The following is a 110,920-nucleotide window of genomic DNA, read 5'->3' as shown; positions in this document are numbered from 1 at the left end:
TGAACTCTTAATCCCCATTACAAATTAATGTCCAAATCCCTGGAGTGGGGGCAAATCCCACCCCAGAAATTCATTTTTCTTCAAAACAAAAAGAAACACAATTTGTAGTGTGTAAGATCAGCAGCCCAGGAGCGGGGCTGGCCAGGGTCACCCCCAGCCCAGGCCACCCATGGCCAGGCACTGTTTGGGCACAGCTGCCCTCAGCTCCCTCTGGGTGCTGGGACATTTTCTTCCTGGCTGGCTGTTTCAAAGCCTGGGAACACAGCTCGGGCTCATCGTAGTGACTGCTCTTCCCTCTGCCACCTAGCCATTACTGAATCCCCAGAGCCCTCCTCCCACATTTTGGGAAAATATTTCCCCTCTTCTGCAAAGCAATAGCTGGTTTGAAAATGGTCCAGCTCCTGGGAGCCTGGGCAGGTTCCATTGCTTTGGAGTCAATTCCCATCTGAGGGCTAAGCTAATTTTACACATGACTTACTTTCACACCTTTAGCAAGAAGCAGTTTCTTTCTCGATGAACAGTGCATATGGCAGTTAAATTGATTATTCATTGGGCAAGTGAGAACATACAGCACAGAAACTGCATTGCATACCCAAGGTATTGGAAAGGGGCTACAGAGAGGCATGGAAAAGTGCAAAGATGAACATATCCAAACCCACTGAGTCTCACTGACAGGGATCACATTTTGTGCTAAAGCTGGTAAAAAAAGTCAAGGTGTAATTTAGTTTTAAAATCTGGCTCAGCTGGCCTTTCCCTGGCATTTCCTGCCCTTCAGCAGCAGTGTTCCATCTGCCCACAGCCACAGGAAGGGGCTGCACAGCTGTGGGGACAGGAGCACCATGGCAGGCTCAGAGCGCTGGGGCACACAGGCTCGATTCTGCTCATGCCTCAGCTTCCACTCCTTCCACCTCCACTGGAAATCCCTGACACAGGGCACAGGGACTGCCACTGGCACCCCCCACACTGCTCCTGGTCTGGGAGCCCTCAGGGATTCTTGCTTGGAGGAGGACCTCTGCAAAAGGCAGGACCCTCCACCATTTGGTCACTCACAGGGGCAAAAGGCTAAAAGCAATGCTCCTTGACCTGGCCACGCTCCTCTCTCCCACCAAAAGGATTCCTCTGTATTTCCACTCACCTTTAAGAAAAAACACATCTTAGGCAGGAGACAGTGGGTGCAGAGAGAGGGAAGGGTCCATCACAGCCCCATGAGCCCAGTGGCCATGGGATGTCCTTGCTGGTCAGAGGGGGCCAGCCCCAGCACCAGGTCAGGATGGCCACAGCATTGTGCAAACAGGTTTGGAAACCCCAGGCAGGGATGGAGATAGCCTGTGGCTCTGCAGCCCATCCCAGGGCTGTATTTCTTCCAAGGAAGGGGATTTTTGGTGGGTCCCACACAAACCCCATGCAGCTACTGCATCACAGACAGTTTTTCCCCATCATCCCTAGGCTGGATGGGGGTTAAATCCCCCTGGCACAGCCCCTTGCTCCTAGAGGATCAAGGGGTTTTGCATCTGCTCCTGTTTCCAGCAAGCTGCATGGGAATAAACTCTTTGCCATTATCCCAGCCCCATCCCAGGTTTGTGGATCCTGCTGGTGGATCATTCCCAGACCTTGGCAGTGCAGGAATTTTCCTGTAATTTCCTTGCCCAGGTGGTAATCGTAATGAACATCCTTGCCGCAAGGAAGCCCAGCACTGTCAGCTCAAATGATGCTTTAATTCAGGTTAATTAATGGGTTCAGGCAAGAACAAACAAGCAGACAGGCTCCTGAGAGCAGGTGATGGAAGAGCTGAACCCGAGCTGACAGCCGCCCACGGGAGATGGCCACTCCGAGGGGTGCTGGGGAGGAGACTCCTGCTGGAGCTGCATGGGGCACAAACCCAACTTGTCAATGCAGGCACCCAGGTCACCATCACAAGACCCCAAATCACCCCAGCAAGCGGACAAAGGTCCCAGGTCAGTCCAGGACCTGGCAGGTGCCCAAAGCACTGAGCCAAGGAGGTGTTTCTGCAGGACAGGTCTTTGCAGGATGTCCCCCCAGTGCTGGGGCTGTGTGGGTTCACCCCACTCCACTGCATTTGTCTGGGGTGGGGGCCTGGACTGAGCCCCAGATTTTTAATGAGGCGTGAGGTGAATTTGCTCTGACGGGCCAGCAGCTGGGGCTCAGGACCAGACAAGCCTTCTAGGCTGAGACAACCTCCATGGAGCTGAGCTTTCTGTGTGCTCTCAGCACCCACCTCAACAGGGATGGCTTGTGCCAGCCTGCCTGTGGACAAGCACAGGACAAGTCCTAACGGTTTGTCCTAAATTTTCTGAGAAAGCAGGATTCAGTGCCTGGGGAGGGTTTTCCTGTGCAGCAGTACAGGGCTCAGGCTGGGATGGAGGAGGCTGCTGGGCTCTGTGCAGAGTGTGCATTGCTCCTTCCTTTCACTGTAAAACTGCTGCTGAGGGACACACTCATGAAATATAAATGTGAGACCTGCTTTAAACGGGCAGAGCCCAGAGATGAGCAGCAGCTCTGAGCAGGCAGCAGCTCACAGCCTTTCTCTTCTTAGCTGCAATTAATAATTTATGCTTTTCATAACACGAGCTGTGATCTGAGAGCCCAAAAAGCCCTAGGGGCTGGCAGAGCTGACCCCACAGCTCACTGCCACCAGTGCTTCACCTTCAGAGACAAGCACTGTCCCCCACAGCCTCCCATGCACTGCCACTCCCATGCAGGGTCGGGCCACACTTTGCCATCACCACAGGGGCTGTGTCTGCTGCCCAGTGAGGGTGGGTGGCACTGATTGGGAATGGGTGGGCAAGGGCCAGTGATGGTTTGGTGGATGGTGCTGGCTGGTGCTGGGTTAGTGAGGGGGGGTGACTCCTTGGTGAGGGGTGGCAGTGGGTTAGTGGTGGGTGGTGATGTGTTGGGGTAATGGGGATGGATATGGGATGGGTGGCAACAGATGGTGAGGGGCTGGTCATGGGTGGCAATAGGCTGGTGATGGTTGATGACAGTACCATAAAACTTTACAGTTTGGGGGACCACAGGGGTGAGAAGAGGAGTAATAGCCTGCTGAGGGGCTGGGTAAATCCGAATGCAGGAGTAATAGCCTGCTGAGGGGCTGGGTAAATCTGAATGCAAACCTGTCTTCACAATCATCCCTGGGTGAGACCCTCATTTTTTTCAATGTCATTGTCTTCTGTGAGAAAGATGACCCAGAATAGTTAATTTTGAATGAGCTGACACTGTCCATGCCCAGGAGATACCAAGTGCTGGGCCAAGGTTCAGAGCATTGGGGATCAGCTTCTGCCCATGTGAGGCCAGCACTGAGCCAAGCTAGGGTGAGGTCAGTGCCTTACAGAAGGGACTGTGACACAAGCGTGGCTCCTGCAGCAAGGGCACTGCCCTGCTGGAGGATCAGGACAGGGAGGGACTGTGAAGGGTCCAGGAGAGGAGATAGCTCCAGGCAGGTTGCCCAAAAGGCAGGGCACAGGTACAGGCAGCGTGTTGTCATACAGACCATGCTGGACCCGGAGCCTGGCTGAGCATCCTTTGCCACTCTTGGGGGAGCAGTGCTGCCGGGGCCACCATCACCCCCTGTGGCCAGGGACAGTGGCCTGAGTGTGTTCCCAGGCAGAGACTGGCTCTGGGCTAGGGTGGGGGTGGCACCAGGGCCAGCTGAGTTTTCCCAGCTCCCACATGCCCCTGTTTGGGCTGAACTTCCCCCTCCCGGCTTCTGCTCTATTTTCAGCTCAGCTAGCAAAAAGCCCTTTGGAGTTGTTGTTTTTTCCTTTGTTTCCTAATTTAGATGGTCTCAAGGCTCCACAGATAAAGACAAGTTTATTGCTTCTCTGTGTTTATGTCACTGCTGGAACACACTGCTCCCACAAATATTACATCAAGAGAGCGTGGGGAAGGCCCAGTGTCCCCAGCACGGCTCAACCCTCACCTCCATCTGCCCATCACTGCTCACCCTGCCGTGCCACTGCTGGCTCCCTCTGGGCTCCACAGCTGTGGCAGTCCCTGTGTCACCCTCGGGGACAGCCGGTGCCCTCAGCTCCTGCTCTGAACCGTGCTGGTGCCTCGGCTCCTCCCGTGACTTGTGAGAGTCCCAGAGCCAGGGCCACATGGACCCCATGGACCCCATGGCTTCATGTTGGCCTCAGGCCCTTCTCCCGTGCCTGCTGCGCCCACAGGGAGTTTAGGGGCAGCTCCAAAAGGCCCCTAGGGGATCAGCTGAGGGCCTCCATGTCCCCAACAGCCCTGCTCTGCCCTGGGGGCAGAGGAGAGACAGGGCAGAGCAGGTGCAGAGACTGGCAAGGATGGGACAGAGAGAAATAGGGCACAGCAGGTGCAGAGATCGGCAAGGCTGCCGGGACAGCACAGAACCCCAGCTGAGCTCATCCCGCTGTCAGGAATGGAGACTGATCAGGATGCAGGTTGCTTGTGTCCTTCCTTGGTCTTGGCAGCCACAGCACAGTCAAAGATCACCCCTGAGGGTGCAGGGACGGTGTTTGCACCAGAGGAGCTGCCCCTGCCAGCCCAGGCTGTGGCAGACATGGCGGGGCTGTCCCTGGCTGTGTGGGCTGTTGCAATGGCACCACAGGCTGGGCTGTGTTTGTTTGCTGGGACAGTGTGTCACCGCCACCAGCACAGCTTGCATCATGCCACTGCAGAGGGGAGAGCTGTGCCCAGCCTCCATCTGCTCCATGGCCACAGGCAGGTGCCATCCTGGGGGGCTGCAAGGGGAGGGCACAGGCAAGGAAGGGCCGAGGATGGCAGTGGAAGGGCAGGGGGGACAGCAGTGAACTTGGAGGGTTTCTAACCTGTATGAAAGGAGCTGGGGGTTCGGGGAACCCTGAAGCACTGGAGGGAAGGGCTCAGGGCTGGGGCTGGAGGTTTTAGGGGCTGTGCTTTAATGCAGCCAGAGTTACCCACACAATGCTGGTGAGAGAGGGATGCCTGTGAGACCTCTCCTGTCAACAAAAGTCCAGAGACAATGGCACTGGGGATGTCAGTGTTTTTCAGGGAGGAGGTGTGACGAGCCTCAAAGCTGCTGTCATAAGCACTGCCCTGGCATGCTGCCAGTGCCTTGCCTCTTTCCAGGGTCTGGCAGAAAAATGAACTCAAGATCCCTCTTTGTGGGATGGCCAGATAGGCAGAGATCTCTCCAGGCTGTGGTTGATGGGGCCCATTCTCCCTGTCTCTAGCCCTGAGACACGTTGGCTGTGGTGTAAAGCCAGTGGGGTCAGATCCCTTGGGTTGTTGGCACCTGGCACAGCGTCCTTACCACCAAGATCTGACTGCAATGCAAACCCTGCCCTGCTTGGTCTGGCTCTCCAGAGAGGTCCAAACCCCCTGGCCAGGCTCAGCACTTCCTCCCAAGCAAGCATGAGACACCAGACTGGCACTGCCTTACCCAAGCTGTGATGGTCACGCTGGGCACAGCACTGACCACACAGGGCTGTGGATGTGTCCCAGGCAGGCTGCAAGGGGCAAAATTCAGGTTGTCTGTCACCATGGGAAGAGAGAGGGAACTCTGTCCCCTCCATGCTCTGGCTCCATGGAAAGGGACATTATTATACCCTGAAATCAGCCTGGAGGCTGGGGAACATGTCAGCAGTGAGGTCAGGGATACCTGGAGAGGAGCTGGACCTTGGGGAATGGTAGTGTGAGGACAGCAAAGAAATCAGAGATAGGGACAGGAAATAACAAAAGTGAGTCAGCTGAGAAGCACACAGGCAAGGACAGCTTTGGGGAGCTAATCTGCAGGAGATAACACTGCCAGGATGGAGGAGCCTTGGAGACAAGCTCATGGAAAGGAAGAGTCAAGGCACAGAGGTGTCTGAGTCTCCAGTGGCCAACACAGTCCTGTGCACTTCACTCAGCCACTTCCCCTAGGAGCTGGGGGAAGTGTGGGATCCAGCACCCAGCCTTGGGCACTCAAGACAGCGTGTACCCTTTGGGATGTGTTTCAGCCTCCAAAGGTTTCCCTGAAATCCTGCACTGGGTGTTTATCCCCTGGCAGACAGGACTGGCTGTGGGTGCAGCCTGTCTGCTTTTAGTCTCATGGAGATTAAGCCCTCCAGGGCCTAATGGCAATTCTTTTGGCAACCGTTCAGCAGGCCTTAATCCATCTTATCTCTGCTCTGAAAGGATGAATTAGGCGCCTCTCCAAGCACTCCATGGGGAGCAGGAGCAGCAGGAGCTCTGGCAGTGAACAAGCTGCTGCAGGCACCCCGGGGCTGCCCTACATACAGCAAAGAGCACTGGAGCCACCAGCTCCCAGGCAGGAGCTGGGGCAGTCTGGGATGTGGGGAAGAGGCAGCACTGCAGGATGGGCAGCACTTCCCTGCACCCAGCAGAACCCTCTCACCTTGCTCCCCCTCCACACCCAGCTGCTGGCATCACCAGGAGTCTTGGCCTGAGTCATGAAGGTCCAATTCCCTTGGGATTTGCCTGGGTACAAGCCAAGAGCAGTTTCTTGGCTCATGGGGAGAGACTGGCAACAACACGACCCCACTCATCCTGTGCAAAGCTCCCATGCCTGGCCCAGTGCCTGTGCAGCCCATCCAACCCATCTGGCACCGGGGATGTCCTTGCTCCCACTGCTCAGATGCAGTCACAACTCCCAAGTGACAGAGAGGACACCAGTGTCATCTGGGATTTGCTCTCAGGCACAGGGACTCTGAACTTGCCTTTTTCAAACCTGTCCTGACATTGCTAATAATAACTGTGTTAATTAGGGAGCTCTTACAGCCCTGCATGATTTGTTCAGTCAGTTATGGGGAATATTGTCAGGGTAACACAAATGAGGGCTGGCAGTTGCCTCTCCAGCAGCCGTCTCAAGTGCTGCAGCCGTGTCTGAGACCCAAGGCACTCAGTGCACAGCAGGGTGACCCCCTTGGTGCCACGGGCAAGGACACAGCTCAGTCCCACGTGGCTGCTCGTGCCCATCTCCACACAGGGCACTCAAAGGTGTGGTTTGGGGTGAGCAGCTGTGCCCCATCTGCCCCAAGCCCACCAGCTGGCCCTGGCTCTTAGATCACTGCCCATCACAATGGCATCTTGCCTTCTCCAAGTCCCTTCCAAGTGAAATCAGAGAGTAGAGTGTCACTGTTCATGGGCCTTGCAGAACCTGAAATCTCCCATTTCTCTGTATTAAAGTGCTGCTGTAGTGGGTAACTGGGGGCTTAATTTCTTTTTGGCTGTGATATCCCTCAGGTGACAGATGGCCTGGTGGCTCACTTGGTCACTTGTTGTCCACCCAGCAGGGTTTAGCGCCACAGCACGGCACTGGGACAGGGTCTCTCTGAGGCTGCCAGGACTGTGTTACCCGGAGATCAGCTGGGCACAGCTTGCAGGACTGTGAGAGAGCCCCTGTGACATCACCTGGTCTCATCCTGCCTACACTCCGCAGATGGGAAATGCCTTTAGAGGGGTGGTTTCCTTCTTTGCCACGCACAGTAAAGGTGGTGATGGGTTTGCTGCAGGGCTGCTGCCAGCTGGCACCCACTGGTGCTGCCAAGGGCCCCATGGCCCCTGGATCACCCTGTCAGGGGCGGCTGGTGGGTGGTGCCACCTCTCAGCAGCGCTGCCATCCGCTGTCCTTGCTCCTGACCTCAGCCTTGTTTGCTTTGGGCCAAGCTGTGCTGCCCATCAGTCCCTGCTCGAGGTGGCCAAGGTGGCTGTGGAAGCTCTCCAGGCACTGCCAGAGTGACAGCCTGGCCATCAAACCCAGCCCACCCCCACACTGCATCAGAGGCTCTGTGGGACCCTGGGCATCCCTCCTTCACTGGAGGGTCAGGAGGGTCTTTGCTGGAGGATTTAATCAATGTCTTGTTTCTCTCCTTGATTCTAAAGCTCCTTTTGTCTCTGGAAGAGGATAAGAATTAATTGAGCAAGAATGAATCTAAAAGCAGAAAGATGCAAATTTTCAAACGAGACATCAGGTGCTGCAGGTCCTGCCCTCTCTGTGCTTTGGTTCCAACCTCAGCTTGCTCTGCTCCAGCCACTGGCAGCCCTCGTGTCTATTCCTGGCCCCGAGCCCCACGCGAGCAGAAATCCCCTCTGCGTTGCGTCACTTGAACTCCAGTGCATGCTGTCTCCAGAGCAACAAGCAGCTAAAATTGGTAGAAAGTTTGATTTGAGCCTGAGCCAAGCTTAATGTTTAATTGGTTCTAATTTCACTCTCTGGGCTGGGTTTCCAAGCCAGCCAGAAAGGCCACAGGGGCAGGTGTGGGCCCGGTCACTTGCGGGCAACTCTCAGCTCCCTGGTCTGGGGCCCTCAGCTGCAGCACTCTGAGGGTACTCAGGGCCCCCGACCCGGGGATCCAGCTCAGCTGCCTTGGCCTTGGCTCTCTGGGCCCCCAGATGGGCTCCCAGCTCCCCAGGAGACCCACTGGGTGCCCCCATGGCAGAGGAGATTGAGCCCTTGGACTGAACCAAGAAGGCAGTGGGACGGGTTTTCAGCTTTTGGTTTTGTGTGTTCAAAAGACTATCATGGGGTGAGGATTTGGTACTAAATCCCAAACACCCTGTGGCATTCCTGAGCCCATTCCCATTCCTGCAGCCTTTCCCATTCCATGTCTGCAGCCTTAGTTTTCCCATCCCCCCCTGAAGATTACCCCTTCCATTCCTTCCATCCCATTCTATCCTCTCCCATTCCATGGAGGGTCAACAAGTCAGGGGAGCGTTTCTGGCATGGAGACACCCAGGGAATCCTACAGTCAGCACTCACATTCCCTGGAAGGCACCTCCTCTCCCAGGTGTCTCCCTGAGCAGGGATTATGAGGCCACATTCCCGGTGTTATTCACGGCTGCCAAACAGAGAGGCAAAAATGTCTCGGCCCTGGCTCAGAGCTGCTGGAACTTTGCAAAAAACCCCCAAACACTCTGTGCCTGTGCTGACACAGCAAACAGTTATTCAAATGGCAAAGGTCACTTTCCCCTTTCTGACAGCTATTTTTGCTAAATATCCTGAAGTCCAAGGATAAAGAAGATGCAGAGCCAGGCAGAGTTCCATCCCTCACACCAGCTTAGGGTGTTAGAAAGGTTTGGGAGAGAGGAAGAAACCATCCTGGGGAAGAAGCCAGGAGGACAGTGTCCCTCCTACCTGGTCCTGCTGATGTCCCACAAAATCATCCCAAGGAGCTCTGAGTGGGAGATGCAAACATCTACAGGATGTGGTTGTGCAGAGGAGCACTGCCTGGACTGGCTGCACAGCTGGGTTTCACCAAAGCCCCGAGGCTGTGCTGAGGCTCTTCCCCAGAAAGTCATCAGCACCCTGTGAGACCCATGGAATGGAGAGCAGCGAGTGCCAGCAGCTCCCAGCCCTGCCTGTGTCACCAGGGAGCACCTGGGATCTGCACCCAGGTGAGGCTGGGACTCCTCCAGCCCAGCTCCAGCTGTGAGGGCTGAGCCACAGCTGCTGGCACAACTCACAAACTGCCCCAGCTCGAGGGTGCTGAAGGCAGCCCTGAGCCACAGAAGGTCCAGCCTTGCTGCTGTAGCACTCTCCTGTTGATATCCACATTTCCTGCAGGGTCCTGGGGGAGGCTGGTGACAGGATGTTCCTGGGGAGCCTCACACCAGGAGAAGGAACCTATACCAGAAACTGCTGGTGGCCTTTCTCTGGTTGGTCCAGGGGGACTCTTGATGAAAGTCAGAAATGCATGGAAAGGCATCCGGGGGGACTTCCCTTCCCTGGGGCAACTCACACCTCATGGGCAAGGGCACTGGGGAGGCTGGGACCAGCCCTCTGCACCCTGACCTTTCTCTCCCTAGAGAGTTTCTCCCAAGAGAGTTTCTGCCCAGTCGAGGGCACGGATCTGGTGGGTTTGGAAATGTCCATTTAGCAAGAGGGTACCACAAAACCACCATTAAAAGTGACACTCCACAACACAAATCCCACTTTCCAGCTGGAATGGAGGAGCCAGGATGCTCCATGCTCTCAGGTGATCACTGCCAGCTCATCATCACGGCAACCTCAGCCACTCTGACTGACAGGAAACTCCATATTTTGGACTCCTTTTTTATGATGGGAGGGTTTTCTTGGACTCAGAATTTGCCTTTTCTCTGCACTTTGCAATGGGGAAACAGTTTCCAGGCCCCCTGAGTGTGTAGCTGCATTCCTGTCAATCAGGACATTTTTCTCTAGGTATTTGAATTTTCTTGCATGGAGGATCACCAGATGTCAAACCTGAGCACCTCCCAAGGACACGTGCTCAGCTCTGGCTGAGTGAGGTGGTTCAACAACAGCATCCAAGCTCAAAGCTCAGGCACAGACTTGGACCTGCAGATCAGTGCTGAGCAAAGTCCTGGCAATGGAAACACCTGTCTGCCAGTTAGAAACCACACAGCCTTTGTTTTTTTAAGAAACTCAAACTAAACAGATGCTGCCCTGTCCTTGCCCTGTCCCAGCAGAACCACTGCATGGCACATGCTCCTCTCTGACCTGAGGATGAGGAAAGCTGGGGGTAGGATGCCTCTGCAGAGGTTCTGGTGAGTGCTGGGTACTGGGTTCCAAGTGTGGGATGCCCCAGGCAGTGTCTGTGGGTGCTGTGTGCTGGGGTGGTTGGTTCTGTGTGTAGGATGCCCCAGGGGATGGATCTCAGTGCTGGGGATGGATTCTGGCTGTGGGATGCCTCGGAGGAAGTACCTGTGAGTACTGGGTGCTGGGCAGCCCCTCTTGGGAAGCCAAACCCTGCAGCAGGGACAGTGCTGCTGTTCTGGGGAGAGCTCAGAGACACCCTGTGGGCAGCAAAACACTCAGTTTAGGATCCAAGAATCAGCCAAAGTCCCTGTCAGAGCAGGGAAAGAGCCAGGGCTGGAAATGGGGCCGGCTCTTCTCTCCCAGCCCTGCTGGGGATCTGGAGCTTCCCCAGGCACTGTCGGTGTTTCACCAGTGAGGGGGGTGGGAAACGGGCTGCTGGGGTTCTTGATGCTTTGGGGCGTTTTCATCTGTTTCTTTTCAAGTTTTCACAGGTTTTTTCTCCTCCTAATGCCTGTATGTGCTGTGAGGTAGGGTGTAAATATCTAGAAAAATCCAGAATCTGAGCATGAAAATGCAGGAAAATCTTGACTAAAGGTTAAGATATATTTCCATTTGGAAAATGCATGCAACAGACAAGCCTCGTTTTCATCACTTTTTTTGGTCCCCATTTTGCAGATCCTTCCCTTTACTTTTACAGCAGGAAATAGCCCAAGTTCCCAGCCGCAGCCCGAGGCTGCTGTTCCCGGACAGGCTGTCAGGGAGCTGAGCACGCAGCTGGATGCAGCTGGCGGGGGTGGGGAGACATCACCGGTCCCTGCAGGCACGGCCCTGCCTCTCCCTGAGCTTCGGCCAGCAGAGCCAGCCCAGGAACCCGAGCACCATCGTGCCACAGCCACAAACCAGGCAGGGACACGAGTGGGAAGAGGTTTGATCCCCAGCTGGGGTTTTCAGGACGGTACCTCAAAATTTGTGTGCTTCTCTCATTGCTGCTGCATGAGGAACGTGCCCCCTGTCATCCTCCCGTATAAAGCTCTGCTGCACTTTCCCGCAAGTCTCTTCCCAGCAGGAAAAGCAGCTGTGGCCCCATGGGGACAGGCAGAGCTCTAGCAGAGCCCTTGTGGATGTGGCTGCTGCTGGCTGTGGGTGAGGAGGCCACAGAGCTCTTACCCATCCCAGCACAGTGTTGGACAGGAAGGAGCATCCCCAGGGGTTCTTGTGGACACCCATCCTGGATGTGCTGGGACAGCTGAAGCCTTTCCTGGGCAGCAGAAGTGACCTGGCGGGTGTTCACACAGTGCAGCCAAAAAAAGCGTTTGTGTTGCGTCAGGAGACGCAGCCTGGGAGGGGCTGTGCCAGAGCACACAGGGGTCACGGCCACCAGCAGATGCTGCCTGATAAATGCCAAGCAGTGCCAGAGCTGCCTCTGTCCCCATCACAGAGGAGGAGATGGGTGGCCAGGAGTGACAACAGGGCTGTGGATAAACTCTGTGGGCTTTGCTTGTACTTGCCACAGCAGCTCTCTCCTTCCAGTGGCTCTGGGCATCTCCTTTCAGAAACTATGAATGAAATGAAAGGATGTTCAGAAAATACAGGAGAAATCCCCTGTCATCCTCATGCCCACCAAAGGCTCTACCCAATCCATTTTCTGTCACTGGCCAAAGGCTGCTGATAAAATAGAAGCCACCATTGTCACACAAGGAGAGCAGAGCCCAGTCCTGGTCCTTGTGGTCCAGCCCTTCCCACATGGGCCTGTGAGCAGATTGAGTATGTCAAGGGGCAACTTCATGCCCAGGAACCTGGGGCAGCCTCATCCCCAGGAACCTGGAGCTCTCCGAGCCCTCAGCTGCAAGATCAGCCAGCCAGAGGCCCTAATGTGAAATGCATGTTGGTTAAACCAAGAGATGACTGTAAAAAATAAGGGTCAGATTTCCCTGGCTGCAAAGCCTCCCACGTTACCCCAAGCCCTCTGGTTTCCTGCCTTCTGGCATGTGTGACCTTCTACACAGTAACCCCAGTGCTCCCCACAGAGCCCAGGATGGCAGGAAGAATAAAGGGGAGTGAAGCCTTGCATAACATTCATCCAGGCTCGCCAGGAAAATAAGGAGACTGCTTGGAATGAGAGCATTGCTGGCCTTTTAGGTCAGCTTTTCAAACATGAAAATGGGTCTCCCTGCTCTGGGCTAATGGGCCCCAGGACCTTCCCCAGGTGAGAGGAACCCCAGTGTGGCTGCAACCCTCACCCATCCTCTGTAACCTCTGAAGATACAGCCTGGGTAACAACATCTTGCCTCACTTGGGCTGCCAGGGTTTACCCAGGGCTTCCCTGTGCGGGCAGGGAAAGCCAGGGGAGACAGGGTGGGGCTGGAGCCCAGGACATGGCTGAGCTCCCCATGGAGATGCTTCTCACTGGGATGGATGGCTGTGGCAAATTTTCCGTCTTTCTGACTGACCCTGCTTGGAAATTCACCTCTGCTCAAGAAGCAGCCAAGAGCAGAAGTTTTGGGTGTCCTCTGACAGGGTGAGGGGGTGCTCCCAACCCTGGGAAAAGATGAGGCTGTGCTCTGGCAGGCTGTGCCACCCTGCTGTCCCCTCGGGGCAGTGAGGGTTGGGGTACAACCAGCACTGTACTCCACAGTGGAGAGTGACAAAGCTTGAGGCAGCAAACTTGCTTGGGAAGAGGGGGAATAGGTGACCTTGGGGGTGGGGGTTTAGCAAGCTGGGCCAGACCAGGGTGGCAGTGGATGAATCCTTGCAGGACCAGGTGTGAGCAGAGACTGAGGGAGATGGGGTAACCCCTCTGCCCGGGAATGCTGCCAGTGCCTGTCTGGGTGAGATGTGCTGCTGTGCCCGGGGGGGCCAGTAGGAAATCCGTGCTGGATTTTTCCCGTCCTCTGCTGAATCAGAATTAGGTTCCTCTGGAAAACCTAAATTTATCCTTGAAGCTGTGATGATGTATTTCACACATCCTACTCCCTTTCTCTGGAGTCTCCCTTACGTCTGCAATTTCTAACAACAAAGCAGCGCTGTGAGCAACCTTCCTGTAAATCATCCAGCCCTCCCTCCTGGTGATGAGATTTGGGGCTGAGCAGCTGCAGGAATTTGTGTGAGCTCAGACCAGGCTGAACTTTCACACAGTGACCTGCCAGGTCAGCCTGGGAAGGAGCGGGGTGGGGAAAGGCAGGGAACAAAGACACTGCCCACAGCCCACTGCTCCCAGCCTGACGTGCATGGGACGGGATGGGGATGGGGGGTGCCACCATGTCTGTGGGAGCTGTTTGAAGGAGCTACTTGTGAAGTGTGCTGGTGATGCTGCCTTTCCTGCATGTCTGAGCTGGTGGGACTGCATGGAAGAAGGGATAGGGATGGATATAGTGATAGGAATAAGGATAGGCATTGGAGGATGGGATTGGGAGCATCCCTTGGTTCCTGAGAGAATCTCCCCAGAAAACAACCTCCTCTGGACTCTGCTGTTCCCTGCCCAAGGGCTGACCCAGACACCCACAGAGAGCTCTGAGAGCCATTGCTGTGCCCTGCTGGTCCCTGTGCTGCTCTGGGTCCCAAGGCACTGGGCTGGGGCAGTGTCCTCATGGGGTCCCTCCTGAGGACCTGCACAGGGGACAGAGTCCTTCATCCCCTGGGACCAAACCTCAATCCTTCCCTGGCCCCAAGCCAAGCTGGGCAGTTGGAACCCTACAGAGATTTTGACCACGGCCCTTTCCCACAGAGGACAGAGCAGGGCATGGAGAAATGCCCCAGGAGCTCACACTCTGCTGGCCAGGCCCTTGTAAGCTCCATTTAAACTCAAGAGCACCTGGCTCTGTGGAGAGCACCTTCCCATCAGCCTGTGGTCATTCCTAGCCTGAGGTAGCTCATGGCCCCTGGGGGCTTTGCACTGTGTACCTTAAAAATGTGTATTTCTCAGGGCAAACTTGAGAAGTTGCAATAGGAAAACAAAGCCAAAGGAAAACACATAAATCATGCGGCTTCTCAACAGGCCTTGGCTTCTCACATTCCCTCTCTGCTGCCACTGCAGAAAAGAACCAGTGGTAACATGTCTGCTGCAGCACTCGGAGTAACCCTGTGGTTTCCCAGGACAAGCTGCAGTGTTGGGTAATGGTGGGAGGGAGCAGAGCTCACACAGGATTCATTTCGCCTGACGTCTTAACCCACAGCAACAGCCAACACATGAAACTGTGCTTCCCTGTTTGTCCCAGTGACTCAAGGGTTGGTGTTTTCCAGTCCAGAGGGCTCTTGGGGTGCCAAGTGCTCCAGCTCCAAGCTCCATGGGCATGACTCCTGCCAGCTCGCTCCCTCCTGGGATGCCAAAACCCAGCAAGACAAGCTGAAAAGGAGAATTTTCATTTTTCAGATTCCATCTGGGAATTTTTGGCAGCCCTGACAGCACTCAGGGGTGGTGGGTATGGTGGCAGATCTGTCCTTGGCAGGGGGGCCATGACCTGAGGGCAAGGGGGCGCAGGCCAGCTGGAGGCCCCCAAAGAGCCTTGCAGGGACCCCAGGCGCAGCAGAGAAGGCTGTTGGAGGGGGGCAATGGAGCCCCCTCCCCACCACCACCACCTCTATGTCCCCAGATCCTCTCTAGCAACAGTGCCAGGGAGAGCACAAAGGGACAGCCCCGAAGCACAAAGATTTTGAAGGAAGTTGTTCACATTTTTATTGCTTCTTTTTCTCCTGCAGTGTTTCATACCTGGGGTTTTTTCCCTCTTTCCTCACTTGAAAAATTCCTTCTGACCATGAAATAAATGTGAAAACAGTGGCTGGGGAGGGGGCTTGGGACTCTCTGGAGTGTGTGCCTGCTGGAACTTCTGAAATTCCTCTTTAACCTCTGTGACTCCACCCTGAGCTGTTGCTGCTGAGTGCATTCTCTGAAGCCTCTCACTCACCCTTCGGACAGCATCAGCCTGGGAAATACTTGGAAACGGCGTGGGGACTCCTGGAAAGAGAAATCCTCCTGCCAGGCATTTTCGGCCAAGATGAAAAGCCTTTCCCCGGGGCCGTGCCTGAGCTCAGGGCTCTGAGCAGCAGCGCTGGGATGGAGGCAGAAGTGCCGAGGGCTGGAGTGGAGGAGCTCGGTCCGGGAACCGGGGGGCTGCAGCCCCGGGACTGGGGGCTCACATCGGCCAGACCCGAGAGCGAGGGGAAGCACGGATTTGGCTCCAAAACCCAGAGCGGGAGGAGAGGCAGCTCCCTGCTCGAGGCTGCGCGGTGCAGAGCAGGGATGGAGCGCTGGGGCAGCAGGAGGAAGCGCCCCGTGGGGAGGGAGCAGAAGGGCTCCATCTGCTCCAATCCGAGCAGAGCCGACAGCAGCTCCATCGCGGTGTGTGAATTCCTTCACGGAGGGAAAACACAGAGAATTGAAAATCCCTTTAAGCCAGCAGAAAAAGGCAGAACAAGAAGGAAGAACCAGAAACCAAGACATTGACAAATACAATAAGATGCGCATTTTTCAAGGGGGTGATCGAAACCTGTGGGGGGAGGGTAGTGAGAGATGGATCTATTCATCCTTGTTGCTCTTGGAGACCAGGAACGTTAAGAGGAGTGAACATTCTGCTTCCCTCAGGTGTACAGAGGAGCTGACCCTAAGCACGCCCCCTCCCCAGGACTGGCAGCACCCACCTGTGCCACAGGGTCCCCCAGCAGAGCTCTGGGCCACAGGGTTCCTCTGGGCCACAGGGTCCCCCAGCAGAGCTCTGGGCCACAGGGTCCCTCTGTGCCACAGGGTCCTCCCGCCCGGGGCCAGCGCGGCCCGGAGGGGCACAGCCTCGGAGGGTGACACGGGCGCATCCACGGGAGGGGGGGACCAGGCATCAGGGCTTGGTGCAGATCAGGGGCCCCAGGGCAGGATGAGGGGCAGGACAGTCAGCAGGGATGGGATAGGGATGGGCATGGGGACAGGGATGGGAACGGGGATGGGCATGGGGACAGGCATAGGGTAGGGATTGGAACGGGGACCCCTAGGGATAGGAAAGCAGATAGGAATGGGGACAGAAATGGGAATAGGCACGGCATGAGGAGGGGAATTGGGACAGGGATGGAGACGAGGACAAGGACAGGAATGGAGACGGAGACAAGGATGAGAGCAGAGATGAGGACTGGGGCAGGCAGGGCTCAGCGACAGGGACCGAGGCTGCCCGGGGTGAGGGCGGACAAGACCGGGAGCAGGCGGCGGATACGGGGCCTGAGCCGTGGCCGCCGGAGAGGGCGAACAAAGCGGCGGGGCCGGGTGGGCGGGGAGGGGCCGGTGCGGGGCCCTCCCCGCCACGGGGGCATAAAAGCAGGGCGGCGGCGGCGGCACGGGGAGCGGAGCGGGCACGATGCAGCTCGGCGGTGCGGCGCTGCTGCTGTGCGCGGCGGGGCTGGCCGCGGCCCCCGCGCCCGCACCGGGAGCCGGGCCCGAGCGGCGGGCGGCGGCGGGAGCCGGGCGGGAGCGGCGGGCGCAGTTCGCCTCCTGGGACGAGGTGAACGTGCTGGCCCACGGGCTGCTGCAGCTGGGGCACGGCCTGAAGGAGCACGTGGAGCGCACCAAGGGCCAGCTGCGGGAGCTGGGCGGGCGGCTGAGCGCCCACAACAGCTCCCTGGGGCGGCTGCTGCGGCAGGCGCGGGAGGCGCAGGAGCGCGGCGAGCGGCTGCGGGGCAGCGTGCGGGAGCTGGAGGGCCGCGGCCGGCAGCTGCTCAACCTCTCCGAGGCGCTGCGGCAGCGGCTGGAGGAGGTGGCGGCTGACAAGGACGCGATCCAGGGCCGGCTGGAGCGGCTGGAGGGCCGGGTCCGTCTGGCGCTGCAGGCGCGGCCGGCCGGGAACCAGAGCGCTCGGGACCTGGGGGCGCTGCAGGTGAGCGCGGGGGGCACTTCGGGGGGAGCTGGGTGGAGAGGACTCGACAGGGCCCTGCACCGGCACCAGCGGGGAACGTTGGTGGGGGGGACACACCCCAGACCCGCTAGAGAACACCGGACGACTGTGGGAAAGACCCGACTGTCCCGGGACAGCGTCAGGAGAGCAGAGGGGTCTGGGGACACCGGGAGCGCCCTCCCGGGGGTCTCGCACAGCCAGAGCTCCCTGGAGCGATGGGGCTCACCTGGCTCTTCCCCCGCAGTCCCTGATGGATGCTCAGAACCTGCGTATCGAGGAGCTTCTGCAGAAAATCAAGCAGCAGCAGTACAAGCTGGACAAGCAGAACCTGCAGATTAAAAGCCTGCAGAGCAAGGTGAGCCCCTGTCCTGTGCTGCAGCCCCCAGCCTGGCCCTACATGCCGTGGGTACCCTGGTGTGACACGCCTGCCGTGCCAGCTCTGGTGGCTGTGCTGGTGCTCCCTGGCCTTGGGGACTCCAAAGGGGCCACGGCTCTGGTCCCCGTGCTGCAGGGGATCATCAGTGTGTGAGGGCAGCAGCCTGCATGCTTCCAGAGAGTTTGTATGGAGCAATAGCAGGAACTGGTGGGTGGGAATAGCCTCCCTGGGCTCTGCCTTTGCATTCATCTGCAGAATAAACTAGCTAGCATGGGTGTGAAAAACCACAATTGCTTCTGGCTTTGCCAGGACTGGGTATCTCCTGTTCCTCGAGGTTTCTAGGCAAGTTCAGCCGCAGCTCTGGCCACGGGAGGTGGCTGGTGTGTGGCTGATCTGCCCCCCTGAGTAATGGAATGGGAAACAAGCTGAGATAAAACCTTTCTGACTCGTGCATTTTTTTTTTAGGTCAATCTACTAATTCCCCTACACCACAACAAAACACAGCCTCCAAAGTGGAAGATAAACCTGAAGAAGAGCCTCAACCTCACCAACCAGAGTCAGAATGGCAGTGGGGAGCCCCTGCAGACACAGAGTGAGTATCTGCTTGTGCTGCCCTGCTTGTCCATGCCAGAGCAAACCTGTAGCAGGTGCAAGCTTTTGGAAACAAAAGGTTCATTTGTCCTGAGCAGATTTGCTTGAAAAGCTGGAGCTTGGGAATATGGCCAGAGTGAGTGGATCTGGAGCACAGGCAGAATCCTTGTCTTCTGGGCCAGTGTTAGTCCAGCAGGAATTTAAGGATTAAAGAGGCTTTTTGCTGCCTGTTGTTAGGCATGCAGTGGGAAGCAGACAAAGCCTGAGACCAGGTATTTGTCAAAAAGGACTGGCAGGTGTGGGGTGAGGAGGGAAGGGTCTCAGCTCTTTTCAGTTAACTCTTGCTCACACCAGGCAGTGAAGTGTCTTTGCTGTCTGTGGGAGGAGGGTAGGGTTTAGGGAGGCCTGTCCTGAGAGCAGAGCTGTGTGCTTGTGTATCTCTCTCTCCCCCTTGGCTCATATTCAGACTCATGTATGAAACACAAGTGTCTCAGCTTGTACTATCCTTGGCTGAAGGTGCTGAGTTGCAGTGGGTGCTCACAGCGCTGGGAAATGTGCGTTGGAGCAGGAGAGTGGATGCTGCCATCTGCAGCTCCTGGCTCTGCCTGGAGCATCTTCTGCCCTGGCAGCAGGACTGGAGGGGCTCCTGCAGAGCAGAGGGCAGCAGAGCAGGTGTCCCCAGTTGTGCCATGTCCTGCAGCCTTCCTGCAGACAGGAGCTGATGTCCCTGCAGGGGTTGCTGGCCAGGAGCAGCTGCTGTCATGCTGTGTCAGCCGGACCACAGGGCTGCCTCTGCCGCTGTCTAGGGATCTTCACAGGAGCCAGGCAGGGTGAGGAGGCATGAGGAATTCCTGCTCAGGGCCTGGCCTAGCAGGGATGGTTATGGGAAAACACATGATAACTTGTCTGCAGAGCCTGGAGCTGTCACTGGTGTGTCTGAAAGCTGGTTGGGCAGAACAAAAGGCTTGTCCACATGGACAAGAAGAGAAGTGGAATGTGGGGCTTCAAACTCTTCCAGGGTGCAGTTCAGTGGGGCTGTGCAGGGTCAACCTTACTCAGAGCAGCACTTCTGAGCCAGAAAACTCTCTCAGAACTTCTCTCCTGTTTTTTTCCAAGCTCTGCTTTGTGACTTGCCTGCAGTAGTGTGTGTCATAGAATAGTTTGGGTGGGAAGGGACCTTTAGAGGTTATCTAGTATAACCCTTGATTCCACTCTTGGGTTATGCTGGGAGAAGGGCTGGGACCTTTGCTACTTGCTGATGCAGATGTAGGACATTCTGGCTGACACTGGCTACAGAAATGTTTGTAATGCATAGTGGAAGGCAGCAGGAGCTACAGCCCCCACGGATGCTGTGTGAGCTCAGCACCTTCCAGTGCTGCTCTGTCCCTGATGGAAAGACCCAGGACACGCCAATTCTGTCCCACCAGCTGTGAGCTTCCCCTTTCCTTGCCTAATCCCTGATGTTGGTATCACTGACAGAAAACAAATTGGCTTCCTTTCATTATCAAGTCAAGTGAGTTTTCTGGCAAATCTTAAAGCACACAGGCTGGCCCTGTGCCCTCTGCCCAGGGGGACCTGTGGCTGCTGTCAGAGCTGGGCAGAGCTGGCGAGGCTGTGCCTTTTCTGGCAAGTCTCAAAGCAGGCAGGCTGGCCCTGTGCCCGGGGGACCTGTGGCCGCTTTCAGAGCGGGGCAGAGCTGGCGAGGCCTCGCCGGCGGCTCCCGGCCATGGTCGGGCAGAGCCCGGTGCCGGCGCGGCCCTGGGGAGCGGCGATGAACTCCACCAGCAGCCCTTGCAGAAAGACCCTTTTATTTGCATCCAGTGAACACAAGTTTTTTCAGAGCAGAACTGGCATGGGGCCAAGCATGTGAAAGTTGAAGGCTCAAAGCTGCCTGGAGAGTGAGAGGTTTAATAGCTTGCAGAAAGAGGATCATGTCTTTGGGCAGAGCCTGTGCTTGCTGGCAGCCAGCCGAGTAGGGGAAAGGTGGAGCCCTGCTCACGCTCTCCCGGTGGCGCTGAGACTCCAAAATAATGGGGCTGGGTTGGGGCGGGAGAGGGGGAGGCAATGCAGGCAGCTCTAGGCATGCCCTGCCGTCCCTGAGGACGGTGTTTATACCAGGTTAGTGACCTCCCTTGTGTCATGGCTGGAAATCCTGTTGGGTGAACACGGAGCCTAAGGCAGATCCAGCCTTGTTGTGTTGCTTGGCTAAATAAAGGGGGAGGGAAAAGGAAACACAGGAGCAGCCAGGAGGGCTTGTTCTGCTGGTGCTGTTTGGATGTGCAACGTGAACTGGAACTAACAAAAAGATTGAGCAGAGGCTGTTCAAGCAGCTGCATCTTGTTCAGCTGCTGGAGAGTCCCTGTGGCACCAGGGGAACAGGGATTGAGTGCAGCCAGAGCCCAGAAATGAGAAGCAGGCAGGGATGGAGTTGACTTGTGCATGCTGGGACTACCAAACATCTGCCTGGCGCCATCCCACCAACGCTGGGAGATGCAGTGAGAAGAGGAGGTGAGGAGCTTGGCAAGCCCAGCACCTTCCTGCTGTGGCAATGTGAGCAGGGGCCTCTGGCTGTGGTGTTCCTTCCTCTGAGCCTGGTTTGCTTCCCTGCCTTTGCCCTTCCCCACCCAGAAGGTGGGGATATTCAGGATGCACTCAGCCCCTGCATTGCTGGGGGGGCTCTGTGTGGTTTTGGTCCTTGATGCACAATGCCCTCAGTCCCCGTGTCATGGGTTTAGGGTACGGCTGCGGCACAGCTTGTCCTGTGGTGCACTGATGGTGGCACCAGTCCTGCCCTGGCATTGCCCTGGGGATGTGCTGGCTGTGGGAGAGGGACTGCCCCTGCTAAGGAGGGGAAATTTTGTGGGGAGAGAGGAAGGAAAAGAGAGGAATATGTTGGAAATGGGTGAAAGGTGATGGCAGGTGTCATTTTTCTGTCCCCTGGGTCCCCCCTGACCTTTCCTCCAGCTGGAGCTCTGCTCTTCACCCCAATGCAGCGTCAAGACTCCCCAGCACCCAGTGAGGATGGGATGGGGTGATGCTCTGCAAGGGCTGCTTTTACTCTTGGCAGTTCAAAGGCCCTTTTTCCCCCCTTCATCTGCCCCCAGGGAGCCCCTGGCTGTTGGAGGAAGCGCTTGTCCTTGCTGCTGCTCTGGATAGTGGTGTCAGCCCTGACCTTGGGGCAGCTACTGTGAGGAGACCCCCACAGCCAGCACCCCAGCACAGCCCAGGGCTTGTCTTGAGGTTTCTTGTCTGTCTCAGGGTCATGCCGGCAGCAGCTGTGAGCCAGGGTAGCCAAAGCTACAACCCATCCACCCTGGCCTGGGGAGAACAGGGCCCCTTTGTCTGGGGGTGACTGGGGCACCTGTCCCTGCTGACAAAGAGCCCCTTGACTGTGCAGCAGCCTGGGGCTGAAGTCCCTGCACATCCTTCTGTGGCCTTTTGACTCGGGTGTTGTAACAGGTTCCCTCTGCCTCATCTCTCCCAAGTGCTGGGAGTGGTGGTTCCTGGATGGCCTTTTATCAGAGCTGTTGAAATGGTGCTTTGCTGGCAGCTCTGGGCAAAGTCCCTGTGAGGCAGAAGGAGCAGTGGGAGCCCCTGGGGATGGAGGAGGATGAAGAAGGGTGTGGCTTCACCCTGGGCAATCCACTCCTGCAATGAGCTGGGGCTCCCAGAGTCCACCCCCCCTCCTTGCCTCAGTCAGTGTATCTTGGAAAAAAGGTCACCCCAGCCTGGCGCTGTGCCTGCTGGTGGCAGGCTGCCCAGCAGGATGTCTGTCTGCCACCACCACAGTTGCTGGGAGAAAGAGGTCATGTGCTGGATGCTCAGCCACCTTACTGATGTCAGGACTTTGCCTTTGCCTCTGAGGCCCCTTGACCCTGCTTCAGCCTCGTGAGGGATGGGGATACTTGGCCCTGGCATTGCCCCACCCCAGACGGGCCACTCCTGTCTGTGAGTGTAGAGGGACCTGGGAACTCCTCTGTCCTTCCTTGATGGGGAGCCCTGCTCTCCAGCTGAGGTCACTCCAGCCTGGCCCAAAGCCTGGCTTCTGCCTTGGATGAAAGCCCAAGGAGCTCTGTTTGAATAAAAGGGAAGATGTGGGGTCAGCGTTTAAAGATGCTGAAGTCAGGGGCCGTTGTCCCCAGCACGTGTCCAGGGCTGCAGCCATGCTGAGCACAGCTGGCTGGGCTCGTGGCCAGGGCTGCAAGTGCTGGGGCTGTGGTGGGAGCAACCTGCTGAGGAAGTGGGGCTCGTGGCCATCTCCTCAGTTGCTGTTTCCTTCCCCTGCAGAGCTCCCAGAGGGTTGCCACCAGCTCTTCCTGGCTGGGCAGCGGAGCAGTGGCATTTTCCAGGTACAGCCCACAGGATCTCAGCCCTTCAAAGTCTACTGTGACATGAGCGCAGGTAAAGCCGTGCAGCGTCCCGGGCACTTGGCAGGGTGGCCTGGTCAATGGCAACCCCCCGTGACTGTGTTTTCCCTTCCCACAGAGGGTGGCTGGACAGTGATCCAGAGGCGCATGGATGGCTCTGTGGACTTTGACCAGCTGTGGGATGCCTACAAGAATGGCTTTGGAGACCTTCGTGGTAGGTGGATGATGGTGTCTATGTTCTCACTGTGGGATAAGGGAAGCTCAGCAAAAGGTATTCCCCTTGCTGGTCTCTGGAGCTCTCTGTGCTGGAGCACAGTTGTGGACTGAAGGGTGGGTGGGACAGTGCTTGCAGAGCAGGGGTCCTTGATCTTCCTGATGTGTCCTGCAGGTGCCAGACAGTGACTCAAACACTGCAGTGTCCTAGGTTTTCCCTGTTTGTCTCTGGAGCTTGCTCATATCTCTGCTTTTCATGGCACGTTTGTGTCTCTGCAGCCAAAGTCATGAGTCTTATTTCAGGTGACTTCTGGCTGGGCCTGGAGAAGATACATCGCCTTGTCCAAGAGGGAAAATACAATCTCCTGATTGAGCTGGAAGACTGGGAGGGGAATTCCCAGGTGGTTCAGTTTGTCTTCAGTCTTGGTGGAGAGAGCACAGCCTACACACTCAACCTGCTGGGGCCTCTGTCTGGAGAGCTGGAAAATGCCATTGGGGAATTCAGGCAGCTGCCCTTCTCCACTCGGGATCGTGACCATGACCTTAAAGCTGACACAAACTGTGCCAAACACCTCTCAGGTCAGTCTGAGGTTTTCTATCCCAGTATGTACACTTCCCTTTCAGCCCTCCACTATCTGGTAGTGGTCCAGTGGGACCCAGACCCTTTGGCACTAGACCCCTTTGCTGTTGAGCTGGTCTTGTCCCCTGGGACAGCTGCTTCTTTGGGAAGAACTGTGCAGGGAACCAAGAGGGAAGCTGAAGCTGAGGGGAGGGTTCATGATTCAGGTCTTGGCCCAAGCATCTGTCCTCATAGCAGCTTTGCTGTCTGCCACTTTGCATGGAACCTTTTCAAGCAGAGCAGAGGCCCCCCTCAGCCTGGCTGCTGAAGGGTTTTGCACACAAGGAGCAGCAGCCTGGATTTGCAGACACAGCCTGAAGTCGTGTCAGACCTGTGAGAGGTCCCCCAGTACACGGGACTCCTTGGCTGTATATGAGGCGATCTTTTAAGATCCTGAAGCTCTAGAAAAATAGGGGAAATAGGGGCATCAGCTGCATTGAACCTAGCTTTTTCTGTCTGGAATTTCGAGGAGTTAAAATTATCCCTTTGTTGCCCTTGTAGGTGGCTGGTGGTTCAGCACCTGTGGCCATGCCAACCTCAATGGGAAGTACTTCCGCTCCATCCCGCGGCAGAGGCACGAGCGCAAGCAGGGCATCTTCTGGAAGACATGGAAGGGCAGGTACTACCCCCTGAAGTCAACCATCATGAAAATTCAACCTGCAGCACTGGAAGCAGAGCCCTAAAGTTTCTACTTGAGACTTTCTCTGTGGAGCATGGACCTGAGCTCCATCACTCGGTGTTTACAGAAAACAACCTCCCCTTCCTAGGTTAGAAGCCCTTTGGAGGCACAACACTGCTCCTCACTAAAAGTAAAACAGCTCCATGTTGCCAGAACCTCTGGATGGGAGTTCCCAAACCTGAAGAGGAGTCCCAGGAGGGAGATCCACCTCCAGAGCATGCACAAGGGTTTTCTGACCTGCCATGTGCTGCTGCAGAAGTTGAAATTGTCCGGTGCTTTCCTGTCTTAACATTTCTGTACTGTGTTGATGAGCTGGGCCTGGGGCAGGAGGGGCACAGGAAGTGTCTCACTGCTCTGGACCACAGCACTGGGTATGGAGTCTTGCTATATGTCCTGTCTTTCACTGTTGTTGCCAAATGATGTCCCAGGTACCCCCTGTGAGAGCCCCTGGAGCCTCCTGTGCAGGGGCTGGGGGCAGTGAGCCTCAGGCAGCTCCATCTGTGCAGCCTCTGCCCCCTGAGGTGCAGGGCTTGGTGGGAAAGCTGAGAGTGACCTGTGCAGAAGGGGGGACCTCAGGCTCACTTGCCTTCCCTTTGAAGACCTGTATTTCTGGCTGTGCTGGAATTTGCTGGGAGCTGGGAGAACTGCTTCCAGCTCTAAGGTTGTTGGGTGAGATCCTGCAGCTGGTTGCCTGAGGGGCCAGGTCCTGGGGAGCTCTGCCTGCTGCCTGCCAGTGCTGCTGGGGGGTGGGTAGGACAAGCAGTGGGACAGCACAGACCCAAAGCAGTGACTGTCCCTGGGTGGCACCAGCCTTGCTGTCACTGTCAGCACCCCAGAAGTAGGGGCTGCCTTCCTCCACCAGACACCTCACACTTCACAGAGTGACTGGACCTGTCCTGCATGTGTATCCCAGTACTACAAAGCCAGGGGACAGCAGGGTTTCTCTGCAAGAAGCCACACTTCATTAGGTGTGTACCATGATGTATGGCACCACCTCTGCCTTTGGGGTGGGTGTCTGGGGAGAGGTGGCCAAAACAGGTCCCTGAAAACTTACAGGCCAAGCTACAGTCTTGGGGCTTCCCAAGCATCCTGCCCTATTGAAGTCATATTGACTACTGTGCTAGAGCTCCTAGCTGCTAAATACTGTACATAGTTGTTTGTAGGATGTTGGACTCGTTGATGAATTCTCTGTTTCAATTTGTTTTGATATTTAAATGCAGTGTTAATAACAATGTGGTGTAATTTATAAATGTCAATGCTGGAAAGGAAAGCAAGTGTAGTTTGTGTATTTTAAGCATTTTTTGTACTAAAATATCTTTTCTGAAGATGTCTTTTAATAAAAACAAGCCTTTAAGTGTCCTGCCTGGATTATTTTCCTGATGGTTTACCTGTGGCAGGTGTGTGGGAGCATTGTGATGAGTCTGCATTTGAAAACTTTATTGGAATTGTGACCTAAGCACTCAACTCCCTTCTGGCCTCCATGTTCAGCTGTAGCCTTATGAAGTTCTGATAAATTGCTGGTATAGGGCCCAGCAGCAGGTTTTAATCTGCTTGAAGTTTATGGGCTTCTAAATTTCTTCTCTTCCTGGAAATTAGACTGTGGGGCAGCAGCTTTTTAAGTGCTGATGTGTTGGGTTTCTGGCAGACCTTTGAAGGAAGGGGACATTCCTTGGAGGTGGCTGGAAAAGCCTGTGCCAACTCTTTGAAAATGAGCAGAGGCTGAAGTCTGGATAATCCAGGCCCAACAAAGTCAGCTGATCAGGGCAAGCCCCACTAAATAACAGCCTTTTAGCTGCTCATAACACATCTGTGTAGTCATCTCAAAAGCATTTATTGTAACTTCTGTAGGGGTGATTATAGATGTGGGAATGAGATGAGCTGGGGATGGAGCAGGGATCTTTAAGGTGATGGGGGTAAATTCCAGCAGTGCTCCCAATCCTGTCTATATTTTTTCCTCCAGCTCCAATATACTAGAGCTGGAGAAAATCATAGGTGCTTGCTTGCTATACAAGGAAGGAAGAGGAAAAGCTGCTTGGAAGGAAGAAGAGATGAGACTGGTCTAGTCCCCTGAGCAGCTCTATAAATACCTAATGTAGCTAAGTGTGGCTCCAGCTCCCACATCTGTCCTGCTTCCCTGGGGGAAATCCCAGGGTTGATGATAGCTCTAAGCACAACTGTGCAAACAGCCCATTATGCCCTGCTCTGTGCTCACTCCTGCATTCAGAAATGCATTTTTAATATTCTCTTTGCTTAATTCAAAACCTGCTTAGTCCTTGAGTGCAGCAGCAGATACTGGAGTGCATGTTTTAGTCTGGATGCTAAAGTGATGAGACTGAGGTGGGATTTATGCATCAAATAGAAGCTGGAGAAGGAGCTCTTCTGTAGTTTTTTTTGCAGACTTGGGGTTTGCTCCCCAAGTCTTTGTGGTGCATTTGATCTACAGGAGGTGCCTGGTGGATGATACCAGCCAGTACCAGACACCATCCAGGGTTTAGTAAATGCCAAATGGGCAAATGCCAATTGCCCTAAATCTTGCCCATCCTGGGAATCACAGCTTTTCCTTTTCTGTGTGTCTCAGTCTTGCCTGTTCTGCTGCACAAGTCCCCGCATTCCATCAGCGTCGGTGCCACCCATGTCCCAGGGCCATCGGAGCCACACTTGAGCATGTGGCATCCTCGGGCCCCTTCAAGCTCCCTCTGCAAGAAGCCAGGTCTGGATCTGTTTTCATCTAAAATCCTCCACCTCTTTGCTTTTTAACAACCACTTCAGCTGCAGTTCGTGGAAACATCTCGGAGCTGCCTCAGGGCTCCCTCCAGCGCCAGCCCCGCACAGCGCTGCCCGAGCACAGCTCCGGCAGGAACGGCCCCGAGCGCAGCTCCGGCAGGAACGGCCCCGAGGGCAGCTCCCGCAGGAACGGCCCCGAGGGCAGCTCCGGCAGGAACGGCTCCAAGCGCAGCTCCGGCAGGAACGGCCCCGAGCGCAGCTCCCGCAGGAACGGCTCCGAGCGCAGCTCCCGCAGGAACGGCCCCGAGCGCAGCTCCTGCTGTTGCCAAAGCAGCCGGGCTCCTGCAGGGGCCGGGACCTGCTGTGCCACCCGGCACTTCACGAGCCCCCAGCAAAACCCCAGTGAGGGCTGCTGTAAGGGCTGCTTCTGAAGGTGGGGATGGTGTAAGACCAAAGGCTGCAGGGTCTGGACATGGTGGGATGGGGTTTTTGGGGCCAGCAGCACTGTGGGATAGGCTGGGGCTGTACTCCAATGGGTGGCACTGAGCTGGCGTGCCTGCCCCTCAGTGCCGAGCTTGGAGCCATCAGTAGAAGAAGATTGTCCCGGGATTCTCACAAAGCATCATTAGATCAAGATGACGTTTTGCATCAGGCACCAATATCTCAAGCCAGCTGTGTTTGTGGCCCCAAAAAGTGAGGATAGGCTCAGCTTGCTGCACAGAGCTCCCTCTGAACAGTAACAACAGCCATCGAGAGAGGTGACAGCAGAGCCTCAAGCTCTTTTTCATTCTTCAGTGGAAACCAAATCGTTATTTGGCAAAAAGGGAAGGTGTTTGTGTGTACACAGCTGCACCAGCTTGGAAGGGCAGGCTGAACCCCTGCATCCATGGCACCAAGGTGCTGGAGTAAGCCAGAGGCATCACCCGAGGCCCCACCACCAGTGTAGCACCACAGCAGGGGTACAAACCCAAAAAAGGCAAAATGGCAAATCCCCAGTGAGAGCAGAAACCTGCCACACAGCCAAGGAAGAGCAAACTGGAAGCAAGAGAAAAGTTCCCCACCCACCAACACTCTCCAGACACCCCCAGCCCAGCACTCAGCCTCACCAGCACTAGCAAGGGTCACACTTTCAAAGTCATCCCCTGGCTCCCAATGCTTCAGGGTGCCTGGCAGATGCAGGGATGCCAGGAGCCTTCCAGTCCTCCCAGTAGCTTCAGCTCTTCTGCTGGAGCTCAGCAGCACTGAGCACAAATTGAGTTTCTTGTGGACGTGCCAGGCAGAGCTTTGCACCTGCAGCTTTACCAGGGACACCTCTCAAGCAGAGTGTTCTGGGGTGGCTCCTTGAGGGTGCTCATGGACTCCTGGGGGTTCAGATCCCACTAAGAGGGTGGGAAAGGGAAATCCTGGCTCAAACATCCAAGCAGGTGTCTGTGTCTCTGGGACACTGCAGGGGTTGAGGCTCTCAGGACAAGCTTCAGCATCTCAGGTGATCATTTTGAGCAAGTTTCTATCATGTTCGAAAAAGAAGCAGATGGCATAGACAGCTCTTCAGGGTGTGTACCCCAGCAGAGTTTAACAAAATGTTTGGGGCTAGCAGGACCCCCGCTGGCTGTTGAGGAGCACAGGCAGTGCAGGTGGCTCAGTGGGATGCCCAGAGGGGCATTAGACTGGTCAGAAAGGTTTCCTTAATAGTTTGTCGATCCGGGTGGGACCCACAGGCCACTACCTTTGGAGTCTTCCTTCTCCAAGCACCCAAATGGTGCTACCAGGTGAGTTCGCCTGCATCTTTGGAGTAGGGAGGAGCCTGAGCATGGCTGTTCAAATCCCCTGAGCACATTCAATATAAACGCTAAGGGTGGACCTGGGCCCCTCTGTTGGGGCATCATTCTGTTCAGATTTGGTGTCACTCCTGCAGGGATTGGAGCCCCACGGGAGGCACACACAGAAGGTGGTAAAGTGTATTCTTTTTAGCGTGTAAAAAGGTGGTTCAAGTACCCTCTTAGTGCTTGAAAAGGCGGGACAAGAAGCGCTGACAAGAAGCCGCCCTTGGCCGAGGCTGTGCAGAACAGTCCCCACTGCGCCGGGAGCGCATCCGCGGCCTCGGGCAGCGCCGGGAGCGGCACCAGCGCGGTGGGGCCGGGGCCGGGTCCGCAGCCCTGCCCGGCCGGGGCCCTGCGGGCACTGAGGGCGCTCGGTGGGCTGTGCTGAGCTGGGCTCGGAGGAAAAAGGCTGAGGGAGAGTGGTTAAAGCATTTTAAAAGACACAGTGGGAACCTAGTAAAAATCGTATGCTAGAAACAGTATTTAGGTTTGGTGATTCCTTCAAGACATTTTAATCTAAGAGTTGATTTAAAAAAAAAAATTGTGGGCTTCTGGGAAGCTTTTGTTCCAGCTCCCAGGAGAACCTGTGTCTCTGGGGCACAAACATCCGCAGAGGGAGCTGCTCCCTCGGGGTCACTGTGCACACGGAGCCTCCTCAAAAAGGGAGATTCGGGTAGATCCGCAACCAGAGGTACCTCAGCTTCAAAATGTGTGCTGCTTGTGCCAGTTTTCCTGGAAAACTTAAAATTTTTGTGAATTCAGATTTAGTTGTAACTATTTGAATGAATTGTTGGGGTGTAAACTAGAAATACCATGGAATATGTTCTCCAGGTGTGCGGCAGCTCAAACACCACTTTATTTTGTGTGTATATGAGATTCCCTGTGGACATGCACTTACTTATAACTCTGCTGTTTTGTATATTTCTAAAAGAACATTTATAAAAGCACATTTTTCTCCATGTACATTTATATTAGGTGAAGGATGATAAACATACCATACAAGTAATATTTGAAGACTTCCCTCAGAATAAGGAGAACTGTTGTAGCTGTTCTTGAAGATCTGCTGTGTTCTATTCGTGAAGGGAGGGCATCACCTATGGCTGGGACTAGTGGCATGTGCAAAGCAGCAGAAAACTTTCTTACACTAATATTATTTCTATTAACTTGGGAAAACTTTCATTTTCTTCTAGGACAGTGGGCAAAAAGTCCTGCCTGAGCAGGAAACTGGTTCCATTCAAAATGCTTTGTATTTTCCCTTCAGTGAAAAGGAAAAGATTTTTTGCTACTGAAAAAAATAATATATATACATATATGTGTGTGTGTGTGCATGTGTGCACATGAGCATAAAGAAATGGCCACTGGAGTAGTAACATAGGAAGTGGGACCCTACCAGACTGGTCGCACATTCCTCAGTTCATCTGGATCCAGTTGCAGGGGGAGCACCAGCCTGTCATCAGTCGGTGGTGGCAACAGCAACAACATTAGAGAAAAGCCACCCCCTCACCCTGGGACATCCTGCAACAGTCCATGTCCCACATGAGGTGGAGATAGTGTTGAAACAGTATCCAACCCCAGCTCTATCACAACAAATCCTCCTAACAGCAGATACTCTTAAAAAGATGCAACCCCTTGAATCCAGTGAGCCGAATGCCGCTACCTGACAGTGGAGAAGCCCATCTCCAGTCTGAGCAAGGGATGAGGATTTCCATTTAGTGATGTTCCCTCACATAACCAATATCTAGTTCTGGGCTCATCCTGCTACCTGCAAGGCCAGTGATGGTCTGGGTAGACCACCCGTGGGGATGCCAGGGACAGGTAACAGAAGCTGAACCACTCCTAGCAAGGAGGAGCACACAGGGAGCAGCCTTGGCTCATGCTGCATATCTGGGAAGAGGGAACTGAGTTAACAGCTATACATTTGATATTTGCTATGCTTTTGGTGTTTGTCATGCAGCAGGAATGTTATGGAAAGAGCAGGGATTTTTCACATCAGCAGAGTATCCAATGGAGAAGAAATACGCAGTTTGCCAGAAGCTGTACAATTCCCTGCAGAAACTGCTGGAGTGCCTTGCCCAGCCCACACTAGAGCATTACAATGGCCCAGCTGATGCAGCTGTGAAGGCACAGCTAGGCAGCCTCTGGGACGATGGGGCACTGTGACTCTGTCTAATGGTTGTTGAGAGTGAAAGGCCCAATTTGACAGAATTTCAAACTATCTAAGAGAAGGATGGCTCAACAGAAGGAAAGAGATGGGAAAAGTGGGAGGCAACTCAAAATGATGATGGAATATGGTCAGCTGGAGAAAAATTGGTCTGCCAAAGAAATGTTTAGTAACTGTGGTCAGATGGTTTCAGGGTAAAGCCCATGGAGGGACAAAAAGTGTGGGCAGCTCCAGGAATTTAGGCTGCTGCAAAATAAATTACTAATAGCTGTGCAGCTTGCCCAAAGCTCTCATGTAACAGACCAAGCTCAGAGGTGGAAGGGTTACCATGGGCCTGCTGCCCTTTCCAGTGGATGCACAGACCCTACGGACACTTCACCTCCAGCTGGGGACAGGAGCTGGCTGGTGAAGGTAGATCAGCTGCCAGGCTGGGCAGGAGCCTTTCCAACATGAAGGGCTAACATGGGAGGAGTAGTAAATGCCTGCCTAAAGGAATTTATACCTGATACTCAGGGTTCCAGAGCTTATTGAAACAGACTGAGGTGCTCATTTTACAGCAAATATAATCCATCAGCTGTACAAATCTTTAGGGAGAGAAAGAAAATTCCATATACCACATCACTCACAGTCTTCAGGAGAAGCAGAGAGAACTAACAGAACATTAAAAGAAAAGATAGTGAAAATATGCATGTACACTAATCTGAAATGTCCAGAAGCCTTACATTTGTCTCTGTGGGATACTCAGAATACTCTGTGATAAGCCATAGCCTGACACGAACAGAAATTCTCTTTGGAAGGCACTCAGCTATGCCAGGATCTTATATCCCAGCTATGGCCAGCTTATTGGATGGAGATTGACCCAGTGTGTTATATATATTCAGAAAGGGTTCAAAGAACAAAGTATGCTCAGTGTTATCAGCTCAATCCCCTGAAATACAGGTACATGATATACAGCCTGGAGATGGAATTTTAAATAAGGTATTCTCTAGAAAATCCAAACTAGTATCTAGATAAGAGGGGTCATGTGCTGTTTTACTGTGTTCCTATTTTGCTGTTAAAGTTATAGGTAAGAAAAATTGGATACACTCTTCTCACATCAAACAACCAGTAGATGATCTGTTCAATTATTTTCACTAGTAGAGACCAGTGATCAGTGTTGAGCCCAGTCCTGTTCAGTATATTTACTGATGATCTGAATAAGGGGATTGAGCCCACCCTGAGTAAAATCACAGATGACACCAAGATGGGTGGGAGTGTTGATCTGTTGGAGGGTAGGAAGACTTTGCAGAGGGATCTGCACAGGCTGGATTGATGGGCCAAGACCAACAGCATGAGGCTCAAAAAGACCAATTCCCAGGTCCTACACTTTGGCCACAATAATCCCCTGCAGTTGTGCAGGTTTGGGGCAGAGTGGCTGGAAAGCTCCCAGCAGAGAAGGGCCTGGGGGTGCTGGTCAACAGCGGCTGAACACGAGCCCAGGAGTGTTCAGGCCAAGGAGGCCAACAGCACCTGGCCTGTACCAGCCAAGGTGTGGCCAGCAGGACCAGGGAGGTGATTCTTCTCCTGAACTTAGCACTGGTAAGGCAGCACTTTGAGTTTTGTGTGCAGTTCTGGGCCACTCAACTCAGAAAGGACATTTTGGTGCTGAGTCCAGAGAAGAGCAACAAAGCTGGTGAAGGATCTGGAGCAAGTGTCTGATAAGGAGCAGATGAGGGGGCTGGGAGGGCTCAGCCTGGAGAAAATGAGGTTCAGAGGGGACCTTCTTGCTCTTCACGACTTCCTGACAAGATGGTAGAACCAGGTGGGAGTTTCTACCTGGCAGCCAGCAACAGGATAAGAGGACAGTCTCAAGCTGCACTAGGAGGAGTTTACGTTGGACATTAGGAAGAATTTCTTCACAGAAAAGGTGATTAGACACTGGAATGGGCTGTCCAGAGAGGTGTTGGAGTCACTGTTCCTGAAGGTGTTTAAGAAAAGACTGGATGTGGTGCTCAGTGCTCTGGTCTAGTGGACAAGGGGGTACCCGATCATAGGTTGGACTTGGTGGTCTCAGAGGTCTTTTTCAACCTTAATGATTCTGTGAATCTGTGATCAATGTGTTGATAAATAACTGACTTCTGAGAATCCTTTGTGATTTTGTGAAGCATTTGTGCACAGGAGTCTATGTTGTACTTCAACCTGTTGGCCTTAATTCTGTTATGTTTTTTACTTGTGATAATATTGTATATAAGGGCAGTACTCAAAAGCCTTGAAAGTTTTTTTCTTTTTCCTTTCAATATATTAGCAGGTGTGCTCCACTAAAACAAAGGGAGGTCTGTTGTGGGATGCTCCAGTGCCCAGCTCAGGGAGCTGCAGCATCTGCAGGTTGTGCTCAGAGTGGGGGGAATGGCCAGAGACCCCAGCAAGGGGCTGGGATCTGACACTGACCCTTTGCCTGACCAAGGGTTTGGGGCCCTAAGGAGCCACGTGAGGGCTCTGGCACTCTGCAGGAGCCAGGAATAGGAGCCAGGCTAAACATCAGCATCAGGATGGGCACAGCCTGGGGGGGCTTTGTCCAGGGTCCCCCCCAGGGCACCAGCTCGAGCTGTTCTGTGTCCCTGCACCACAAAGGAACTGGAGTCTGGGACTGTGCTGTGGGAAACCTGGGGCCGAGCTGGTGAGAGGAGCTGCTCTGACTGGGGGACTGTGGGGGTGTACAGGGACTCCCACGGGGCCTGTGGGGTCACTGGAGCCCCTGCTGCAAAGGGGCTGTGATCCCAGCAGTGCCAGTCTGCTGACAGTGGGACCCCCAGAGCAGCATCTGAATGGTCTGACAGGGGAGTTTCCTTACCAGTTTGCTGACCAGGTGGGACCTCAGGCCACTGCCCTGGAAGCTTTATGGCCTGTGGCCAATTTGAGGACATGTGGAAGGTTCTGCAATTGCATTACCCCATCAGTTACACATATCTGGTTCTGGTGACATGACACTGGTTCTCCAATGCAAAACATACCACGAGCTGGGGGCACTCCAGGATATGAAGAACGTGGGGACTACGGGCTCATGCTTAATCCTACACAGCCCCAAGACAGCATCCCTCTTCTAACACCAAATCATCATCTCCACTCCCTGCAGCCCATGTTAAAACCCTGTCCCAGGGGATTTTGGAGCTGAATGGCACTCACAATGGTACCACCATTATGTATTGCTCTTTAGAACTTATGGCAAGAACTCCCAGGCGTTAGAAGAAGAAAAGAAGAAAGTGATTTCCATCCAAACTGATAAAAAATAGCTTTAGTGGTTTTTTAGGCCTTCTTCCGTAAGTGTTCAGTTCAGAACTAAAAAAGTTACTTGTAATAATGAAAATAAGATGTTTTACTTCTACTGTGCAGAGCAAATCAGGGAAGTAAAGGCCCCCTCCACAGACCAGCAAGGAGTCACCCTCCTCTCCCTCCTGTCACACAGCCACTCACTGGTTGCAGCATTATCAGCAGTGAGAAACTCAGCATGCGATAATAGCCCTTCCTAAGAGATTCTGCACCCAACATGTCCAGCTTTGCTCCTCCTGATGCTATTTAAGTGTTGATCATTGGATGCTTAGCACCCCTGGATGTGCTCTAGTCATCACCTGTCACGATCCGTCCTTACGAACGGGTTTCGTGATGATTCGTGGATTTGATCTCAGGGTGCAAAAGAACCAACACGGCACAGGGGATATGCAGTGATAAAGCAAATACACCTTTATTGAATGACCACAGCAAAATGCAATAGAGGGATTAAGGGAGAGAAAAAGATAGAGGAAGAGAGAGAAAAGAGGGAGAGAGAGAGAGAGAGAGAGAGAGAGAGAGGGATATAGCTACCAAACGTAGAGATGAAGTCCTTTGGTCCAGTCCAGTCGAGGATCCGCCTGTTACATTGGGGAGATCTCAGAGGCACAGTTCATCTGGACTCCAATTCTACTCTTTTTCGATGAGGGAAGGGGAGTAGATCTTGAAACCGAATCAAAGGTAGTATATTGTATCTTTGGGGGAAAGGAAGGTATTTGGAAAGGGGTGCACACAATCTATGTTCTCAGCGGTAGGTGAGAGCCATTGTCTTCGTGGTCCAGTGCTCACACCTGCGACATCCATCTCGCTCTGGTCAGCTTACCTCCCCCCACACACCACCCCCGGGTTGGGGGTTTCAGTCCCGGTCCTTGGAAGGAGCAGAGGGGCCTTTTCACAGGGGGGTTTCATCCTTGGTCTTTGAGGGAGAGGCTTCTCACATCTCAGTCTGTCTGTCACGGTGGTGGCAAACGAGTGAGAGGGGTCCTCTGCAGGGGACCACCCAGAACTCAGGAGAAGTCCAGCCAGGCTGAGAGGTGGGACAGCTTCCAAGGCTATTGTTGCAAAAAGGGCACAGTGCCCCCTTCTTCTTCTCGTTGGGCTCAGTGTAGCATATAGTAAATACACCTGTGAAAACAATAACTTACCAATGCTCTCAGGTCTCAGGCCTTATGGGATGTGACTTTCTCCTATGGAGCCAGAGATTTTAGACAGGGGGTCTTCTCTTCAGTGGTCCCCAAATGATGATTGTGAGGCAGATGAGGGAAAATTCGGACAGACTCTCACATCACCCACCAAGGCATTTCACTGGGGTCCTGCAAAAACAGGAACAGCATCAACAGGAGAAAGTAGTAACACCTTCCTGTAGATCCTGGTGTTAAAACTCCCTTTGGCATCGGAAGGATTAAAAGCCTGATGCTCCATGCTGCATGTGAACATCAAAACCCCTAAGAAAAGATTCCCTCCCCACTCCTTCAGCAATTGCTGCCTGTCACAGAGGAACAACTGGCCCAAACCATTGCTAGGCTGGAGCTGCATTTTTCCTAGACTGCAGGTTCCGTGAAATTTTGGCTTTCCTTCTGTGCTGCTTCAATTGCCTGATATGCAACAGGGATACCTAGGTACCTTGGCAGTGGGATTGTAGTGTGCTTGCAGCATGTTGGTTGTCACCCATTCTCAGAGCCTGGATCACTGATAGCCTGGGTGTCACCCAGCCAAGCTGTCAGAGGCTGCTGCCCCTTTGTCTGTCCCCACTAATTTATTAGCACTTATTTTTGGAAATGGAACCCCTTGGATACCATGGTCCTGCCTGTCTAAGGTGCTCACGTCTGGGGGAAGCTGAGAGCAGCTCAGAGCCACAGAGCCTGGAGGGTCTGAATCTGTCCCCACCCTGACATCGCTCCCACTTTGAGCATAACCCAAAGCCAACAAAAATAAGTCCAAAGCCAGAGCTTTTTCCTCACCATTGTCTCAGTCTTGCTGCTGCTCCCTTTGTGATACTGCAGATGCACTAATCCTTTAGCTGGATAAACATTCCTCCAGGGAAGTAGGGCAGACCTGTCGTGAGGAGCACAGCACAGAGAGAAACGTGTGATGAGCAGAGCCACTTCCCTGCACATCACAGAGGCGGGGAGGGAGTCGGCAGTTTCCCTGCCAGGGTTTGTCCAACAACAACCAAAGGTGTCAGTCCAGTGATGGGACACAAGTGTGCATAGGTTGTATGGGGTCACGAGGAGGAGGCCACCAGGGCAGCAGGACACCCTTGGGCTCCCAAGTGGCTCCGTGAGGCTGGTCCTGCAGCCTGGACAGCGTTCCCAGGATGAGCTGCTGTAGCTCTGCCGTCGGGAAGGTGAAGGATGAAGGATGTCCCACTTGGAGCCCGCAAAGCCGAGGCGAAGGGCGTCCCGCCATCACTGCCCGAGTGGCCACAGCCTCTGCCTTTCGTCACTACTCCGCTCAGGAAACTGCCTAGAGCCGTGCCAGGAAAAAGAAGGGGAAATGTTTTCCTCGAGCAATTGTGTCCCTGTGAGGGCATGTATGTGCCAGAACAGCCTTTCAGCTGGTGTTGAGCAGGAAGGTGGGGCCGGGAGCGCTGAGCGGGGCACGGAGCAGCCCGAGGGGGAAGCAAGGCGGCTGGGGCGGGGGCTCTGGGCGGCAGCCGCGCGTCCTGGGGCGCTGCTGAAGGCCTCCCCCGCCGTGTTCCCCGGCTCCGCTGCTGCGCTGACCCCCGGGCCGGGCCGGTTCTCTCCCCCGCCCAGAGCTGACGCCATGCCCCAGCGATCGGGGGTCACTCTCAAACGGGGCGAAACCTCTCTCCCAGCGATCCCGCTCAAAACGGGAGGGTCCCCATAGCCCTGAGGGCCGCCTCCCACCCGGTGCAACCCCCGCCGCGAGCAGACTGCCCCCGCTCCGCGCCCCGGAGCCCCGCCCCGGCCCTCACACAAACCCCGCCCCTCCACCCGGCCCCGCCCCGTCTCTCAGGGTCCCCGCTCGGGCACCCAAGCACCGCCCCTCCCCAGCTGCCTCTCTTCGATTGGGCACCGTTCCCCGCCAGTCAGCGGAGTTCCCGTCATTTATTGGCTGTCGTTGATGGATCTGGCGCAGTGCCCGCCTCCTGCGGTCTCTGGCGGGCGCTGATTGGGCCGTGCGGGAGCGCCCCTCCCCGGCTGGGCCGCGGTCGGTGCCGGGCAGGCAGAGGGTCGGCGCCGCCATCGCCATGGGCACCCGCGACGACGAGTACGACTATCTGTTCAAAGGTACGTGCTCAGCAGGGCCACGGCCGCCGCACCGCGCCGCTCTCGGCCGGGACCAGCGAGCCGCGCGGGCCCAGGGCGTCCGCCGCGGCCTTGGTGCGCGGGACGGCCTTGTGGGCCCCCGGCCTGGTCTGGAGCCATGGCAGAGCCGGGGGAGCGGCGGGAGAGCCGCCAGGGCCTGCCCGCTCCGCCCCGTCCCGGCCCGCGTGGGCTGTGCGCCAGCAGCTGGGCGGCTGCGATGCCCGGGGGCGACCGGAGCCTCGGCGGGGAGCGGCCGGGCCGCGGGCCGGGGCTGTGCCTGTGCCCGGCCGTGCCTGTGGTTGTCTGGAGATCGCCTGGTGTCGAGTCGGAGCTGCAAAACCGTCAGCTTCGGTGGAGGCTCCTTCGCAGGTCCCCGCTGAGCGCCGGTACTGGGAGCCTGGGACCGGAGCGGTGTTAACTGGCTGTGCTGATGGGTGTTTGCCGTGCCTGCCCTGCCCCTTCCTGTGGCATGTCGGGCTGGCCAGGGCTCTTGTGAGGGCTCGGTGCTGCTCCTCCTGCGCTGGCTCCGGGGACAGCCGGAGGATGTCATCCCGTGGGATGGCTTCGGGGTTTCTGTCCCGTGGGTGTTCCCCAGGCCGGCCTCCTGCCTGTCCAGAGGGTCAAGCTGACCAATTTCCCGGAGCAGCCCACAGCTCTGCCTGTGAGGCCCGAGGAGCAGTGCAGGTGGGTGTAGCACCCTCGTCTTTGGTTTCCTAGCCCGTTTTGCAGTAGATCTACTGTTGGTAGAGTGGCTGAAACCTGATTTCCATCCCAAGAGTTCACTCTTGGGAAGGGCAGTGCCAGCGGTGCTGTGGCGGTCTGTGAGGGCTCTGGGCGTCACTTGCTGCTGTGACAATTTCCCAGGCATTCCATGACTTTGTACCTGGATGCTCACAAGGGCAGCAGTGATTCTGAACTTGTGGAGCAAAGAAAAGAACAGTTACTCATCTGTGGGAAATATAAATGTATTTGCCAATTTGCTTTATTTGCTTTACAGTGGGTTGGATCTTGAAGACAATGGGGAAAAAAAGCCCTTATTTCTTCTTTGCCTATAAAGCAGACAACCAGCCTGTAAAAATGTACTAAACTGTCTGAGTCTAAAGTAGTTTCCTTCTGAAGTCTGTTTCCCAGGTGGTTTAATAGCCAGGAACTTGAAAGCCTAAAAATTGTACTTATTTTTTTCTTTCTCTGAATATTCAATTAGCTAAGGAGAATGCATTCATCTTAAAAATACTTGCTTTGAAATGCGTTTTTAATGTTATTTGGAATGAGACTGAACCTAAAGCCATTTGGTCAGGATCTGTGCTGTGGTGATGCTGGCAAACTTTGTAGCACTTAATAAAAATGGGTGAGAGAATTGTCCTTTTCTGTGCATCTTTTGGGAGGGGTTGTTGTGTGGATTTCTAAAAAAAAAAAAGTAGATAGAGAAGGGTTTCTTTGTGGGTTTGATTATTTATCTTTTCCTTCTTCTGAGGCTTTTTGGGACTAGACAAAAAATAATATAAATGGGACCAAGTGGGATGAGGGCTCTGCTGTGGGACCAACTCTCCTACTTTTCTTTTTGCCTCCTTCAATAGTAGAATTAAACCTCAAGGACAGTTGCTATAATGATGTCCAGGACTTTGTTTGGTTTGTGGTTTAGCCCCTTCTTAGCTACACAGATGACTTTTGAACTATGTTCTGTCAGTCTGTGTAGTAGTTAGAGGTAGAAATAATGATGTAGGAGGATCTTAAGTCTGGGAAGGTTTATTTTTATTAAATTTAAGGCTTGACTGTTTCCCCTGCCACCTATTTCCAAAGGACAGCATGTGGCAGGCAATGACTAACTTAAGGTTTGGGAGCAGTCTGGGATTGTAAGTGATTATAGTCAGATCTGCTCTGCTGACCTAATGCTTCTTTGTTCCCAGTTTCCCTTTTTTCTGTGTGCATCCCAACAGAACTGCTTATTTTATTGATTACAACAAAATATTACTCTTCACCAAAGTGCCTGAACCATTCTTCGGGGGAAGGAGCCGAGCTGTGTGTGCAGGGCTGCGTGGGGTGGTGAGGCTGCGAAGAGCTTGTGGCTGTGCTCAGTGATGTGACCCAAGTGAAGCCAGCAGTTCTGGCCTCTATTCCCAGTTAGTTTTGTAGCAGGAATGGTGAAAAAGCAGGGACTTTTCAGGATGTGTTTTGAGTGCGTTGATTTGGAATTGAATTCATGACATTTGAAGAGCCGTTAAAAATATTGGAAGTCTTGTACCTATTAAATGTGATCTGCACATTAATTTTGCTCCCAAGATTAGCTATTATCAGTGTTTATTTTAAAAATTAAATCTGAGGTTGTGCAGATGTGTGCTGGCTCATGAAAAAGGCAGGAAAAATCAGCCATAGGGCAAAAGAGCTTCTTTACTTTTGTGGGAATTTAGACTGCTCTGATTAGTCTCTGTGTAGCTAAGGCTGAGGTTTTTAAAAACAAATGTGTATCCTATTAGTCACCAATATCTGGCAACCTTATGTACTTCAGATTTATCACAAACTCTCATTAGATGGTCTCTGCTAGAGGGAGTCTTAATCTTCTTATATACTCAAAAGTATATATTCTTTTTCCCAGATTAATAAATGAGTGTTTTTAGAATTCTGTCATAAACTTGATCTGTTTATTTCCCCTTTCTTACTAGTGATGTATGGCACTGGAATTTTCATCCTGACTTTGGCTGGTTTTGTACAAGGATCTCAATATACAGGGCAGGTGTTCAGGGGTGGGATTGTGCTGTAGTTCTGGATGTTGTAGACACAGGAAGCAGAGTGAGGGTGGTGACTGAGTTGATGGATGGATGGATAATGTGGTGGTGATGCATAACCCACACAGTGGCAGGGGGTGCTGGAGGAGAGAGAAAACCAGGAAATACTGAAGGAGCAGGATTCAGGATATAAACAGGGCACTATGCAAGGCTTGTCTGTGTGCTTAGGGCCAGCTGAAGGTGGCTGGTGCTGGTTATTGGTTCATGTCACTTCCAGGATCTTTTCATCGCCAGTGTGGCCCTTAGGGGCATTTTGAGAGCGAGTTCCTTGGTTCTGGTGAGATGTGTTTAGAGAGTATTCAGACTCTTAAGCTGTCATTTGGAACTCTTTCCTTCTCTGTCATGACTTCTGAATTTGAACAGGCAATACTGTGTGGTGGTCTGTTACCAAATTTAGAAACTTTCCCAAGATCTAATCACTTAGTCCAGAATGCTGAAGGTATCTCCTTGCTCAGCTCCTGTAGAAAATAAATTTGTAGCTTCTCTCTGCATGTGGGGCCCCCAGTCTTGGCATCTTTCTCCTGAAAGTGAAAATGCCCTTTTAGTGCTCAAGATTGGGTATTAATAAGAAGCACATGGAAACTCTAGGAATGCTCTTTATTGAATTGGGATCTGGTTGCCTTCTTTGACTTCTGAAAAATGCTCTCCTAGAAGCTCTGCTGGAGTGTGGGGCAGCACGGTGAAGGGAGCCTGTGAATAACCAGCCAAAGGAGCACAGGACCCCTGGAATTTTCTTCCAGTGACAGATGGAGTTAATGACCTGAGAGCCATTTGCATGGTTTATGCCCCAAATTGATACTTTTAAAATGCCGGAGCCTGAGAGATGGCTAGAATGTGGAAAGGCTATGCTTTCTCCAGCTGCAAAATCATGGGAAGAGAGCTCCCTTCAGAAACAGTTGGAAGCCTCAGGGGTCTTCCAATCTGGTCTAGCTTGTGTGGTGGATATTCTTACTTTTGGTTCTGGCCAGGGCTTTGCTGTAGGATAGAGCCTACTCCAGCCCCAGGTCCCTGTGCAAGATGGGTGACCTCCGCCTGTTCTTGGAAGGTCCCATGGAATTAGTGATGAAAAACTGTTTGTCCGGAAAATAAAGCTGACAAAATCCTAGAGTTAGAACTTGGAATAAAATCTTTTTTTATCTATCTGTTCTCATACCCTAAAAAGTGGTTTAGGCTGTTTGCCAGGGAAGGCAGAGCACTGTGAGGAGCTGGTTTAAGTTCTCCCGGGTGGGGAGTTGTGGTGCCTTGCCACGATGTGCTGGCTGCCCATTCCTGCCTGTGTTGTGTTTTGCCTGTTCAGCTGTGCTAGCACAATTGTCTGTCTGTGCTCTCGGGCAGATGAGCTGCACAGGGGCTCTCCAGCGTTTCAACAATGGCCCTGTGCAGCTCGGGAGCTGTCGCAGCAGAGAGCCGGGTCCAGCACCAGCCTGGGAATGTGCTCCAGGGCTGGGATGGCAGCGAGCTGGAGCAGGGCACTGCCAGAGCTCCCTCCTCAAACAATGGCCTGAGCAGAGAAAACCTGTAGCACCACTAAAAGACAAGTATGATCCTTGGCCCGGGAAAACACTGGTGAGCTCATTCTGGAAGTGTGCAATGAGAAGGTTCTTCTGTAGTTGCTGGGGGGAAATTGGGACTGTTTTTTGTCCGTGTCTGCTTTTCTGTAGGAAAAGCAGACCAAATGAATGAGGAAGATCAGCAAATCTGTACTTAGAACTGGAGTAGGAAATATTCCCAAGGTTAAAGAAGCTCACAGAGGCTGGCTGCCTTTCTTCCTTTTTTGCTTGAGCCAGGACACTTGAATTCCAAAGGGTATGTGATAAGAGTGTTTGTGAGAGGAAGGGAGCTTGGCTCAGCTGTTTCAGCTGTTTCTCTCTGTTGTTTCTTGCTCTCATCTATAAGCAAAAAAGTAGAGGGAACCTCCTGCCTCAAGATGTGCCTTTGTTTTCACAATTCCTTTCAGGAAAGCTGGGTTTTGTGCGCTGAAGATCTCTCTGCACTTACATTTTTCTGTTATCATGGCAACACCATGTGTGGAGGCAGAGGTTTCTAGTTCATCTCTTACTTCTCATGCAGTCTACTACAACTTGTTTTGTTGGATGAAGTTCTGCTTTGCTTTGTATCTTTTTTGTAGTAGCAAATATCTCCTGTTTTCCCGTTTTTGTGGTGAACATATTTATTAATTAAATTATTGAATTACAACACCCTATATGACTCCAATAGGGACTGCAAATGATTGTTTACTTACCATGTCTTTTATTTTTTTAATAAAAATAGAGTACACTTACACTGTACAAAGGCTTTTGTTGGGCAGACAAGTGGCCTGTTGCCATGTTCTTGCCTGTAGTGTTTCTTAAAATGTGGGTTGCAGCCTTCCTGTGCCAAAGGTTGAGTGTGTGAGGGGCATGTCTTACCTCTGCCTGCTGCAGTGGTTGGGGCTTCCAAAGCACTGTTTGACTTTGAGAGTCACTGTAGCAATTTCTCATTTTCACCTCTGAGGACCGGGCAGCTACTCACCACAAAACAGCTTGGGGCTCTTCTAGGGTTGGAGAAGCAAGGTGTGCATAGTAAAGACTGTGATGTTGTCTATGTTGTCTCTCCTGTGTTATCTGACTGCATTTCTGGTGGATGCTGCCTGCCAGGCCACACTGCAGCCTGGACTTGGAGCTGGTATGAGAAATTAATTGTGAAAATAATGTCTCTGCTTTCAGTTGTGTTGATTGGAGACTCTGGAGTTGGGAAAAGTAATCTTCTGTCACGTTTCACACGCAATGAGTTCAATCTGGAAAGTAAGAGCACCATTGGGGTGGAATTTGCCACCAGGAGCATCCAGGTGGATGGGAAGACGATAAAAGCCCAGATCTGGGATACCGCAGGCCAGGAGCGATACCGCGCCATTACCTCAGCGTGAGTACTCTGTCTTTGCTCAACAGAGTTGCAGGAGAGATGCTGCAGATAAATGTATGGGTAGAGAGTGAAACATATTTGGCACACATGACAACGTCATTGTGACAGACTTCAGTGTAGATCCAAGTCATAATGTAGCAAATACTTTTGTGTTCCCTTGATTACTATAATGAAAGTACTTTTTAGGTTCTCATGTTACGGTTACGGAAACAAATGACAGCTTAAATCAAAACTGTGGGAAATTCTGTTTGAGTTTTGGGGTTTAGTTTTTTGTCTGTGCTGAATGTGCTGCATTCATTATGTGGAGTGAGTGTCATTTCAGATGGAAGCTGGGCACTGTTGGTATCAAGTTTTGGTCTAGGTATGGTGGCTTACTGTAACACCCATGGCTTCTGTCTCAATTGCCTCCTCAGTCTTGAGATCGAGGGTATTTTTAGGAAAACCTGCAGCCACAAAGTCCTTTGAAATCTCAATGACTTTGAATTAGTCACAGCCCTGAAAATTAGGTACATGAGTGCAGACACTTAATAGCCAGGAAGTAGGAAGGCAACAATGATAGTGCTGGCTGTGCAACATTAGGCACAATCCCTGGAGGTGAGAAGCTTTTTCACCTGTGGCACCTTGGTAATCCGCAGGGTGGTTTGAGCTGTACCTATTTCTATGGTGGCAAAAGTATCCTGCAGAGGACAAAAAGCAAATCCTTTGGTCAGGCCTGGTTCTCCAGAGCATTTTTTGATCAGTGAGTTGATTTTTTTGTTATGTTACAGATGTGTATCAGTTTTTAAAGGTAAAAACATGTTTCTGAGTCACGAACAGATTGACCCATTAAACTCAAGGTAAAAGGAATTTTGTCAAGATGGGAGAAAACCAGGTGACCCTGAAGCCCAAAGGGAGCAGTCTATAGGGAAAGGGATGCAAAAGCAGATGTGACAATTTCAAATTGCATATTTTCTGGAATTGTTAGTGTGACTTCCAGAAATTTTTTTGTGACCCTTGCTCTTGCTGTAAAATCTTCTAGTCTAGTCTGGGTCAACAACAACAGGTTTTACTGCTGGGAGTTAGTGCAGCTGCCTCTCCTTTGTGCTGGCACTAACTGCTGCTTGACACATCACTCAGCCAGTTCAGCCTGCTCGGCCAGCAGAATGCCAAACATCAGGGAAAAGAGAATGATTTCTGCTGACTTGGTGCCCTGACTCAGTTCAACAACATGTCAGACAGGTGCTGGCAGAACTGAGGAGAAATGGTAGGATTGTGTGGAAGAGAGATACTGGATGTTAAAGGATTGCTGATACAGATTGGCTTGTGCTGAGCTGAGCCCTTGGCTTGTGTTGAAATGGGCCCAAACCTGTGCTGAGGAGGCAAACCCTGTTCCTGGATTAGAGGCTGGTGGATAGTGACAATATAGTCCAGAGTCCCCTCTTTAATTTGTAGGAGGGACAGGAGATAGTTGAAGGATCAGGAACAAATACTGACATTTTATAAAGGGCTGTTTTCCTCGAGAAAGTTAGGTTGTAACTTCACAAAAACCTCCCAGCTGCACCGATTCTGCAATGGTGAGTTTTCCTATACACAGCTGGAGCAGACAGGACATTTTCAGTCCTGGTTTCTGGAGGCTCTCCAGCATTTTGGTACACATACTGGATTCTTTTAGAAATGCTATTAGAAAAAGGCCCTGCATTTGGAACTTGGTCTCAGGCTTCAAAACCACTCCAACAACAGTATCTGCATCAGCACAACTTTTTCTGCCTGGGAGCGCATTATGGAGGAGCGGGATGGCCCGTGTGCTGGTGTGCCTGGGACAGAGCTGTTGTTGAAGGGCTGTGCCTCCTGCTTTCAGATATTACCGCGGTGCTGTCGGGGCTCTGCTCGTCTATGACATTGCCAAACACCTCACCTACGAGAATGTGGAGCGCTGGCTGAAGGAGCTGCGGGACCACGCCGACAACAACATCGTGATCATGCTGGTGGGCAACAAGAGCGACCTGCGCCACCTGCGGGCCGTGCCCACCGACGAGGCCCGGGCCTTCGCAGGTATGGATGGGTGGGGCTGCTGGGATCACACCCTTTGTCCAGGGCTCAACTCCCACCTCAACTCCCTTTTTTAGTTTGGACCCTAAAAAAGGCATTTAAGATGTTTTGTTGTTTTTTGGTTTTTTATATTGAAATATCTTGACTTATTAACTAGCATGTGCGGTTGGTTTGGTTTTTTTGGAGAATTCTCTTTGCCATTTTTAGTTTGCGGTTTTCTGTTGTTTTTTAAATCTAGTGGTAGTACATGTTTTTGAAACACTGTCCTTGAGCTGCCTGATAGCTGAAGAATAAACACTTCTTCTAACAAGGCTAGAAACAGTAAGCAGTATTTAGAAGAGAGAATATCACAATAAAAATAAAAAAAATCACAATGTAAAATGTCCATCCCCCCTTCCTAGAGACCTGCTTCTGCTGAGTAGATATCAATGTGGACAGCTACAAATGAATGCTGAACCTTCTCTTAGATGGGGTGGTTGCTGCTCTAGAGCACTGATGCCTGTAATGTTGTCATCTAGTCTCACTTAAATGCAGCGATCATCAGGTTTGAAAATCATCATTTGTTGGGAGAAGTCAAGTGAGTTATGTAAGATGCTGCCACTTCATTCCTTCTCTCTTCCTTACCTGGCAGAGCACTGGTCAGATATTCTTTTGTCCTGAAAGGCCTGGGGACATTCAGCTTTTGTGTGGCTGTCAAGCTTGGAGGTGGAATGTAAATGTACAACTTCTAAAATACCTCTAGAAATATTACCAAGGCTTGCTTATACACACTTTCTGAAGTTTGCTGGTAAGCAAGTACCCTGAGGGTAATAAAGCCACTTTAAATTTTCAGATGGAGGAGAAGTGACATTTATGTAAAAGAAGCAAAACAAGTTGGTGGGTGCCCCAGACAGTCTATTACTTCGGTCACCTGGTTCAGCTTCTTACTTTTTAACCCTGGACTTCCTCCTAAGGCTGTTTTAAATTGCTAGTGATTCTCTGATTGTTGCTGTTTAAGCTCCATTACTGAAATTTGCCTGTTCCTGGGCAGGTGATACAGAACCATTCTAGGTATGATATTTGAGTGTTAATCACTTTCTTTTTTAAATAATAATTTTTTACAATTGCATTGTAAGAGGAAAGAAGAAAAATAGACTGTTTCAGGGGGTCATTGTTACTTGGAAGTGGGGTCTGATTAGGAAAGTATAGGTCTTTTGATCTTGGCATTGCAGAGGAGAATTGTGTCTCTGTAGCAGCTGATGTGCTTTTGCTGGGGCTCTTGCTCAAGGTACCTCTGGGTGTGATCTGTAGCCAGAAGAGAATGGTATTTTGTGCTGTTTGACTGAGCAAGGGCTGCAGTAGGGAAAATGTTCTTGCACTTTGGGCAAAGGAAATGTTGCTGAACTGCAGCACCAAGGTGTTCCTTGTGCAACAAGGAAAAGAAAAAAGATTACTGTGCCCTGGCTGGTTTGGCCTAAAATAAAAGTTAAAAAACCTCAAAGTAAATGCGACATAAAGTGTCATTAAATTTTTTAACTGAACCACTTCTTGTTTATTACAGAAAAAAATAACTTATCTTTTATTGAAACATCTGCTCTGGACTCTACAAATGTAGAAGAAGCCTTCAAGAACATCCTTACAGGTATGGTTTGTTATGGATTCAGAGGAGCAGCTGAGGTGGTGGATCCTCTTCATGGGCATACTCTGTAGTTTTCTGGAATGTTTTGGAAATGAGTGGTGGGAACAATCGTTGCTTTGCAAACTTTCTAATCTCACCTTTGTGTTATGCCTCCCATCCCATACACTCCTTTCTGTCCCAGGTGAGGGTTTCTGTCTCCTGATGTTCCATAAGTGCAAGCTATTGCAATAGCACTGTTGTAAAGGGACTAGTAACTGTACTTCTGTGCCTGCACAAAATCTCAGCAGTGAAGCCTCAGTCATACTGGAAGTTAAATGTTGCAGTATCTTCTCTTGCACCAATGCAGGCTGGTACCATTTTCAGACTACTGAACTCTTATTCTCAGCTGATAGCAAAGGTGGTGACTGCACTGCACCAGCAGCATCTTCTGCAGAGATGGACCTGGGGATTCTGGAGGATATCAAGTTGACAGTGAGCCATGGGCAGGGACACCTCCCACTCTCCCAGTCTGCTCCCAGCCCTGTCCAGCCTGGCCTTGGGCACTTCCAGGGATCCAGGGGCAGCCACAGCTGCTCTGGGCAACCTGTGCCAGGGCCTCACCACCCTCACAGCCAAGAATTTCTTCCCACTATCCCATCTAACCCTGCCCTCTGGCAGTGGGAAGCCATTCCCCCTTGTTCTGTACCTCCAGGCCCTTGTCCAAAGTCCCTCTCCAGCTCTCTTTGGGGACTGTAATTGTTGGTAGTCTGCATTAAGATCTTCCCAGAGCCTTTTCTTCTCCAGACTGAGCAACCCCAACTCTGACTCCAAGGTGCCCAAGAAGAGGTGGACAGGAAATAAAGGGTAGCCAAGCTGCCTCTATAGGTAAAAGCCTGACAGATGAGGAATGGGCTGCATTTGGTGCCCAGCAGATCTGTGTTATTAAAGAGCCACTAGTGAAGCATCTGGAGTGTGAGGCAGAGCCGACTGCCCAGAGCTGGAGCTGGGCTGATCTCACACTGTGTAGCAGATTTGTGGCTGATCTGGGACATTTGGCTGGATTTGAAGCAACTTCCCTGGCACTTTGAGAGAGTATTTTTTATTTTAGTGTTCTGAGTGTAGCTCAGTGGTCACCATCCATCCTGCCTTCCCTTGCAGTGTTGTCCTGAGACTGACCCTGGTTAGAGATGCTGGCCTCAGGCCACTCTAGGAGTGCCACAGTGCTGTAACACCTCAAGCTGAGGTCAGGCCCAGGCAAACTGAACTCAAACCCCTCTCTCTCACAGCATCCTGGGCTCCCAAAAGTGTTGAGATTGTCTGGTCAGGTAGCATAGGCACATGGATAATAAGACTGAGAAGTCCTGAAAAGGCTATTCCTAAAGTAATTACACCTGGGGGAGAATCATCCTTCTAAGAGAGAAGGAACCTAGGAGAATGTGCTGTGTAGAGTAGTGAGTTGGGAACCACCACAGGGGACTCAGGTGGAGGGAAGAGAATGGGAACAGCAGGACAGGAGTTTCATTACTGGCCACTTGTTTGAGGAATCACTAACAACTGTAAGAAAAAAAAACCCACAAAACACCCCAAAGAGATGCTACCCCAAAGCAAAGGGGGCTTGGCAACCACTCTAAACAGCTGAAATTCAAATACAGTACTGAGCAGGAAAGAAAAAGGTGTGACAGCCTCTGAACAGCCCTCCTCCTCCCTTTAGCAAAGATCTGTAGGTAGCCAGTGGCAACAAGATTGGCCTTGAGTTAGAGGTTTTAATTTTAAACAACATAAATATATGTTGTGCAGATTCTTAAAAAAGCCCCAAAAAACCACCAAAGAAACCGAACCAAAAATCCCCATAAAAAAAACCCTGCACGGTCCTCTGTGAAGTTTAATCCTTACTAAAGGCTTTGGGTGTTGCTGTTTTGGGGTTGTGGCTGTATGAATGTGACCATAATATTTACCACAGACTTGCAGGGAAGTACTTGCCCTTTTCCTGTTTCACAATGGAGGGAAGTTGGAACAAGGGCTTATAGTCAATGAAATAATTTAACTTACAAACCTTTCCACTTACAAGACTTCTGCTAAGTATGCAGTTGAAACAGTTGGTTTGTGAAAGCTTTTGAGTTGGCAGTCTGTCTTCAGTGATTACAGCTTTGTGGATCTGTATGCTTTCAAACATGAAGTTAGTTTGAATCAAATAAATTCATTTGGAGAAGTCTGGGGCTTTATGGACCCATGCAGCTTTTACTGTCATAGGTAGGAAAACTGATGTGTTGCAGAGAGGAGCATTGCTGTTACTTGGTGGCAGGAGGTTGCCAGGAGTGGAGGTGGGTGTCGGGTAACCTGTTGCTGCTGCAGAGGTTTCCAGCACCCTGGTGATTGGTGTTTCTAGAGTATGCTGCTCACTTTTTTTTTAATCACAAAGACAATGATTCCCTGTTTTAGAAATGAGCATTCTTACTCCTTTCCCATTTAAAACCCCTTTAATAATCCCCATTTTCATGGAGTCATTGAAAAAGAACAGGATAGGAAGTGCTATTGTGGAAGGCAATGAGGACTCTCGTCTTAATAACTTTTCCAGACAGAGCTGGTGTATTCATTCCAGAACTGGAATGCCAGCCAGACGTTACACACCACATCTGATTAGCCTAGATTCCCTTTCAGAGCCCTCAAGTTAAAATCTTCTCCTTCTTGGGTTCTGGCATGTTCTTACCGTGTGCTGTCCTTGCAGAAATCTACCGCATCGTGTCGCAGAAGCAAATCGCCGACCGGTCTGCGCACGATGAGTCCCCTGGCAACAACGTCGTGGATATCAGCGTCCCGCCAACCACTGACGGACAGAAATCCAACAAACTCCAGTGCTGTCAGAACCTGTGACCTTCTCTAGATGACTCTTGTGCCCTCCACTTTGTCTGTGCTTCATTTAGAAACTTGTGTGCACTTCCTATCTCCTGTGATTCAGTGACTCCCTCCTCCCTCCTTTATTCCATTCCCAAATCTCCCCTGTCATATTAGAGCTTTAATTGTAGGGCTAACATCCTCCTGCCTCTGAAACCCCTTCCATGTGGTGACTTCTGGGCTTGAAATGTAGTCACTGATCTGATAGACATGTTTGTGTTGGAAAATCTGCTGCTGGATATTATCCCATGAAACACTCTTATCAAATAGGCTTGTTTTGGTTTTGCTAGGATTTTTTCAGTTTGGTTTTGTTGTTGTTGTTATTTTCTGGGAGGGGAACAATGGGACTTGACTCTACCAGTTGAAGAAATAACTATATTTAGGTGACAAGGTTTTTTCCTCCCATAGTCAGATATCTCTTTTTCTTGTGTTTCTGTAAACATGGGGGAGAAATTAAACTAGCTATCCTGCCAAATGCTCTGTTTTCTGTCCTGATGAAGTCTCACAGTGAGGATTTTAGTGGCTGCACACACATAAGAAAGCTGTTGAAAATAACATTACTTATTCTGTAATTACCCCTAATACAGTTAGTCTAGCTGTGTAGTTTACTGTTTCCTGCTTGGGAAATCTTTCTCTATTCTTGTTTATTTGGGAACAATGAAATATGTCTGCATTGCTTTCTCTGCCACCATGAATGCCTGTGCAGGCTTTATGAAGTGGCGTAATATTTATTCATGGCTTATGTTAATCAGTTAACATTATTGTACAGTAAGTGCCAGCATATTGATTTCAGAAACCTTTTGCAGCCTGTACAAGTAGGCTTCTTTTTGTACTGTAGGTCAGTGTCTGAAAGCAGGATCTGCGCTAGTTCCAGGGTTTTTTTTTTGCATGCTGCTTTTTCTCTAGATCTCTCCTGCCCCTGTCTGAGTGAGTGAGGCAATATTTTCATGTCACATATATACCTGCACTTGTAAGGGTTTTGGTTGTTGTAGAGAAACACAATACTTTATACATTTTGTAAAACTTCTGCAGATCCATAGTATCTGGAACTTCCTCTTCATGATCTTTCACTATTGACCTCTACTAAAATGCATAATATTAGGATTTCACATAATAACTACTAATCTGTTGTTTTCTTCTTACCATTTTACTGAACTGCAGACTGTAATTCTTAAATGATTGTACTTCACTGATGTAACAGATTTGTCATCAGCAGGGCTAACTACTATAATTCTTCGCTGTGCTGAATGGGAAGAATGTTACCACAACTTTGTGTAGTCAGTCTCTTGCTTGCTCGTGCAAATCTCTGATGGCTTTTCATCACTCACTAGCTCTTGCACACTTGTATCCCCTCCGGTATCTGCTGAATGTTCTGATGGCAAATACTGGGTGAAATGATCTAAAGGAAGAGCTGGAAAGCACCTGCTGCTCCCTGAAGGCTTGTGGCGCCATTTGCAGTGAGTTTTTGCTCTGTATTCTGAGCCTGTACCTCACTGGATGAATCCCAGCTGCATATTAGTGAGTTGGTTTTTCTTTACTGATACAAAGCAAATATGAAACTGTGAATTGTGCTTGAAGAGGAAATCTGACATTCCAGTCTCAACTGTTCTGTCTGGTTACGTAATAAAATTAAGGGCAGTTAACTCTGATGGCTTTTCTTTTATAAGATTTCCAGACCAATGCCTTTAATTTTGTACTGTATGCACTGAGAGGGCTCCAGCTCACAGCACAGGATGCGCGTGGTGCTGGCACTTTCACTCTTCAGCTTTGTTTAGAGGTTCCATTCAAGGTTCAAGGGTGCATGCTTGCAGCCTGATCCCATTGAATGAGGGTATGAATTCCTTGGTAGGCATCACAGGGCTCTGTCCTAAGGGAGTTCCAGTTCAGGAAGCACTTTCCACACTTGGTATTTGCTTCACTAGCATTCTGTTGAGAGAAGGTAGGAACTGGGATATCTCCTTTTTGGTGGTCCAAGACCAGAACATGAAGTGCAGTCAGTGTTCAGACAGCTGGCATTGAGAGAATGGAAAATTCTGAAATACTGAAAATATTTCATTTGAGAACAAGTGGACACTAGTGGAGCTGGGCTCCTTAATTTTTGAACAAACTTTATATAAAGAAATCAGCTGGACAGCATGAGGAGAAATTGTACTGTTAAGACTTATTAGTTCAGCGTGATGTATTAACATGCTTACTCTGCAAGTCCTGCTCTTAACATGAAGTTTTTAGAATCAGTCTGGCCTGGTGTGAGAAGCCAAGAAACAGTTTAGTCACTTGCTTGTCTCTTCAAAGATTTTCCTTAGTCTTTGACTTTGTGGAAGGCTTTAAACTTTGCTGCAGAGTCCCAGTGAAAGGTCAGTGTCTAGGGCTTAAGTGCAGTTAAATTTATGGGTATTGAAGAGCTCTTGAACAACTCCATTGTCCAAGCCCCTCAGCACTGGTGGACCTTGGACCATTCTGTTGTGTTGTGACAGGGAGGGGCCTCCTGCCCTTTGCTGGGGCGTGCAGGGGGAGTTGGTGTGTGCACACGTGCACCCGTGTAGCTCCTGAGAGCACTGGGAATGGGCTGGGCGTTTTCGTCTGCTGCGGTCCCTCGCTATGAGACAAGGCTCTTCTCCAGGCTGCTGTGCTGCTCTCCAGGCAGAGCCACAGCCCTTCTGTGGGTGTGAGGTGCTCCTGCCCAGACTAAGCAGAAGGCTGTTTGTGATAATAGAAAAAGGACATTGGATCAGTTCTGCCTGATTAGGCCATCTTCCTGTGCACAGACTGGGGACAAGGCTTGTGATCCGGGGTTCCTGGTGTCCTGATGAAGCATTGTGTGCTCCTTAGAAACTGCATCCACAACCCAGCCCACTCCTGTGCTGGAATTACTGAGGGGAAGACTTGGAGGAATCCTGAGGAAGCTGGAAGTGCTGGAAGAGCTGTCTGACATTCAGAGAAGCTCTGCAGTAGCCCAGACTCCTTAAGCATGCTTTCCTGATGTGGAAATTACAGACTACATGTAACCTCGACTGCTTCATCCCACAGCCTTGATGGCTGTGTGTCTCTCAGTATTACTGTCAGGAAAAAAAAAAAGGTTACAGCTCTCTTCCATCTGCCCCAAGGGATTTGAGGGCTAAGTTTGGCTTTTGTAAAATTCCTGATAACAGGAAAGCTGCCTGTGAGAAGAAGGAATGTGTGCTTTGCTTGCTTTACTTGGATGTTGAAGCTGAGTTTCATTTAACTATTGAAAACACTACAAAGCCCTGAGTACTGCCACCTGTGTCATAACACAACCATCAGAGGCTCCTGTTGCTGTCTAGAACAGCTCCTTTAATGCAGAATTAGGCAGGAGTCTGTCGTGCTGCCTCTACTCTTACTGATGGGGAGGGTGAAGGCCAAAATGCATACATAAAAGTGACTTGGTCCTGAGCACACAAACAGTGAATTGGTAAAATAAATTCCTTGGGTAGATCAGATCAATCCAGCCTCTTTTCCTGCAAAGTCAGTGCTTCCAGGCAGGGAAGTTAGTCTGGGATCTTCACTGGAGCCTGCGCAGAACAAGGAGGTTTGGTTCCTAGGAAAGGTTGGTTCCTTTAAAGCTCCATATTTGTATAAAAGTAAAAATTCAGTTGTTGAGTTACTGCTTGCTACTTAGTTAAAAAGATTTCAGTGTGTGCTGTAGAGGCCACCTCTGTGGGGCCAGAGATGCCCCCATTTGGGTGCTGTTCTGTGACTGCCTGCTGACCTCTTGTGTGAACACAGAGCTCTTGGCTGGGCGTGGTATGGGTTGTGTTATTTGAACCAGTTACTTAACACGAGCTGTTGGAAAATTGTACAGGAGGTATTTTTGCTCCTGGTGCTTTGATCCCTGTGTGCTGTACTGCTCCACAAGGTGGGGGTGAGATCTGTTTCTGGTTGAGTCTTGCTGAGGCTTGGTGCTCATTCCCTTCCAAGCAGAAGGAAGAACTTGCTTAGAGGTTCTGGACTCCGTAGAAGAAAAGAAGATCCCAGTGAAGTGGCTCAGTCATCTAGGGAAGATTTTTTTCCTCCATAAAAAACTAGAACAGTGTTGAAGGTAGGGGCTTGAATTTCAGCTAAGGAAAATCAGACAATTGGAGGTTAAGACTAACTGCCCTTAAGTAAAGCACAGTAAGTGGGGACTGAAGGGTAGATTCTCTTTACTTGCAGACTCTTAAATGAAGTCGGTGATTTATGGAATGTTTCCATGGAATGAGTATCTCCAGGACTGCACTGTTTCAATAAATAACAGCAATTCCTATTTTACACTGATCAGATAATGCATGGTAGTGTTGACTATCAGGCTTTGTAGGCTATAAATAGTAGTGGGCCTTTATGCAACCCAGAAGAGAGGTTCCTTTCATTTACTTTTATTCCTGGTTCATGTGTTAAGTGCAATTCACTTTTGTAAATAAACACACCACTCGAATTTTGTGCATGGTTGTGATGTATTGTGGATATAAAGATTGCCAAATCATACCGTCTGTGTTAAGTTCTGTTCCAGACACAACTGTAGAATAAGCTGGGGGGGGGGTCCGGAGCCAGAGCGCGGGGTGGGGCGGGGATGCCCCTGCCAGCGCCCCCGGTAGCGGCAAGACGGCGTTCCCGCTATCCCCGGGGCTTTGCACTGCCGCAGGGCGCCGCGCCGGGCGGTGTCCCGCGGTCCCGGTGTCCCTCTGTCCCGGTGTCCCGGTGTCCCTCTGTCCCGGTATCCCTCTGTTCCGGTGCTGGGGGCGGGGGCAGCGCGGGGCGGGCCCTGGGCTGGGGGCGGGGCAAGAGGCGAAGGGCGGGAGGCCGGGGTCCGGGTGTCGGGGCGGGGCTGAGGAAGGGCGGGGCTTGGCCGCAGGGCCGCTATTGGCCGCCGGCCGTTGCCAGCGGGGTCGCGTTGCGACGCTGGCGGGTTACCCGCAGTCCATTGGACGCTCGGGAGCTGCGTCAGCGCGGTACGGGCGGGGATTGGCGGGCGGGCGCTGGGGGGCGGGGCCCGGCGGCCGCCGCAGCCGGCGCTGGGGCGGCGCGCGCCGCGCTGAGGGGCCGCGGGCGCCGGGAGCGCAGGTACCGGACGGGGGGGGCGGCGGCCGGGCCGGCCCCACGCCCCGCGCCGCGCCCACCGGCCCGGGCAGCGCTCCGGCGCGGGGCTGCGGCCTCGGGAGCGGCGTCCCGGCGGGGCCGGGCCGAGGCGGGCGGGCCCGGGAGCCCTGACAGCTCTCCCGGTGTCCCCGCCGAGGGGTGGCCCCGGTGTGCGGCGCCGCTCGTGCTTGGGAGCCGGAGCCGCGCTGCAGATTTCGGGGCCTCTCCCCCGGAGCGGCTGCCACCGGCCCCGCTGCCCGCACGGGCCCCGTGCGAGACGCTGCCGCCGGTACGGACCGCGCCGTTTTCGCTGTGCGGGGCCCCCGCGCCTGAGCCGCGGCTCTGCCGGGCCGGGCCGGGCCGGGCTGGGCTGGGCTGGGCGGGCGGGCCTGGGCCGGGCTGCAACTGTCCCCCAGGAGCGCCGGGGCTGTGGCGTACAAACATCACCAGGGACAGAAGTGCCGGAGGTTTGAGAAGCGCTGTTTATTCGTTAGATTCTTCTTCCCTGAGTATAAGCAGTGATTAGGAAAAGTCTCCTTTGCCTCTGGGCTCCCGGACCTTTTTTTTCACATGTTTGGGAGCGTTCTGGTGCCTGTTTTGCCTCCCGAGCACACAGACACGCTGCCTCGCGTGCAGAGATTTCCCAAGAGAATGAGCTCGGTGTCACAGCGCAGCTGAAGAAGTTGCTGCAGTCCTGTGCTGGAGCAGCAGCTGCTTTCCGCCGTGATGTAAGCTTAGGGTTTGTGATGGACTTTTCATAAACTGGCAGTCTTTAACTTTCTGTCTCGTTTAAACTCAGGTTTCTTGAGCCGACTGTGACAGACCAGAACTGCTGGTTTGTGGGATTTATCCAAGGGACAAGCCTGTGGCTCTTGTACAGGAAGGTGATTGTGACATGGGAGGTGTTTTTGTTGCAGTCTCAAACACTTGTTCTTGTTGTATCTAGATCTGGTGGGGGGACCAAGATTACAAACCGAAACGCCATGCAGTGGTCTTGGAGGCTTCTGGAGTGTGAAGTTGCTTGCATGTAGTGCCCTCAGAAATGGTGCCACCACGGCATGGGGTGATATCTGTGCACTGCATGGTGCTGCTGGACCATGGAAAGTTTAGGCTGTTGTCCTGTTGGAGGGAGCTGTGCAGAGCTTGAATTTTGCAGGCAGGCAAGTGAGGTGTTGCATGCTGGGGATGATGATGGTGAGCTGGAAGTGTCAGGGTTATCCAAAGCAGCTCTGACTTTTTATTCTGCTTGTTTGTATTCAGTGTTCTGTCCCTGCCCTGATGTGTGTGATGAAGATCTGTCAGTGGGGATGTGATTCTCATCCCACCCTGTGCCCTTTATTTGCTCATCCCTAAGGGACTGTTTCTGTTTCTCTCTTAACCCTCTCTATTACCAGCCTGTTCATTTTCCTTGGCACTCTCATTCTCTTGCTCAACTCTCCTTCCAACAAGCATTTATCTCTGTGTCTTTCCCTTCTGATGCAGTTTCTAGCACTTTCTTGACCTTTTTCCAGGTTCTTGTTGAGAATGCCTGTGATGTCACTGTGGTTGGCCAGCTGCTTTGGCTGTGGCTGGTCCTGCTCGTGGGGACATAAAACCCTGCTTGGCTGCCACTCACATGTGCACAGTATAATCCTCTGAACAGCTGGACGTTAGTCTTGGCTTTCCAAAGCTAAAGTGTTTGAACACTTTTCTGCATCTCCAAAGGATTATGCAGGGGAGTGCTTGGAGGCTGGAAGTGCCCTGGTTTTTCAGGTGTGTTTGAAGCTGTGATGGTGTGTCATCCATCAGAAACAGAGGCTCAAAGGGAAGGGAGCTGGGACTCTAAAATCCCTTTGTCATATGCACTGTGACAGTGAATTTAATAATTCTAGTTGAGGACAGAAGGTCTAATTCCCCCCAAGCACACACAGGGGAGCGTTGCAGGCAGCCTGCATCAGTAGGGAAGTCTGAACTGCCAAGAGCAGAGCAGGTGGCACAGGGAATGGCCAAGTGTGAACCTAATGTGTTGTTCATGGACACTCTCTACCAGCTATATAGCTGGGGGTGTCTGTGTGTGGTTAGCTGATCAGCACCACTGCCTAAGTGGAAACAGAAAATGGCATCAGAACTAATGTTCCTCGTTTTGGATGTGTTTGCTGTTTTTTGCTGTGGATTGCACAGGCTGCAGGGTGAGGTCACGCTGTGGTGGACGCCAAGGGGCCCGTGCAGATGAGCAGAGCTAGAATGTACTGACTGTGAGCAGCTTCCCACAGAGTTCTTGCCTTCGTGGATGCTGGGAGAGGGCCTTTCCTCTTCCAGCTGATTGATGCTGGCCTGCATCAAGCAAGTGTAGCACACCATGTTTCTCTGGGAGGAAGTAAGCACTGTTTTCTTGAAACAGCATGACTAAGTCAAAATGCATCCATGGCAAGCTGAGCCTGGGTATGGGCTCTGAGACTCTGTGAGTCTGAGGGACTGTTGCAAGTCCTCAGGACAGGACTTTGTAGTACTTCTGCAGGTAGAGGCACAAAGCAAAATGAGCACTTGGGGACTTGTTTCACTATTGTTTAAAATATCTTGGTTTTTCACACTAAGACCACAGAAGCTTTTATTAGAAAATGAAGGGAGGAATCCAGTATTGTGAACTATAAACTACATGGTAAGTTTATTTTTTCTCCACTTGCCTTTGACTTAGCTTTGGATATTTGGAGATTTCAGAGTTTCTCTTTCCAAACTAGGTTTTTTTTCCCCTTCTAGACTGAAGTTTGAGCTGGTGTGTCTCTTCTCCCTCCCAGTCTAATTCACTCTGGTTAACTTATGCCTGCTCTTAGCTCCAGCCTTTCCCACAATAGAGAAATGGTCTCAGTTACTGACTCTTGTCCTCTTGGAAGCACTCTGGGCACGTCTCAGTGGGTGACACCTGGGCACACAAGCCATGAGGTGAACTAAGCCCTGGACTCCTTTGTGTGAAGGAAACGAGTGCAGCACCAAGCCAGGGTAGGCGAGTGGGTCTCCATGAAGTCGGTACGGCAGCTTTCCTGGCTGCTGAAGTGACGCATTAATCTGTGCTCAGGCTTATCAAGGGTGGCTTATCAAATTCATGGCTTATCAGCACAGTTCATGTCATGCACGTAAACAGCAGGATCTCCACCCCTCCAGTCCTGGTCTTGTTCTCTCTCCAGCTCCAACTGTAGCAGCTGTTCCCTGGAACCTGTGTCTTTGTGCCATCTTTGTTGTAAGTAGACCAGCTTAGCAGCAGCTCAGCTGGGAGATGGGGCTCCCCACTGCAGCTGGTTTGGGAGAGCTTTTGGTGGCTCATCTTACTGGGTGAAAGTAGGGAAGTCACTACTGAGTGTCTCAGGGTCTTGTGTAGCTTTCCTGGGGATGGAATGTGCCTCTCCTGCTGTGCAGTTACAGCCTGTGAGAGCCCTAAGCACTGAAGGTAAAGTGCAGAATGACAACATCCTGAAAGCAGGGACTGCTAGCATGTCCTGGGGCAGGGACTGAACCCTGTGCATCCTCCAGTGAAGGGAGCAGCCCAACAGGAGCTGTACTGACCTGCAGCTCTTCCTACCCATCTGCCTTGCAAATACTTTTCCTGGCCCAGGCCTCTCTTGAACAGTGTTACAGTTTGGAATCTGTCATTTGCCCCCATTTCAAATAGATAGGCATCTGTAAGTTTTATTCCAGATTTTTTGTAGCAATTCTAACTAAACTTTTCAATTCTGATAGAACCTGACATGATTTTGTGTGGTTAACCTCAAGGACAGAAGTGCTGTAAGTGCAGTTGCAATTTTAATCAGTTGTCACAAAATTAGTGATCAAAGCTGAAGGAAACATTCTCCTCTAGTTCCTAAAAAGAGGAAACAAGGGACAGGGAGCAGCACTGGCTCAGGAAATAAAAGTACAAACAAATCAAACTTATCTTCTAAAGCACTTTTCTGCAAAAAGGGGAACACACCAAGCTCATGTAGTCTTGGCTTGAACAGGAGGATTTCTTTGTTCAAAGCTTTGAGGGCTTTAGTTCTGTTTCAGCTGAAAGCTTTTTGGGGTTAGATTTGAGAGTGGTGGGAGGGGAAAGGTAAACTTCATTTCTGGACTGTTTTCAATTTATTTCCTCCCTGTTTTTCTTGTACTTCCCTGCAGACAAATCAGACAAGGCCTGTGTCCAGAAAAACTAAAAATGCAGCCTAAGCAAAACATTGCAAACTGAACTGAGAGAGTTTTGCAGCACAGATACCAATTCTGAAGTTTCACCTGAGGATTGAGGAGGGAATCTGTAGCAGTAAGGAGTGGGCAGAAGGGAGGCACTGGTGCCATTGCCTGGGATCAGTGACTCCTTCTCTCTGGCTGACCATGGCCACGCTCTCAGTGGGTGTCTGCTCTGGAGCTCTCCAGAGCAGGGTGGTGAGTCATAGGCTGCCCCTGGTGGTGCCTTTTCTGGAAAGCTCTTTGAAAGCTGAACGTTCTGAAGAGATTTGTGATACAGCTAGGTTGAAAAATATAAATAGTGAAGTTAAATTCCAGATCAAATGTCTCCTGGGAGCTAAGTGTGCTGCCTGGCTTCGTGCAGTGGCTGCGCACCGGCCGCGCTCTGAGCATCAGGGCAGGCAGGGCTGCACTGGGCTTTGCTGATGGTTTGTTCCAGCTCAGTTCGTCTCCAGGCAGAGTGCTGTTATTTGTACAGCAGTGTAAATGGTGCTTTATAAACCAAGAAGGAAAACACTGGGGAGAATGCAAGTTCTTTCTGACCTGGGCTTCCCAGTCCTGAAATAATGTGTTGCATCCTCCTGAGTCGTGCCCTTCGAGGGACTTACCAGTTCTGTGGTGTGGCACTGCAGTCTTGATCTGGTGCATGTGTTACTGCTACACTAAAATTCTTTTTCTGAGGTATTACGCACAGCTGGAAAATCCATTTGTTCTGAACAACCTGCAGCTGCCTGGCAAGTGACTGTGCAGGACTGGGGAGCACTTGAGCTTTGACCTTGCTGCAGAGGCTGCCTCTGTTTAAAGAGGAGCTCACTGAAGCAGTAAAGCTGGGAAGCAGAAGTGTCTGCTGCTGGTGTTTGTAAAGCACGTGGGTGCAGAGAGATGTGAGAGGCCACACAGCTCCGGTCCCTTCAGCAGGGCAGGGCTGTGCTTGTGTCTGGTGGGCTGGCTGTGATGGACAGCACTCTGCAAGAATAGTTTTGTAGGCATGATAATACATTTTTTCCACCCTGGTTCATGGTTTCAGTTTCAAGTCTTTCTAATGCATCTTTCTTTCCCTGGAAAGAGTGATAAAATGCAGAGGGATGTGGGTGCAGAGACTCTACAGTTGCATTATGTAGTGAGTTGTGCTGCTGTTCATCTTTAAAAGCTGATGTCTTTTGAATCCTCAGAGGAGTCACAGGTGTTCCTCATGCCCCAGCTGGTTTTTAGTTGTTCCCTTATGAAACTTGTTATTAAAATGACTGAATTTTGATTGGAGATACCCTCTGCAAAGAATTTTCTTCTAATGTTGCAATTCGTTTTTCCAGATGTTGGTAATTAAAGTGCAGTAAACTTTCCTTTCATATGGCCTTGTGGCAGATAGCAAGTCTCAAAAGAGCTGAGATAACTTTGTTCATTTTGGCATTCCAGCTGTAGCATACAGCCTAATTGTTCGCAAGCACAACAAGAAAAAAATCATCCTTTAGGCTTCTTCTTTTTATACTGATTTTTTTTCTCAACATCTAAGCTTGAACCTTTTGCTTCTTTTTGAATATTGAGTAACTTTATTAGGCAATGAAGAAAACTTGTTTGAAAAACAGTGGGTGAACAACATGACAGGTACCCTGAAATGAAGGGAGCTCTGCTGTGTTGCAGTTCTGCTGTGTCCACGTGAGACCCATGCCTTTGGCCTTGTTTAAAACTTGGGGTTCTCACCTGCTGGGAGCCCCACCAAGACCCACAGGAGCTGTGCCTCAGGACCTTCATCTTTGCCAGCCAATAGTTTTCAATTGCTTCAAGACATGGAGATGAAGTGAAACTACTCCAGATATTAATCCAATATACTGATGTTTTGAAGAGGAGGGATGTGTGTGGATGTTGGCTTTGGAAAACAGCAATTATTGATCACCAAGGCTTGCTGCAGGATTTTGCTTGGGGAATAGAACTCAGATGCTGGCGTGTCTCCTCAAAAAAAATGGAAGTGGAAGACCATCTCTTCATCTGTGTCTGCAAACTAATTTGCCATAATCCAAATAATCAAGACTTCAGAGAGCTTCTAGAATATGTCTAAATAGTTTCTGGATATAGAGAAGTTATGATTGTTTGTCCCCAGCAGCAGCAGCCAGTGAGTGAAGCCTTGAGTTACCACTGGCTGGTGCTGAGCTGTGTGTTTGAAATAGTGGAGAGGCAGCCCAGCCAGTGCAGCTGTGGTCATGTACAAATGTGACAAACACAGGAGTCTAGAAAGGCTATGTCCTCTAAGCTTCTGACCTCCTCCTGAGTGTTACAGGGTTAGACTTGGAGCATTTGTTTTTAAACTCTGCCCCAGGGATGAGGCAGGTGAGCCTCTGGAGTCAGCCCAAAGCTTTTGCTGTTAGAGGTGCAGGAGAAGTTTCCTGGTGTGAAGTTTTATTAGAAGGTTCTCAAGCTCCCAGAACCTTGTGCCTTGCTTATTATTTTCCCTTGCTTTTTGGGATTTGTTTTGAGCCCAGGGTCAGGGTTATCCCCTGGCTCTGACTCACAGCATTGCTCCACTGGCATCCTCTGAAGAGCAAGTTATGGCTGAAGTTTTTACAGCATCTCCTTTAGTTGAAACTGGCAACCAAATGTTGCAGGTGGGGCAGAAATAGAGAAGCTCCTGGGGAGTGAAATGCTTTCCCCTCTGTTATTTACCAAATTTTAAGATGTTTTAGAAGCTGTTGCTTCAGATGGCATCAGATCTTTTATTGAATATTGAGGCATATGCCATAAAATGCTGTGTCACTTCTCTCACTGGACAGGGCTCCTTGCACCCTGACTTTAGGGCTGTTGTATTCAGGTGACTTCTGAGCACAGGACTAATGAGATTTCTTCCCAGGCCCTGAGCAATGGGAAGAGTTGCTGATGGCTCAGCTGGGGGCAGATCCTGAGCTGGTTTTTGGGTACTTTTAAGGTGTTACATAGGAGACCTGCAGGGTAACTTTGGGGAGTCAGTTGATGTATAAAATAGTGTATTTTTAATAAAGAACAAAATAATGCTGTGACTTTCAACCCTCAGCAGAAGGTACGTTTAAACAAACAAAACTGAAAACAAAGCCCAGTGTGGGACTGGTTCTTGCAGGGGGGCAGGGGGAGATGGTTTGGGGATTTTCTGTTTTGTTTTGGTTTTGGGCTTTGTTGTTGTTGTTGGTTGGTTGGTTGGTTTTGTTTGTTTTGATTTGGTTTTCTTTAGATTAATCCACTTATACAACCTTTTAACAGTAGCAGGGAGCACTTCAGGCCACTCATCCCATCTGTGTGTATCTCTGGTGGCAGTCCTAGGTGTGTGATCACTTGAGTGTGAGGGTGTAGAGGCTAGATGTGGAGAAGGGGATACTCTGCCACTAACCCAGAGCACAGAGGCTACAGGTACACTGGTGAGGCTGGTGCCTCAGTAGGCAGAACTGGTACTGGAGGATGTGCTGCACACCTGGGACTGAACCTGGGCCATGGGGAGATGTGCATTAGCTGTATGAGATGGGGTGTGTGAGAGCAGGTGCTTAGATGTGTGCAGCAAGCAGTTCTTTGTATGGTCTCCCTCGAGATGGAGAGAGATGTTCAGATAGTTGTAGGGCCCAGGATTTGGGAAATCCAGTTTTAGTGGTGAAAAGGAAAGCACTAATGTTAGGAAATGCCCTTTAGCAACTGAAAATCTTCAGTTCACTGGTGACATTTGCAGGATCATATGATTAGAAAACTCAGTGTCTGTGTGCCCAAAGTGGCTAAAAGGGCTTTGGAAAGCAGGCTGGGAAGCTTTGCACCCAGGCTTAAACATCAGCTCATGTGAGCAGGGGTCAGAGTTCTGATTTGCCATCAGTGAATGGGTTACCTGCTAAAAATAAAAAAAGTCCTTGTGTACAGATGGGTGGGTTATGTTGGCTGCATGACTTGGTTATCTCTGGGATACCATGGGTGAGGGGCCAGGTCTCAGTTCCAGCAGTCAGGGAAATGGGTTGCTCAGTGAGAGGAACAGACCCGGCTGCTGGCAGCCTCATGTGTTGGGTGTTCCTTGGTGGAGATGTCCCAGGGAAGCCAGTCTGTTCAGGAGCTGGTTTGTACACTCTGCACCCAAAGCAGGGGGAGCTGGCTCTGGTTCCAGTTTGCTCTGGATCCTATCAAAGCCACAGGATTGCTCCAAGGCTTTACACTGGTTGGGATATTCATTAGTGGACAGGCCACAACCTGCACCTGACAGTCCCCATTACTGCCATCATTTGGCTGAACCTTTCTTGTTGTCATTCTCATCTTGACTGTGCTTTTCCCTTTGTGGCTTTGATCCAGAGGTTCATCTGTGTGCTGTGGTTTCCCTGTCTGGGAGAAATAACTGTTTTGTCCATCTTCAAAGTCCAAATATGGAGAGCAGAGCTGGGGGACCTTTTAGCTCCTTGACTCCTGCTTACTTCTGCTGGGCACATCTCCTGTATGGAGAGCACTGGTCCAACCAGATCTCTGCAATCTTTTGAGGGGATTTTGTTCACCTCATTGCCCTTTGGATGATATAGACTGGATTACATATCTCATATATTGCAGTGCATGAGGACTGACAAGGGAGAGTGTCTTGCAGGCGTGTTTCACTTAAGCCATGGAGCAGGATCCTGGTCTCTGCCTTGGGGCAGTGACAGAGCACAAGCTGCTCTTCAAGGAACTGACTCATTTTGCCACACGTGTTAGAGTTTTGGAATTCTAGTGCAGAATTCACTCCTCTGAGACAGCTTTCCACAGACAGGGTTTGGGTTTTTTTCAGTTTGAGTAATTATCTACAAACTCAGCCCTTTATATTCTGGATCTGCTCAGAAGCTGAGGATGCAAAATGTTGCTGAGAAGAGCCTTCCCATTTATTTGCTAATGTCTAACTGTGGCAGCAGAAGGGATGTTGATAATAAACCTAGTGTCTTTGAGAGTTTTTTAAAAAAATGTGTGCAAGAAATGTATCCCCAAGGAATGGGCTCAGAAAACACAGGTGCTTAGGAAAAAAAACAATGTGTGGTTCAAACCAGCTGGTTGGGTCTTGTTTCTCACACTGAGATTTTGATGTTTCTGCTGTAAACAGAGCTGAGGAAAGGGCTGGAGCACAAATCTGATGATGAGTGGCTGAGGGAGCTGACTGTTCAGAAAAGGAAGTTTGGGGGGACCGTCTTGCTCACTAAAACTCCCTGAAAGGAGAGTTCAGCCAGGTGGGGGTCATTCACTTCTCCCAGGAAATGAGTGACAGGAAGAGAGGAAACAACCTCAAATTGTACTGGGGAGGTTTAGGCTGAAAAAATTCCATCATGGAATGGGTGGTCAGGCACTGGAACAGGCTGCCCAGGGCAGTGGTGGAATCACCATCCCTGCAGGGATTTAAAAACTGTGGATGTGGCACTTGGGGACATGGGTTCGTGTTGGGCTTGGCAGTGCTGGGGGAGCAGTTGGACGAGGTGATTTCAAAGGCTGTTTCCAACCTGAATGATTCTGTGAACACTGGGTTTGGGTTGGATGAGCTGTTGACAATTGTGAGAGAAGGCTGTGTGTTGATGTGCTGACCCTTGAGGGATCAGGGAAGGGACTGACATGGCTGTACACCATCGTTCATGTTCCACTGGCTATGGGACTGGGACCCGAGTGCACTGCAGATGTTGTCTTTGGATTTCACTTACTTCTTTACTAACCATGAAAATCTTGCTGCTTTTCCTTCATATTTGCTGAATGGCATGAGTCAGATTTTAAAGCAGTGACTTCAGGTTCCACCCTGGGCTGGACCCTGACAAGGAAACACCAAATAACTTGTAACAGAAACCTGTGCATTTCCTGAAGAACGGCAGGGTGGCCATTCCCTTCCAGCCCCAACAGAGCCCTGGGGCAAGGCCATGGGGCTGCCTGTGTCTGTCAGATGTGGAGCACAAAGAGCCTCAGTATAAATATCCCAGGACACAGTCAGTGAGGGCAGTTTTATTCCAGTATGCAGAATGGACTTTTTCCTCTGAACTTTAAAATAAACAACATTTTGGCCAAACAAATGGAACTGACCTTTTTATTAAAAGCATATATCTTCTCATGCTTGTTTCAGTAAGAGGTTGTTAATTTTATAGAACTCCTTAATTTGTGGAAGAGCTGACTTAAGTAATTCCAATAGCATTTATCATCTTACTTTTTGCTCCTTGCAGCTGGAGAGTTTGTAGCCTTTTCTTTGAGGAGGAGAAATAAGAAAAGTAGCTCTAACTCTGTTCTTTGCACAGGTGGAGAGAGAGGCTGAGTCTATCAAGTTAATTTTTAAGTTGATGAAAAATTCAGGTTCATGCTGAAGAGGATTGACCTGCCCACAAGCTCAAGCTTATTCCTGCTCAGATGTGAAGGAAGGATTACAAATAGTTATCAAGAGCAGCTTTGAAAAAGAGATTAGAAAGTCTTCTATTAGAAATTAGAAACTATTCTGTAAAGTGAGGGAATGCTACCAAAGTTGGCATCTGGTTCTGAGACACCAGTGAAGGGCTCTCTCCCTCTTGAATGCATGTATGTGAAGGAAGCTGTCCTGACACATGAAGCCCTTGGTTGTATGAGTTGCTTAATTTCCAAGACATGAAAAAGCACTCGCGCTTACCCAAATCAGTGTTTCCAGGGCTTCAAGGATCATGTTCTTGTACTGGCTTTTTGGCCTTTTTCCTCTGTAGTGTGGCCAAGCCTCCAAACCATGAACAAGCCCTTATTTTCTTTAGTTATTTTTGTTAGATTTTGGCTTAGTTGAACCTGACAGAACTGCAGTTTCATGAGAATGTTTGACTCCTGTTGTGCTCAGAGATCTCAAAACAAAAACCTTTCCTTGGATGGGATGATGAAGGTTTGTTTGCCTTCTCCTACCTCCAGGAGGCAAGGATTGCCGATTCTCCCCACTCCCCCAAAATGTAACAAACCTAATTGTTTTCATATATCTTATTTGGGGCTGTGGTTGTTTTACTTCCTTTTATTCCTCCCCTTTTTTCCTTTTTATTGCTTTCATTTGAACTTCTTTTATGGATTTATTTCATCTTGAAATCCAGCCACCAGGATGAGGCAGCATTCCAGTTCTGATCCCAGCACTGCTGGTGCGCAGGGATTACTGTGCGTGCCTTACATAAGGCAGTCCTGTTTACAGACACAGGGATTTTGGTTTTACCAGCAGTACAATGTTGTTGGATTGTGTTCAGTGTGACTCACTGTAATCTCAGCTCTTTATTTCTGCACAGCTGCCTCTCCGGGCCAGGTTAAAGGCGATTGGCAAAACCAGGATTTTTCTAAATCTGCAGAGCATACCCTATTTTGGGGATGAGATACCCCCTGCCAGGGAGGAACATGGCTGTTTCTGGCAGCTTGGGTGAGCTGCTGCCTGACCTCAAAGGCAGAGAGCTCTCCTTTCCACATGTGGCTCATCAGAGCCAGCTCCGGGTTTGCTGTGTTGGGCTTTTCTCTACACCTTCTCTCCATTTCTTGCATTTGCTGTTTGTTCAGTGTCTTCTCTTTGCTGGGTGAATGTTGAAAATGTGCTGGTGTGCTTTGCTGTTTGCAAGTGGCTCTTGTAAAAGTCATGGTTGGTCTGAACAGTTGAAAGGGAAAGGAGTCAGGCTGGCCTGCTGCCCTTCCCAAGGAGGATTTTTGATGGGTTTGGGATGTCCATGTCCACACATTTACTGCTGGGATATACCACAGCGCATATAGAAATGGGAGCATGTGTATTTCTTCAATGAAATAAAGAGAAAAAACATCAAAGATGGGATGGGAGAGCCTTTTGGGCTTGGACAGTCTTTCAAGTGCTCAGGAAGCTTCTGAAGGCAGCTGAGAAGGGCCTCCTGAACCCAGCCACCTAAACTGGTTTAGGTGCCCTGTTCAGGTGAAACTTTGCTGTATTTATTGAGAGTATGAATGTAAGTTTTCAGGATGGCTCTAGCCAGAACAGCACAGGCCCATGGGGCTTCTGGTTGCCTTCCCCATCTCTGTATCAGCACACTCAGTTTGAAAAGACTTCATCAGGTTAAAGGGTGGTTACCAGGAATTCTCTCTGGGAAAGGCAGATTTGCAATTCTGATGGTAAGTTATGTAAGTAGAACACTTGGAGCCTTGATGTTATGGTAAGGCAGCCTCACAAAGCCTATTAAAGGGGACAGAAGACTCACAAAACGCGCGTGTGTCGGGGCCCTGGGGTGCTCCTAGTGCGAGTGGGGCTGGGGGATCGTGAGGGGTTGGGGATTCCAGGGTTCTGGATCTGACTGTGGTGCTGTTCCTGCAGGTCTCCCGGGTGCCGGGCCCGGGACAGCGGGGCCCAGAGCTGCCATGACGACAGGCGACTGCTGCCACCTCCCCGGCTCCCTCTGCGACTGCCCGGGAAGTGCTGCCCTGTCCAAGTCTGTGGAGGAGTCGGACATGGGCCGCCCTCAGTACATCACCCAGGTCACGGCCAAGGACGGCCGGCTCCTCTCCACCGTGATCAAGGCGCTGGGCGCCCAGAGGTGAGGCTGCTGCCGGGACGGGGCTCGGAGCCGCAGCCGGGCCCTTCCCCTGGCTCGGGTGCAGGGAGACAACCAAGTCTCGTTCTGTGAAGGAGTTTGCCGGGGCGCTGATGGCGGGCGGGACTGCTGGCGGGCCGGCCGCTCCCAGGGCCCTCAGCCGGGCTCCTGCAGCCCTCAGGGCACGGGCAGCGCCTCCGCTGCGCTGCTCTCCCGGCCTCGGGGGTGAACCTGGGCCGTGCTCGCCGGGCACTGTGCTGTTCATGGGGACGTCTGAGGGGCTGCAAGGGAGCACAGCCCTTGTTCCAGGAACGTCCGTGGAGTGAAGGCGTGGTGTTGATCTTCAGCCGCAGGGAGGGGACGGTGTTTGTGTTGCAGCAACTACCGCATCCAGCTATTGCTAGAGGCGACACGTGGCAGCTTCACTAGCTCAGACTCCTCCTGATGCGACTTCTTGTCATTTATTTTGAGTCGCTTCCAGAGTAGAGGACATTTGGCAGCATTGTTCAGTCCATCTACTGAGAGCTGTCACATTTTGTGTTCAGAAATCCTGTCTGAACAGCTGTTGCTTGTTTCAATGAGTTTGGTCAAACATTTGTGTGATACAAAAGCAGTGATTGCAGACATGGGGGAGGGATGCAGGGAAGCTGGATGAGAATAGAAGCAAACATAATTGCTGCATCCAGCAAACCTGGAGCAGGTCAATAAAAATGTGAAAGTAACTGGGCTTGCTCTCTGGCAGTAGATAGTCAGGGTGAGGAGTTGTTTAACCCTTTAGAACTGGGGGTGTGATAACTGTGTGGGAAAACTGCCTGGAAACAGGTTTAAAAACCCTAATGTTTTTAGGATTTAATGTTTAGGGTCAACCCATAATGATTCCTTGTGTTTCTACATGGACACCAGTTTGTTTCTTGTGGTGGTGGGTTTCAGTGTCTTCCTTGTCAGCAGCACTTAGCACAGCAAAGCCAAGAGCAGCATGACTGCACTGGAATGTTGAATTACCAATATGGTGTCTTCAGCCTGCTGGAAAACTGTGTCTGAGTGTGCATCATGTGGGAGTGTGAGCGGGTCCCCACCCGGCAGGGTAAAGGAAGGAAGGAAAATGAAGTCTGATAAGAATTCTTCTCACACACTGTCAGCAATTTTTTTCATTTTGGGTTGTTTGTTGATAGCCAAGGTTATAGTAATGTTCTGGAAATATGAAACTTCACAAACAGGAAGAGAACGGGTGAAATAACTTACAGATGCTTTTCTTAGGAAATGACAGATGCATGAGAACACTGGAGGCTGTAGGGGATTGTGTGTCTGGGTCACTAGGGCTCTGTGTGCACGCTGTTCTGGTACAGCATTTTATGGCAATAAATGTTGCACAATCATCAAATAATTCAAATTGGAAGGGAATTCCATAGGATGTCTGGTCCAGCTTCCTTTTAGAGCAAACCTGCTCAGAGTCTTGTCTGATGTAGTTTCCAGGATCTTTGAGGATGAAGTTTCCACCACCTTCCCAGACTCCTGTTGCACCTTTTGCAGGGATTGTCTTGGCTGAAGAAATCCCCTCAATAAAAGGCATGTAAAAAGGAGGAGAGAACATGGATCAGTGGTTCACCAGTGATGTTTAGCAGAGAGAAGGGGATGGTGTACATTGGGTGTAATTTGCTTTGCAGCCCTAAATATGAATAAAAGTCCAATTGGGATGAAACCAGCTAAATAGTGAATTGAAAGTAGTAGAGATATCCTGTGGGAGAGATCTCCTGAGGAATCTTGCTTCTCCTTTAGTGAACTGACATGCACTTACTTCCTTGCTGGCTCTTCTCTTTCCTTTATGTCCCACCAGCCTTTTTCCCCAGTGTGCTCCTTTTCCTTGAACTGTGCTTCCATGCCTCACTCTTGCTTTCTGTGCAAACTAATGGAGGTGGTGCTGCTGGTTTTGATGATTGCTTTGGCTGTTGTGTTGCAATCCCACAAACTTCTGTAGTCAGGTGGGGTTTTTTGAAGTCAGAATAGCAGTTGAGTGTGAACTATTATATGGGTTCAGTGTGGCTTTTTTTGTTCTGTCAGTAGTATCTAGGAAAAGGTGATACTTGATACCACTCACCTGGATTTCAAGAGGACCTACAATAGGATCTTTGAAACAAAGATGTTCCTTTTTCACCCCCTCTTGCACCCCCAAATCTGGGCAGCTGTGGATGTAAGAGGAAAACTGTGTGAAAGAAATGCCTGTTTGGAAGGTGGAAATGAGATACTAGTGAGGGCCTGGTTTCCATGGTCCAGGGAAGGCAGTCCTGCCCTGGGCCTCTGCTGTCCAGCATTTTGTTCCTAAATTATCTCAGTGCTTGGTGAATGCTGAAGAAATTACCTGAACTGCTGAGAACAGCAAACTGTGGTGTCTACAGCCATCTGGGGCTTCCCAGGGAGTCCAGAACATCCTCATCATGGGGCTGGCATGTGTGGCACAGGGCTGCTAGGAAACCTGTGCCATGGGATGCCAGCTGGGATGCCCCATCTCTGTAAGTGTTCCAGGCCACGTTGGCTGGGGCCTTGAGCAAGTTGGTCTAGTGAAAGGTCTAGTGAAAGGTGTAGCACTAATTGTTCAGTCAGTGGTGCCAGCTGAAGGTGTGAGGAATATCGTGGGAACAGATGGATACTTTGAGTGTGATGAGCAGCTCAGGCCTCCTGTGGGGAAGGTTGCAAATGTCTCTGAAAATATTTGTTAGTTGCTTTGCTAGATATCTCTGGTTCTGTGAGGTTCTGTGTGATTCTGTAGTTGGAACTCGTGGCCAAGGAAGTGTTGTTCCTGAAGCACCAAAGCATTTCTGCAGGGCAGTTGTTGTCTGGGGAGGGTGTGCCCACAGGATGCTGGAGAGTTACTGTGCAATGATGGGCAGAGGGTTTGGAGACCTTGCTCTGGGTGCACACCTGCTGTGAAATATATTGTATTCTTGGGGAGTAGAGCTTCCAGGGTCAATTCAGTTGTCTCTTGAAATACTGCTGTTCCTTTTGCAGTTCCTGCTCAGCCCAGGCTGCAGAGCTGAGGTTGGCTGAGAGTGGGTAGGTGATCTGGTAAATGTGACCTGATTGCCAACCTCTTGAGTAGCTGCAGGTGGCTGGGGCGTGCTGTGACTACTGTGGGTCATTTGGCTTTGCTTTGAGTGTCTGGATTTGCATGAGTGCTTCAGGCTTGGTGTTGGGTCTGGTATAAGCCCCTGCCTGTGGGCAGAGCTGAAGACCACAGGACGTGCACTGCAGTCACTTGTGGGGCCAGCTGAGCTGGCCAGGCTGATGTGCCATCTTCTCTTGTTGTTATGGGTCTTCCAGATTTTAAATTATCTAAAATGTCCTGAGCACCTCCATTGTCCCCTGAGACTGGTTTCTTGCTGCAGCAGGCTCCTGGCATGCTGTGCCACACACTGCCTGCTGTTCATGTGCCTTTCTGGGGCTTGGTGGGACCAGACCCTGTGGCAGTGCTGTTCTGCCTGCTCTGACTGTGATTTCATTTTGTTTGTCTCCCATTCTGCCTCTTTAGTGATGGTCCCATCTGTCGAATCTGTCATGAAGGTGGAAATGGGGAGGGACTGCTTTCCCCATGTGACTGCACAGGAACACTGGGCACCGTGCACAAGAGCTGCCTGGAAAAATGGTTATCCTCCTCCAACACAAGTTACTGTGAGCTCTGCCACACAGAATTTGTTGTAGAAAGAAGACCAAGACCCTTGACAGAGGTACCATTTTCTTCCTGCTTCATTTTTATTTCCATATCATTTGAGAGAAAATGACTGATTGCCCTACTGTTCTTGTAGTTCTTGGTGTCTCCTCCTCCTTGCAGTACCTTTGTACTCACAAAGAAGAGTCTGTTTGAAGAGATCAAGTCCCTTGTCAGACCAAGTGAGGTAGTTGCAAACATGCAGTAGTGGTGTTTGGGGCAGCTCCCACCTGTGACCTGCCCACATGGCACCTGCCAGTGGCAAGCACGGTGCTTTTTTGGCTGTGCTTTACTGCCTGAGCATCAAATTGCAGGTGTCACAGCATGACTGACTGAATTATGAAGTTCTCATAAATATTCTTTTTTTTTGCTCCCGGTTTTAATCTTATCTCAGTGTTAGATTAGTGCAGCTCTCTTGCATGTGCCTTCCTTGCCATATTCTGTTCTGAAAAGTGAGATGTGGTGATTGCTGATACTGTTTGTAAAAGACCTGTCTTCCCATGACTAATATTGATGTGTGCTCCTTCAGGCTTTGATCCTTCCTGCTGCTCTGTGCTCCTCCCAGTTGAAGGAGAAAACAAGACAGGGCTCAGCTGGTCCTCATGTTCCTCTCTGTGGTGACCACAGGGGATCAGTCAGTCCCTCAGCCTCCCAGAGCTGGAACATACAACGCAGGCTCTGGCTGGTGCGTTGGGTTTTTTTGTTTTGGGAACAAAGGCAGCATGGACCAGGCCATTGTCTGACCTCAGGGTTCAAGTGTACATCCCCAAAAGAGGAATAAGTAAACCGGTGAGGTACAATACAGAAGGCTTAAGGATTTGTGTTAGAGATGGTGTAATATGTCTGCAGTTGAGTGAGCTCTCCTGTGTCAGTGGCTCGGGGGTTCCTTCAACACCCTGTGCAAGTGCAGAGAAGTGTCACTCTGCAGCTGGGCATTTACACCTAACAATTTTGGGAGTCCCAGGTTCTGCAGCCATCACCAGTGGGAGCTCTGGGAGCTGGTTCTTAGCATCAGACTCCCATTACCTGGCAGCTGTCAGGGATTTGTCACTACCTGCTACCAGAGCGTGTGTGGAGGCAGGGTTATTTCGGATTTGTAATGGTGGCTGCTCTTGTCCACGCTCTCCTGCCCCTTGCCCCATCAGTTAGGTCAAAACTGAGTCACAACTGGAATTCTAAGTTGCTTTCCACGTTTCTGTTCCATTCCTATTAATTCCAGAGGTTGCTTCTTTTCTCTTCCCACCTCCATCTGGAAACAATATTTGTCCCCTCCTCCTTTCCAGAGTCCCCAGATCTATTTCTCATACTCCCATCTCCTCCTAGTGAACCTTTGAGTAGAAAAGAGTCCACCAACTGGGGAAGCATTCAAGCTTCAGTTTGCAAAGTAGATACTAAGTTTTAATGACTGTTTAACTTACAACTGATTGTCATGGACTTGACAGCCCCAGACAGGAGGAGGCTTTAGCCTGCAGTGCTAACCCAAGCCATGTATCTAGCACAGTAATTTGTATGAGCATTACCTCAGTGGTTACTGCTGTTAGGGTCTTACTGCTTCTCTCCTAGCTGCTCAGACATATAAATTGGTGCTTTGGCCAATATCTCTCAAACAGTTATTTCAGAGGTTGCAAAACACTGCTTTAAAACATTTAGGAAGGGCTGTACCTTGTCTTTGAGTACACAGTGCAGGCAAGCCCAGGGGCAGTGATCTTGCTAGGGCTTATGCAGGCCAAGTTGTGAGTGCAGGTCTCAGATATTTTAGCTTAAGAACTGGTTAATAAATATTAAATATTCCTAGCCAGAAACAAACACGTGAGAGTGCGTTCAGCCATCTTTCACAATGCTGTGGCACGTCATAACAAGCATAGGCTTGGAAAACTGCACACTCAAATAAAAGCTGAAAGGCTAGTGTGCATTGGAGGAGTTTTTCCTGTGACACCAACTCTGTGCCTCCATCTGGCATGAGGAGCTTGCTGGGAGAGTGGGACAGAAAGTTTTGTCTGTATTTCAGTGTGGGTGAATGAGCATTCCAGGACAATCAATTTTAGTTCCTGTTGAAATTTGTGAAAAGCCCCTCTGGACTAGAGCCTATAAGGGTATGGTGATCAACAAACAAACTGTGGGTGCTGAGAGGTGATGGGTGGGCAGTATTTAATGAACTCAAACACAGGAGAACTGCCACTGTGTTTTCAGAGAGGAATGGACTTCTTGAGCCATCACTGCCAGCTGGCAAAGGCTTTGGGATTCCAGTGGTTTACTACTTCTAGTGTATTTGGACTGTCTGTGAGCACAGTGAAGGAGATGATCTACTCTGTTGAGGTGTCTGCTGGGGAGCAGCTTGCCTGAAGTGCCTTGTGAGCCTGGAGGCTGGTAAGCACGTGATGAAAGTCACCAGGTAGCTGGTGAGAGTGATCCCTGCTGCAGAGCAGAGCCTAGCATGCTACAGCCCCAGAGCAGTTCCCTTGCCAGCAGCTCAGTGGCAGAAAGGTTTTCCCTGGCTTGGAAAGCAGCATATAGCCTGGTTTGACACAGCCCATGGTAGCAGGCTGCTCTTGCCCCTCTTCCAGGGCTGGCAGCACACCCCAAGGCAGCGGAGTGCAGTGGGGGGGTACAGCAGTGTGCTGTGGCTGCAGCACTCAGGTGTGCTGGGGCCCTGCACAGCCCCCTGTGCTCATCAGCACGTGTGCTCTGTGCCTGGCACACCATGGCTGGATGGCTCCTGCTAGAGCAAAATGGCTCACCTGGCTTGAAAGGCCACCTGGTTTTGTTGTATTACTTCCACCATGCTATAAACCCTCTGACCCTTGCCTGGAGCCTGGGGAAAGTGACCTGGAGTTCAATTTCTCATTTTCATTGGGAGCTCTTACAGCCACTCTGAGCTCCTGCACCACTGCAGTCTGCTGTGCAGAGGCAATGACAGTGAGTGTGCTTCATCCCTTAGGGTCTGCTGGCGTTCGAGGCCAACTGACCAAGTGTGAGCACTTTGGGAAGCTCCCGCTGGTAGCAGAGGTTCTGCCCTTTGGCAGGAGCTGATAACCCTTGGCCAGCTGGCTAGCACTTGCCATTAATACTCTGCCTGCAGTCTGGTGCAATCTCATCCCCATACCAAACCAAATACTTTTGGGAAGTGTCATCTCTAAGTTGTTCATCTGTTTCTGAGAAGAGGGCTTGGGAAAGAGGCTGCTTAGTCATTTAAAAATGCCACAGTTCCACCAGCCACCTTATCTGGGAAGTTCTCTGCCTCTTGGTTGTTTGAGGGGAGGGGTGGGGAGTGTTTTGAAACTTTGGGGGAAGTGATGTTTGTGGTGAGTGTGCTGTTGAGGAGCCCTGATAAAAATCCACTGCTCACCAAGTAAAGCTGTGAAATCAAAATAGAAATTAAGAGCAGAGGATAAATGGCTGGAGACTAGGATTAGGAATGATGCAGGGGCATGCTGCATGGCAGAAGGGTCTGCCCCATGTGTGAAAGGCTGCCCCAAGCATTCTAGCTCTCTTTTGCTGTCACCTGGCCACAAAGGAATTTGGTAGCATGGTACCTGCTGCTGCTGGGCCTCTGAGGAGAAAGCAGCTCTTGCTCTTGGTTCTGCCATGTTCTGCCTTTCCAGCCTGGGGAAACTTAGAGCTGGTCATAGTGGCAGCAGCAGTCACTGGTCAGCTCATCTCTGGGAAGGGACCATCAGCTTCATTAAGAACTGGCTTTGTCATGTGGTTTTGAGATCCTTCAGAAGGAAAGGGTCTGAGGCTGATTTTGGGATGCAGGAGACATTTTGGTGAGTACTGGGGAGAAGCTACATGGCCAAGTTGAAATTCTTCTGTGTAAACTTCCTGATTTCTTAGAAGTCAGGAAATGCCATGACCAAAATTGCCTTAGTTTTTACTTCAGGCCTCTTGTCTATCTGTGTTACAGTGTGGTCTTCATGGTCACAGGCTGTGTCTTCCAGAAGGAGTGCATGGATGGAAGATGCTCACTAGCTAACTGTATTAATCCTGCTATGTCCTTGTTCACCAAGACCAAACTTCATTTTCTCACAAGCTTCTCTGGGGTTCTTATTGCTGTGACATCCAAGCACTTCACAAACAGTAATTGAATTTTACAGCCTCTTTTACAGAGGACAGGTGTCAAATTTGTCCAGTATGGATTAAAGATAATTTGTTAATAGAATTATATTTTTGTTTTCTTTAAGCAGCCATTGATTTATGTTGTGGTCTGTTCAGTGTAAAAACAGTGACAGTGTTGACTGCCAGCGTGCCTGATCTCTGAACCCAGAGTGAGGAACTCATCTGAGCCCAAAGCCGGCTCGGGCAACCACAGGCTGGCCATGGGTGTGGGGGAAATACCTCCTGCAGTTCAGCCTAGCTCAGCTATTTTTTAACTAAGAAGCAGGTTGAAAGCTAAAAAAAAAAAAAAGAAAGGCTTTGGAAAACTGTCCAGCAGTGAGATCACTGGGCTGAGTGGGGACATGTTTTGGGGGACATGTTTTGAACATGCAGGTGTAGATGGAGAATTCACCTGATGCCCTGAGTGGAGAGTTTTGTAGCCAGAGGTGCAGGACACTGGTGCCTGTGCTGTGAGAGGACAGAAAGGCTTCTCTGCTCAGCTCTCAAGTGGTCTCCAGCACAGGACAGTTGTGGACCAGGGTTCTTGAGTGAGGAGCATGTCTCCAGCAGAGAACAAAATGGCCAAGCCTCAGAGAGGGGTGGTTTTCCTGTATGATTGTTAATTTAATGGACCTCCATATGCTTACAGAAAAGTGATCTCACTCCAGGACACTCTAGCCAACACAGGCTGGCATAGTCAAAAAAGGCAAAATACTTTCTGTGTTCCCTGGAAGATTTTGTCATTTGATACTTAGATGAAGTATTTGAAGTGTAAGTTACACCAGACACAGTTTTCCTGGAGGAACTACTTTCCTCTTTGTTCTAATAATATCATGCACAGGAAATTCCCACTTACTGCCTAGGATTCTTCTTCAGGGAGTATCTGTATCTTTGCTGTCCAGAGCATGGCAGAAGGAGGAGTGCAGGCCTTTGGACCTGAAGGATTGCTGCAGCCTAGACAGCTCTTTCTCCCAGGCCACAGGTGATCATACAATTCTCTAGGCATGATTGAGTTTATTTGTCCTAACATTTCATGCCTTAAATGTGCCTCAGCCAGCCCTTGTTCTTTAAAGTCCTATATAGTGGATGGAGAAGGGAATACCTCTTGTGATCAATTAATTCCTGCCTCCTTAGAAGGCTAAGTTAGGATGTGTCACCTTGTCTGGAGGAGTCTGCCTCTTCATGTAGGAGAACCAGGCAACTTGTGTAGGAGTGAAAATATTGCCTCCCCTGCCTCTGTCCTTAATGTTTTCCCTTGCACATAACTCTTCTCTTTGGTCTGGGGCAAAAACCATCACAAACCTATTTTCTCTACAAAGTGGTCTTCCTGCTGGGGATACTTTGCCCTTTGGGATTTCAGGCAGAGCTGTGTGGGTGGAGGTATTTGGGACTGTATTGGATATGTTGTGTATTTCCAGAAAGCATTACCAAGGGTGACAGTGTGGCTGTGTTTGTACAGCCACAAGCCCTTCTGCACAGCTCCTGGCCTTCCCCCTGGCTGCAGCCCATTGCCCACAGAGGGACAGGGCTGTGTGGGTTGGTCTGTATTGGTGTACCTGAGCCCACACTTGCCCATTTTTACTTTCCCAGATTACCAGCAAAGGTGTTCCTCTCCATGGCTGCCTTGTTTTGTGTGTTTTGCTGTGGCACCTACCCTCTCATTTCTCTCTTCAGTTCATTAACCACTTGTAAAGTGTTAAAGTTTCAAGCTGTTGTTAATTTTGTCCCCTCTAAGTGTTTCTGATTGGGCTGAAGAGAAGCACCACCTCAGCAGCCCAAAGACTCCTGTTTGGGGCCATGTGCCTCTGCTGTGAACCAGCTGTGGTTTCTGAGGCCAGTCCTGGCATGGGGAGGGGCTGGGTCAGGTCTGTGCTGCCAGCCCAGGTCTCTGCAGAAATGTCCTGGGCTTGCAGGTCAGGCAGGTGTCAGAGCAGCAGCTGCTGGGTCCCAGCAAAAATCACTCCATACTCCACAGGAAGGGTGTGTTTTTGTTCACACATAATGTAAATACCAGGCAGAGGAGCCAGGAGTTTCAGGTCTCTGCTCTGAGAGGACACAAACTGCTGGTGCAGAGGCCAAAGACTCTGGCTTTGCTTTGCTAAAATTACTGGGAGGTTGAAAGTCAGCATAACCTCATGGTGAAAGCTAACAAGTACAATGCAGGACTTGATCATAATGCTTCTGCAAGCATTTAATTCCTTTGCTAAGGCAAAAATCATTTAAGACATATCACTAATTACAAAAAAGATTTCTCTGGTGAACCAGTCACTGTTGGAGCAGTCCAGCTACATCTTTTGTTTCCCTATTTCTGTCCTTGCAAGCAAATCTCATCATGGAGTCCCAAGAAAATTCTGCTTCTGTATTTCAATTCTGCTGGTGTTTTCCAGCAGTGTGTGTTTTAATAACTTTATTTATAAATGGGCTGCTTTAGTGATTCTGATGAGCTCCTTTGCCTCCTCAAAACAGCTCCTCCTTCCAAGAGGGCTGTGCTGTACAGGACCCTGGCAGTTTTTTGCTCCTGTTGTTCTTCTTGGAGTTTATGGTGCAATTTTGATTAAAGATGATTACTTTTCAATGACTGCTAACACTTTTGGTTCATTTAGACTGGATATTTTATGTAGGTCAGTGGATTATTTTTTTGTCTCTTGAAAGTACAATTTTCAAACACAATGTCACAACGAAATGTGTTTGAAATTCTCTGAGGAGTTGCTTGACTGCAGGTTACGCTAGAGTAGGGGACGCCTCCCGTGGGTTGTGCAGTCCTTCTGCTTCGTCTCCTGAGTCTCCTGCACCTCTGTGGCTGTGGGAGGTGCTGCAGAGATGTCCCTGGAACACGAAAAGGGAGGTTGGCACGCAGGAATTGTGATGTTCCTCCTGCTTGCGTTACTAGGGAAAGGAGTTTTGCCTCTGGGTGCAGCACTCACTGTCCCCCCTCCAGTTCGGAGAACTGAGCTGTGATATGAGCTCTGCCCCACCCTTCCTCCAGCCTTATCTTCCTTGCAGACAGACTTTCCTCTTTGCTTTCCTCGAACTCTTCTGCTGAACTCACTGCAGTGTTGTCTGATCCGTGCTCCTCTGCCCTTCCCCAGCCCACCTCTCTTCTTGCTCAATGCACACCTCTTTTACACTCCTGAATCTAGTGAAAAACAAATCCTTCTTGGTTCCATCTGAGTTCCCACTGTTCTAATCTTTTCCTTTCTCTCTTTACTTAAGTTTGCTGTCTGGAGATGCTGGTCACAGGTCCAACATGAGATCCTCTTGGCACTTCTCTGTGCAGTCCTGGGCACTGCTCTGCATAAAGCAATGGCCTGTTTGGGGCCAAAACAGGAAATACCCTTGCACTCTTGATATTCACCAGCACTAGTCTTCCTTACCTGTCCTTCTTCACCACTTTGTCCAGCCCAGTCTGTGCTGTGCTGATCCAGAAGACCAGTGAGCTTTCTCTGAGGTGCTGTGATCCCGTACTGGCACATGTCATAGTGTGGCATTTGCCATGGTGCCACCAACCATGGGAGCTCGTGCTGCTCTCTCTGGAGGAAAGTGTCCCAGTGACCTGCAGCACTGCTTGGGTCTGTTCCTCTCCTGTCCACCCTTTCTAGTGCTCCTAAATCCCTTGGGTCAGCCCAGAGCCCTGTGCTTCCCAGCAGCTGAGGGTGTAGGGAAGGCTTTCATGCCTATTCAAGGAGAGATTTGGGTTGTGGAGGTCTATGGGGCATTGTTGGCAGGTAGCTGGGGGAAGGAGGATGGGGAGGGGCAGCTTTGTGCAGCATTTAACTGCTCTGCTTGCAGGGCTAGGGGCATTTCTGGGTCTTGGCTTCCTGAATTCTGGGTACTCTGTCAGAAAACATCCCTTCCCACCTTGGTGAAGGAGACAGGACCATTCTGCTGGGGCTGCCCATGGAGCTCAATGCCTGCAGAAGGGTTTTGGTGCAGGCCCAGAGAAGGGATATGAGAGTCCTTCATCTGAAGCTGTACTATTTGATTCAACATGTTTCTCAGTACAGGTACAGGACTAGTAGTGCTGCTGTGATCAAGTTAATGTGATTTTTTTTCTGGCTTTTATAGCCAGGCACCAGGTCAGCAGTGAAAGAAAAATCAGCAGGCACCTGAGAAGCCAGAGGGTAACTGTCTGGTGGGCAGAAAGCATGTGGGATGTTTTGTAATGCAGCCAAATGCTTGTGTGGTGCTGTGGCTTGCCATTGTGCTGTAGCTGTGAAGCACGTGGGGAACTCTGGCAGGGTTGGTGGTGAGGCTGGCAGCTCACACTGCTCCTGACTCATGGCCCCCAGAGCGAGGGGGCCGGTGCAGGGCAGGGAGAGATGTGAGCACGTGCTGGTCCCTCCAGTGCTGTGCTGCACTGAGTGCTGCTTGGGATGTGTTCATGAAACAGCTGACAGCTCACATTCAGCCACTCAATGAGTGAGTCAGCTCTAAGAATCAATGAAAGCTAATTTTTAAAGCACCCATTTTTAATCCCCCAGACAGACTGCAAGGTGCTGAGTGCTGCTGGGAGAGTCCCTCTTCTCTCCACTCCCCTTGGTCCCAAGGGGCAGAATGCAGCCCAGCCTTGAGATACATGGAGCAGCAGGTGCTGGGATGGATGAGAGACTGCTCCGATATGCTTTGAGTTCTGCTCTTGGCTTCCAGAGGAGCTGATGATGTCCTGGTGCCTTTTACTGCCTGCTCTCCTCCTGCCTCCCATCACCTTGGGCTCACCCAAGCTTCATGGGCACTGCAGCAACCAAAGGTCAGCTTCTCATCACCCCACAGCCCCGCTGTGGCTCTAAGAAATGAGTTCTCTTCCATAACCCTGCTGATCCCAGTATCTGGAAAAGCCTCATGATCATGCTGGAGGACAAAGAAATATGGTTATACCCAGAATTCTGTCACACAAGCAGAGTGAAGTTGTTGCAAGCAGGATCTGGGACTCAGCTCATAGCCCAAATGGCAGCAAGCAGCCACCTCTGCCTCTTTCCTTTCAGTCTCAGACATGATTGCAGTGTGGAAGCTGCTAGAAGAAGACCAAGTTGTACTTTTGTTGCTTTCCCATGCTCACTTGATAGTTTTCCCTACAAAAATGGTTTAATCTGCCTGACCATTTTATGGATTGTTGGCAAAGTTTATTTAAAGTCCCGTATGCACCAAAGTGTTGCTGTGCCAGAAATGCTGCACCCTTAGAGTGACTTATTGTTTTCCATTTTGTTACTGTGTCAGTGCATATTGGCAAAGTAAATCAACTGCTTCAAAAGGAAATTAATTTGCTTCCTGCCTTTATATGTTTGTCTCCCATCTTGGGGAGGAGGAAGGAATTTCAAAAGTCACAAGGAATATAAATAGAATTAAGATGCAGTGAAATACCTATCTGCCTGAGCTTCTTACTGTACAAGGGTCAGAAGTGCCCCAACATGTCCTGTTGCATAGAATGGGGTGCTCTGGGCTTGCTGCTAGAGGGAACTTGGTCCAGACTGGGTGATTTGGCACTCGCCTGAGTGCTGTGTCACCAGGCAGCCCTGTCCTGGCCCTGGACTGGGGAGAGTCTGACACAAGGCTGGGTTTGAGCACTGTGTATGGGGGCAGCTTTCCTGTGCCAATGAGTTGCTGTCCACCCTCACTTCCTCCCAGGACTGCTCAAACTGCATGTGTGGTGTTTATTGTCCCCATGCAGCTCATCACACTGATTCCTCTGCAGAGCCATACAAGGGGGGAGCTGCAGGTCTGCCTCCCTTCTCCCAGTCCGGTCCAAATGACAGTTCTGCCTGCTCTGAAAGCTGCCCACTGGAGACCTGGTAGTGCTGGTCAGCAGTGGCTGAATGTGAGCCAGATGGCCAAGAAGGCCAATGGCACCTGGCCTGTACCAGCCACAGTGTGGCCAGCAGGACCAGGGCTGTGGCCATCTGCCTGTGCTGGGCACTGCTGAGGCCCCACCTCAAATCCCGGGGTGGCTGCCTCATCCAAGAGAGACACTGAGGCACTGGAGTATGTCCAGAGAAGGGCAACAGAGCTGGGGAAGGGTCTGGAGTACCAGGAGCAGCTGGGGGGCTCAGCCTGGAGAAAAGGAGGCTCAGGGGAGACCTTCTGTTATCTCTCCCTGACAGGAAGATGCTGCCAGGTGGGGGTCCAGCTCTGCTCCCAGGGAAGAAGCGACAGGATGAGAGTGAACAGCCTCAAGGTGTGCCAGAAGAGGTTTAGGTTGGATATTGGGAACATTTCTTCATGGAAAGGGTTGTCAGGCATTGGAACTGGCTGCCAGGACAGTGGTGGAGCCACCATCCCTTGAAGTGTTCAAAAAGTATGTGGATGACTTGAGGACATGGTTTGGAGGTGGCTCTGGGTTGATGGTTGGACTTGATGATCTTGAAGTCTTTTCCAACCTTAGTGATTCTGTGAGGTTTTCTTCTGGCTGTCTGCCCATCAAGTCATGCTCCAAATGGCTTTAGAATCAATGAAAGTTCCTTGACTCTTACCACTGAAGTGTTCAGATGATTCAGGTCACATCCCTAAAATACTGTGGTTATGAGTCCTCCCAGCTGGAATTCTGGGCCAGGCTCATTCCTGTCACTGCAGCGTCCTCTCCTCTGCTCGTGGCCAGCTCAGTGCTGCAGAACCTGCTGTTCCTGTGGCTCTAACCAGCCTAGCTACTCCCCTATTCCATGCCCAGGTTTGCCAGCTGCCCTTCTCTTTCCCATTTCCACAACAGTTGGCTGTGCTTCCAGTCCCATTCTTGCCCTTTTGCTCTGTCTCACTGAACGTCCCTGCTGCAGTTAAATCTGCAGCCACCTCTGTGCCCCCTGCCTTGCTTCCCTCTTGACCTGCATGCCTCTGGCCAGCCATGTCCTCAGGTTACCTCTGCTGAGGTCTCATGGTTTCTTGCATACCTGTCACCACCACTTGTGTATTGCTCCTTAAAGGGTGGATTCTGAGTAGGAAAGGAGCTTTGTGTGCAAGTTCCCAGATGAGTCCCTTCCCAAGCTGTCTGTTCCAAAGCAGGTACCATACAGGAGGATTGGCCGGACAGCCCAGACCCTGATAGTCTCTTCCCTGCTCTGCCTGTGCCTTTTCAATAATATTCTCCAAGTCTTATCTAAAAATAAAATTCAAAAAATCTTGAATGAGGCAGTCATCTTTGTGAGGAGAAGAAGGAAGAATCTGCAGGCCAGCACACACAGATCCCAGTAAAGATGTGCTGTAACAATTTGGTATCTGTAGGAACCACATCTTCTTGCTATTCTAAAAAAGGAAAGGAAAGGCTTAAAATAGCATAATTCTAGGAAAATAGAACAATTGCTGTTACTGAAGTATCTAAAATGAACCCACACTGGAAGCAAGTCAGGACTCCCAAAAGAAAGAAACATTTGAAGATTGCCTGTGAAACTCTAAAATGCTGTGATTCTCCCACAGGAACCCAAGGGCTAGATTTGGGACAGATGCTGTTATAGTTTGGCCTTGCTGCAGACCCCAGTGCCCCTGTTTCCCACAGCCTCCTTCACCAGTTAGAGTCCTGGGTCTGTTTCTGTTGAAGTTTAGTCCAAGACCTGTCAGATTCATATTAAGCCAGGCTTTACTGAACTGATGCCCTGCAGTGCCTGCTCCTCACTACTCCAGAGGAGAGTCCAGGAGCTTCTGTATTCATGACTGCCTTTCCCTGTACAGGTTCATTAACTGTGTCTTCCATTTCCCTTGTTAATTGTTGAACCTAGACTTGCCACTCTCTGGTTCCCTTTAGGAGAAGGTTGGTGTGAGTCAGACTGCACAGTGCAGGCCAGAGGTCCCCAGCTCTCCTGCCTGTCCCAGGCTGATCCCTTCTCTGTCCTTCCCGCAGTGGCTGAAGGACCCCGGGCCCCGCAATGAGAAGAGGACGCTGTTCTGTGACATGGTGTGTTTCCTGTTCATCACTCCCCTGGCGGCCATCTCGGGCTGGCTGTGTCTGCGAGGCGCCCAGGACCACCTGCAGTTCAACAGCCGCCTGGAGGCCATCGGACTCATAGCACTCACTATAGCACTTTTCACCATCTACGTCCTCTGGACACTGGTAAGTGCCAGCTGCCAGGGTCCTGCCCCAGCAGGAGCTGGGAGCACTGGCTCACAACTCATCAGTGGCACCTGCTATTTCTGCCTCCCCGTGTGAGAACACCTTGGGCTCTTCCACTTGAATGTCCATTTAGTTATCTTCATGTGCAAGCTGAGAATGGAAAATCACCTCCTGGTCATCTGCTTTCCAGACTGTGTTCCCCAAGTGTCAGAACCCAACCAGCCACAGACGTGCTGGAGCTGGGATGGGGCTGGGGCTGGGTCAGGCAGTGGCCCATCTGTGGTTCAAGAAAAAACACAAACTTAGTACCTGGGCAGTGCAGGGGACAAGTAAAATATGGAACACATTTGACACCTAAATAATTTACCACCATGTCCCTCTGTGCTTTTGCTGCTGAGAACAGACTGGCTGTGCCCAGCTGGGGTGCAGACTGGCCTTGGGGGTCTCTGGCCACAACTAAACAAACTCCTATGCAGTATTTTTAAGGTGTGTGGAAGGAACTCTCTGGCCCTGGGGAAACCTGTGGCCTCTCTGATGCTGGGTTGTGTGGTCGGCCCCAAGTCAAGGCTTGGTAGCCGGTGTGCCCTGGCCCACTGCTGCATGGGGGCACTGGGCATTGCTGGGAACCTGCACTTGAGCCAGTCTGGGTGCTGAACTGATCCCTGCTGGGAGAGAGCTTCATGCAGATGCCTTTTCTGGATGTGCTGAATTAGGGGGCGAGGAGCTTGTATCTTGCTGAGAGATAGGGAGCTGAGAAGAGCAGGACAGTGAATGCAGGTTTGTCTGTGGCACAAGTGGAGGCTCAGTGGGGCTGCCTGGTCCCTCCCCAGGGCTGCTCTCTCTAGGGGCTGCTAGGCCAGGGACTTCCCTCTGTTTCCCATTCACTTCTTTTGTCTTGTGTTGCTGGGTGGACTTTTGGGTTTGGATCTTGATTTTGGCTCTCCTATTCCAAGCAAGGCCTTTGTGTGCTCATGCCCTGCCGATGCCCTTTTCCAACTCCTTGCAGGGAAACATCATTTTGGGAAGGGAAAAAGTGCACTTGATGCAGGAGAAATAGTGGGACCCCAAAAAGCTGGGAGTCCTGTGGGCAATAGAAATTCCCCAGTCCATTTCCTTGTTGTCTCGTTTTCCAGTTTCACAGAGTAACCCCTTCCACTGGGGCTGGACACTCCTTACAATCTCCCTCACAGACCTGGGAACCAGGGCAGGATGAGCTGGTGCTGCAGCAGCCCCTGCTCTGGGGGCGAGAGTGCCTGGGGGCAAAGCTGGAGGCACCCCTTGCATGGGAGCCATGGAGGAAAGTTTCCATGCTGCATGTTCCTGCATGAAGCTTGTTTCCGTAGAGAGCTAAGCTAAAATTGGACCCTTAAGAGGAAGTCTCCGTCTTCTCTATCTCAGGACTGGTGGGGAGGAGCTGGAAACCTGGAGGAAATGGAAAAATGTTTGTGCAGTAACAAGTCCTGACTAAAGTGGCTCTAATTCTGCTGTGTTTCACATTTCCTTGAGCGGGGGAGGACATTAGGTGAAGCCCCTTTATTTATATTCAGCTCATTGAACCCTGGGCTGTGCAGTCCAAGGGGACAATATGTGGGAGGGAGTTCATGGCTGTGAGGGTTGTGAGAGAGGCCATAGCCAAGGCTGCAGCTCCTTTGTGAGGAACAGGAGCCTTCTTTGAGGTTCCCATCATTAACTCCCCATTCTCTGAAAACTGGGACATGAATTTGTCAGCAAAAAGTCTTATTGCCACAATCCCTCAGCAACAGGAAGGAGGGGTGTGCACAGATCAATAAGCTCAGTTACCTCAGTGCCACAGTGGCACAGCTTCATTTCTCATAAGATGTCTCGTAAACCCATCCAGAAGTAACAGTTTTACTGAGTTTTCTGTGTCAGATGCACTTCCTGGTACATCCCAGTTGCCAGCTAAATGCTTCCGTAAGAAGGCCTGGTTTAGATCAGTGGCTGACTGCATTCGGTATTTCAGCCAAGCTCAAAGCTCCCCTCGCAGGGCTGCTCTGAAACTGCAGGGCCATCTCGGGCCTTGCTGGGCTGCTCTGGGTGCCTCCAGCCTTTGCATCCTCCCCGTCTCCCTCCGGGTAGACAAGTCTGCCAGGCCACGGTATTGTCAGGAAAAAATGAGCCCAGCTGCTGTCCTGTTGTTGCAGACAAAGGAGGGAAGGTTTTTGTGCAGGACGAAGAAGGTCCCCTGGGGTCTGTGAGAAGGAGGAGGCTGGTTGGGTTCAGGCCTTTGTTTTGCTCACCGAAGGTGCTGCTGAAGCCCGGGGCTGGATGAAGGGCCGAGTTGCAGCTCATCCCCACCACACTGCACCAGCCTGGACCCAAACCCAGCTGAGCAAACCCCATCCCGCTCTGCTGGTGCTGCCCAGAAGGCCCCTTTGGCTGTGCCCCACTCAGCCTGGTGTCGCCAGGAAGGGATTGATTGCTTGTCAGGCTGGGGACATGGAGTGCCCCAAACCGTGCTGGGGTCAGTGCGTGTCCCTTGCTCAGGATAAAGGGTCCCAGAGGCAGAGGGGTACGGGCATTGGGCCATCCCTACGTGTGCTCTGGGGCCGGGACGGGGTTGGTGACAGCGCGGGCAGGGTTGGTGACAGCGCAGGCAGGGTTGGTGACAGTGCAGGCAGGGTTGGTGACAGCATGGGCGGGGTTGGTGACAGCGCAGGCAGGGTTGGTGACAGCGCTGCCGGGGTTGCGACAGCGTGGCCGGGGTTGGTGACAGCGCAGGCAGGGTTGGTGACAGTGCAGGCAGGGTTGGTGACAGCCTGGCCGAGGTTGGTGACAGCGCAGGCAGGGTTGGTGACAGTCTGCCGGGGTTGTGACAGCGTGGCCGGGGTTGGTGACAGCGCAGGCAGGGTTGGTGACAGCGTGGCCGGGGTTGTGACAGCGTGGCCGGGGTTGGTGACAGCGCAGGCAGGGTTGGTGACAGCGCAGGCAGGGTTGGTGACAGCGTGGCCGGGGTTGGTGACAGCGCTGCGTTCTCCCCCGCCAGGTCTCGTTCCGCTACCACTGCCAGCTGTACTCGGAGTGGCGAAGGACCAACCAGAAGGTCCGGCTGATGATCCCGGCCTCGCGGAGCCCTCACCCCGTGCCCCACTCCCTGCTCTCCGCCAAGCTCATGAAGAAGGCCGCGGATGAGACCACGGTCTGAGCCGTCCCGCAGGCGGCCACGGCGGAGGGTCGGGGCATCCTCACAGGCCCAGGGACCGTGGCAGCTGTGGGGGGACTGGAAAACAATCATCCCACCCAAAGGCACTCTGTGCTCAGCACGTGCTTTAGACCTTGGCAAAGAGACACATAATCAACATCTGTGGGGGAAATGGCCCAAAAGAGCCTGATGGCAGAAAATGCCTGTCTGCAGGGACACTTTCCTATAATGAAATACCATACATGGAAAACATCTCCCTCTCTCTCTATATATATATATCTATATATAATATTATTTTTTAATGGCCATGCATATTGTGTTACAGTCCTTTTGTGTTGATGTTCTAAAGCTTCAGGATAGAAGCTGGCAATCTGATCTCATTCAGAGGTTAAATCAATGCCTTTTCTCCAAATGAGCATATGAGGAACACTTTCCATCAACCATTCTTGAAAGTCCCCTTCTCCTTTGCACTAAATTGGTTTTGATATACTACAGCAGCCTTCCCGTTACTCTTTGGTCTCTTTTGTGGTGTTCTGTCCTTTCTAGAAAGTTAAGTGTTTTTAATAATTATTATAATCCCAGAAGGAGTAAAATGACATAATACTGAATGGAGACATTTTGTATTGTAAAGTACTGTAATTTTGAGAATTTCAAAATCAGTTTCAGAATGAGAGATTCTTTTCCGGCGCAGACATGATCTCACAAAATGCTTTCCTTGAGATCTGGCTTATCCCCAGGACTCGGATGCACTCAGCCCTCGGTCTGTCTGGCAAAGGTAGATGGAGGATCCGAGGGTGGGAAGAGATGGCTCCATACTAGCTAAACCCACCATTGCCTTTTGCTTTGCAAAAATTGAGAAAGGAGCTTTCCTGACCCCAGAAGGTGGGAGTTGGAGTCTCTGTTTGCTGATGTCCTTTTGCCAGCTTGAGGCTGGACCTCCTGTAGCATCAGTTTCACACGTACCTTAGGGGACAGGCCATGCCCTGCGGCGCTGGCAGGACGCAGGTGCTCTTGGCTGTCTCTGCGCTTTATTTGCACATTCCAGAGGAGCTGCTGGCATTGGGTTCATCCCTGGTAGCGCTGCCTGCCTGTTGTGTCCTCTAGTGAAACCTCCCAGTTTGCTGGTCCCAGAGAAGAGGCTCTGGGTCCCTTGTCCAGTGGGGCCAGTGTTCTTCCTTCTCCTCCTCCTTTTACCTGTGTTTCCAGCACATGCAGTTCTCAAAGCCCTCTGTCTCAGAATGCCCCCTTTGCCAAGAGTCCCCCTGGTTTGGCTTTGGTCCTTGTCTCTGCCACCTCACCCTGCCAGACAGTGCCTGGTGCTGAGCTCTCCTGAGCCTTCTGAGTGGCACAGGCTGTGAGGACACTGGCGGTGATGCTGCCCTGCCAGGTGCTCCAGAGGTGTGTGCAGCTGCTTTGCTGGAGCCTGAGCTCTGGCTCCGTGGTGGTGAGGGTAGAGAGCAGGCAAGAGGCAGGCTCTGAGGGGCCTGTGTCCTTGCAGTGGGTGGTGGTGGTCATGCACTATGTCCCTCTGCCCCTTTGCTGAAAGCAAGTGGGTCAGTGCAATGCTCTGTGAGATGGACATCTGTAATTTCCTGAATTCAAAGCACCATGTGCACTTCCTCCTCCTCCTCCTCCTCCTCCTCTCTAGCTGCAAAGCAGGATGTGTTTCCTTGTGTGTTCCCTCAGCCCGATCTGGAAGTTTCTGGTGGCCTGAGCAGCAGGGACCAGTGTGCCATCTTGCCCTACAGGATTGCTCCAGCCCTTGGCCCTGGTGTCTGCCTGCTCTCCTCTGTCCCCTCTCCCAGGTACAGCTGGGGGATACCCTGACACATCTTGCAGCAGCCTCTTTGTGCCCTGAGGGCTGCTCTGAACTGGTCTCCCTTCCAAGCATCAGGGGCTGGTGTGACTGTGGGTGAATGTCCTCTGCTACAACCAGGCTGCACATCTCTGCTCCCCTCTCTCGGCCACCCCCCGACTGTCCCCTCCCTTCTTCCACATAACTTGGGTGTCTGCCCTTTTCCCAGTCATGCACTCATGCAGGGATTATTACTCTGCTTCTGGTACTCATGGTGGAGAGGCTGCTGCAGCCCTCTCCAGTCACAGTCCCTTCTCCAGTCCCATCCCATTCCCACGCAGGCGCTCCCGCCCTGCACACCCCTTCCATGGCAGCAGGCTCTGTACCACTGCTCTGTGCCTTGTCCTGGGTGCCCCTTCCTTCAGCCCCTTCCCAACAACCCCCTTGTCACCAGGACATCACCAGTGAAGAGAAATGGAGGGAGGGGTTTAACCTTCCAAGCCCTGGCTGCCTCCCAGGAGCTTGGCCCCACAAGGCACTGAGTTCTGGCAGATGATGAGGGATGCTCTCTCCCATAGCATGTCCCCAGGGAAAGTGCTTCATGGAGCCAGTGTTCCAGTTAAGAAACCCACCATCAATCCAAATATGCAGCTGTGGAAGCCAGAAGCCCTTGGCTGGGGCAGTGGGGGCCCGGTCCCGTGTGTGGCCGTGGCTGCACTCAGCATCCTTGGCTTTGTTGTCATTGCCAATAATTGGAGTTGTTGCATGTGCCCCCACAAGACCCAGTAGTGACTCTTTGAGTCTTGTCCTCCTTCCCAGAGATGTTCAGCTCGTGGATGTGGGCAATCGGTGTCTGACCCACCACGTTCCAGCGCATTCTGGGGAAATGGGCTGTGCAATGATGTAAATAAAAGTGAGACAAACTTTGGGCTGTTGTGTTGTTATTGGAGGGGGCCAGGGCTGCAGAGCCCTGGCTGCCTCCCTGAGAGCACCCTGCTACCTCCTGCCTGCAGCAGCTGCCCTGGCCAGTCCCCAGGGCCCCAGCAGAAGGTTTCCAAGTTGGACAAAACCCAGGGCTTTTCTCATTTCTGGGTAGTTTCTCTGTCAGTGTAGAGAAGCCTGCCTGGCATGGGCCAAGTCAAGAGTCCTTTGGCCCTGGTGTGGCCAGGGGTGTGTATGGGGCTGCATGGAGCGACCCTGATGCTGCATGATGCTACCCCACAGAGGCTTCTGTGAGCTGCCTGACCCAGGCCTGCCCACGGCCCTGAGCCCAGCCTCTCACTCCAGGGCTGTGGGAGACACTGGACACGGCTGCGAGCCCTGGTGAGGTCATGGTGGGCAGTGCCCAGCTGTGCCCAACTGTGTCTGAGCTGTGTCTGAGCTGTGTCTGAGCTGTGCCCAAGTGTGCAAGAGCTGCAGGGCAGGAGCCTTGCTCTCTGTGCTTGCTACCAGCTGGCTCTGAGAGTCATCCAGGGCCAGCAGGGCATGGAACCTCAGGGCAGAGACTTGGGCAGCCATCATTCCTTGTTCTGTGAAGCAATGAGGAGACCCAACATCCCCTGCAGCCTTGGCCCCTGGCACTGGACCTGTGCTGCAAATTTGGTCACACCACGCTTGCAGCAGGGGGTTGGAAATTGTGAAGCTGCCCATTTAAAGTGCCACTCAAAGCACTGCAACACCAATGTTGGATGCATTTCTGAGGTCCTGGACAAGGCTTGAGCCTTGGGCAAGACCTTGGATGAGTTGCTTGGCCAAGCTCTCAAATCAAGGGTTTTCTGGGTTTGTTTATATTAAAAGAAAAAAAAGGTTTAAAAAAAGAGAGTGCCGTGGTTGGCTCAGCCAGACCTTTAAAATAAAACTCTGATGCCACACAGCAATCTGGCAGGGTGGGGAGAAGACAAAGTGGCATCTGCAACAACAAGAACAGTGTAAAAGGAGCAGAAGTGCCAGAGAAAGGGCTCACCAGGAAAAAGGAAAGTTTCATGGGAAGGGCGTTCAGTCACAGTTGCTTGGCTGATGTGCCAAATCCAGGCAGGCTTTGTTTGGAGCATGTCTGACAGACCAATGCTGAGAAGAGCGTGTTTGTTGAGGTGCTTCCACTGTCCACTGCTGCAGCCTTTTTCCCTGGCAGCAGGAGGGTCCCAGGGGTCTGATCCCACCCCGCTGTGGACCAAGGGCTTCAGGAGTGCCCTGTGGCCTCTGTGTCCAGGCAGGGTTGAGGAGGCAGCAGTCACTGCTGCCATGTGCTGCTGTGCCCACGCTGGCTGTGGCACAAACCTCCTGGCCCCAATTGTCTCCCCAGAACCACTCAGAACCCACGTGGGTCCAGCCTTGCTCAAGGACCCCAGTGTTCCTTACCCTTCTTACCCATTGTGGCTCCAACATCTCTTAACACATGAGAGCTGAATTTAAGCTCCCCTGAGTCTTTGTGGTGCAATTCTACATGAAATTGTGTATTTCTCACACAAATGCTGCAATTACGTAATTCAGCTCCCAGAGAGATGATTTTTTAAAATTTAATTTTTGGGAGACACATCAAAAAGGAAACCAGAGCAAAATATTTACTTCCTCCAGACCACAAAATTCCAGTGAAGAAGTTCCCAGACACCAATCTGTTGAAAAACCCAACTTTTCTCCAGTCTGAGGGACTTCGCTGGCTTTCAGAAAGGAATTTCTTCTTGATTGAGGTAGGTGCCCCTAAATGCACAGCACAGCTCTTTTGGGATGTTTTGCATGACAAAGGACAAAAATACAGAACTAACAATCTGCCATCTCCATAACCAACCTTCTGCTGTGGACCTCTGTCACAGTGTAACCCCAGCTGACAACTAAACACCACACAGCCACTCAGTCACACAGCACTCTCCAAGGGGGATGGGGGGAAAAAACTTTGAGGTAAAAACACTTTAATAATTGAGATAAAAGTAATATATAATAATACTAATGATAATAATAATTGTAATGAAAAAAATGTAAACCCCAAGTAGAACAAGTGATGCCCAGTGTAGGTGCTCAGCACCCGCTGATCTGTGCCCAGCTTGTCTCCCAGCAGCCAGCAGCCCCTCACCAGCAGCTCCTCCAGTTTACACACTAGGGAGGATGTTTTATGGTGTGGAATATCTCCCTGGCCAGTTCGGGTCAGCTGTCCTGGCTGTGTTCCGCCCTGCCCCAGCTTCTTGTGCAACTCCTCGCTGGCAGAGCATGAGACACAGAGAAGGCCATGTAAACACCACATGACTGATGGTTGGATTGTTGCTCCCGATATTATTCTCATCCTAAATCCCAAACCCAGCACTGTGCTGGCCACTGAGAGGAAAATTAACTCTATCCCAAGCAAAACTAGGACAGTCTCAGAGGCTCCGGCCCATGGAGAGTAGGAAGTGCCTCACTGGGAGCAGAGAACCCTGGGTTTCCCCAGTCTTGATACTACCACAGTGGAAGAGGCTTAGGGCAGAGCTCTGGGGGCAGATACCTGGGCTTGACCCAGTGCTGCAACTCTGCAGCCCGTGGAGTAGAGCAGGGAGACCAATATTGTTGTCTGTGCCCAGATGCCACCACAACAATGACAACTGAAGTGGCAGTAAAGAAGGTCCAACCAGAAAAGTGTTCAGAGATGAAATCTAGGCTGGACCCAGGCAATGTCCCTCTTCACCTACATCACCTTCTCCTCTCCTAAGGACAGGATTTAGCAGGATCCTGTGAGGTGGGACCTTGAGAATGGCAGATCTGTGGCCATTCTTGTGGATTCCTGCCTCTCCTGTGGGTTTCAGACACAGCTCAGCATTGTGCTTTCCTTCCTGGGCTGCCCCTGCTGCTGCCCCTGCACTGCTACCAGTGCTCTGCTGCACAAAATGTGTTTGGTGCACATCAGGCAAGGACAGGCTCTGGATGTGTGGAGAAGATAAGTGTTATCATGAGTATCCAGCTATGTTTGGGGTTTTTTAACTTAATTGAAAAAAGCCAGAGGCACTACACCAGCACCCTTGGAGGAGCTGGACCCTGCTGTATTTTCCATGGCCTCGTACAGAGCAGCTCTGCAGTGCCCTGGCACTCAGTGAAGGTCTCTGCCATGGGACCACCAGGCACCAAGCTCCTCCCTGCACCCCGTCTCTGTGCTTCCTGTTGTCCCTGCAGTCCCAGCTGAGGGGTGGGGGGATAAAGGAGGCTCTCTTGTGGCATCCACCTCCATGACCTGCCAGGCCTCTCCTTGGGGGCCAGAGGATCCACATGAGGAGGAGCCAGCAGGATGCAGGGCCCTCCCAGTTCCCTGGCACCAAGACCCAAGGTGATGGAGTTTGCCTTTCCAGCCTCTCCCCTGCCCCTCATGTTCCCTCCCTGTCAGGGGCACAGCTTGAGCCACGAGTCCATCCCCACCCAGAGCCACGGGCGCAGCCTCTCCCCAGCACACGAGGCCAGGCAGAAAGCAAAGATTGGGGCTTCACTCTCAGCATCAGCAAAAGTCACCTGCTTGTCTGTGAAGTCCAGGCAGACCTGGATGGCCCTGGGGAGGCAGGTAAGGTGCAGTGGGGTCCAGTCAGGCTCACTGAAAGCATGGTACTGTCCAAACCACTGGCCCACGGCCCAGATCCCCTCCTGGGGCATAAAATTGAGGACCCCCTTCCTCCTGACAGACTCCTGGGCCACTCCCACTGCCCACCAGTCCCCTGCCTCGGCCACCTCCACCTCCCAGCAGTGTCTCCCTGCAGCAAAGGCCTGGCTGCCCAGCACACAGGGTTCCGTGTCAAACCGCTCGGGGTTGTTGGGCAGCAAGGTCCACTCGTGCCCCCGTCCCACCCCTCGCTGGTCACTGGCCAGAATGAGGAAGGGGTTGGCGGTGTCTGGATCCAGAGTCACGTCAGCTAGGGGACAGAGGAGGAGAAGCTGCTCAGAAAACAGGCAGCCCTGGGGCTGCATCCACCCCAGCAAGAGAAGGGACAGGGTGAGTTCCTTTTCCCTGCAGTGGGAAAACCACCCCTAGCTGGACTGTCCTGGCTCCCTGCTGCCCCATCCCTGTCCCTACCCCAGGGGCCTGCACACATCCTGGACAAGGGGACCTCAGTTTCCTGGAGGAGGAGGCAGCACCTGAGTGGGTGGGTGCACACCTGCAGTGCAGCCACCTGGACCTGAGCCTGGGTGTCTCTGGTGCTGTGAGAGGAGAACAGGCAGGTCAGGGCACAAACCAGTGCCGACCACAGCAGAGGTTACCCCAAGACCCATAACCCATGGCCCCAGATTCACATCTCTTTCTATGAACAGTGGAGGGGGCCAAGGATGTCAGCTCAGGAGCCTTTGGTGCTGGAGCTGGGTCTACAGGTGAGCACCAAGAGTTCAGCTGGGAGTGTTGCAGCCACCAAGTCCCCAACCCATGAAAATCCTAGTCTGGGGACAAACCCCAGGGATTTGACCTTCAATAGTTGTCCCACAGCAGAAGCAGGATGCATTTGTCCTCAATAGAGGACAGTTCCCCCTCCTGTTCCCTTCTGGAAACTCACCTCTTCCACTCATCTCCTCCACCTCAACAATCAGGGTCTCACTTTCTACTGTCTCCATCTTGGATGCCAGCATATCCACAGTCAATCAACAGGGAGGGAGACAGGATTCACTGCTGAAAGTGGGAATTACAAGACTCGAGGACTGCCTGAAGATGATAAAGCAGAGAAGGAGTAATGGAAAGGTCACAGTATTCAGCATTTTTACACAGCCAGTAGTTACCTGCTGAGCCTGCAGGCTGACTCCAGGAAAGCAGCTTTGAGATGGGTTGAAAGGTCTTCAGTCTGCTTCCCACTCCTCTGATCCTCTCATCTGCTCATGGCTGGACTGAGCTTGCCCAGCACTTCCAGCCTGTTTGAGTGAGCAGGGCACAGTCCAGAGGGGCTGGATGGCCTGGAGAGCAGACCTGGGAGTCTGTCTGGGTACCACCCCACCAAGCTTCCCCCTCCCATCCTCTCGGCAATGACCTCCCATGCCCTGAAGCTGCCAGCCCATGTGGGACCTCATCCAACACTTGATTTGGCAATTCCTCCTGTTCCTGCAGTGCCCAGTCCTGTTTACATGACAGGGTCTGCTGCATCTCCCCTCCCTGAGCCCAGCTGCAGGTGGCTGATAAGAGCCCCCGAGTGCTGGAGGAGTCTGTATCTCCCTGTGCAGGATGCTCAGAGCCCTCTTGGGCCATGGCCCCACAGGCACCTCCAGCCCCTGGGGATGGCACCTGGGGACACCACCCGCAGAGCAGTGGCCCTGCTCTGGGTGTCCAGGCTCATTCTGGGAAAAGGAAGGGGAGGTCTGGCTCCTGCCCTGGCTGTTTGCCCAGTTCTGTCCTGCTGCATGGGTTCATGGTGGAGATGTGTGCAGGGCATGCGCCACCTCAACTGCCCAACTGGGGAACAGCATGTGCTGGGCTTTGCTCCCACCTGTCTGTTCTCCAGGCAGCTCTTCCTGTGTTGAGGGGTGATGGTGTTATTCCCAGGCACAGGGAACACAAGGCACAACTCTGCTGTGTCACATCACTCTGGAAGGCCCCAGCTGAGCACAAATAAAGCAGGATGCAAGGGCAGCTGCTGCCAGGTGGCTTTGCAGACACCACCTGAACCCTCTGCCTGCCTGAACCCCGGCCTGGCAGGCAGCCAAGCTCACTGACTGGTTGCACTTTACCCATGACCAGTTCCTCTTGCACTCTTTTGGCATGTCTGACACCTTGTCCTCCCCACATCCTTTCACTCCACACGGCTTTAGTGCTCACATCCTTCCCTTGGCACGTGGAGTTGTCTGGGACACGCAGCTTTGATCCCCAGCTTTGCATACCTATGCAGGCTGGGTGCTAGGAAAACTAATTCACAAACACCAGAGGTTTATGGCCAAAAAGGAGACAGAGGAGTCCTTTCTGGCTTTATTAGAATAAAGGGAGAGGCCATGGGCCATTCCCCTGGGATCTCTTGAATTTTTGGAGGATGCAGCCTCCTTTTTATCCTAATTTCCCAGCCACATTTCCCTTCTCTCTTTCTTTCCTCATTGGTTGAGGTACTTGAGAGGTACAGACTCCCCAATACACCTGATACCAAAGATTTCCCAAAGATTTCCCTCTAATGTATAATCCTCCCTTTTAATTTTTAATTCTTACAGAATTTAGGGGTTTTTCTTCCCCATTGTTTCTTTCATCTTTCAGTGTCTAATTTCGTTTATCAGCAAACCTAAAGTTTATTTGTATAAGCAAATATCTTTTTCCATTCATCAATCAGTGCAATCCTTCCCATTGTTTCTTTTATCTCTCAGTGCTAGTTTTATTTACCAGCAGACCCACAGCTTGTTTGTAAAGACAAATCCGCTATTCCTCTCATGGGTTTCCCTGGAATTGTGATCCCATCGTTAAATTACGAGGTTCGATTATTACACTTTCTTTGCTATCATTTGTTGTTGTTGGGGGTTAGGACTTTTCCTTTTGTTTCTTTCTCTCAGGCAATTTTCTCCCATTTGTTGCTAAGAGCCAATAGCAACCGATACTGAAGAGACAAGATATGGCCAAGGAGAAGGGGGAGGAGTGGAGCTGGCTGCACTATGGCAGCTGAGGGGCATTCTCCTGGCAAGGGCAGAGATGCCGGGAGATGTGGGCTGGCAGGAGGGGCCGAGCTCTCTGTCGCTCTGGACATCAGAGGGGAGACTCAGAGGCTGCGCTCACTGCGAGGATAATTCAGCACCTCTGCGGGATGAGTCTCCTCCTGCCTTCTCCTACCGAGTGCGAAACTCTGCTCATGAGAGTGGCCGTGTCACTGGGACCTTATTAACCCCTACCTCACTCGAAAGGACCTTCCCCATCTACTCGGGTGCCTCAGGGGAAACCCCGGGATCCCCGAGTCCCCTCCCGCTCCGAGAGAGCCTCTCCCGGCGGTGCTCGGGAGCCGAGCGGCCCCTGCCCAGCCCCGCCGCTTCTCTGCCACTGCTCCGGGTTTTTCACTGCCCTGTAACTCAGCAGCCCTGCCTGCCGGGACACCCCTCGGCCCCTGCTACAGCTGCGGAGTTTCTGTTACATTTCGTTTGCTACTCCGGAGTCTGCTCGTCCCTGCGGTTCCAGCCACCGCTCCGAGGCTCCTGCTGCAGCCCCTTGCCGCCATCCAGCCCGCCCGCCACTGCCGTGTGGAGAGGCGGCCGGGCTGGCGCCACAGCGCCCCCTGCAGCCGCGGGGGAATCATCGCACCTGCCCCGCCCGGCCGGGAGCCGCCGGCGCCCCTGCCGGCTGTGCCCGGAACTGCACCAAAGGGGAAAGTGCCGAGAGAGGCCGGGACTGGGGCTGGGGCTGGGGCTGTGCTCGGGGCTGGGGCTGGGGCTGGGGCTGGGGCTGGGGCTGGGGCTGTGCTCGGGGCTGGGGCTGGGTCTGTGTCTGTGCTTGGGGCTGGGACTGGGTCTGTGCTTGGGGCTGGGGCTGTGCTTGGGGCTGGGACTGGGTCTGTGTCTGTGCTTGGGGCTGGGTCTGTGCTTGGGACTGGGGCTGTGCTCGGGGCTGGGGCTGGGCTGGGGCTGGGGCTGGGGCTGTGCTTGGGACTGGGACTGGGTCTGTGCTTGGGGCTGGGGCTGGGGCTGGGTCTGTGCTTGGGAATGGGGCTGGGTCTACTTTGAGCTGGGACTGGATTTGTGGTTCTGTTGTTGCTGCTGCTGCTGTGGTTGTTTGTTTGCCTTTTTTATACACACACACACAGACACACACACACATATACATATACATATACACATACATACTGGTAAAGAACTGTTATTCTTTTTCCCATTTCTTTGCCTGAAAGTCCCTTGATTCCAATATAATAACATTGGAATAATAATCCAAATTATAATAATTTGGCCATTCCAAGGGAGGTTCCCACCTTCCTTGGCAGACACGTGCCTTTCAAACCATGACAGTTGTCCTGGTCTGTGTCTCTGTACCCTTCATTTTTTGCTTCCCTCCTTTCCTTGTCAGCCCTTTTGGCCAGGTCTCTGATCAGTACCTTTGCCCCAACAGGTACCCCATGCCTGGCTGGGATGGGCTGGTGCTGCACCTTGCTGGGCTGAGCTCCACTGGCACTGCCTTTGCCTCTCTCAGGGCAGCAGATTTCCCCATCCTTGATGTCCTCGCCTTTCAGCTGGGCATTGCTTTCAAGCAATTTTTAAGCTACTGCTGGGCTTTGCTGCTCCCCTGGTACTGCCTCTGGGTGAGAATCCCGGCTCCATCACCTCCGTCCTTGCCACTGCCTCTGTGCTGCTGCCAGGGATGTGCAAACTGCTGCCAGAACTGTGGGAGGAGGCTGCCACATGCAGCCCTGGAGAGTTCCTGCAGCAGGGTGTGTCTGGCAGCACAGGCGTTGGAATAATCTCACTGAACCTGGGTGAGGATTAGATGATGCTGAAGAATTGATTATAATTTGCTGCCATGTCTCTTCTCTCCCTGGTTTTCTTGTTTCCTGAATGTTTCTGTTTATTGCACAGTGTCCAGAGTGTGTTGGACCCTTTGGAAAACCAGATCAATAAAGGAAAAAAGCCAGCAACAACAAATTTAGCTTGGGCTCTTTTATGTTGCTGACCTGAAGCATCTTCTTCAAGGCAGCCCTGGCAAAGGATGCAGCAGAGCACTTAACTCAAAAGTGATCTTGTAAAAAATGTTGATTTGCTTTTGTTTCCCTTCAACCAGAACCACTTTCTCAGTGAGCTCAATGGCCAGTTTATTATGAGCCTTTTTCTTTTATATTTTCAAAGATGCAAAGAGTACCTGAGACATTTCTACTTTTTTCATAGATGTTTGTAAAGGATGAGAAGAGATAAGGATATTTGAATTTTATTTGTAACCAAGTTGTCACTTGCTTCCAGTCAACCTCCCAGAATCCTTCCAGCCACTTCCATCATTCCTTGTCCTGCTCTCTGCCTGCCCTGAGCTGCATGGGCACGACTTGGGCCCTTGAGAACCAGGGCTTTGAAGAACTCTCCTGGTAGTGCAGGACAGGGAAGCAGAGGGAGGAGTGGTGGCCAGGCCCCAGCCCACTGCCCATGCTACAGGGCAGGGTCCCTGTCTCAGTTTGGAAAGACAGGTGTCAGCTAAGAAAGGCAGGAGCCTCCCCTGAAATGGAAACTGTAAACCCCCTCCCTCTGAATTGTTATAAACTTGAAATTAAGGGGCTTTCAGGCAAAGATATGGGAGCAGAATAACTGTTCAGTATTAGGGAAGAAAATATAAGTATAAAATAAAAAATGCAGTAATACAAAATAACACTGACAGAGTCAGAACACAACCTGACACCCTGTGGGTCAGGCTGTTGGCAGCAGGGCCATTGGAATTGTGGCTCAGCCCTCCTGCAGTGTCAGGGCTGGTTCTGCTGGAGCAGGGATCCTGGAGAAGGGTGGAGTCTTCCTCTGAAAATCCAGTGGAAGAGGCAGCTGCTGTTCCTCTGGGAATCCAGTGCAGAAGCTGTGCTGGTGTTCCAGAATCTCCAGATTATATCCAGGTAGGAATGCTTGGCTGGTGTCCCAGAATCTCCAGATTATATCCAGGCAGGAATGCTTGGCTGGTGTTCCAGGATCTCCAGATTATATCCAGGTAGGAATGCTTGGCTCCTCCCTCTGGGCTCACATCTCCCAATGGGATGCTGTAGTTCTTATCAGCCATGCAGAGACATTCAATGGCCCATTATCAGCAGATGTCCCCCCGAAGGGAGGATTGGTTGTGGAAGAGATAAACTGCCCAATGAACAGAAAATAACTGCCACAGCTCTAACAGATGGCAAATAGAATACATCTTGCATTGCAATCCAGGACAGTCCCTCTCCCAGATCCCCTCAGTACCTCTTGTGCCTGGCTTGGGGATGCTGCCAGCACGATGACCTGGTATCTCAGTTTTGGAGACAAATTTCAGGAGGAAACACCGTGGAATGAGCATTTCCTCTAGAGGGAAAGGGCTTCAATAACTCCTTGTTCTACTGCCAATGAGAGAAATAGATATCAGGGGATGAAAATGTAAAAAATGTAAAAAAAATGTAAAACTATTTATTAACAAAGCAAGATACCCACAAAGCACAGGGAAAAAAAAATTGAACCTTTCACCCTATCCCCACCTTGCTGAGAGGTAAAGATGCTGGCTGCCCTTATTTGTCTCTGGGAAGAGGTGAGAAAAGAGTTTGTGAAGTGGCCTGGGAACCTGTTGGATTTCTGGCGTGGGACTTCTCCTCACGGCAGATGAAGTTGGTGGACTTTAATGTCCCTTCTTTTGCTGGTTTTTCTGGGGTTTGGACTGGCCAGGGCTGCCACTGTGGGCTCCTTGGGCCAAAGAAAAAAACGAACCAAAACAGTTCAAGGAAAAAAAAAAAACAAAAAGCCTCCAAAAGGATTTGCTGGTGAAAAGCCTCCAGGCCAGGGGAAGAAAAAAACAAAAATAAACACAAACAAACCCCAAAACCAAAAACAGTAAAACACACCCAGAAGCTTCTTGCCTAAATTGGCGAAAATGAATCCAGCAAAAGCAATGAAGTAACAATCCCTGTGCTAGAGAGACAGAGATTGAGCAGAGCCCATGCCTGAGCTCCCAGGCTCTGGCCCTGCTCCCTGGTTCATGTTAAAGATCCTGCAGACGTTTCTGGGCATAAAGCAGATGATGAGGGCATAAAGTATCATCATAAACCACCCCAACACCAGCACACGAACAGTGCTGAGCAGCATCTGCTGTGCCCGAGCTCAGGTGCCACAGCAAACTCACAGCTCTCTCTTCTTCCTCTGGGTGCTTCTCCCACCTCTGCTCAAGGTGAGGGGGCACCCCAACCCCATCACCTGGCCAAGGGCAGGAACATCATGCTGCCCGCAGCTTCTCCCCAGAGCAGCACGCACAGCACACAGAGGTGACCTGGTTTTGGGAGCAGCTCTCACCCTTTGTGCATCGCCACGGGGAGGGGACAGGACCAGAATGGGAAGCAGATGCTTCAATACTGAGGGTGCACTGAGCTGCTGAAGGATGGCCCTGCCCAGGGCAGCACACACTTGAAAATTTTCCATGTCCAACTCTCTGACAGAGGGAATTACACCTGTTTTGTTTAACATGGCTTAGATTATGTCGAGGCTGTGGTAGAGCTCAAGGTGACAGGTCTGTAGTTCGTGTCCTTGGTACCTCTAATGTACTTGCTTGCAGCCAGTGCTTTTTCCCTATCTCCTGCCCAGAAGCAGTTTGAGGGGGCTGCTTTGGAAATAGGGTTTTCTTAAGTCCCTTTTTGAAAATACCAAGGTTGTCTCAGAGAGGTGAAATTACCCACCAAGTGGCTATAAGGAGATATGCTTCCTCCTTCAGAAGTGTTCTTGCTATTGTTTTCTTCATATAAGAAGGTGTAAGAAAAAGTTAGGCATTGGGTAATAAAGAATGTTGTAGTTTGTGCATTTATGTTTTAATATCCAGGCCTGTGGATTATTTTCATGCAGAACTGGCCTCCAGAGCAGATCTCTATGTTATGCAAACGAGATTGCAAGAAATGTCCTGACTCCAGGTGACATTTGTCTGAAAAAACTCTTTGATTTGCTTGTGTCAAAGTTTGTCATTGTCAGGAAGTGAAACAGCCAAATCACCACATACCCCAATATCCAGCATCCCACAGGCTCACCTGGGGTCTCTCTGTTCCCTCAGCCAGTGTCTCTGCCCTGTACATCACAGTGGAGCACTACGAGGCTGGGGGGATGCAGGTGTCCTGCAGCTCAGCCAGCTGGTACCCACAGCCAGATTCTGTGGGTGACAGCTTCCATCCCACTGGGAAGACACTACCCTGGATGACAGTGGACTCTGCAGGGGAGAGCAGCATCATCCTGAGCAGAGGTGTGACCCAGGAACTCTCCTGTCGCTGCAGCATGTCCCTCTCAGCCTGGAACAGGGCTCAGCCCTTTAGTACCAGTATCAGCTGAGCCAAGCCCAGGGCATCGCCCCCCCTGAGCCGAGCCCAGGGCATTGCCCCCACTGTGCCCAGGGAGCTGAGCTCAGCAGAGGCCCCCAGGGCGTGTTCAGCACATGGGCATCTCCATTCCATTTCCATTTCAGCACAGGGCCATCTCCATTCCATTTCCATTTCTGCGTGCAAACAGCTGCGATTTTGATAGGGTTTGTGCAGCTGTGCTCCTAAATCCATCGGGAAGTACAGGCCGGGGGGAAAAGGAACAGCCTTCAGTGTGGCAGAGTTTCTACAGACCCCTGGCTGAAATAAACACTGGAACTAAATGAAAAAGGGAAAACCAACCTATGCCCTTAGTCTCCCCCACTGTAAAATCCTGTCCTACAGGTTTAGTATGAGAAAGAAATCCTTGTGTCTCAATTTAGCACCTAAAGATATTGAATGCATTTTTTATTTTCCCTTGTGTCACAGGAAAGCTCCTTTTTCACTGGATGATTTGTTGGATTGAGAGCCTCGTGGGGGTCTGGTTTGGCGAGTTCTGTGTGAGACACAACTTCTCACTTTGAAAATTTAAAAAGGTTTATTAAAATAACAAAAATACAGCAAAGGACTACATAAGGAAAAAGCTGCAGCGCTGGGAACTGCCCCTCGTGCACACCATGTGGCCAGTTCATCTTCAAGATGGATGCTCAGTCTTTTATACCCCTGGGGGTTGCATCAGCCAGCCCTGGCCCCTCCAAAGTCTGTCAGTCAGCTCTTCTTTGCCATTTACCATTGGAAACTGCTTTCTTGTAACTGGATTGAAGGTCAGGTGTTGCCATGCCTCACCCCCTAAGCACCAAGCTTTTCCATTCCCAGCTGTCCCATGCAAGGGACACACGTGCACACCTTCTCTGTACCTGTCCTAGACAACCCAGCCTGTCTGATGGTCACAATACAGGGGGAAAGGGAACTATGGGGAGAACAGAGGACATCTAAACTACAATAACATAACTGTACATCACTAAAGCTTTTCTTAATATTCACACAGTAGTTATCTTTTAATTGTGTGAGCCAATCATCTCATTATCCATCTATAACATCTGGACCCCAGCTTCACCAACAAGGACAAAAGCAAAAGACGAGAGACGCTCTTCTTCTCAGGACGAATGTCCCACAGCTTTATTCTGGAACACCTCCAGGGAAAGAGAGAGTCTGGGAGAGAGGTAATGGCGTCCAGGAAAAGAAAGAGAGCCTGGGATGGAGCTGTCCAGGAGAAGAAAGAGCAGGAATGGCTCATGGTGGGAGATTTTAAACCCAGGGGAAGGGGGGCAGAGGAGAGGGGCTACAGCCAATGGGACACAACTGATGGGGGGGCGAGGGGAGGAAGTAACCTGGGCTAAGACCAGCACCACGGGGCTTTGGAGGAGAGGGGAGAAGGGACAAGCCATGTCATACAAACAAACCACTCAGTGCAATATAAAAACAACTCAGTGCACAATTCCAATCACCCAGTGCAAAATAATAACTAGTTTATAATAAATAAACTACTTAATGCAACACAACAATGATTGATTTGGGGCTGGAAATATATCAGAGCAGAGATGCAATGGTGAACTGGACTAAGCATATACCAAATGCACTGCAGCAGCACATGCTTTGAGGCACATCAGTCCCTGCAGCCCTTCTGCCATGTGGGTGACTGTAACCTGCTGGAGGTTAATCAGTGCTGGGTGGAAGGGATGATTTTTAAATTATTTGCATTTCTTTATTTTCTTCATGGGAAAGCATCAGAAAAAAATAGGTAAGTTTTACTTTCCATTTTCCAGAAACTGGAGAAATCTTCAAATGGAAGTATTCATGGGTTGCATTTCTGGGGACATTTGGGATGGAAATGGTTTGGATACATATAATGCAATTACTTTGAATGAATCAATTTTGTAATTTTAAGGACAATCATTGCAGATCCACAGAAAGTGTGGTGGCTGCAGTCCTTCTGCAGTGACAGGTGTGGCTCTGTTGAAGCAGTGATCCTGTAGAAGGGTGGAGTTTTCCTCTGAAGATCCAGTGGGGGTGTAGATGGGCCTGGTCTTCCTCTGGGAATCCAGTGGAAAAGGCTGACTAGGGTCTTCCAAATCTCAGATTATATCCAGGTAGGAATGCTTGGCTCCTCCGCCTGGGTGGAGCATCTCACAATGAGATAATGTAATTTTATCAGTGAGACTCAATGGCCCATGAACAGCAGATATCTCCCTGGAGGGAGGATTGGTTGTGGAAGAGATAAACTGCCCAATTAACAGAAGATAATTGTCCACCTCTAACAGATGGTAATAGAATACACACCTCCACCCACATCTTGCAACCCAGGACATGCATATTCCCCTGCCACAGTGTGCCATCTCCCTCTCCCACTCTGCTTCTTCTTAGGCAGCCCCCGCCAAGGGCTCCCCTGGGATGAGCTCTGCCCTGATGTGTTGGTTCCATCTCACCTGCAGTGAACATAGTTCTGGATCCAGACACAGCCCACTGGCACCTTGTCCTGTCTGATGATGGCAAAAGTGTGAAATGAGGTGACACACAACAGGACATCCCTGAGAGATTTAACCCATGCTGTGTGCTGGGCTGTGATGGCTTCACCTTCAGGGAGACACTATTGGGAGGTGAAGGTGATGGAGGCAGGAGGATGGGCCATGGGGGGACTCTATAGAATATGTGAAAAAGAAGAATTATATTCTCTGGCTTGAATTTAAGCCAGAGAAAGGCAGCTGGGCAGGGGGGCTGCTGGCAGGGTACCTCCTAGCTCTCACCTCTCCTGATCACACTCTCCTTCCTGAAATCAGTACCCCCAAACAGATCTGGATCTGTCTGGATTATAAAGAGGGATGGGTGGAATTTTTCAGTGTTGGTGAGGGTATTTCTATCTTCACATTTACACTGGTATTTTCTGAGAGAAAAAAATCCTCTTTTGGTTCTATCTGGGTCCTGGGACCCCTCAAAATATGACTATGATGAATGTGAGGGAATGAGATAAGGCTTTTCTAGGAGAACTTGGTAGTTCATACTCACAGAGGGATTGAGGTTAGAAGGAACCTGTGGAGTTTCTGTGGCAACCAGCTGCTCAGGGTTGGGCTAACCTGAGGGCTGCCTTTGGTGTCTTTGGACCTTGTTTAGCTGAGTTGTGTAGGGTTTCCCAGGGCAGAGTTCTTGTTATATCTCTGGACCTCTGTCCAATGCTACCTTTCTCTCAAGGGTCTGAACCAACCCTTTCTCTTTGGTCAGAATTTCTCCAGTTGCAACTCGTGTTGTCAACTCTCCTTGTTCTGTTGAACACAACTTCTACTGAAAAGATGTTCCAGGAACAAGGATTTTTTTGAAATGTACACAATGAAATTACTTTGGTGTCATTTGTTTGTATGTGTATCAGCATCATTGTCTCTGAGCAATGTCTCCTGCTCCTTTCAGCCTGTGGGATTTGCAGGCACTTAGGAGAAAATGGCTTACTGCATCCTGCTGGAGCCAATAAATTCAGGTCAGTGGGGCAGGTCTGTTGGGGTAAGGAAAGGGTTACAGAAAAAACAGTGGCAGCAATATCATGTGTTTGAACAAACTACGCCAGCTGAACAAGAAACCACTTCAGAACAAGAAGAATCTGAAACAAAACAGTTTTTCTGCTCTACTGACTCATGACTCTGGAAAGAATAATAGATGTCAAGAGGACAGATTTATTGTGGAACTGTGATTAGTTTTAAGCTTGCAGTTAAAAATAGCTTTTGTGCTAAGGATATAAATCTGGTGAGCTTCGCAAATGAAGTAAATCCACTTGCACCTAGCTTGTGTCTCTCGCCATCATACATCACAGAGATCCATGGCTGTGCTTGTCCCCACACCTGCCAGCAGCACAAACCCTGGGGATGAGTTCACCTGTGACCTGGTGATATTCCATACTGTGTGTTGGCGACTGGAGAGAGACAGGGAGACTGACTCAGTGATGAGAATCCAATTTTATTGTGGGATACAAACACTTATATATTATTTCAGAGAGACTAGTAATGTGTACTACAATGATTAGGTTAAAATCACATACACAAACTTATGCATATAACAACATCTCTTGCTTGCAGAGTTTAATGGGATTTTCTTTTTCCAGTAAACCCGGTTGATTGAATCTTCTTGCAATCCAGGTCTAATTTTCAAAGTTCCATTTGCTTTTGCCAAGGCATCCTGGTATCAAATCTCTTATGTTAACCAGGTCCAAAGTCCATCATCTGTCTTGTGTCCCCCAACATTCCAACAACTGTGAGATGGGTTACTCCAGATTATTTTGCTGTAGGGGAAGCTCCCCCTGCAAAGGGAGGAGAGCAGTGTGCTCTTTCTCAGACATGATTTCACACCAGATACTCCAATCAACTGGTGTCCAGCAGGCATGGACCTTCCCAAGGGAAGGCTTCACCCAGATACAAGTGGTAAGGAAGGAGACTTCAGTACAGGTGGAGAGTTGCAACAAGTGCCCAGACCTTTCTCCTGGAGAAAAGGTAAATACCTTCATAAGGTGTGCACGGGGTTTGATGATCTGTTATGTCACAAACAGGAAACAGTTAAAAGGCCGTGCAGTATTAGAGGACCTGAGATGGATGTGCACAGGTGATTTCAGAACCATGTTCCTCTGGCAGGCACTGAGAACGAGGCACCTCAGAGCTGGTGACCCACAGAAGCAGGGCAGTGCTTCAGTCTCTGCCCTCCAGCACCACACCAGACGCAGAAGGAGCATTTTAGCAGCTCTAGACACCCACGAGCAAGGTCTGCAAGGAGAAACTGTACCAGAAGCACAGAGGGGACACTGTAAAAGAAATGATGAGTGCTCACAGTGGGTGACTCTGTTAAGGGATCGTGAGGCCTTCAGCAGACAGCCATGTGAGGTAACCTACCTTCTGTCAGCTGAGGCCTGAGACATGGTTGAGAGTGTGCCACAACCTCTCAAGAGCACAGACTGCTCTCCACTGCTGCTCTTCCATCTGGCACAAATGACACACAAGCCAGAAACTGGGCAAAATCAAGAAAGATTACAAAGCCTTGGGGGTCCAAGTGAAAAATATTGGTGCCCAAGTAATCTTTTCCTTCATTTCACCCATAAGAGGAAAGGGGAGGAATAGATGTGCAATGCAAATCAGTTTCTGGCTTTGTGGCTGGTGCCATCATGGGGGTTTGACTTTTATGATAAGAGGACTTTCTTCAATGACTACAACCTGTTAGGGAAGGATGGGATCCACATGTCTAGAAGAGGTCAGGGAACCTGACAGCAGGCCAGACACCTTGGACAGCTAGGCTTTAAATTGAAGGACTCGGGGGCACTTCCACCATCACATCAAGGAATAAGCCAGGACCCCCAGAGCAGTGGCAAATGTTCCTTTGTGGCCTCTCAAGATGAGAGCAGAAGACCAGCCACCTCAGGGGTGTGTATGGCTGTTGTGTATCCTCTTGGACCCCTCCTGGCAAGGTTACCTGCTCCATTACCCCTGAACTGTCTGCAGGCCAAGCACACAGCATGGAGAACAAATGGGAAGGACTGGGGAGCTGTGTGTGGTCATAGGGCCATGGTCCGATTGCCATTACAGAGATGTGGTGGGATAGCTGGAATGACTGGAATGCTGGCATGGATGGCTACACACTAAGAAAGACGGGTCAGCAAGGAGAGGGGCTGGAGCTGCTCTTTACATGGAAGAGGAACTAGAATGGATCAAGCTGTGCCCAGAGATGGAGGAAGACCATCCTTCCAAGGTAAGAGTTTGTGGGTAAGCATTTAGGGACTGGATATCATGGCCAACAGGACTCAGACAGTGACTGTCCCCCTGTGCTGGGCACTGCTGAGGCCTCACCTCAAATCCTGGAGTTAGTTTTGGGCCCCTCATGACAAGAGGGACATTGAGGGGCTGGGGCATTCCAGAGCTGGGGAAGGGTCTGGAGCACAAGTCTGATGAGAAGCAGCTGAGGAATCTTGAGGGGCTCAGCCTGGAGAAAGGAGTCTTACAAAGGACCTTCTGGGTTCCATGAAGGGTGGTTCACCTCATTGCAGCCTCACTTTTTACAACACCAGGAGACCCCATATGAGATGGTGACAAAGAAGGGAAACATAGAGAAATACCCCAATGCTCCTGCCAGTGGGGCAGGTCAGGGAAGATATATGGGCACAAGGGGGTATCTCCTCATCAGAGGCTGGGCTGCTGAGGAGGTACCTCATCCTTGTACCAATGGCCTTAACAGTAGAGACTTTTGTGGGTGGAGAACACACCAGGGGCTTAGAAGCAAAGAATTGTTTAAATTAGGAAGTACCTTTAAGATCACCAACACCACAAGTCCAACTGTTAACCCAGCGCTGTCCAGACCCAACCACATCCCCAAGTGGCATTTCTTTTAAATCCCTCCAGGGATAGTGACTTCACCACTGCCCTGGGCAACCTGTGCTATGGAATCCTCTGAATCTTTCTCCCTCAGGGAAATCCCCAGAGCATTGCCTTGGAGAGACTTACCATAGAGCTTACCCCACCTGGGCAGATGGAAAGGACTTCCTCATGGACTCTTCCTTAACACTGATCCATCCCAGCTCCTTCCCCCATATGTCCCAAATTCCCCATGTTTGTCCTTTCCCTGTTTCCTCATTGGTTGTGGTATCCCTGGTGGCCAGCCCCATCTTCCCTGAAAGCCAAAGCCCTTTGCCCTGCCCTTTGTGCCACCCCCATGCCCTCCCCCACTTAATCTTGTGCAGAGCACACAGTCCTGACTTTTGTCTCTGGCTTCCCTTCGGCGTGTTGAAATAAACCTTGCTGGAACTGACTGTACAAAAGGCCCCTCTGCCTCTCTTCACTGAGCCAGCCGTGCTGAGTGTGGTGTGTGTGGACTTGACGGTTTTGCCTGAATTCTTCCCCAAGTGGCTTTTCCACAGGAGATGCTCATTGGGAAATAAGTATAGGTAGCAGCAACCATGCTGCTACATCTAAACCCTGCGCTGCTACACTGCACCAGCACTCAATGCCTTTCAATCCTTCAGGTGAAGAAAAATTAGTGTAGGAGGTGAGGCTTGCCCTGAGAATACTCCCTTCCTGATCATGGTGTCTCTCCTGCCAGGTAACCTTGCTCTGACTAAGGCATCTGCACTGCAGGGGATGGCAGAGAGGAGCCTGAATCACCTCTCCCAAGGCATTTTGGGGGGCACTTTCCTCTCCCCCCTGCCTGGAGATGTCTCTGCCAGGAGCTGTTTCTGATTCCTACAACTCCTCCCTATCAGTGTTCACAGACCCCTTCCCACCTGCTGCATCCTCAGCACTGCCCTGCAAAGATCTCCTGGCAGCAGGACACTGCCCAGGGACAGAGGTGTGTGCAGGGCCTGAGGAGCAGGGCAGCCAAGTCCTAATGAGAATTGAGGTCTTGGTGCCTTTTCCAAAATGCAGTCTGCCGACTCAGGAACCAAGAGGAGAAAACACAATGCACAGGCTCCTTCCCTTTCATTCAACCCCTGCTTTGATATTCTTCTTCAAAACTGCCATCAGAAATATCCTGAGGATGATGTGGAGCTGTGAACAGCCCTGGCCCATGAAGCACCCTCTCAACTGAAACAGGACTCTGCCCTTCCCAGCACGGTTCCTTCCACCCCCAGCTTCTCCCCAGAGTGCTCTGGGAAGCTCCCTGGGCTGGCTGAGCGCTGACCCTGGCAGGCAGCAGAGTTCCTGCCCTGGCACACAGACCCTACTCAGAAGGACAGCCCTGGGTACCTCTGGGTACACACCTAGACTCACACCCTGCCAGCTCAATGTGCCACATTCTCTGCCCCTTTTAGCCTCCCTGGAGATGTCCCGGGGCTCCAGGTCTGACAGACCTGGGAAAAAAGGGCAGCAGAGTCACCCTCAATAAATCATCTTTTAGCTGACTAAAATAATCACTAATCATCTAAAGAGAGGAGAGAGACTGATTCTGAAAGCAGGTTTGTCCTACCAGAGATGGATGTCTGCAAAAGGTGTAAATATTTCCCTCTGGTCTCTGGTATCCTTGACCCATAACAAAACAAGGGCACACAGGCAGTGACAGGGAGGTGTTGGTTGAATCCTGTGCAGGGCAGGGACTCAGCTGAAGCAGTGCAGTCATCTCATCCCCAGCTGGAAGCCCTGGGGATGGAGCAGGATTCAATTTCCCCCATGCAACCCAGAGACGCAGAGCGTTGAGGGATGTCAAGACTAGCCACAACTTCCAGCCACTCCAGAATAGACCTCTCCTGCTGTGCTGCTGTAGCTCAGTACAGTACAGATCTGCCTAGCTGCTGGAAGCCAGCCTGGTGCCTTGTCCTGGGCTGGCAGAGAGGAGGTCACTAGTGTAGGTACATATGTGACACTCTACAGTCACAAGCACACACGTGTATGGATTCTGTGAATACTGCCACCATCTGCTCTCTGGTACCCCTGCCCAGAATGCATCTTGTCCTTTCTATTCACATATACACAGACAGGGAGGTGACACAGATCATTAAGAAAACACTTAACAGGAAGATAAAAGAAGAGTGGACATTCTCCACATCCTCTAAGCATTAGCCCCTGGAGACACCATCAGCTGGTCTCCATCAGATGTGGTACCATCAGGATGTCCATCACTCCAGCTTCTTCAACAAGACTGGACGGGAAAAATCCTCTTGTGCCATCATGCAGTTCTCCCACATACCAACCATCTTCATCCCTGTCTCCAAAGATGTAAACATACTGCCCAGAAATGAGAGGAAGATCTAGTTCAGGCCACTCATTGGGACCATCAAGAGGATCACAAATGCTCAAAGCTCTGCCAGTTGCTTTCTGACAGCTTCCAGGAGGATAGATTCCTTGCCTGCTTCCAGGTTAGCCTGCTGCAGCTTGGAAATGACAGAGCTGGATCTTTCTGGCCATTCCAATTCCTGAAACAGCTGCTGACTGCTTTAGTTTAGCTTCTCATACTGACCATTCAATTCAATCAGCCAGGCTTGAATCAGCTGCAGGGTTGCAGTGGAGCAGCAGTGCTGCTCTTGGGTCCAGGACCACTCTTGCTCCAACTCAACCCATGGTGCTTCCAGCTCCCACGTCCTCACCTCCTTCTCCCCAAGGCTGCCCAGGGCTTGCTCCAGACCCCAGCAGGACAAAGGGTGACTGCATGCATGAGGCCCCCAGCCCCCAACACACCATGTCATGGTGTCAACCACCAAGCTGGTGCCAGGGCCTCCAACAATTTTGCTCCCTGTTTCTGTGAGGGGTGCAGACCCCTGACTCGGCTGCAGCCACTGCCACCCTTGCCTAGTGTGAACTGTGGGCTGTGGTGGGAGAATGTGCTCTTCTAGGCATGTTCTGGCCATGAGCTCTTAATGGACGGGTGAGATAGTATGGCCTGAGATGGAATGTTCTAGCATTTAGCTCATAATGGAAGGGTCTTAGATGTTGTTGTGGCCCCTCTGCACATCAAAGAGGGGTACACCATTTGACATAAGATAGTGTCAAAGACAGATTGCTTCCAAAACATGCTCAAGACAACTCGACCAATTGACCTCTTCTGTCCAAGTGAGTTTGCTGCTGGAAGAAACCAGACCCAAGTGCATGAAAGTATCAAATTTGCAACAAAGTTGTGCAAACTCAGCTCATAACTACACCATTAAGGGGGTAGGAAATAACTTCATCTGTGCTATCTTTGATACAGGCCAGGTACCATTGGCCTTCTTGGCCATCTGGGCACACACCAGTTGATGTTCAGTTGCTCTTGACCAGCACAGTCAGGTCCAGAGGAAGCATTAAGTACTTCAGCCTCTTCCTCATCCTTTGTAGAAATTTTTTCTCACCACAGGAAGGAACAGAGTGTCACAGACATCTTTTCACTAAAAATCTTTTCTTTAGGATTTTTCCTTCTG

General features: G+C 51.1%; 4 protein-coding genes, 1 long non-coding RNA gene and 1 pseudogene across 7 annotated transcripts; 4 read left to right on the top strand and 2 right to left on the bottom strand.

Moving 5' to 3' along the window:
- Positions 1 to 16,815: 16,815 nt before the first annotated feature.
- On the top strand, positions 16,816 to 25,548 carry ANGPTL4 (angiopoietin like 4). The gene is made up of 7 exons (XM_036399642.2): positions 16,816 to 17,331; positions 17,594 to 17,704; positions 18,191 to 18,317; positions 22,604 to 22,717; positions 22,802 to 22,897; positions 23,200 to 23,475; positions 24,017 to 25,548. The coding sequence occupies exons 1-7, from the start codon at positions 16,816 to 16,818 to the stop codon at positions 24,196 to 24,198; spliced, it is 1,422 nt and encodes a 473-aa protein (XP_036255535.1). The 3' UTR covers positions 24,199 to 25,548.
- A 9,057-nt stretch (positions 25,549 to 34,605) lies between these two features.
- On the bottom strand, positions 34,606 to 37,023 carry LOC118697043 (uncharacterized). The gene is made up of 3 exons (XR_004981720.2): positions 36,164 to 37,023; positions 35,348 to 35,515; positions 34,606 to 35,254 (listed from the first exon to the last, which is right to left on the bottom strand). It is a non-coding gene; the product is annotated as an uncharacterized LOC118697043 (long non-coding RNA).
- Positions 37,024 to 37,344: 321 nt separating this feature from the next.
- On the top strand, positions 37,345 to 54,154 carry RAB11B (RAB11B, member RAS oncogene family). Its single transcript, XM_036399213.2, has 5 exons — positions 37,345 to 37,456; positions 42,963 to 43,158; positions 44,996 to 45,189; positions 46,727 to 46,807; positions 49,509 to 54,154. Exons 1-5 carry the CDS (start codon positions 37,417 to 37,419, stop codon positions 49,652 to 49,654), a joined length of 657 nt encoding a protein of 218 aa, XP_036255106.1. The 5' UTR covers positions 37,345 to 37,416; the 3' UTR covers positions 49,655 to 54,154.
- A 511-nt stretch (positions 54,155 to 54,665) lies between these two features.
- MARCHF2 (membrane associated ring-CH-type finger 2) lies at positions 54,666 to 89,089 on the top strand. 2 transcript variants are annotated; one of them, XM_036399346.2, is made up of 5 exons: positions 54,666 to 54,730; positions 67,170 to 67,389; positions 70,910 to 71,105; positions 83,001 to 83,210; positions 86,215 to 89,089. In XM_036399346.2, exons 2-5 carry the CDS (start codon positions 67,214 to 67,216, stop codon positions 86,371 to 86,373), a joined length of 741 nt encoding a protein of 246 aa, XP_036255239.1. In that variant the 5' UTR covers positions 54,666 to 54,730; positions 67,170 to 67,213; the 3' UTR covers positions 86,374 to 89,089. The 2 variants fall into 2 exon arrangements, with proteins under 2 accessions (XP_036255239.1, XP_036255240.1); XM_036399347.2 differs by lacking the exon at positions 54,666 to 54,730 and adding an exon at positions 54,943 to 55,034.
- Positions 89,090 to 90,667: 1,578 nt separating this feature from the next.
- On the bottom strand, positions 90,668 to 94,094 carry LOC118696955 (thaicobrin-like). Of its 2 annotated transcripts, none has more exons than XM_036399369.2 (3): positions 93,878 to 94,094; positions 93,658 to 93,803; positions 90,668 to 93,024 (listed from the first exon to the last, which is right to left on the bottom strand). In XM_036399369.2, exons 2-3 carry the CDS (start codon positions 93,728 to 93,730, stop codon positions 92,504 to 92,506), a joined length of 594 nt encoding a protein of 197 aa, XP_036255262.1. In that variant the 5' UTR covers positions 93,731 to 93,803; positions 93,878 to 94,094; the 3' UTR covers positions 90,668 to 92,503. The 2 variants fall into 2 exon arrangements, with proteins under 2 accessions (XP_036255262.1, XP_036255263.1); XM_036399370.2 differs by having other exon boundaries at positions 93,658 to 93,770.
- A 1,659-nt stretch (positions 94,095 to 95,753) lies between these two features.
- LOC118697159 (butyrophilin subfamily 1 member A1-like) lies at positions 95,754 to 109,781 on the top strand (annotated as a pseudogene).
- Positions 109,782 to 110,920: the final 1,139 nt, after the last annotated feature.

This window comes from Molothrus ater, chromosome 26 (assembly GCF_012460135.2).
Source record: "Molothrus ater isolate BHLD 08-10-18 breed brown headed cowbird chromosome 26, BPBGC_Mater_1.1, whole genome shotgun sequence".
NCBI classification, from domain to species: domain Eukaryota; kingdom Metazoa; phylum Chordata; class Aves; order Passeriformes; family Icteridae; genus Molothrus; species Molothrus ater.
This window is presented reverse-complemented; position numbering and strand designations above follow the sequence as displayed.

What these genes read in the sequence shown, in the direction of transcription:
- ANGPTL4 (XM_036399642.2), top strand. Translation starts at nt 16,816, where the DNA reads ATGCAGCTCGGCGGTGCGGCGCTGCTGCTGTGCGCGGCGGGGCTGGCC. An exon ending in GGAGCCCCTGCAGACACAGA is followed by an intron (nt 18,318 to 22,603) that starts GTGAGTATCTGC and finishes CTTCCCCTGCAG; the next exon opens with AGCTCCCAGAGGGTTGCCAC. An exon ending in CTACTGTGACATGAGCGCAG is followed by an intron (nt 22,718 to 22,801) that starts GTAAAGCCGTGC and finishes CCCTTCCCACAG; the next exon opens with AGGGTGGCTGGACAGTGATC.
- RAB11B (XM_036399213.2), top strand. Translation starts at nt 37,417, where the DNA reads ATGGGCACCCGCGACGACGAGTACGACTATCTGTTCAAAG. An exon ending in TACCGCGCCATTACCTCAGC is followed by an intron (nt 43,159 to 44,995) that starts GTGAGTACTCTG and finishes TCCTGCTTTCAG; the next exon opens with ATATTACCGCGGTGCTGTCG. An exon ending in CTTCAAGAACATCCTTACAG is followed by an intron (nt 46,808 to 49,508) that starts GTATGGTTTGTT and finishes CTGTCCTTGCAG; the next exon opens with AAATCTACCGCATCGTGTCG.
- MARCHF2 (XM_036399346.2), top strand. Translation starts at nt 67,214, where the DNA reads ATGACGACAGGCGACTGCTGCCACCTCCCCGGCTCCCTCTGCGACTGC. An exon ending in AAGGCGCTGGGCGCCCAGAG is followed by an intron (nt 67,390 to 70,909) that starts GTGAGGCTGCTG and finishes CTGCCTCTTTAG; the next exon opens with TGATGGTCCCATCTGTCGAA. An exon ending in TCTACGTCCTCTGGACACTG is followed by an intron (nt 83,211 to 86,214) that starts GTAAGTGCCAGC and finishes CTCCCCCGCCAG; the next exon opens with GTCTCGTTCCGCTACCACTG.
- LOC118696955 (XM_036399369.2), bottom strand. Translation starts at nt 93,730, where the DNA reads ATGCTGGCATCCAAGATGGAGACAGTAGAAAGTGAGACCCTGATTGTT. An exon ending in GGAGGAGATGAGTGGAAGAG is followed by an intron (nt 93,025 to 93,657) that starts GTGAGTTTCCAG and finishes TCTGTCCCCTAG; the next exon opens with CTGACGTGACTCTGGATCCA.